We start from the raw sequence: 144,179 nt of genomic DNA, 5'->3' as shown, positions 1-144,179 counted from the left end.
ATATTTTGCTGCATGTCTCCCAGCATCCTCTCCTGCTTGACCTCCATAATCTGACCAAGGGATCACTAAAATAAAAAACTGACCTATGTGGGACTTTATGTTTTCTCTACAAGTACAATAAGCACTTTTCTTGCTTGACTTAGGACATTTTAAATCCATTTAAATTGTCCTCATGGCAGCAGTAAGATGTACAGTGCATGCTGGTATTTATCCTTCCATCCATCTTCTTTGTTTTTCTTATCTTTACTTTACTGTACCTTTATCTGGAACAATATATGGCTACATATACACATGCAAGCATAGAGGCAATTGTATCATGAGTATTACAGAGCAGAGGGTCATCCACAAGTCATGAGGTTGCTGTTTGATCCCTCCCTCCCCGTGTTCACATGTCAAGTAAGTTTGAGCAACACGCTGAGAGCCAAAGTGCTCTCTGTGTAAACATAGGGGGATAAAGTGTAAACTGCTTTGGACAAAAGCGTCTTGTTGTCATTTTTACAAATGTGGAGCACATCAGGACCTGATGACACAGCTCAGTAATCTTGTTCCACTGGCAGTCTCATTAAAATAGTGCTACTATTGTTTGGGAGTTTGAAGATATCACCAGCAACCGGCCCTCGACCAGTACATCACAAAGTGCCAAGAAAGTTCCTGCCACCCTCAGGCATAGCGGGGATCTACGCCGGTCAGTGACACCTGCTGGAGGTAGTCTGGTGGCTGGTAGCCAGGGGGCCGTGTCGTCTCCATGAAGATTATGGAGGAGGTGAGGCTTTTGCGGTCTTTTTTCAGCGTGTGTCTTCTCTGCCAACGACAGAGTAAGACATCCACCTGCTCTCTGAAGAAGCTGGTGGTCAGAGTGTACAGGATGGGGTTTAAGGCGCTGTTGATGGGAAGGATGAAGATGACTACCCAGCTGGAGATGGTGCCTGAGGGAAAACAGGAGCACAGTTGTCCACATTTTTAAGCAGTAGGTGCCTGTGTGTGCCTGATGCATAAGTAAAGACATTACAGTAAAACACTGATGTGTTATTGGGACGTTAAAGTAATGTAAACATAACCTTAAACACAGTCTCATTTCTTACCAGGTATGTCCCACTCCAATAATGAGAGGACCTTCACTAAAAATATGGGAATCCAGCAGAGGGCATCAGAGAACACTATGAAGAAAAATCTGTTGGCCACAGCCACGTCTCTGTGCAGTCTGCTCCGCAAGTCCATGGCGTTGATGCCAGTTTTATAGATGGAGTAGAACATGGTGGCGTAGGAGAGGACGATCACCAGGAATGCCACTAGGTTTAGACCTAAAGAAATTCACATGCTATTCACACACATAAATGCAGTGGTGGAGTAAGTATTCAGATCTTTTACTTAAGTAGAAATATCAACACATTAATGTCAAATAGTTAACACTAAAAAGCCTGAACCATTGAAAAATAACCAGATTTTTTAATTGATGTGTTTATGGACCTTTTTGACATAATGTAAAAAACATATTTTGAAAAAAGTAATTTGCATATAGGGAAACAATTTTGCATGATATTTTATATGTCAGGCCTTTAAGGTAATTAATTGATCACAAAATAAACAAATACATACATTTCTCATTGCAACTGGAACACTTTAAGCTGTTTTTTGTCATTTTTTCCCAAACAGGAACCTTTTGACCACCATTTCAGTGCATTGTGGTGGGCAAAAAAAAAAAGAAGTTTCTGTCCTTATTCAGGCAAAGATGGACTTTATCATTTTATCATTTATCATCACTTTATCATATCACATTATCAGAAATGCCCAAGGTCTCTAGTTTGTGATTGTGAATCATTTTAAACAATAAGGTCAAGATTGCATGAAACAGGTTTTTCAGCAGAGTATTGTTAATGTGGATGACATGGAGGTCACAGAAAGCCCCAAAACACTGCATCTTTAACAATGCATTGTACTGAATAACTTTATTGGTTTTTTTTTTTGTTTTTTTTGTCTAAAACCTTAATCTAAATAATACCAATCACTCACAAATGCTATATTAAACAACTGGAGTAAAAAAGTATATTTGGCTCTGACATGTAGTGGAGCAAGAGTATTACAAGCATAAAAACTGAAAAACAGAAGTTAAGTACAAGTACCTAAAATTGCACTTAATAAGACCTGAGTAAGTGTACTTAGCTACTTTTCACCACTGCATTAGTGTGAACACAACACAGGCACATAGGTAAAGTATACACTTGCTCAGACATCCACTGTTGAAATTTTAACTTGCATGCACGTACACATAGGTTGTCATACGTGCACACTCAGAGAGAAAAGCTGGAGGTGATGAACGACAAACTGTGGCACCTCATTAACTATTTCACATGATTCTTATTTAACAGCCTAGTGATGTAAATGCTGGCACCCTCTTAGAGAAATGATCCCATTAAATCATTCGTCACCACTGCCAGACCTCTACTGGTCCTCACTGAGAACACTGAGTACTAAGAACCTAGACTAATAATACATTGTTCATGCACCCGTGGTGTTGGCAGTTTAATAACCCAATTTAACATGCAATGAATTCCCTTGTTCTGTTTGTTGTTACACAGCGACAAAAAAACCCAATGTCACTTAAAATGGGATAAAAAAAGCTATTCAGCTGTACATTTGTACATAGCAATACAGAATGTTTTAGTTGTCTCTATGATAAGCAACAGTATGGCTCATTGGATTTAAATCTCAGTATTAAATCTCAGTGTTAGCCTACGTGAGACGAAAATGTTGGGCTTGTACGCTTCTGCAAACCACGGATATGTTACATTTGCACGTTTCATGCGTATCATTATGTATATGAGCTGACATTGTCATCGGGAAGTTGAGGTGATGGAGGGTGGCGTAATACCTGCAAGATGACTGCCAGGCTGAAGAGCACTTCAGACCACTGTTTGAGACTGAAAACAATGGAACCAGTTGTTTTATAACAAGACATCAGCAGCATCTCAGTAGCAATTGTGTAACCAAAAGTGGTTGTTTTTTAGCAAGATGTCGTTGGTTTCTCTAGCCATGACTGTGGGTGTTTTACACAACCACATGTTTACTATGGCATTGCTGAAATATAAGGAAGCAACGTTTCAACATATCCGCTTCAGTAAGGTTTGCAGAATCTTGCACTGTCAACATTTACTCTGGTGATTTAATTATGCATCACTCCACAGTTTTTAAAAAAATTATCTTCAGTGCATGAATGTTTTTAGTTTCATTGTTTGCCTTCTCTTCATTTTATAAAAAAGCTGGGTTTTTGTCAGGTATCCTCAGGGGTTAACCTTTTGAAACTTAGTTTCACGTCACTTTTCTTATGCTGCATTTAGACTCCTTTATTTAAACCTTTGAACTTTGACAAAATTGGTGTGATTTCTTTAAAAAAAAGGCAATGAGCAACTTGGTAAGAAATGTTCCACAAATTGCATAATATTATTATTATAATATTGAGGTTTTTTTTTTTTTTTTTTTGAAGCCAGAGAAAAATGTCTAGGGGAAAAAAGACTGAAAAAGCTTGGGAAAACTATATTTGTAATGATCACAATTGCCACTACTACCTTCTTAATAGTTTGCTGAAATCAGTACTCACTACAAATAAGCTTATGTTCAGAAAATATGTTTTTTTTTCTTCAATTTACCCAGAAAAATCCCTGTGGAATATCCTTTGGCAGTGGGTTTTTCTTGCCTGTCAGAGTGCAGGGGAAAACAGACCCCATTGCGTCCATAGTAGTTTCCAAACAGGTCCTCATTCATGAGGGGCACAACAGCAATAATGAACCCCAGCAGCCAGATGGAGGACAGGACAACCTTGCAGCGAGACAACAAATATGCTGTTAGGATTGAAGCCAGAATGTGCACAATAAACGGTTTAAGCAAATCGATGACTCATTGAATTTCCACACTTTCACTGACATTTAATGAACAACTCCTAAACATTTAGTTCAGTCGAGCTGTCATCTATTGACAAGTCGATTCAGGCTCTTCTTCCATCCAGACTCTCTGAGGAAGAAAACAGCAGGTGGCAGAACTTTCTCACAAAGAGGCCCTCTTTCAGTCAGACTTGCAGTCAGGAGTATTGATGGCAAATGGTTATTGGCAGTTAGAATTGGCTGAAAATGCTCTGTGAGGGAGCTCTGAACTGATCCCCCATAACGAACATGGACATTAGAGCTTAAATCACCAATAGCTCATTATGTGTTTTCACACCATCACAAGGCGAGATAACTGATAGTACTTAGGTGTAGTCAACTCTCTCAGTATCATTGATATTGATCTAAAAATAAAGCTGGCGCTGCAAACCCTCTGTGACACAAAGCTGAGATGCTGCTCCTCCACACATTAAATACTGTTCTGGCTCTACCTTGCTGTAATTAGAATCTGCTCTGCTGTATAATTTTTCGATTTCAACATGCAGCTTCAGCAAAGGCCACGGAGTGTTTCGTACTACCTTCACCAGCTGAGCGCTCAGTAGTATAATAAGAGCTCATTCTTTTCAAAGAAAAACTACTACAAGACAGAAAATCAAATGTTTTCACACCATATGATTAATTTACACTCCAAACAACTGAAGTTAGCAGTAAACTGCTGTTCTCTTTCAAGATTTACTGCGTAAAAACAGCACAAAGGATCCAATAAAATTAATGTGTAAACATCCATTCAGCAGTCTTTTTTTCCCCCTCTATTAGTGTATTAGCAGCATAGAGTACCTCACCACAGTCTGAAGTTTGCCTGGGCGCAGATTGCTGAAGGGGAATACAATGACCAGAAACTTCTCCAGAGTCAGGTAGGTCAGGAGGAGGACACTCACCTGAGGAAAAACACTCACTATGAACCTTAAAGGAACACGTTTTAACTCATTAACCACTTGCAACAAAACTTCTGCTGACCAGTTCTACACTTTAATATAGTTTTTTTTTTTTTACATCCAGTGGATTACACTCAAGCTAATAATGCAAAAGTTTGAAACCCATTTAAGATAAATATCACACCACCATAACTGACTTTCTCACTGTCACAGATTTTCATTGTGTGCTTATGTAATCTCCGGCTACGGCTAGCTGAAAACTCTTACTTGTTGGTGTATCCAATTGCTTTTGTTCTCTGTTTTTTTTTTTCAACAACTGAGCTTGTGAATTCAATTTTAATTTTTCATTAATTTGAAGTATACATGATCTATAGTGAAGATACACCTATAATATTAATCTGAGCCTGTCAGCTGTAAAAACAACCTCTTTTTATGGATATACATTGGCAGTGCGTGTATGCTCTAAATGGCACATTGCAGCCTGTTTTGCAGCTGCCGGCTGCAGCTCTTTTGTTTAATACGAGACCATTTAAATAAATGTTGTTCCCATTTGTAACACAGACACAAATCATTAGAAAATATAGTCCAGTTTTATAGTCTACAGTTTCCCCTTTAAATAGAATATAGATATATCTTCTTGGTTATGTATTACAGTGAATAGCCTACAGTTTGTCACAGATTACAGCAGATTAGCAGCCTCTGTCTTCAAGCATATTTGAGTGTATGTGGTCATGAGTGGGATGTTAATATATAAAATTACCTCGGAGGAGAGCATGGCCAAGAATCCAATGGTCCGACACTCCACGCTCTCCATCCAGAGCAAGGCATTACGGTTGTACTGCCCGCGGAATTTCACATCAAACACGCCAACAAAAAACAAGTACACACCCATGAGGCAGTCTGCACCTGAATGATAAGAGATGGTGACAAACATGTTTGCATTAACAGAGAGAGGAGCTCCGTCTGGGTTTGTTGGAAAATGAGTTCATCTGTCAGCTGCTGGCAGACCCCAAATTTCTCATTTAAATTCACATCACAGAACATTTTTCCCCTCTTCCAGAGCAGAAGGGTGAATCGCTTGCATGGGACAGACACATGTCTAAATAACTGTGTGCAGGTGTGTGTGGGTGGGTGAGAGACTAGGCGAATTGTTGGGTTAATTTAATGACTTACGTGTTAACCCTTTAAATCCCAGATCGAGTATTTTAAGTATTTGACCCTTCTTGAGCAAAATGGTGTGATTTCTTTTGAAAACATGGTGGGGGTGGGGATAAGCAACCTGGCATGTACTATTTCACAAATTGCAAAATCAGTAGATTTTGAAAATTTTTAAAAATAAGCTAGGGAGAAATGTCCACAGAACTAGATTTACAATTATCATAATTATATGTTGAAAATTATGTTACTGAATTATTATTATTATTTTAAGCATTTTTTAAAAATCATTTCCTAGTTTGTTTTTGTTTTTTTTTTTACTTTACTTTACTTTACCTTTTTTTTCTGTTTTTGTGTTTATTTTCTTTTAACTGTCTTGTAATTTTTATTAATTCTTGCTAATTTGGGGGTAATTTCTTCTTCTGTTGCTCATTGCCTTCTTCCACTGTTTTGAAACAAATTAATTTGCTCAGGCTCCAAAGGGTTAAAGCTTGAAAATCTTTCAGTTTTTCTGCTGCACTGAAAGTCCACACAAAATCAATAAAAAATTAGCAGTAAGGATAGAAATAACACATTTGAAGCCACTTTTCTCTTCAGTGTCTCCAACTACAGAATTGTTAAAAAAGTAATATCCTGAGTGAAGCCTGGAGGATGAACCTACAGTGCAAATGAGGGAAGAGGAGTGACTGGCATGAAGAATTGGTGAGTCACAGAGTGACAAGGGTTATATAAGAAAAGCTGACACATTTGAACTAAAGAAAGAGGAACTGACTGAGAATACAAAACAAGAGAGGAGAGAGGAAACAGCGGTGCGCAATGATTGATATGGATTGTTTTAAGGGAGGCCCTCTTAATGCACTTACATCCCTTTAAAAAATCTTATTTTTAAAGTGCTTCCTTTTGATTTATATGGCAAATACTCCATACTACGTGTAAAAATTTGTAGGACTATGACTGCTTAAAAAAAAACACCTTTAATCCTTTTTAAGGCTGAATTTATAAATATTTTTCAACATTTAATCTTATCCATGATATTAAAAATGAAACAGAAATGTATCTCACTCAGTGTTGTTGTAGTGAACTTTCACACAAGCCCGCAGAGATTTGAATGTACTGGAAAATGTTGTGTTACGTTCAACATTACATTCCTTCAATCTTCCACTCGACAGTTGATTTTCATCGTCTCTGTAAAACTAAGAGAATTCAGTGGGACAATAGATGCTTCTGGATACAAAATACAGAGCATAAAAATGAAATGATGGAAGCCAAAAGTATAAAGATCAAACTCACTGCCTGCATATCCAGGAGCTATTCATTATAATACTGCTGCTAAGGGTTGAAGGGCAACATCAATTCTGCGATAATCACTGCTAAAACTCACAAGCTAAGGCTCCAATTTTGTACAAATGTTCTCCTGGTTGCGGTATAAAGATTTGACAGAACCTTGATCACATGTAGAATTAAATGAAATGTGTTACACTTCATACACAGTTATGGATGAATTACTGAACTAGCCTTCCAGGCACAGGCCAAGAGACCCAATGTGTCAAGGAGGACACAAAATAATATACAAAAATGCTGTCAAAGGCACACAAAACGAGGCACCCTGTGGCTCAACTGGTAGAGCAGGCGCCCATGTACAAAAAGCTGTGTCCTTACTGCAGCAGCCGGAGGCTCGACTCTGGGCTGCAGCCCTTTGCTGCATGACATCCCTTCTGTTTCCCCTTTTCACTCTGTTGTATTTGTCCTGTCTAATAAAGGGGAAATGTCCAAGAGATGATATTTTTTTAAAAAAGACACATAACGACTAGGCAGACTCAAAAAACAACCACAAGAAGACACAAAACAACAAAGAGACACAAAATGAGATCAGACACACAAAACAACCAAAATGAGACACAAAATGACCTCAAAGAGACACAAAATGACCCTAAGGAAAAACAAAACAACAACAAAGAGACACAAAACAATGACAAAAAGAAATGCACAATTAAAGCAACCAAAATCAGACATAAAAAATAACCTCAGAGACACAAAATGACAAAAAGAGACAAAAAAAACCAACAAAAAAGCGGCAGAATCACCACAAAGTCTTATGTGTCTTGCTCCCATGTAGGAGAGGTGTTGGGGCCCTCTGCAGGGCCCTATTATCTCATAATCCGCCCATGCAGTTTAGTGCCACATTCATTCAAGTATTTCTGTATTTGCACATAGTATACCTGAGGGTACAGTGGTGTGGTTACTCACAGCAGAGGACTTTGATGCAGGCGGCATGCAGGTTGTTCTCCGCTCGTATCAGTGACCTCATACCGATGACAAAGAGGTTACCAAAACAGGTAATGAAGGCCATGACCCACACAGACACCCGCAGCACTATGTTAGCCAGCAAGTCCTCAAAGGAAGAGATGCCATCTGTGTTGGGCTTGCAGGACCTCACATGAGGTGCGTAGGAGCAGTACTGGAACTTCTTAAAGTAGCTGGCAAAGAAAATTGAAAAAAGAAGGTGGTGGCAAAGACATAAGGTTCGACAGACAATAATACAGAGGGAATAAAAAGATAGAGAGGCATCAAGTTAGGCTGTATAGTGATAAGACACGTGTGGATTGTGATGCTTTTGTAGGATTGTACATACATGTGGGAGAGGTTCTTCATGGGCAAAAACATCTTAGTCTGAATGTATGGGATCTCTATACCCTCCAGAGCCCTATAGAAAACAGAGGATATTTATTCTACCGCTGAACAGGCTGCAGCAAAAAGCTTCTGTGTTCGTTTACTCACAGAGACTGGAGATGTGTCAGGTGGTTGAAGTGGCTGGAGTGAATGTGGAGAAGGGGATTGTAGGAAATATTTCTGCATAAAAAGATGATGAAAAACTCACTTAATAAATCCTCCATGGTTGAAATGTAAAGCATGACTGAATTACAGTAAAATCCAGATATTCTTTGTCTTATATTTAGAATTACACTGTAGAGTGTTACTTGTATCCCTAACTTACAATCAAAATGCAAAGTACTTCTATTCTTTTAGTACTTACAGTACAACATCCCTTCTGTTATGTTTTTGTTTAAAACAAGGCATTGCAGCATCTTTCTCTATGCAATTCATCTTGTACTCTGAACGTTTGCAAGATTTTATGTCTCCTCCTTGTGTTTCTAAGATTTTTCACATCTGACAGTTTTGAAGTGGGAGCATCTGTCTTTACTTTATTATTACGTTGTGCACATATGGCAAAGGAAAACCCCAAGGGTGCATCTAATTTTTTTGTTTAACCCTCTGGTTGCTTTACACTGTAGATTGTTTTTACAGTTTCATGACAGATAAAGGATAAAGATGGGCATGACTTTTTTTCAAGCTTGTTTTTACAAATAAGGCTCAAGTAAACAGCTCTTTACAAGCAGAGCTGTCGCCTAGAAATTATGTTTATATACAACTAATTTGAAACAGCAAATACATTTTTAAGGAAAAGATAATGCAGAGATTCTATCTGTGAATCTATTTATCTATCTATCTAAGATTTTATGTTTACTGTTGATTATATTTCAACTGTTGTCGTTGGGCCTGGTGTTAAAATAGCCACTAAAACAGACGGACATAAAAGCATGCAAACAATTAAAAGCATGAGTGAAAACATGAATGTAAAAATAAGCCACACGGACCTTAAAGCACTTGTAGAGGACATTTACATGACAGATCAAAGCAATTACCCAACAGACACAGTATGTGCACAAGATATAAAAAATACCAGGCAAGAAACGGTTATGCACAAGACAAAAGCATCTGCATTACGACATAAGCGTTAGCAGACATTGCACAGTCGGCAATAAAACAATTTGACTCCATGCAGTGCAAATGTAAAGACAGGTATCAGAGGAAAGACTACATTGCCTACACACAGCTAGACAGGTGAGGACAGTGAGGCATGTGGAGGCTATTTATGATGATACACCTGGTTACTTATTAGTCAGGCTTTAAGATTTCCTATAAGTTCCTAAGATGTAGTACAGTTCTAAAATTAGTTACTTTTCACCAGTGCCTTTCACATGTATCATTGTAACATTAACGAGTATAGAATAAGCACGCAGATGGACTCAATACCCTGATTCTGACCCTACAACAGATTAAATGATTAAATGATACCTGTGCTGATCATTTCATCCATCAACATTAAAAAATAAAAATGTTTTAATGTTTTGCTTTTGCTTTAACAAAACTATGATAATATATGTGATAGAAAGAGACTGAAAGTTCTGTATAATACTCTCAGTAATTTCTCTGCTTTGGAAGGCATTAACAGTCAGATAGAGGCATGCTCTTCGAATCCAACCTTCAACCTGGAGATCCCCAAAGTGTTTTTACTCATAATAAACCTTAATCCCATTCAATAATCATCACATAATAAAGCACACCTCCCCTTCCTGCAAGACTATCAGTTACTCACAGTTTAAGGAGGGACTTGGAGAGGTTCTTAAAGGTGTTTTTTGGAAGCTCCTTGATCCTGTTGCTGGACAGATTCCTAAACCCAGTGAAAGAGAAAGAGAGAAAGAAAAAGGAAATGCTAATTCAACAGACAAAAGCAAAATGCAGAATCACTTACATCCAAAGTCGACTCGCTCATTATCAGACATGGCCAAAACAAAGATATTTCATGTTTACAGAAAATTTCACAAAGCTCTTGATCTTTGCAGAGATTTATCAAAATTTTAAACATTAGCAAAATAAATCTCAGCGTAACAAAACTACATTACAAAATAGCATGGATGCCCCTTATTTACAGACTTTTATGTGAATTCTTTTCATTTTAAATTAATTGGGTTGTTTCAATCTAAACACTTTATACTGTGATGTTAACCCTCACCTCTTCTGATTAAATAATCCTTATTGTTGTTCTGTAAATCATTAATGGTTTGAACAAAACACTTTTCTTTTTCACTGAACACGCTGTTTTCTTATTATGCATCCAATAACATAATAATCCATATAATCAACCATCAGCCTCAGGTTGCCAGTAAATTTAACAAAAACTGTGAAATATAATTTTCATTATCCATCAGTCCAGACATTATGAGCTCAGTTTCACAGATTTCATTAAGATTTAGTTTCAACCTAAGCGACACTAAACAGCAATTCTAATTGTTATTCTAATTCTTCTAATTGATGATTAGAATTTCAATAAACAGCTTAAAAAAATGTTTCATGATTGGATCTTTTAAAAGTAGTATGTAGAAATGACAAAGATCAGCTAGTGGGTTAGAAATTAATTAAATTTGATTCAAATCTATTCTCAAACAGCAATAACAAACTTTATTACCAGCAGAGCGTTTAAATAGTTTTATACATTTCAATTTCCACTGAAACTAAATGATTAGACTAACCCCCTCTTATCATTTAATGTCAGTCTTCATAAACTAAATAAATAAAAAGGATGCAAACATAGTGCAAACAAATGGCTGGTACTCACAGTTCAGCCAGTTTCCACAGAGACTGGAAAGTGTTTTCAGGAACCCTTCGGATCCTGTTGTCCATCAGTAATCTGAACATTAAAGAGCTGCTGTCAGAAAATGTGCGCAGAGCAGTGAATCTTTGCTCGGACTGGATGCAGTTTTATTTACTGTAGTATCTGAACATGATGACTACTAATTCACACATTGCTCCTTCCATTAACACTGACTCCCTACTGACTTACACAGCTCTAACTGAAAACAGTGTCTCAGTGATTTTTAAGTTATACAAGTTAGTATATGTACAGTCAGATGATACCCAGCACATGGCAAATATATGCCTTTCTCAGGGCTATCTTAACAGTGTTGATTACATCATCTCCCAAGGTCAAACTTACAAGTCTGACAAGATTCAACATGACACCTGAACACAGAAAAGTGAAACTGGAGTGACACATTTTGCACTTTTTCTAAGGCAAAGCAGTTTTTATCACTGCAAAAACTGCCGATCTAATCAAGTGTAATAATCTTATATTTAGATTAAAAAATCTAGTTAGTCTTGTTTTAAGTATAAATGGATTATCTAGTGCACACAGTTTTACTGGTTTTAAGACATCTTAACAAGCAAAATTTGCTTACTGCACTGGCAGCCAAATTTGCTTCTTTTAAGTGCAAGTATGCTTAAATCTAGGGTGTTTGGCCTTAAATTTGACAGGCCATTTTTGCAGTTTCTAATTATTAACATGGTGAAACATGATAACATGAACAGTTCGTAGTTAAATAAAAATAAAACCAGCTCTGGACGGCATGAAAACAAAAAATTGAGATTCTTCTTCGGGGATAAAAACTGTGTCTCTTTCCAAGACAAATTACTGTTTTGGTATTTATATCAGTGCGGCGAAGGCATTCTTCACAGAAGGTTTTAAAGAAGGAGTCTATCATTAATGCTGTCACAGAGCTTGGACATCAAAGTTAGTAGTTTGGCAGTTAAGGTATAACCTGGCGAGGGGGATAGCATGTCTTCTACCATGTTGTGCTTGTCAGACATTAAGTGCGTGATGTCTTTTTACATTCTCAGCTAAATGATGCCAGATCTTTCCATTTGTTCCAAAAAAAAGCCTCTGGCCTGTAGTCTGGAGTAGAGGGCTCCGGTGTGCCGCCACTCTCGCAAAAAGCCAATCCACGTTATCTTTCTCGGTCTGTCTTGTAAGGTCAGTGGCCTCTTTCTTTTCAATCACATGTTCAAATGCAGTTCATTATGAAAACCAAGTGGTGGCTTTAATTCAAATCATATCAGCAAATTTTTCACCCTTGCTTTGAAAAGTGCTAAATGGATAAACGTAACTTTATTTTTCAGTAATTTTTTTTGTAAAGGTTTGAAGATCTCCTCTGTGTCTGCAGCTATAGGATGTTAACACATTTTGAGGACATGCAGCTTTGTGTCCTTGTTTGACCTATTTCTTAATAATGGGATCAGGCAGGGCACACTGCCGAGCATTTGTTGTTGTTTATGCTTATAATCAAATTTAATTAAAGTAGACAAGTGTGTGTGTGTGTGTGTGTGTGTGTGTGTGTGTGTGTCTGTGTGTGTGTGTCTGTGTGTAAGTGGGTGTGAAAGAGGAACATTAGACTGAAATACAAGTTCACAGTTCAGATGCAATTGGTTTGTCTTGACCATTATTTACTCTAACTGACAATAACAGACAGAAAATCAAGCTGACCAAAGTCTGCATGATGAAGTAGAGTGAGAAAACTCCATCATTTCTTATTTTTTGTCTATGGTGTTAAATATGAAACAGAACAGGAACATAAAAAAAAGATTGTGTCCTAAAGATGAAACGGTTTTGAAGCTGCATGCGTCACTGCTGTCTGCTTCTGTGACATCCAGTTTGATCCAGTTTTTCACCCTGTTACCTGAATTTGAATTAAATTATAAACTGTTATCGAAAAGTTGATACTTCCACATATACAGATCTTTTTAATTCGTGTGCGATCATACTAAAGACTAAAACAAAATGTTGTATTGATTACAGCTGAATGTAAATGAATATTTTGACATAACCACATTCATGCTCACTTGAGGAAGTTTTGTTCAAGACAATATGGCATCACTGATGGACGAAACACAATTGCATGTGCATCATCCCAGCAGACAGGAATGCGACTAATTTGTAATTTATGTTTTGGGAAACTTTAGCTGCCTATATATGGAACGGAGACATGGCTTAGGACTCTTGTTAACTCCTTAAAGTGATTGTGACTTTTATTATGTTTTACTCACAAAACTTCCAGTTTGCCGCAGGTTTTCAAGACAGAGTGGTTGAGAGTTTGAATCTGGTTTCCCTCCAGATCCCTGAGAGCAGAACAAAGGGAAAGGGGAACATTGCATGTTCACTGAGTAAGATGTCGTTTTCACGCATGTAAAAAGTTTTTCAAATCATTACAAAAACAGGAATAAAATATATTAGTGTTGGAAGGGAAGAAAAAGAAAAAAGGTGACGTATAAGCAACATATTGACAGATGTTTTAACTTTTAATTGGGGATTTTTCTCAAATGACTCCACAGTGAACAAAGAATCCAAAACCAGGGAAGTCTTGATTAAATTGATTATAAGGGGACTGCGTTTAGCAAAAGAAAAACGTATTCAAAACATCTGCTTACAAACTCTAACACAACTTGTGCAGTACAATTGACGTCTAATTTATGTAATCATATTTTCAGCGCTTCCCCAAAACATGCATTTTCACAAAAAACATACTATTAAAAAAACTTCTGCATAAACAGTGCAGGTGCACTACTTATCCTTGTGTGAGACAGTTTATTGTATGCTTTTTCTGTGAAAATATATGTGTTTTAGAAATGCTGAGCATACAACTGGATAAATGGGACTTAAATTTTATTGTACGAGTTGTTTGAGTGTTTGCAAAAAGACTTTTTGATTTTTTTATTGTTGTTAAACTTGGACCTCTATGACTTAATTTCATCAAGAATGTTTGCAATTTTTAGATTCTCCACTTACTGTGGAACTATGCAAGAAAAACAAAGTTTTCTACCTGAATTCAAGGTTACATGGGATGACAACTGTTTTTTTCAAAAAATGATCATTTAGGGGATGAAGTATTCCTTTAAATGAATAGAGTAAGTATGATTGCTGACTGAGTGCTGTCAAAAAGCTACATATGGAATCAGGTCATTATTAGCGTCAGACTCATCCGACAATCTCCAGTCTGCACTTGCTGACCAAAAATAGTTGGTCAAGCTGACGTTCCACAGTGACATCGGTTGAGGATTCTTCACCACTTATGTAGCCAGGTGGACCATTCATACTCTATGTCACTTCTGTCTACTATTTGTTAACGCAAACAAGCACGAACACACACATCCGTCTGTCTGGTATTTTAATAAGTGCACAGATATTTACTGAATTACACACGTCATACACACCTACACACACACAAGCACACTGTCTGAGCAGACTCACAGCCAGTCCAAGGCAGGCATGTGTTGACAGAAGCTCGGGTGTGGAAGCTGCTGAAGCGAGGTGCCCACCATGGATCTGACGAGAGGAGGTAAACATGTTAGTGAGACACAGAGATTTACCTCCCACAGTTTCCACTGTTACAGAGCAGAGGTGATGCACTGTTGCAATAGCATATATACCTGGAAACAAAACAGCTGTGACATGTTATGAAAAAGAGAGAAACGACTGATAAGGGTTAAATGACCAAAACAAACATTTGCCTGGTTTGCCCCTCCTGACAGGGATCCCTGAGAGCATCCAAGTATCTAAGCACAGCAGCGCACAACAAAGCTAATTGCATTAAATACGGTACATTCTTTTTGAATTACAAATACTAAAATTTCCAAACTCTAACTATGTTTTTCTTCCTATTTAGTTTCCCTTTTATTTCAACTCAAATTAAAGTGATCTATTACAGTTTTACAAAGTCAAAGTCACCATGTTGTTTTGGCATGATACACTTCCCATGCAGGGTTTGTTTTGAGGTCTCTACCATCTGTGACTATACTTGGCGCCAAATCAGCAAACCTTTCAATGCATAGTCCCTGTTTTCCTTTTTATTTTGACGGTATTGATTGGACATGCCTTTTGGTGTGGGACTCCAAATCTTTGATATAATGCTCTGGAGCACAAAAAAGTTTTTAAAATGATATGTGCTCACATCTGCATTATCATACCATAATGGATTCAACAAATACCAAATTTTCCACTGTATTGGGTTACCATTTCCCAGGTAATTCATATTTCACTTTGAAGTCTCTGCAAGTGCTGAATGAACAAAAATGTTTCACTGGCAGGAAGGAAATTAGTCTAAAAGCCTTTGCTTTGAAAATGGGTGGCAATAAATGCAACTAATAAAACATGAAACCCCTCTCATTTAGAGCTAACTATTTCGGACGGATGTGAGGAGATATGAGACAGATGCGAGGAAGGACGAGGCAGAGAGCAGCGACAGGGGACTCTGCAGATAAATGGAGAAACCAAATGAGAGACATATGGTCACTTGTGAGTGTAACTCCTGGGAGGTACAACACTCTTTGAAGAGGCAGGGAGAGTGAGTGCGCATTTATAAGAGGCTTTTTATCTTTCAAGAGTAAATGTGAAATGATGATTTATTGAAATGGAAACCTGTTACGGACAACAAAGTAAACAGAGAGATTAAATCAAGTGGAGAGATGAAAAATGAGGTGACAGGTGTGAAGCAGAGGACTGTGTCAAGGGATGGGATGTGAACAAAGACTGAGATAACAATATCTCACCACTATTATACAAAAAACAATGCAGGGGGCTTATCCAAGACAGGTCAGTGAAGCACAGGAGGAAAGTGATAACAATGTTGAGAGATAAGAGAATAAGAGCAATAAACAGAGAAAGAGGAGTGATGTGGTACCTGGGTAAAACGTGGAAAAGTCTAATTAAGATTTAAAATCTTTCAAGAGAGACCTGGCCAAGAGGGCAGCATAAACCATCATTACACCAATAAAAAAACAAGTAGACAAGTACAACTGTCACACACCACAAAGAACCAGCACAACCTTCAGTTAAAATGCAACACAAAAATCAGTTAAATACATACACAAGTAGAATTTTCATAAATGATTTCAGTGATAATTTGAGTAACAATCACATTGACCAAGACCATTGACCTTTTTTAATTTTTAATTCCCCTATAGTAATCAGCTCAGACAATTTCAGGTCCGTCGGTAAGTTAATCCACTAAGAAGAGGCAGCATATAAAAGCTTTGTTGCCAAGTTCTGTGCGAACCCTGGGGATCAACATCAAGAAGATATCATGAGAGCGCTGGTCATATAAGTTTTGGCACACAGATAAGACATAACCAGCCCAAGCAGACTTTAATATATGTAAACCAACCAATGCAAAAGTCTGTGGATGGACAGAGAAGACCATTTAGCAGTGGCATACAGTGTACAGTAGTGTACATGATTCTCACAGCCAGTAATAAAACATAAAGCACAACAATATACAGTATTCAACTGTAAATGAATGAAATCATGAAATAAACCAAACTAAACTGCTAGGAGCGACTAACAGTTTAGCATCTATTGATCTCAACCATAACACAAAGACATGACTGAGCATGAAACGAGATGGGAAATTTAACAGTGCAAATAAATCGATGCAACTCACAGGTACATGACGGACTTGAGCCCTATGAAGATATCCTGGGACAAGATGCTCAGTGGGTTATGATCCAACATCCTGCCACACACAAAAAAAGAGAGATTACAAAAAAACAACACTAAAAACATTTTAAAAAATTGTGAAATGTACTTATGTTATTTTTTTAGCCAATAATAACACAAGGAGATAATCACCACTTTCATGTCTGTATCATATATAAATCACAAACAGGTGATAAGTTTAGCATAAAGACTAGAGACATGGGGAAAAAAGGTAGCCTGGCTTTGTCCCAATAAAAAAAAAATCTTCCCACTAGCACTTCTAAATTTAACATAAGAACACTTTTTAATTACTGTAATACTGACTCTGGCATAATATTTATACTATATACATGAGAGGTTTCAATCTAACTCTAAGAAAGCGAACTGTACTTCCCAAAATGTCAAACTATTTTAAGTATCAAAGTTACTAAGGAATGGAGACATGGCTCAGGACTCTTAAGTTATTTTAAGTATCGGAGTTATCCGCACTGAAATAAACCAGAGGTGAAGCTGAGCATCATCTGACACCATTCACACATACTTCTTCCTTAGAGTTGCCTAAAACACGTGGGCAATTTTGAAGCCCTTTTGGTGGAACTAAAATGTTTTGTGCTGTGGATCAACATGTTACAGTTTGATGTGAGACTGAGTTGTTTTGGTTTTTTTTTTAATTATTTTTTCGGCTTTTTTTGCCTTTATTTTATAGGACAGCTTAAGCGTGAAGGGGGAGAGAGAGAGGGGATGACATGCAGCAGAGGGCAGAGGCTGGAATTGAACCTGCAGCTGCTGCAGTGAGGACACAACCTCTGTACGTGAGGCGCCTGCTTTAACCACCAAGTCACAACGCGCCCTGAGACTGGGTTATTTCAGAAGCAATAAACTCTCCCAGATCTCCAGCCTACTGCAACCCAGATGATTTTGAAGAATAGCACATGGTTTGTTTTCAGGAGGGACCCTAAACCACAAGTCAAAATCTGAAAGGAAATTCCAGATGCCCATGTATGGCTGAAACGGGCATTGATATCTCACATTTAATCAAGCTAGACAACCAGAAAACAGAGCATGACCGTCCCATACAGACTCAATGACTGGCAGAACTACTAACTGCGTCTTTGAATGCGCTGAACAGTCACACAGTGTCCTTCCATCTACATTAATATAAAACCACAGCAGAGTACACAACACAATGACTTCCTCATGAGTAGCTGTGTGTGAGCGTGTGTGTTACTCACAGCCACTCCAACTGACCGAGATCCCTGAACACACCAGGACTGAGGGAGGATATCAAGTTCTCACTGAGAAACCTGAGAGAAAGAGTGCGAAGCAGATACAGAACAGATCTTCTATTTTTCTGACTTCAAAATATTATCCAACATAGGGCTCAGTAATATGGAGAAAATCAAATATCACAATATTTTTTACCAAATACTTCTAAATCAAAATTGCAACGATACTCTAGGTTGACTATTGGTTCTTTACAAACTTTGATAAATTGAATTGATTAATAACTATCAGTAATGCTGATATAATGACCAAGTGGTTACAGACTTTAATCGATTGATTATTTTCTAAATTAATCTGTTAGTAGGTGGTCAAAAAAGGCCAAGAAATCATCAAAAATTGTCAATCATTGTTTCCCAAAGCTCATGATGACATCCTCAAAAATCTTGTTTTGTCAGAACCTTAAGATAATCAGTTTGCTGTCACAGAGGAGGAAAGCAAATGTAAAATATTCACATTTCAGAGGCTGGAATCAGAGTTTTTTCTCTTTTTCTTGAAAGGAAAAACTGCTGAAACCAGTTGTTCAATTATCAAATTAGCTTGCCATTAATTTAATTGTTGACAATGAAGTGATTAATTGTTGCAGCCCTAGTAAAGGCAAATAATACAACACAAGCTAGAACATACTTGGAAATTCAGAAAATTACATCACATTACTGTAATGCAGCCTTTAAAACCAGGATAAAGCAATACTCACGATGTTGGGATATCCAAAATCTGAGATGATATGTAGTCTCATATCACAGTATCAATATAATATTGATATACTGCCCATCCGTAATCTAATATTTCAAGCAGTAAGAGTATATATATATATATATATATATATATATATATATATGAAAAGCCAAACATTTACATCAACATCTAGTGTCAGCCTCTCTAAAGTGAGGAATAGCTGCTTTCAAACTGATTATTTTTAGGTTTTGGACTTTTGGTCAGGCTAAACAAGACAAGGCCCCCCCCCCCACATTTTATAGACTTAATTATAGTATATGAAATTTGACATTAATCGTTCATTTATCATGAAAGAAAATTGTGGCTAAAACCTCTTCAACAGCTGTGTGTCCTGACCATAACATACTCATATAACCTGGTTCTGGATTGGCATTTGTACACAGCTTCAGTATATTTTTGTTTATTTTCAAAGTTAGATTGTAGAAATAAAATCATCAGATATAAGTGTGAAGATAAAGGAAAATAATGAACTAAAGGAAAAATGAAATCCATGTAGTTATTTCAGGAGAGATTTATGTTAATAATAAAGTTAGCAGGGTACTTACAACCTCTTTAGACTGTGCAGGCCGCTGAAGGCATGTTTGGATATGAACTGGAGGCTGTTGTTTTGCAGAAACCTGAGAACAGAGAAAGAAAAACAGAATTCATCCAAAACTCTGCCGCCAAGTATAAAGTAGCATAAAGCACAGCTTGCAGATCTCTTAACGTCATCATTGGCAAAATCCTCTTTGTCATGATCAGTTTAATTTGACTTGGTTTACTTAAGTTGCAAACACTTAAAGAACAAGGCAATTTTACTTGTCATTTTAAGGTTGCAACAACTTCACAAAATTAAGTAAATACAGCTATATTTCAAGTAAACTTAATACTTAGATATGAAGTAAACATAAATTAGGATTTACAGTTACATTTACTTTCCTTTTTCAAGACCATTGGTTTCAAAGATTATTTTAAGAAAGATCAAACTGTGAGATTTTACAATTTCTACCCCTTTTACACTTCAGTAATACTGACTAATACACTCATCAGCATGTTCTCCACATCAACACAGAGGAAAATCACCCGCAGGGGAGCAAACATTCACTCAGATGCAAATTATGACCCTTTTAAACACACCAATAACACACCAGCAATTACTGGCCTTTGATCCGACATTCAAGGTTAGAAATGTGAAACTTTCAATAGATTTCTAAAACAGTAAATATGTTTGTGAATGAGTGAGATCCTAACCAATTAGATTCTGCAGATAGACCGACTTAATGAAACTATATTGCTACGTTACAGCTCATTTTGGAACTAATAGACAGAATAGCCCTAATTCAGTAGAAGAGGCCAAAACCCTGTAATACGGAGGTACTGGACTGTGCTAACCATGACTCAGCATGCTGTTTTAAAGCCAACTGAAACACATGGGGCAGCTTCAATTCATTTGTCCATTTATGGTTTACAGTTTGAGCCTTATAATTAAGCAAATGACACCATCTCTAGTCTTAAACCTGTGATGTGCATTGATCTACCTTATTATGATTCTTGATGAACGACCACCCTGATGACAGGTTTACCACAAAATATGGGACATTAAATCGTGGTAAAAGCACTGAGAGCTTGATAAATTATAATGAATGTCTTTATGTGGCTGTAGATGAGGGTCTAGTTTTGCCTGTTATTTCTATTTGTAATGATGTTTTATGAGGCGACGGGATGAACCTCACAGAGGTAAGAATGGTAAGACACATGATTCACAGTAATAATAAGCTGCATTAGCAAAGAGCCTGGAAAGAAAACTTGGAGACGTCAGGAAGGCTTCTAAGTGTCTCTCTTCTTTAAACTGCAGTCCGCCACACATAATGTAACCCATGAAACGTACTATAATTTACTTAATATATTTACAGCTTGTCTGATTTAGTTTGCAGAGCACTGCAGAAACTTACACAAGAAAAACACTCAAACTATTTTTTAAAAGGTACAAATGTGTGACAGGTGGGTAGATTTACTGATTGGCAATAAAATCACATCTTGCATAAAGCATTAATACTGTCAAGTACTCAGATCTGCCCTCATATCAACAGTGAGTTAGGAGACAGATTAAGCGAAAAGGGATAGCCTATGAAATCATACCAAGCGGAAAAAATAACAGGAATGACAAGGATATGTCGATGTGGCAGCACATTATATTTTTATGTGTGCTGAGCTCATTTTGACTCTGATTTCAGAGATAGATTTGTCTACTGGAAATTTAACTACAAGCAATAAAAATTGATACATAATACATAAAAGGTAATACACTGTGTCTATGGGGTCTGAAGATGGAGAAATTGCCTTGAAATGACTAAATACCAAGTGAGTTCATCCCCAAAGGCGAAGTATTAGGATTTGTTAGTTTTTATTATTATTATTATTAGTAGTAATAGTAATAGTAGTTTTTGTAGTATTAAGCTTTGGAAATACAAAAAATACAGGGGTATGAAGTGTTAGTTTCCCATTTTTGCTGTGAAATGAATATTCTCAGGGGTGTCAAAGTGAGACCCCACTTACCTGACAACAACATCAAAACATTGTCTCTTTATAGAAAATAACATTGCTACTAGTAAGTGAGTATTTAAAATATATAGACATACAAATAATGATGAATTACAAGACAAAAAGTGTAAACTTAATGAGGAAAGATATAAATACTTTATACGATTCAAAAAATAAAAAATGAGAATGGGGGATTGGCCAGGCAGCAAAGTTTGTAGGTAATTAAATGATTCTTGAAAAGAATATATATATATATATATATATATATATATATATATATATATATAGCCACAGGGAAAAAGATAGTGATACCATAGAGGTAGAATGCACTGTCTTGTCAAAAGAAAGGTAAAGGCTAATATGTTGGACTGTGAGAATTAAATAGATTTAAATATTGCTATATTATTGCTATTTAAAAGGTCATTTGATGTACATTTGTTTCCTTTAATAATTTGAATTTTGATGATTACTAACATATTTGGCCATATTTACCTGTCATCTTTTTCTAACCTTTTGACAGTGTGAGCGTACCTGGATAGTAATTTGCATGTTTCCTTGAGCTGGCCCATTCACAAACTGACCTGATTTTTTTGGTCCTGTTTCTGGTGTATGTTGTGATGCCTGATCATACACCTGATGAATGTTTTGCTGACCAAAAAGTCATGCAGATCAGCAGTGAGTGTAGCAGTGTGCAGAGAGAAAATTATGAAATTGAAGCCATAAATAAACAGAAAACTACTAGATAAAAACACCACATTAATCTTCATTTACTAGAGTTTTTAAAGTGCTCCATTTCAATTCATCATTGTTTCTATTTATTGGGTGTACCTGCCTTTCTGTTGGAGTATTTGCAACATAGTTCTGCTTTTTGCTCATTCAGTAATGTTTTGTTCTTTACTGTTGTGAACATCCACAATAAAATTTCCTCCAACAGATTCTGAGGAAGTGTGTAATGAGGAAATCACACAAGTGTGTATTGTGAGGATGTGGAAAGCATCAAGAAAATACTCACAATCTCTCCAGAGAGGAGTATTCTGAGAAAACAAAATCAGACAACTCCCGGATCTCATTGCTCCTTAGTGACCTGCAATAAAATCCATGAAATGCCACGGTAAGAAAAACACAATGTACATTTGGCACACACAGACACCTGGGGAGCAGGTACAGTCAGACAGTGGGAAAGAGGCAGAGAGAGGATGAAAGATCTGAAGCATTATGGACTATGAACAGTATCATAAAACCTTAATTGCTACTATTTCAGTGTCTTTTAAACAGATCCTGTGCCCCAATTCCACAGGAATAAAAGCACAATCTGTCAGAGTGGACTCAGTAAAGACTTGAAACTTTAAAAGGTCCCTCTCATCAAAAGATTTCCTCAAGGTCAGGAACATAAAAATGGCTGAGCATAAATTTATATTCACCCCGTCCCTTCTCTTCTCCTCTCTCACACACATGCACACACACACTTTGCAGATGCAATTCTGGCAAATGATTGTATTGTATATTGTATGCCTGAATTATGCACCCATACACAAACACCATAGTGGAATTAATGAACAATAAAACACATTGGTAATAAATCTAAAGAACCTTTTTTTGTACACAATACAGACAACGAAGACATAAAATCTCCTGCAAATAAATCAGCAAGGACAACTAACAGCAAACAGCAGCAATATTCTTTATATCCTACAATGAGCGTTCCTATTCTGACATACAAAAATATAAATATATCAACACCTGGACTTTAACTAGAGTATTTCAAAAAAATGTATCTGTAAAACCTTTTAAATACAGAAAAGTCTGAGTTAACACACTTATTGTAAACAACACTGAAAAAAGTGTTGTATGAAAACAGAAAAAAAATGATTTAATTACCATTTAAACAAACCTGAGAAACTAAATCAAAGCCTATAAAATGGCTTTTAAGCACCTAAAAATGACAAGAAAAGAAAAATTGTCTTCATGTTTGATCTTCAGAGGAAAGGTTATGGGGGTTCAAAATTAAAGGTAAAAATCCAGTAAAGGTAATTAAATGTTTTATTCTCATATATAGCTCGGTAGGGAACCACAAGCACAAACATATTTATACCAAGCTGGAATGATACTGGTTGCGGAAAAGGTAAAACAGGAATGAAGTGATGTCCTCGATGGGGAAACAACATTTTGGATGGGACTATAACAGATGTTGTTTAAAGAATTTACAATCTCTCATGATCACTATCATAATTTCGCTATCTACTGTTTCCCAGGTGGGGAAATCATCATATTTCAGCTGCCTGTCTGTCTTCATCTCAAAGTTCAGATTTTTTAATACTTTTTCCATTTTTGTTTTTACAAATCAGATCGGCACAGCTCGCAGTTAAGAGCAATGTAATCCCCTCTGTTGATTTTTCTCATTGAAGAAACACCAGAGGGATCAGCATCAGTAATGTCAATACTAAGTTTCAAAGAGGAGTTAATGAGGAGGCATGACGCTCCAGCCAAGCAAAGGGGTGCCAGGTTATGATGTGTTTCCACAAAACAGGACACTGTGATAGACTGTGGTACTGCAGGCTAGAATAAGATGACGCAAAAGCCATTATCCACAGCTATTAGAGGGTCATATGCTATGAGAGCAAAGAAGAGTTGTTTTGGGGGGCCATTTTTAAGAAGAAAGAGCATTAAAGTTGGAAAAATATGGCCTGAACTTGTTTATTACTAATGCAGATTTGTATATATTATTAAGGGAACTTAAAAGGAATACTTGACCCTCAAATTGTATATCAATTACTCACCCTGTACAATGAATTCATGAAGGAAACTTTTTATGTGTGCCTCCAGCAACATAGAATCCAAAAATGGAGAAAAACTTGGATGAACTGAAGTAAAAAGGGCTTATGTTTAACAGCAGCAAAACTTCTGAAAACAAACTCTCACACAACTCGTGCAGTAAAATCCTTGTCTCATTTATCCAGTCATTTGCTCTGACGTTTCACAGATGAGTAGCATGTATGGGCAACTGCCTGCATTTGAAATCTGCTCAACTGAATTCAAGAATTACATTTGAGAAACAGAAAATAAGAATCAAAGCTAAAACCAACAGAGTTGAAATGTGTGTATATCAACAGCGGCAGTGGGCGTTACTATGTGGGTGCAAAGTCCAGTCACCTTTTGTGTTTAGAAAATAAGCTGGTGGTTCCCACTGGATCTCAGACTGTGCTTGTGTGCTGGGTTTAGACACATTTCAATATCAAATCAAAATCAAAGGCAGGCCAGACAGCACTTTGAAAGTAAAACCACGGCATTGACTCTACAACTAAAAGGCAGCGTCTGCAGAGAAGATAAAGTGGGAGAAAGCATCCAGCTTTGTACTTACTGGAGCTTGAACATTGATTTCTGGCTCGGGCAAGAATAGAGAATTTTGCAGCATTTTTATGAGAATAAAAAGCATAGAAGAACTTATGAAAGTAACCTGCCTTTTTTAACTTGTAACAATCACACACAACATCAGCAAATGGGGTATCTCTTCAAGAGGAAATAATAAGAACATGCAAATTTGGATGATGACAAAATCTAAATGCCACTTTGAAACAAACTGAAGAGAAGAGTGTGATGAAAATAACAATATGTATATGCATGACATGACTCCTTATCTCCTATACCTCTGCCCCCCTGCCTGTGGACTAGGAATAGGGGTGTTAGCCTGGCTGTCCCCAAAGCATAGAAATGTAACTACCAACACCTGCAAAGCTCACCAAGATTTCGTTTTCACAGCAGACATTTTGGCTTGTCATAGCAAGAAAAGCACATCTATGCGGCTGATAACATCAAGAATAGTTAATCAATCAATCAATCGATTAATGCGAGCAGGTCGAAGTATTGTGCATGCTGTTTCACTGAGACATTTGACATCAACTTGACTTATTGATGAAATTTGTTTTAACTGTGCTTTGTCACAAAGTCAAAATATTTGCCATGGAAAAGGTCTATTGGCACTTTGTATCTTGTTTAACTAATTGCTGACCAGCACTCACAAACAACAGCAGAATTTCTGACTTAAATTATTATCTGTACTAGTTTATAACAAAAACCCGCTCAAGTAAACTTATTTCAGCAGACATAAGAAACAACAGCAGGGGCGTCAACTCAGACTTCAAAGAAGAACAGAAAGATGCCAAAGCATGGTGCCAAAGAAAGGTAAAAAATAATGAGGGTGGTTGAAAATGCTAAAATGGCTGAGAACACAGAAATAACTGAGAAGAGAAACCATCTAAAGGGCAATAGGAAGTTAACACATTTCGGTGGTATTTAATCATTTGACAACAGTTATGGTAATTGGTTTTATTTCTTTTTTTCCTCTTTGCAGCAAGACTCCTTTGTCAGTAAAAACACATATTCACTGCTCCATTCATTACGAAAATTGCGCAGTTACAGTTATCACCCTTGTAATTTAAATCATAATGATTTGTGTTTAAATGTGTCTAACAGCAGGTTTTGCGACTATTAATTTCTCTGCCAATAACTACATCTCCTAGAACAGAAAAAACATCCTGAAAAAAGCATTGTGAATCTCTACTGTGAAGGCTTCTCACTTTGAACTCAAACTAGTTGTCATGTGGATAGAACAGCCAACACAGAGACACACACGCACACATATGCACACACACACACACACACACACACACACACACACACACACACACACACACACACACACACACACAATGTAATTACACGCAGAGGAAACTTACAGCCAAGTCACATTCGGAGAGAGTCGAGGAACATTCTGCAGGTTGACCTCCACACACTCGACATCTGTCTGTATGCAGTCACAACTCTCTGGATACTCCTGCAAGACTACACACACACACACACACACACACACACACACACACACACACACACACACACACACACACACACACACACACACACACACAGAGTTTAGAGAATGACAGTTCAAATCACTGTGACAGCATATTTGTTTTCTGCTACTAACTGATTGAAGCAGCGGTAGACCAGCAACTTTCATGTTCATGTAACATCAGTTAATAGAGTCTGGTGATTTGAGATACAGCTTATGTTTCCTGTCAGAAAAGGCTGTCTGACAACAAGGTGAAAATATGGTGAAATCATTCTAAATAAGCACACACTTAAACTGAATTTGATTTTTTTTTTTAGGAACTTAATTTAGGTAGTTAAAAAAACAAAACAAATAAGGCGGCGTTTGCTCTTGCCATTTCATTAAATTAAATTTAATGACATTTTTTTTTTTTTTAAATCCCGATGTTATTGTAAACAAACACTATGATTTGGTCCATTACAAAATGTTAAGAACTGACAGACATGGTCCTGTGGGACACAACATGAAACCTTTGTTGGTCTTGAGCACCACAATAAATGATTACCAACACTTTCTAACAATTTTTGAAGTGAAAAATGCCAATTACAATCTCTAAGTGACCAACGGTGATTAAATTTCCGATGATACTCACATTAAACACACACACACACACACACACACACACACACACACACACACACACACACACACACACACACACACACACACACACAGATGATCCTCGTGTGTGTGTTTGTGTGTCTGAACACAAATACTGTATAGCTGCACACACTTACGACACTCATTCAGGAAATACTGCTTCACTTGATTGGCACCTTCGAGTGTTTGACCAAATAAGTCCGCCCATCCGATGTTGTCTCCTGCAAAGACAAACCATGAACATTTGTTATCTGTTCAGCACAGACAGATAAAACCCAGTTTGGAACAGTCACCTGGTTGCTGCTGATTTCATAGGAAAAACGATCCATAAAGGAGAGGCACAGCATGGGACATGATAATCTTAAGGGACTTAGGCATCCTCCTCTGTGAAATCACTGCACAGTGGGATGACGACCTCAAGGCTTTGGTCAGGAACCCTCAGAAGCCGACTTCTAATTAAAAGATAGATGGGCTTCACAGGAGACGGCAGAGGTGAAGCTGCAAACAGCAATTCTGGCATGATTTCCTGATGTTTTAAAACTGTTATTTTATTATTATTATGTTATTTTAAAAAGGCCTTAAATTTAGCTATACTGGGAGGACTGACAGCCAAAATGTCAAAAATTGTTGAACGTAATCTGTCATGTTACGGACATCAATTCTATTTAAATGTAGGTTGGCTCCTAGCTGTTGATACTTGTATGTCTGTGGCAGAAAAAAATATTTTATACTTGCAAAAGTTGGACAAAGCAACAGTCACACGTAATTACACATTACACAGTCAGGCCAGATCCTGCGTTATGTCTGGCTGACCTTATTTGTTTGCATTATTTATCTTTTATTCCTTTAACCTTGCAGTTTGTAAACAGTAATCAAGGGATTATTATGACTATTACAATTTATATCTGAATGAAGCTTCAATCAGCTGTAGATGTCTTTTAATTAAAAGACAAATTTTACATCAATAGCGAAAATCAGAGCCGACTGGAGCTGTCAAACATGTTGTCTCTGACAGAAAGCCAGTACATTGTGTGTGCACAGCAGCCACAGCTCTCTGTCAGCTACCATTCAAAACCTTCCTGACGCATTGGAGGCTGAAAGTGAACACAGATAAGAAACAGCTTTGAAAAGTCACCAGTGATGATGAGCAGATGTGATGGAAGGATATGTTTTTTCTTTGTTTACAGGAAAAATAAACTTTACTGGATTTTTAAAAACAATAAACGTTCTGACCGAGCTTTTTGTGCCATAGATCATCACAAATGTTAATTATGCAACAGACACTTATCATTACACATAGTGAAATGCGCCAAAAGGTGAGTATGCCTTCCTGTAAAGCCCAGTACTGAAGTTATATTTAGTTTTGATAGATTATTAGGCCCTGCTGTGGGTATCGTCCTGCTATGAGCCCTGACACTATTCTTTGACACTCTTTCACTTTTCCTGTTGTGCCATGCCAAAATATTTGTCACTCTTCAAGCTTCTTTTTCAATTAAGTCTCACCAGACTGAAGAGTTGCCAAGCTTTTCTTTTTTTTTTTTGAACACAGTTGTTACTCGAGCAATTAGTTGGCTTGCAAAGACACACACTCCTCCTCACCAGCCAAGTTTAAATGTCAATGATGAAACACTAAGAGGAATAATCAATCCCTGCAGGATGTTGCGATTGAAACAATTAACACAAATTCAGCCAGTCCCCCTCAGTTCTGTGCAACTTTGCATTTTTTCTCCAATCACCACAACTTTACCACAAATTTGAACATTTAAGATGGGTAAAATCTAATTGCAGTGTAGAGCTGTGTGCAGTGTGTTGATTCGCTCAGCCTCTCTCTCTCTCTGTTTATTTAACCCACCGGAGCTCTTTGCCTCTGACGAAGTCACACACACAAACACACACACACACACACACACACACACACACACACACACACAGAAACAGCGCTGTTAGCATAACACAGCTAACATTACTTAGCAGTTATTAATAGGTTAAACGACAGAGTTTCAGTGTCGGTGTAAGATTAATGGCTCGTAGTCTGATGTTAACACTAATGGCTCAGAATAATAGACTCTGAGGTTAGGTAAGGTGACTTTATTTGTACCTGTAGGTAGATTTGTTTTGCAGCATAACAGAGAGAGCATCCATGCTAGTTTACAACATTAAACAAGAGAAACACTGACAGAGGACACATGCATAACAGACAGGGCAAACACCGGGTACTCACAAGCTTACAAGAAATAGGACTCAAGAGAAGCCACTAAAGCAAAACTGGAAATTCAAATATAGCCTAAAAGTCAGATATATAGTTTTATGAATAAATATAAAAATTTTAAAATATGTGCGCAATCCATGCTAGGCCATATTTAAATGAATGATAGCGACTGGAACAAAGCTGTTCCTGTCGCGCTTCGTCCTACACCTAGGTACTTTAAATCTTTGCCCAGATGGTCGGAGCTGAAATTCCTCAGAAAGAGGATGGGAGTTGTCACTTGTAATGTGACTGGCTATCCGCTGCAGCTGTTGAGTATACAGGGACTCGATGCTCAGCTATGACTCACCAATCAGGCGACTGGACCATTTAACAATCTGACTCAGTCTGTTCCTGTCCTTCAGTGTCAGATCCAAGACAGCACCACAACTATTTTTGCCATTTTCACTACCCCCAGAATTTCACTGCAAAATAAACCCCTATAAACACTGCAACATGCATTACATTTTTTTTTAGGAAAGCTGCTGTGAAATCAGACATTTAGGGCCACAACAATCCCCAACACACCCCGCTAAATCCTGGAGGGACTGCATGATATGATCAAGGTCATCGTACCCCATTTTTATATTGGCACCAGCGTACTGATCTTCTGCATGACACAAATCCAGCATCAGCACATTGATATAAAAGGAGCAGTATTGTGTGTGACTTTTAAATAAGTCTAAGAGTTTCTTTGAGCCAATTATAAAATTAAAAACTTACATATTGTCCTACTTAAGTGCATGAGAACATGTTCTAAATCAACACCTGTACCTAAAAAAAAGAACTCCCAATTTCTCACTGGAGGGTGCTTCTATGAAAAAACAGGTAAATTGCAGGTGTAGCGCTGCAGTTGTACAGATGACAGAAAGGGCCACACTGAGCAAATTGCTTTTATCCAACACATGCAATTACATGAAAATCCCTGTGGTGTATGATGTTGCCAAAATCAAACAGGGATTCAGTGTTAAAATATCAGAGACGCCACACAGACAAGTGTCTCAGTGTTTATACTTTGAGCTGTATGCCAAACTCTATAAAAATGCTCATCAGGCCAACATTTACCTTTGAGAATGAGGGAGATGCAAGCCAGCTGTGAGGATGCTGCATACTGCGGGAGGGCCTGGTGCCCAGAGTGTGTTTCTGGTTATTGGCAGGAAGTCCCTAACATGGCCAGAGAGACTAATTTGTGTGTCTTCTTGATCAAACTGATGCGAAAAATATACTTTTACCCTGCACAAAACGCAATGTTTTAGAAAAAAATGTTTTTAAGTTGAAACTCTTCATCAGATAGATGAAAATAGTCTGATCTATGTCTCCAGTGATGGATGATGGTACATCTGGTGTAAGGAGTGAAATTAACTGAAAATGACTCATTTTCCATATACATTTCAATCTGAAGCTAACAGACATGGCAGTGGTGGCACTCTTTTCACTCTTTTGTTGCTTTGAAGGAGCTTGGTCTTGAATGATAATATGAAACCTGCCTTTTTGAAATATTTAACTTGACTCTGGTGTATTTCATCTTTTTTCTGATGCTGTCCAGGCCATCTGTGCTATTGCCATCATGCTCAGCTTTCTCTTCCACTCTTCAGCTATTTCACAGTTGTATAGAATACAGAGTGAGGTGAGGAGGTTTTTTAGTGGTTTATAATCTACATGGCCCAAGAGCCTGAGGTCACAGGAGAGCAAGGCTCTAGTTGGTCTGAATCACATCACATTAAGTATTGCTTAACTGTAAAAAAAAAACAAAAAAAAAACCCCACAAACTTTTACTTGACTTTTATTGCTGTAGTTCAAATTATTTAATGAAATCTTTTATCAAACAATATGCAATATACAAAATGAAAAACAGTCTTTGCTTTTCAAAATGAATACATTTGGAGCAATTTGATGGGTTGCAGTTGCTTTTCAAACCTCAGTATAATGTGAACCGGCATTTATGATCAGCACAGAGCCAACTGAAAATCTGAAACCTTTTACTTTCCTCCTCAGATAAATCTACTACGACACAAGGCCTATGATTATGATGCTACGCCGATGCCTATGATTAAGCAAATAGTATGCCATCCTTAGTCATCATTGTTAGTATGTAACATATAAGCTGCATGGCTATCATAGTTCCTTTCAAAAATATTCATTATAAAAAAGGTACTGACACACTCACTGCTTCATCATGACATTCATTGTAGTCCAGAATGACTCCGGTGGCACGTCTTAATAATAATCATGGTGTAAGTGTTGGATTAACTTTCTGGCTGAAAGCTGCGGTTTGAAGTTGTGAATGATGGGCTAAATGAGCCGGTGACAAGCAGCCTGTTCCTCTGCGTATGAAGAGGAGCTCGGCAACTGTTACGTTTTCCTCACTTAAAGCTGTAGTTTTATATTTTGTAAAAATATATATTTTTCATATGTGCAGAAACTATATTCACACAACACTAAATGAGAGATAGTAAAAAAGAAAATCCACTGCCGACTCCATTGCCTTGTAGTAGTCCTCATGGCCTTACCACGCATGAACAAAAATAACCAATCAGTCAATGAGTCTCACGCAGTTGTTTATCATGTCAACCGCTGCATGTGAACTGTGGTCGAACTGTCAAACTAGGAGGTGCTGATCAAACATGAATCATAATTTGGTAATAATTTTCATAGACTGTCTAACGTAGCCTACTTCTTTTTTAATATAGTGACAGTTTCAGCAAATATGAAACAAATGTACTTGAATTAAATGTGAATTAAATGTGCAATAGCGTCCCTTGCACTGTAAATCGAGCCTTGATTTCCCAGGAGGTCAAACCCGCTGGCAGACAGAATTACTTAGTAAACAAACCTGCACTTGTATAGTGCCACTCTGGTCTTCCAACAACTCAAAGCACTTTTAACACTAAATGTCACATTCACCCATTCACACACATTTACACATTGATGCTATCTTTCTAGATGCCATCTACTACTCAACTTAATGCATTCACACACCGATGGAACAGCCATCGAGGGAAATCTGGGGTTCAGTATTTTGCCTAAGGATACTTCAATATGTACTGGAGGACAAAATCGCCAATCTTGCAATTGGCAGATGACCTGCTCTACCTCCAGAGCAACAGTCACCCCTAATGAGAGTGAGGCTTTCTGGGAACCAATCTAAACACTAATGGTGCCATTATTCTATAGCCATTACATTGTGCAATCAACATTTAGTTCATAATGATAAGTGAAAGCAAAAACTTGTCTGTTTCTGCCTTTAGGTTGTGACTACATTCACAGCTGTATCAGAACTGAACATAGGCCGGGCTCGAAAAGTAGCATTTAAACCACCGCATAGCCAAGCCAATTGTTATGTGAGAGTAATAATTATTTTGGGGTTTCAGTCCAGTCTCCTGCCAGGTCACGCCTATGAGTATCCATTTTAAGTTTAAAAAATAATCCTGCATAGCTTGGATATGAGCGCAAATTTGAGAGATTTAAGTAATTACTTCATGACTTCTTCTCGACGGCTCACTTGTACAGGACATGATCAACTCTGCCAAAAGTGCACAGCTTTTCTTTGGCTTTTTTATTTCCTGCTGATCATCTTGGGGATTCTCATACTTCTGCTCAAAAGAACTGAAGCCAAATCATAATTGTGCTGACACTCTGCTTGTAGGAAAAACGTATTTGAGGTGACAGGTAGATTTTGAACCCCTTGAACTATCCTTTGCCTGGCCGTGTTGAACAAGCCATAGCAATAGTGATGTTAAAAATGCAGAGTTTGTGTTTTGGCCAGATGATCTGTCTTTCACTTGTGTGGATGCACAACATTGAACTTGCCCATACTGTTTAATGTGAAGAGGCAAATTGGCTTGGTTTTTGGTTTATAAAAACACTCACCACAGCGGCGCTCGTCAGCTCCATTGGGACAGTCTTTGTGTCCGTTACACTGCAAAGCCTGTGGGAGGCACTCGCTCATGTTGCCACAGGGGAACTGACCGAGGGGGCATCTAGCTTCTTCTTCTGCCCTGCTGGCCAGCAGCGCTGAGGGAGAGATGCAGGAAAGAGAGTGGGATTACATTTACTGTTTTCACAAGTAACACCAAATTTCAGCCATGAAAACTTGTAGCTGGGTCACTTGCATGTGACTGTCACTTGCATGTGACCCAGCAACAAGCCTGTCAGTTCGTCAACATTAAAAACAGGATATTTCATCAATCCAGGATGGCCACTGGTGTGATATTCTTTAATGACAAATAATGATGTTACCAATGCTGTGCAATGTGCAGAAATGTGCACAGCACTTCTCACTCTGGAGATACTCACATTGATCCTGCTGCTGTGTGAAAGCTGCAGGTATTCACTAATTCAGAGAAATGTCTCTTCACACAGCAATGGACAAAACTTCAGTGGGCATACAGTCATAACATTTGGGAATAAAAAAAAAAAATTGTGAGCCTCATTAATCTAACCCAGGCCAGTCTTAAACTAGGCCAGTCCAAAGCTTAACTTCCAAAAAATGCTATATGTGGCCCTCCACACAAGTTCATTTTGTATTTTCTTTCCTTGACCTCATGATGGCCACACTATCACAGAGTCAGAACTACGCAGGTGGAACTGATGCGTCTTCATAAACAGACGGTAAAACAACAAACAAACAGTTACCTAATGCTGTGTTTCCAGTGAGTGATGTTATGCAACTTCTCTTCTCATGATAACATTTCAAGAAGCATGGCGATGGATGTACAAAACATTAGCAGGTTTTTTTCCATTGCAGCCAGCGCACTAGCTATTATTATTACCAATTGAAGGAGACGTAGGCGTGTTATACAAACGATAATGTCTGACCCATTTCTGCCTCTGCCTTCATCGCATTCAAAGCTGTATTTTTAATAGACATTTTAATTGAGTGAATGAAAACTCAAAATATTAACCAAAGCCATGCAAACTGTCTTTTGCGCTCCTTGTCTTGTTTACAGGACACAAACCACCCTCATTTCCTCCTACACGGCCCAACTCTCCCACACAGATGATAAATTACAGGTTATCAACTGTTATTACTCCTATAAAGTAAAGATTAAATAATGCAATGCCTTCCTCTTTGGAGTTACCAAAAAATCTGGATTTTTGTGATAATTTACCCTCTTAACTTTTACCCCACTATACTTTGATCCCTGCGCCATCACTTAACTGATATCCCATATTTTGATGCACACAAACCTTTTAAACTGGTGTGACTGAACAAAGGGTTAATTTAATAAGGTTTCACATAAACCATCAAGATTCCTTATTTATCGCAGTTATAACTTCTGTCCAAAACCATTAATCACAAGACTCTTTCGCAGTCATAAATACTTCTTTTGGCTGTTCATTTACCGCAGCCTGTTGTGTCTCTGGCCTGTAAAACACAACTGAAACAAATCCTTCATTTTTGCCTGCCAGCTAAAACAAAGGATCCTGCTCACATCTGCAACAGGCACATGCCGCGTTACTCCCTTCTTTCTGGAAGCCAATGAAAACAGACCTAAATGCTCTTCCTTATACTTTTGGTTCCACTTTGTTTTATCAGCAATCAGAAAATAATATGGGATTGTCTATTACTGGCTTATTTTCAAATGACATCACAAACACTTTGAAAGCTGCCATTTGTTCATGTGCAATGCTGAAATTTGTAGAAATAAACTTGCAGCACATGGCTTTATAAACTACAACATATCAGGGACAACCGGAGTGTGCCACAAGTCACAACCAAGACCAAGGAAATGTGAAGTCAGCACAGATGCAGGTAACATGTTGTCAGGTTAGTTAATAGCAACACTAACAGGAATGGCAAGAGTTTCACATCCAACACAAGCCTCCCCTCTAAACAGACACTCAGTGGAAACGAGGAGCTGCTGGGAAAGATCACTGCTGATTAGCTGTGATTAGTACAGGTGTGCAGGACAGGGCAGCACACTGAGGACACCTGGTGGACAGGTGAGGAAGAGATCCTTTTCACAGCAGCACAATTTGACTTGTCAAAGCAGCAAAAGTATAGGTGAAAATACTAACATTAAAAAAATGGCTACATTCAATTGAGGTGAACTGGCAGTAAAGCTTTTTTTGTTGTGGATACCCACTGACTCACATGGCTTGCTTGGAAATAGAAGAACTGAGAGCAGAGGAGGAAGCAAAGAATGGAAAAGCTATGGCAATGACAGAAAAAAAAATCAAAAACAATCCAACATATTAATGCTGCAGTCGATTATTTTATTTTACCTTACTGCAGGCATCCATGTTTTAGACACCTTGATAGAAATTACTTTGGACCTTCAATCATAAACAAAAACAGCAGGTATACAGAATTAAGTTTGGCGACCTCTGCAGGCTGCCACTTTAGACTTTTTAAAACGGAATCCCTTTTTTATTGAATATAAATTCATGTATAAAACCACATTTCTACAGTACAAAATACTTGTCAATGAAAACAAATTTTCAATGGCAAAACTTGGAATAAAACGAGTCATCCATTTTTAAGCTGCTCTGTCACACTTATATATTGTCACACACTATATTGTAAAAAGCCAGATTTCCATGTCTTTTTTTGTAAAATCCTAAGCAGGGTATCAAAATGCTCAATCCATCCAAAATGTACATAGTCCCTTTCAGAAAACTGATAAGTTTTTATGTTACAACTACACTATTAAAAGGTAGAAAGTGCCACTACAGTATTGTTGCGGCTATTACCTGGCAGCAGTGATGGTGCAGAGACGCTAAGAACGCAGGTATGGAAGACCCAGAAACACTGACCAATCACAGCAGACTGGACTATTTTGGGAGGGTGCTTAAAGAGCATGGTGCTAAAATGTGTGTTTGTGTGTGTGTGTGTGTGTGTGTGTGTGTGTGTGTGTGTGTGTGTTTAAGACAGAGGGTGAATACAGGTATATTGAGGCAGATAGTAAGCACACAAAAAAATGTTTTTGAACATTAAAGCATGTAAACATGTTCTAACACTGACCCCAAATGCAAATATCAGAGCATGACCTTTAAAATAATTATCAGAACTTAACAGAATTATATATGGCTGATGGCCACATACCAAGCTGTGAAGTTAAAGGTACAAGCTACAAGGTAGATTTATTTATTTTGTCATTTTTCTTAAACACAAAGTGAGTCTTAAAATTCATCAGGAAAGCATGGAAGAGAATTTAGAGCTATTGTGTTCCTAAATGTAATTTTCAAATTTAACATTGCTCTCTAGCAGTGCTGCCATCATGGTAAAAAAAAAGACTTCTTTAACCACAACTGTCATATGTGAAGAGTAAAATGTAAGGAAGACATACAGTAAATGTGAATGCAAAAAAACACAACAACAATAAAAAAACAACAAATATGACCTCTAAAGTCAGCTGTGCTCCATGTTTCATGTTTTTTCCTTACTTGATCTCAGTGGTTACCACTGGACCTACTGTCATGTGTTAGGACCACAGTACCCAGCCGATGTTCTCCAGAACACAAAGTCCTCATGACATTTCAAAAGGCTAATCTGGGTTAGTCAGCAGGTATCTGATAAGTTGCAGCACCTCAATGAAAAACTTGAAAAAGTTCTTCTTCTGTTTGATCTGTGACTTAAGTCCTTTAGTCTCTTCCCTCAGTAACTCGCTTACGGCTTGTTCATTTTAGTGTTATTCTTTACTCATTATGACATATGCACATAATGACACACATATAGTAACACAGCAGGAGTAACTGTGTAGATTGTCACAGTGATCAGTTGTATTGCCCCAAACCTTTTACTCCATGAGAAGACCATAATGCACACACTTGAATTTAAATCCGTTGGGATTTGACCTGAGATGTGCCTGCAGACCCGACGTGCCACGTATGAAAACAGACACATCGTGAAAGTACACTGAGACCCAAGGCACCCAGAACAAAGAAACAAGTGTGGTCCAGCTCAAATGTTTCTCTCATTTGAAACTAGAAAGATCGCAAAGAAAAGAGTCACGTTTTCAGTTAGTTTGATTTAGTGTTTTTCTGCTCATGAGGCTAGTTTGGTATTCATAGAGTCAGAAAGCCCTGACACAAGTGCCCAAAACTGTCGGCATCAATCCAGTTTTCAGACCCATTTATCCTGTTTGGGGTGGTGTCACCCCTCTAAACATGCAGACAGGAGAACACAGCCAGTACAAAAAAATATGTGTGAAAATCTATTTTCATGAGCATAGTTAACAAGAGCAACTGCACATCACCAGGACAGAGCTGCCATCCACAGAGGACCTCTACACAAGCCTGCTGCCTGCTGCAATCTGGCAGACGGTCCCTAATCACGCGGCTCAGTGACATCTTCATGCCACCACAGGCAGTCAGTCTGTTAAACTCTTGAGCTCCTCATGTCTTTACCTGAAACTTTCACTTCACTTTTTATCACAGGTAGCCAAAATGACCTGGCCCAGCATCGCCCCGAACTCAGCACGACAGAAGAAATGAGCATCTGGTTACCAAACTCAGCTGGGACAACGGATGAACTTACCGTTTATACCTACGTATGTTCATGTTTTATATTCAGTTTAATCATTTGCAGTTACTATACATTATATTTTAACCTCTGCATTTTAACTTTTACTATGTTATGTTCTAGATTCTCATTTTGTTTTTTACTTGTGCAGTTTTATCTTTTATACATATTTAATTAGCATTGTTGGTGGGAGCCTGAGACTTAAGATTTTCATTGGGAATGACTGCTTCTTTAATTTTTTTATTTTTGCCTTGGATATTAAATCATGATAAATTTGAATAGTCAAAGAAAAGTACTCATGAAAAGGTCATGAGTTAAATCAACAAATATTATTTGAACTTATTTGAAATATTTGAACAAAAGAACCCTTTGTGAACATCACTGTTTAGCCAGATAAAAAAATGGACTGCACTGTCCGACAGACAAAAATAAAATAATAGACCGCATCCACCTCAGGTATTATTCTTTACTCTGGACATATAGATGTCTTTCAATTGTTAGCCTCAGTTTATGGGTTTTTGAAATACCCAGTGAGATTCTGGCATCATGATCTCATGGAAATTAATATCTTATTGTCTTATTATCTTATCTTATTGTCTTGCAAACCTAATTTCCGTTGGTGGGACAATACAGTTGAACTCAACTGAACTTAATGTGAAGCCTGCAGTGTTTGATGCAGTGTTACTGATGAACACAACTTTGATCACAGTTTAATAATAGTTTCTTGAAAAAGCTTCCTGTTTAGTCAGGTTCATATTTGTTAAGAAGAATAAAGACATTTACAAAATCTTCAAATGGTCATATTTTGGTTCCTATTACAACCAGAGGCTGAATTACATTTTTAAGTGTTTTTTTTAAGTTTTTTTTTTTTGTTTTTTTTTTAACTTTGGAGACTGCCAAAGATCAAGATCAGTCAGAGCAAGTCTCTTCTGATGAATGTCAGAAATCATCTTGAGCACCTTTTGTAATCTGTCTGTAATCACATTTTTATTCCTGGCTTTTAAGTCACTATGAGCACACTTTTATATATTTTTGGCGGTTTGTCTTTTAAGCTGGTCTTTGTGTTACCACTGAATTGTTTATATTATCTTGTGTTTTGTGTTTTTAATTATTTTATTTTTCTATCCTGTGTGTTGTTTTTACAGGGTTTTTTTTGTACAGAACTTTGGTCAACTGTTGTTTTCGAATGTGCTTTATGAATAAATCTGGATTGGATTGGAACAAAGTTTACAAAATAATTTGAATGAAATCAACGTGGATATCTGTGCATCAACAGGAGTGATCATTTCTCTTTCATCAAAATGTGTCACTAATCACAACCAGTTTCTTAGAAATTATTTTAAGCGCCATCCATCTACTGAAGCACTGTGAATTCGCTGTACACTGAACAACAACAAGAGGAATTTCAGCAGAGTGTAAAACAAAACAACACCAACATTATGTTTAATCACGCTAAGTGTGTCTTTGCGTGAAATATTTACACAGACCTCATCCGAACAGTTCTCACACAGCAGGAGATCTGAAGATTAGTTACAGACTGGGGTGAAGAGAGTGAGCGTGGGCATGAATGAATAAGACATGTAAAATACATTTTGGGATATTTACCATCTGAAATCCCCACTGTCTGGAAAATCTACTTGAATACCAACATCTGACAGACCAAGAAGTAACAGTTTACCTGAGACCAAAGAAATGCCAGCATAATGTCACCTTGATACTTAAATATGAATCAATACTTACTGATTTAAACATAAGACAATCTCTGATAGACTCTTTAAAACACCCTACTTTTTTATGATTCTATCTTTGTGAGAAGGACAGCGGTTGTGCAGAATATCACAGCCTATTTCATGCCTTTCTAACATCCATCTGAGCAGCAGGGTGGACAGTTCCCCAAAGAAATTGGATTTCTGTCCAACTCAAAAACCTACAAGCCTTACTGAGTGCAAACAGAGTAGTTTTCTTCCAGATGAGCATTTACAACACAAGAAGCTTTCAGCTTACTGTGGAGTTAAAACTGATTATTGACAGTTTAATGTTCTGCACAATTGGGTCTTCCACAGAAGTCGATGTGCATTCACAAAAGCACCCTGAACTGTGATGAAACCAAATCTTGTGCTAAAATTAGGGAAATTACCTATAACAATGGGCTAATAATCGTATTCATAAAACATGAGACAGATATTCGGCTACCAGAAGTTCCCAGTGATGCAACAGCAAAAATGTAATAAATTACTCTATGGTAAATCAAAAGACTTTTTTTTTTTTTTTTTTACCTCTGATCTCAGTACGGGTCAGATAGAGGAGCAAAATGAAGACAGGTACTTCCATCCTGAGGCTCAGAAGTTTTATACGCTCCGGCTGTGAAGCATCAGACCGATCCACGATCAGTGAGAACCTGGCAGTCGACAGAAAAAGTCAGCATAAGTATCAGTCTGTGCAATATGTTAGAGGATGCACATTAAAAAACGACCGAAAACATTAACTAAGACATCGGATCCACCGCGGAAAGTAAACCCGAGCCGGAGCGCAAAGACAGCGACGTGCTCTCCACACTGCGCTCGGACCTCTGAGAGGACTGCTGTCGAGAGCCACCGTATCCTCTCTTTCCCCTATCTACAGACACGCGCGCGCGCACGCGTCAATACACACACACACACACACACACACACACACACACACACACACACACACACACACACACACACACACACACACACACAGGTGCCCCACTCCCTCCTTCCTTTCTGTGACACCATGCAGCAGTGACACTCAACTTACGGCCCGCGGGCTGAGTGTGGCCCATCGATTGGGTGCCTTGTGGCCCCCCAACCATTTTATAATTCACAGTAAAATCATTTTTTTCATCATTTTTGTACTTTTATTAGACATAAGATGCCAGAGTGCATAAAACAGCATCAAAATGGAGTTTGTTTATTTAAAAAAAAAAGAAAAAAGTGCCAGTGGAGGTTCCCCTGCAACACACACACACACACACACACACAGGTCCTATCTTAGCCCCTAATGTCCTAAAGTCCTAGAAACATTATAAAATCCCAGAAATGTCCTTTAATCTTTGAGATGTCTGCAAAATCCTGGAAATGTCAGAGCATCCTGAAATTTCCTGTAATTCTACAAATTTCCTAAAATCCTTGAAACTTCCTAAAGTCCCAGAAATGTCATCGAATCCTAGATGTATCGGCTGCTATGAGCTGCCCCTGGCCTCTTGTCATTTTGCAGAAGTGGCCCCAATGCATTGCAAGTTGAGTACCTCTTACATACAGTCTGTGTGTGACACACAGAGGCTCACTTCTGCCCTCAGCCAGGCAATGAGTGTAATGGCTTTGCACCAGTGGTATAAGTTCATTTACTCAAGTAAGCTACTGTAAGCCACTTAAGAGTAATTGTGAGGTAGCATTTCTGTGCTTTACTTGAGTAGTTATTACAGTTTTATGCTACTTTATACTCCTTATCCACTACTATATTGTATTTTACTTCAATAGAGCACCATAGTAATGAGTCAGAAGGATTTTTGAGCTTCTGCTCCCTTGTTTTGAAGTCGATGTGTTTTTTGAATTTTTTTTTTGTTTAAATGTCTGAAATCAGGTCTACAAGCTAAGGAGACTTTTACGATTTGTTCTACGAAATAAAATTCATCAGTAAATTCTCCACTTGTAAATTAAAAAGCTTTCATGTGTCTTTAAAAAGGAGATCACTAACAAGTGGCTAAATGAGACTATGGAAGGTCACCACGCCAAACACGGCTTTACAACCGTGTTGTGGTAATGATGTTAAGTCATGCAACTATGGTGTAATTAGTTTACAGTCTTATGTTAGCTTTTTACTTTTGGCAATTGCATTTAGGCTTCAAAAATCATTAACATGGTGTTAATTAGTTAGTTATGAAACTTACACAGCAAGATAATCTTGCTGTGTAAGTATCATAAACCTTTTTTGCCTATTTTCTTCAATAATTTGAAATCCAATGGAAAAATTCAGGTTTTTTGACGAGGGCACCAGGCCTCGCTAAATTCCATGTTGACCAAGAAAACCTCACCCCTGGAGTGCTCTATACATGACAACAGTGGTTTGCAATAATTTCCACATTCAGATCATTAATACAAAATATAAACAAACAACAAATGTATAAAGGATAGTTGAAATGAACTCTACTTTTACCAGCTGGAGCATTAAAATGATGAACATGATAAGGCATCAATCATTATAATACAGTAATAGAAGTGATTATGAGATAGGCCATTCAGCATGATGAGTACTTTTACTTTTGGTTGCTTAAGTATATTTCAATGTTGATACTTCTGCACTTTTACTTAAGGGTTTGGCTGCAAGACTTCTTAATTGATTTCTTAAGTAAAGATCTCAGTATTTCTTCCACCGCTGGTCTCCCCTGTTACAGGACCTGCTGGACTGCAGCCATGTTGGCTTCTTGGCCTGAAGGTACAGTGTGGAGTCAATAGTGGAGCTGACTGCAGCAGAGAGGACACTTACTGTGATTTATATCTGCTGTATTTCCCAATCTTGGTACAGATATTTTTTATTTTACTGTCTGAGTTCATCTTTTCTTTTTCAAATAAAGGAGCAAAAGTGTTATAGCAGAAACAGCCTTGTCTTATTTCTCTATTCAACAATGAGTTCATTGTGATCTCATAAACTAGTAGGTTACTTTTACAGTTTGAGAGTTAAAGAAGATGAATAACACCAGCTGCTTTAGGAAGAATGGTATCAATCTTCTCATTTATTTTAGGAAAACATATATTAATCAAAATGTCCAAATATTCCAATAAATCCCCACTGTTGTTATTTCTTTCCTGAAAAGTTATTCATTTAGGAGGGCATATCAAGATTGACAACAGAGATTAACAATAATTCTGGTGGAAAAAAGTGCGCCCAAGCACAGTTCACTTTGGAGATCACATTTGGCAACATAAGCAGATTTTAGACATTAATGCTGCCAGAGTTGAGCTTTATTTGATATAATTCGAGATATTTGCCTTTTAAATACTTGTATCCACTTAGGTCATTGCCTCTACATTGCCTAAATCTCACTGACACTTTAAAAAGAACTAGCTTCTTTTTTGATTTAAACACTTCTTTTTAATTTAATTTAACATTTTATTTTTCATGTTGAGGAAAGTTTCATCACTGTGTGTGTTTAGTTTGTCTGTTTTGGATGGTCTGCAGATAAGGCTGAGTTCCCCAGAATAAACTGTCGAAATAGTCAAAAGGTTTTCCAAATGAGCAGGGCGGTAACCTTTGGTGCAAAGTGTGCTTCACAAATGTTTTCATGAGCCCTCTGACAATGTAGATATGAAGCAGCACGCTGGCAGCAGCAGCAGAGTTGTAACTGTTGTCAAAATAAACACTGAACATGTTTCAGAGCTGCTCTGTGTTTTACTTGGAGGACTCAGAGTTGTCACTAGCTTTCTGGGCAACCTAATAACATCTAAACCTGAGCCGTGCCATTTAGGCAACATGCCTGTTTTTACATAGTCTGAGAATTATGACTTTGCATTTTAGGCAAAACAAAGCAACATGGTTAGGGTTACAAATCTTTTACATTTTGTTAGCCAAGATGTCTCTGAAAAACCTCTCAACCTCTGGTTTTGTAGCCTCATCTTGGTATACGCAAGCTTCACTGGTTTGTTTAATAATGACAGTGCACATTAATAAATGTTGCTGTAAATGTGCCTGAGACTTACAAAAGGCTATTTTATTGTGGTTGCTGGACACATGATAGCCCCACAAAAAAGAATTTGAGATTGAAGTTAAAACTCAACAGTCCTTATGTAGAGGGATAATAAATTGGGAATATTAATATTAGAAAAGATGTCATGGAGGGCATTATTATCTAAATGACTGTTGTTTGGATACAAAATAGCAAAGCTGAGCCCCAAAAAATGCAACATGTAGAGAGAGAAATTGAGAAACTCAATGTTCCGAGAGAAATCCTTAAAGTTACAGCTCAGTGTGTGTGTGCCATAAAATAAATAAATAAATAAATAAATAAACAAAAATAAGAAATAAAATAAAATAGCGGTTATTGAGTCACCAAAATAGATCGGATAAAAGTAAGAGGAAGAGGCCCTTTTATTTTGTATTTGATAAAAATAATAAGCATGAGAACTTGTTTTATTCCTACTTATTTATTTCATTTTTAATACTGTTGCATTTGTTTCATTATAATTTACTTTCTCCATTTAAGAGCAAACTATATATTTGATTCTGAATGTCTAAAAGGGTAGAAAAAGTATGCCAGTCATCTGTTGACTCCATTTCTCAGCTAACATTACTGTTGCACACTGTCAAAGGCTGAAGAGAGGCGAGGCAATGGTGAAAGCGCATAAATGTCACATCCTTTGAATTTCCCCCGAAAATTTGTCCCGCATCCTATACATAAAAACAGGCTGAGCTGTTTTTATAATAAGAGCCACCAAGAAAGTCGGGAAAGGTCTCCATCTTTACAACGCGTTCTCATCCCAACTTGTCAAATACAGCAGCTTTGCCAGTGGACCTACAATCAAAATATTATGCGTGAAGTAACCCTCCTGCATCAGTTTTGGATGTTCAGGGACAGACTATCAGTTGACACTCCTAAAATGCATTGTATCTTTCAAAAATACAGCTCAGTTTTTACAGTATATGTACAGTTTCTGCTTGTTACATGTAATCAGTCTGTTTCATAAATAAACTTATTAAGTACCTAAAACCTCTTAAGCAAAAACAACACGGCTTGGCTTCAAATAAGTACAGCTGTACACATGTCATATAACATGTGAAATATGCCCGCAGCATGCTATATATGGCTGTGCATATGGTAAAATCTCTTAAAAGAAACAACAACTGGGCCTTAATCTGTGAAAAATAGACACAGAGTAGTCCCTAAAGTAGCTGCAGATATTAAGTTACTGACCAGTTTTTCAACAGCATAAGCTGAAGATTTGTTTTCATATTATCAGTGATTTCACTTTCATTATATTGACATGGTACAGGATGAAACAATCATGTTCGTCGGGTGGACAGAAACACGCCTTAAAGTGCAAATGGTGGTCTGCAACTCTAGGATGTGTCATAACTCAGCAACTTGCGCACACATTCATCATATACACTTATATGCTGATGATGTTGTGCTTAAGACTTGTTGCACTTCCCTCAATGTGCCAAAGAAATCAGTGAATGCAGGTCTTAATTATTGATTTATTATTAATAGATCAAATAACATACTCATAATCACACAATCAATGTGTTATTTGAAAGGTGATTTTTCTAGTGATAAACCCACAGACAGTCATCATCAACCCCCAGCTCTATTGCCATTTTAACATATTTTCATTGATTTGTTTTGGCTTTTTTAAAAAAAAAAAAAAAGCCTGTAAACAGTTATTTTATATAGTTATTTGGTTGCCGTGGTATTCCAGACAATGCTTGTTTCGTGATGTCAGAGAATGGAACTCAGGATCAGAACAAGGAACTTCAGAACTTGGAACCCACATAAGGCATTACTACCCTCGCACTCAGGAAATCAGCAGAGTAAAACACAGGTTCTGGATATTCAGAAACGCATTTTCCTCAACTATTGGTATTGAGAACGCTCACAATACAACATGGATGCTAAGCAGTTAAAGACTTTTGATTCTCTGCCCTCAGAGAATCATTCAGGTAAGTGTGAAATCCTGTTAAACAGCTGCACTTGCTCAAAAAGTTCATCAAGCTAGTTTTTTGAGATACAGCATGTTTTCTCTGAAGCAAGTTAAAAATCTGCCAGTGCATTCAAAATATTTTAACCGGTTTACAAAAAAACTAATTCAAAGTATTTTCCTCTGAATGTTTCAATATAGTTTTGCTGTTGTTGAACGAGGTCTCTCCTCAATCAACAAATTCGTATGTTCACCGTGTACTGTGTAGGCCTAAGACACCAACAAAGCCATCTTCACAAACTGAAGGTAAGTAAGCATGACTAATTGATGCTAAATGGTTATTTTGTGGTTGAAGTATCCCTGTAAGTACATTAGGCTACTTAAATGTATTTAGTTTGCACCACTGATAAAGGTATAGCCATTGAGGTGTTGGATAGGCATGCTGAACATCTGACTTTCACACAGAAGATCAAACTTTGTGTCCTATTATGGACCCAAAATTCGCTTTTGTTTCTGACAATCTTTAACATAGAGTATTTACCATGTCCACATGTTGTAGGAAGAATATTGAATTTGAAACTGATGGGATTGAACATTACACAACAATGGTGTTGAACTTAAGATAGACTTTTGCAGAACCATCCAATGTCAACAAGTTTCTCTTAACTCTTGTATTTATAGTGAACAGTGGCACCGGCAAACCCAACAACTGCCTGGGAGAAGACTCTAGGGTGACAAGCAGAAAAAGGAAGGGCGGCATTGATCACCCAGAGCCAAACATTAAAAGGCAGCGGGGTGCCAGCGAGTCCCTGGAGGTGACAGTGGTGACTGTGCCGGCCAAGGGGACCAAGAGAAAGGCCAACACCTCAACAGACATCCCCACTAAGAAACAGAGGGGTGGAAACGGTGACACCAACACTGATGAACCCACCAAGGCGTCAGTGGAGGAATTCACATGGACTGACAATCATAATGAGGCCCTTGCTGAGCAGCTGCCAGCAACGGAGACCCAGAAGACGAGAGGGGATATCAGCTGTGAAGTCTCCTCGAGCTCCAGCAGCCCTTCAACCTCCCAACAAAACGTTAGGAGTGCAATCGACTTAGACACTACCAGCAGAGGTAAGCTAATAGTGTCAAACAAAATTAAATGAGTGTATGTGAGCACACATACAACACCTCCCTACCACCAGCAAATAATCTAGCTAATAAACCTGCATAGTACTTCCTCATATATATTTTTTTACACCGTGGTTTTAGATGACAGAAACAACATTGTTAACACGTTACGGGATCTTAAGAAATGCACATAGGTATTTTTTAGCTTAATATTTACACTACACTACTACAGACATGAGAGTTGTTTTGTTGCCTCTAACTCTCAGCAGGAACACAAAAAAATGTATTTCCCTACTGAAACAAGTCATAATGCATAGGTTGAGACATTCAAAAGAGTTCCTCTGATCGGCAGATGTATCCTTCACTGTGCAAGTCAATAGTAAAAAGTCTTTTTCAGCTGCAGGGGGTCATTCATGGTGTAATTCCACTGTGCGGCGACTACAGAAATGGTGGTTTAAATGATCTGATCACAATGCATCTTAGTGGTCATTTACAGTTGTATTTACTCTTGTATTTAGTGCTGTCCATTTGTGATCAGATCACCCAAGACACATGGTATTGCCAGATATAAAAAGGCTCAGTATTAGACGTTTCTCACAACAATGATAAAACATTTGTGTTGTGTGTTTGTGTGTGCAGCTACATTTGAGGCCGCATACCTGCAGCTCCACATGCTTGGAGAAGGAGGCTTCGGTTCAGTTTATGCTGGAATAAGAAGAAGTGACGATTTACCAGTAAGTATTATGTCTGTACTCTCACATTACACATACTCTTGAAAAAGAGATTCTAAATCTCAATGAGTCTGTTACCTGGTTAGATAAAGGATATATACACTAACAGTCATCGCTCCCTATGCTAACCAAAGCACTGTTGATTCTGTCCTGTAGGTGGCGATCAAACACATCCCCAAAGTTGATGTGGAGTATGAACCACTGGTAAGTAATTTCATCTGATGTCTCAGCACCAACTATCATTGTTGATCCTTTTTGTCACTTTCTTGTTCCCTTGTTGTTGATGAGGAAATCACACAAACACAACCACATTAGCATTAACAGGTTAATCGTGATGCGTATAAGGTCTGTAACTTTTTTTTTTAAATCGCTTCAAAGCTCCAAAGCTTGGCAGAAATTTGCCATTGAAAAAATAGCATGTGGTCACATCACAGGGATCCCTTGCCCCCTGACCTCAACATATCTGAATGAAAATGGGCACTGAGTTCCCTTTACAGACATGCCCACTTTTTGCGAGTCCCATGCATTTTTTTGCTGTCATTTGATTCCTAACCAAGCAAATCTGGCATCCCTGTTTTTCCTTGTCAATATGAATTTCAGCTCTTAAAAATGCGATTAAAATGCAATTAATTATGATTAATTATTGGAAATCTGCAATTATTTGTGATTTTAAAAAATCATTGTTTGACAGCCCCAATTAAAAGACAAACTATGTTCTGTGTATTGTTTCTGTCAGGTTCTTGATGGAGTGATACACTTGATCCCCCTGGAGGTGTACCTCATGCTCAGAGCGGCAGGTGGACCTGAGTCATTGGGGAGATCTGCGGCCGTGACATTGCTGGACTGGTTTGATCTGGAACACGAGCTTCTCCTGGTCATGGAGAGACCAGTTCCCTCTATGGATCTGTTAAGCTTTATTGAAGACAAAGGTCCCCTGAGCGAGGACCAGGCTAAGGTACGAAAAGCTGGTTTGAACGCAAGAAACATTTTTGTGTAAAAGCTGCACCACCTTACACTCCCTTTTTTTCCATTATAACTCATCTTTTTCTCTTTATCTGTGTCACAGGACATCATGAAACAGCTGGTGGAGGGAGCAATCCAAATGCACTCTCTCAAAGTCTTTCATCGGGACATTAAAACTGAAAATGTCCTCGTTGAGACTGGCTCTGATGTTCCTCGAGTGAGGATTATCGATTTTGGATGTGGCTGCTTCATTAATAACGAACCTCTCCGCAGCTTTTCTGGTATGACATCTACTCTCTGCTCCTGCTCTTCATCCATATGTTGATCCATTGTGTGGTGATCTTCATTTAAAGCTTACTCTTCATCCTCTGTTTCTTTCTGTCTCCATCTGTGTATTGTAGGAACCTCTGCGTTCGTACCTCCAGAGTTCAAAGCGCACGGGGAGTATGAGGCTGAACCCACCACAGTCTGGCAGCTAGGCGCACTACTTTATGAAATTGTGGATGGACACAAGCAATTTAGCACCTCCAAGTTCCTCCGCAACAAAATTAAATTCAGCCATACGCTGTCCAAAGGTAAGACAACACTGGTGTTAATACAATGCCTGAGTTTTGGTTCTAATAATTTGTTTCTAATAATAACTTCACCTACCAACATAATAATCTTTGCTTCGTTCTCTGTCCTCTCTCCTTTAGACTGCCATGATTTTTTGAATGGATGTTTAGCTCTAAACCCCAAAGAGCGCGCCACCCTGGAGCAGATGCGGCTGCACCCCTGGCTTCATTAATTGTGAACATCCCATCTCCTTTATGATATGTACCTGGCAATATGATAAATAAACTGACAATGATCTCTACATTTAAGAGACACTTAAAAAGACTTAAGACTATTCTCTTTGTAAAAGCTGACTGGTACGGGCTGATTTTGGCGGCCATGGGGCTTTCAATCAAACACTGAGCTTTGAGAGCCTTTGTACTTCCTTGTGGTTCAGAAAGGGGGCTAAAATAACCCTCAAAATTTAGATTAAATTCTGGTGATGGAAAAATGGTGAGGTCATTTCACAGCTTCACAGGAGTGTTTCAAACATAAAATCCTTTCTTTGTTATTTATTAAATGGTGGACCAACCCTTCAAATATTCTGACTAAAGGTATTATGCTGATGCAAACCACTAGAAAAAAAAGAAAAAAATTAATAATTATGATGGTGCACCAAAACAAGGAAGTGCTCCTACTTCATTGTTCTGAGCTTTAACTTCATGTCAACGCGCAGACAGAAGCGTGCATCTACTCAGCACCACTAAGTTAGCTTACGTTTGAGCTCAGCTGAAGAGGACGCCATTAATGTTTACATCTCCCACAGTCACAAACAGGAGCCTCCCTTAGATGCAAGCTCTCTCATGGGCGGTGATAGGGTTGTAGAGTGAAACCAGCAACATTATCTTTTAACAGGGATTTACCCTCACCATCAGGACAAACATACAAATGCACACACGCAAACTAAAGCTGTTCATCACAGTCAAAGCATTGTGGAGGTGTGACATCTTGTGATTAAAGCTAAAAAAAACAAACATGTACACTAATGTTTATTCATGAGGAGTGAGCAGCTGGGAGGGACAAACATTTGGCTTTCAGCTAAGAGACATTTATGAACTTAAGAGCTTTTTGTTTTATTTATTTATTTTATAATTCAACAGGCAACTTTTTAAATTCCTTTAAGTTTTTTTTCTTTGAGTATGCAAATAAATTCAGTTTAGTAACTGCATAATACTAATGGTTGAAAAAATGATAATTATGATTTGCATACTATGAAGCCTTAAAACTGAGTCAATTTCTGTTACTGCTTCTTCCTTATTTTTGTTTGAGATAAGATAAGATAAGATAAGATAAGATAAGATAAGATAAGATAAGATAAGATAAGATAAGATAAGATAAGATAAGATAAGATAAGATAAGATAAGATAAGATAAGATAAGATAAGATAAGAGAAGATAAGATAAGAGAAGACAGACTCAAAACAAGGTATGTGCAAGATAAATAAAGCAAAAAGAACAATATAAAAAGTAAAAAACAAGACGCAAAACTAGAAATGGAAATAGCAATTGAAAAAAAATAGTTCTAGAGCAAAACGAAGAAGCCACTTGTTGCCACCTGTCCTTTTCCATGGCCTTCTAGTTTTGAACACAAAAATTGCTTTTCCTCGCCCCAATTTTTTACAAATAATTACACTACATGGTTTAAAAAAATGTCCTCTGAGAGATCCATTTAACTGCTGCCTGACTTTAGGAGCCTGAGTCTCATTTATTAGCTGCAAGATTAACCTTTCCCTTCTCTTCCTCAAAACTCCCAAAGCAGCAGTCCAACCCTGCCCCTTCAAAATTATCATTAATAGAGTATACTAATTTGCAACAGCAGATTCATTTAGAAGGAAACATTAGAGCACCTGAATTGCATTTTGTAGCATAATAGGAAACATCATTAAGGTTTTGAAGAGCTGCTGCTTAGAAAATAAAGTTGAAGATACATGTTTCCAGAAATATTTGAATTGCAGAGTCGGGTCTAATAAAAAAAAAAAAAGTACATTTCTGTTGTTTATTGGTAGGAGTATACACCAATAAACATGTGACAAGTTTTGTGAGACAATACACACTTGTCTCTATATTCACTTGCCTATATTGAAAAGCACAGGATTAACCTGGCTAATAGAAGTTAAGAAAGAAAATTTGTGTTGGTTTAGAAAGTTTCAACAGCTAACAAAGCTATTTTCCAGCCAGATGAATTGAATTTCATTCTATGAAAAAATGGAGGGTGTTACCAAAGGTAACATTTTGATTTTGCAAATGGAGCTGCCTCATCGTTTTTGAATGTGGTGCGGTGTTAAGTTGGTTATGTCGTGAGGCTTAAAAGACCTGCAAAGCAAATCTGAAGGTGTTTGCTACAGAATAACACACAAAGGCTACGTCAGAATTTAAAAAAAAAAAAAAGGATGTCTGTTGCCTGTGCCGAAAACAATGTCACTCTACTCTCAGGGTCAGGTCTTCGTCCCTGCAGGGGCATAAATGTCCCCAGCTCACAATGTCCTGACAAAAAGAAGTAACTTCTGAATCTCTGCCAAGATAAAGCAAAGACAGGACACATCTCGACTTCCGTTCCTTTCATGTGAGAATGGACAGGATGTAAGACATTTACAGAGTGTTTAGTTTGTTGTGTTGCAGAGGCATGCACATTAAATAAGTCTTATTGTTACCTCAGTTAAAAATATTCATTTCAGTTGCTCATTAGCTCATCCTCATTCCCTGCGTGGGATCGCCTCTTTGCTTCAATGGACAATGGAGGGTGAGACACATTTGCCAAAAGGGGCATGCTCAGTCATTTTAAAAGTGATTTCTATAAAGTGTTGTGCAGTAGTGTCACCCCTGACTGGACTTTATCTTCACATAGATTCTCGATGGCTTATATGTTACTGCAGCTGAATTCAGCATGCATAAGACTATTTTTTTCCACTCAAAACTCGCCTGTATGTGTTTCTTTTGAGTCAAAAGGTCAGTTAATTCTCTGGTTATTGCACAGGTATAAAGAACAAAGAACACTGGCTGACCTGCTGTTTCTCCACAGAGAATATAAGTTGTCTATGTAGCTGATGTCACATTATGTCTGAAAGTCAGCTGAACTGACCATAAAAGACTAGATACTGTACCATTATGGAAACAGATACAGGTTTTTCTATCCACTATGAACAAGAGCATTATCATTATTTCATCAAATGCCTAAAAATGACATCCAATAATAAAGCACACAAGCAACTGAAAGAATTATGAGTCCATTGGGAGGAAAGGAGGAAGTAGTGTGACATTATTGCAAGAGCTACAAAATCCACAGAAGGATAAGGAGGGGGTTTTAACTAAACCACGGTGTTTCCCCAGTGAAGTTGTTTTTATGCCAAAATCTGACCAAACCATAGTCATAAAACTGCATTATTATGAAATGGCAATAACATCCATTTCATAATAATAATAATAAAGTTCTTTGCGTTCCTCTGGAGGTTACTGTGTAGCCCATATCTACTTGTCTTCTAATGGCATTATGACATCTTCCAAACATGTTGATTTGGTCCCATGGAAGAGTATGATTATAAACAGGAGGCCAACAGCAAACAGCCCAGTTTATGAACCTGCATATGAAGTTTTAGCCTCACACTTGATGTTTGGGCCACCAAGACGTATTTCACCGACCTGTCCCTGCTTTTCCAGCAGCTTTAATGTCACTAAGGGTATTTTGCATGAAAACATGATCCTTTCTTAACCATAACAAATTTTTATTTGTGCCTAAATTATCCACACCTTCGCCATTTTGAGAAAGTTTCAATGCATCCACAAAATAATGTACAAATGTTATATAGCTTTGGTTTACAGAAACATTTAATGCAAACATTTTTTCCGCTGATTGGTTTGTAGCTATATTGTGCAATTACAAACCAACTATTAAATTATTCTAATGCATACTGTTTATTTTAAATTTATTTTTCATGCTAAAAATGCATCAGGATTTAACGTTTTCAAATGCAAATACTGCTTCACATAATACATTGATGTATTTAATATCGGCCATTAATCCTATCCTGGAAGAAAGAAAGAAAACTATGGTTGGATTTTTCAACTACTTGGTTGACCATACCAAGCAAAAACAAAAGCTGTTTCTCCTTCTCAGAGGGATTGCTTGTGTGGGACACTTTGGCTTGGTGCTCACAGAAAGATAATTCAATAACCGTTAATGCGGCTGAGGGAACACGCAGCACTGAGCCCTGCAATAAACAAACAGCCTCTGCCAAGTGCACCACTTACAATTACTGCCATATATGTGTTAACCGGGGTTAAACCCCAGTGTGGTTCATAAATACCACCTAACACTTATCATTCCAAGTAAATAGCATTTAATCTTTTCCCAGGTCTGTGCACTTGCAGCTGGGGGGATTATAATACCAAACTTGGAAAAACACTGTCAGTCACAAAGGAAGTGAGACAGCAGACAGAGGTTGGTGTGACACATCTGTGCCTTAAAGTGATATTTTATCAGGGACTCGCAGTTCTTTCCCATTCACATCACGTCAGGCAATATTAATATAAACAAGCTTAAACCTCTGGTCCTATTTTATATGTCACAGGTCAGGCAGAGAGCTCTGGAGAAGATGTCCCAGAGAACAGAAAATGTCAAATGTTTTCTGGTTACAGATTCTTAAATGAGAGGATATGATATTTTTTTTAATGATAGTGAAGTGAAAATGTTGGGTTTGACACTGTGTGATAGAACGTGACATTTGAAAACATCACTTTGGGCCATTAGTGTTGGTGTATTCGTTTATTTGGCATTTTCACCTTTTCTCATCACTCTACGAGGAAAGAGGATTTTTGAACAATCAAGGCTCTGCTGCACCCATTTTTTAAATCTTTTTAAATACTGTCAACTGTCAGTAGTATAACAACATTACAGAAGTGCAATCTAAATGAATTAAGTGCCCTTTTAACAAAAGATAACTGCATTAGGGATAAATTATCATTAAATCCAACTAGCCCATACAACAACACATTTTATCAGTACTGCATGTGCTGTGACAGTCCTAACAGAGAGGAAAAGCCCTGGAGATTTTCCCAAATCCTGTGAGAGATAGAATTACATTTTAAGGCTGAGAAGTTGACTGACTGCTTTGCTCTTACTTGGACTAAATGTACCTCACTACGAGGTCTTTTAGGACCAATTCCAATGCTCAGATGAGACAATGCAGGCCCTAGCAGGTGTGAATGTGCTGCAAACAGACATAGGTGAAGAAATGACTTGAGTATTTTTTCAGACGAAAACAAATGACTCTTGTCGTGAGAATGCAAAATATCTTGTGACAAAATTGCATTATAGTCATATGAGGCTACAGTCGGTGGACAAATAATGTTCAACTTTTGTCAACAACCCCAGAAATTTTAATCCACTTTCACAAACTCTTAATGTGTAATTGACCAAAAGGTCATAATTAGATTACAGAATCCGAGCAAATTCAGATCACAGCACTCAATGCACAATGTTAAAGCACAAGACACCCAAAAAAAATCCCAAGAAAGGAAGATTCAGCACACTTTGGTCCTACATGCATGTAAGTATTAATGATGAAGTCAACTGCTCAGTCTTTAGATCATCTGGACAGGAGTGGGCAGGAACCTGAGAGCATATAATGGTATGAAATAGAGTCGAATCAAATCAAATAATGGCGATTCATATGTGAAGTATTACGATGTAAGAAAACCTCTCGAACAACTGAACTGCATTATAGTACAATGCTCATATCAGGTTCCACATTTAAAGCAAAAGGATGTAGTGATCAGTGTCTACTACTCTAAGTCATATTCTTATATTAACAAGGGATGAAATCACTTTGCATAATGTGAAAGCAGTTGCATTTTGGGACAAACCCACACAGAATGATTCCCAGAGTCTGCAGCTCTCCGCGTCTCTACAGACCGTTTTAGTGTCCTCCTGCTCATTGTCTTGGCTTTATGGTATCAAAATAGATGCTGTGGTTGACAGCAACACAGTACAACCTCGTCCACCCTCTATTTCGTATTTGACCTGCTGACTCTGATAAGACAGAGTTGAAAGCATCATTTTTCTTGTAGAATGGTTTATTTTTTTTTTACAACCAAAACCTAAGCTTTAAAGTGTTTGAAAGATGTGCTCATTAGTATTCACTCCACTGCTGTCAGCCTTTACTCTGCCACTGCTGAGCTGTATTAAGGTTTCCCAGTTGTGTGTTGTAACCTGCAGGGGATTTCTTATGCTTGTAGTGAACTGTGATAAATGGCTTCTTCTCTATAAATCACTAGCAAATCACACAAGTGTGTGTGTGTGTGTGTGTGTGTGTGTGTGTGTGTGTTTGTACAATGTGATGAGCATATTCTCACACTACTCCTGAGAAAGACAGAGGTGGCTGCGGGTTAATTTGACTCAGGTGGGGAACCAATATGACAGGATTCGTTTGACCAAAGAGATCTCAATGTCCTGCATCGTCAAGCCTTTACCGTAAGATGCTACATAGAGTTTGCATCAGACCAGTGACATTACAGTTCTCGATATGACTCCATGTGAGGTTGACTGTTTGGTGGATTAATCTGGCTCCAAACTGTCTCTCTCCTGTCTGATTGTATCTCTACATCCTGTACAAGCTTTTATGAGATCTGTTTCTCTGTGATCCGGGAACATGATAATAGCTTTTGTTAATCATCAACTCACCTGTGAAAAGTATTTTGTCTGTATTGCAGGAGGCACTGACAAACAACCAGAGGAAGAGTGGGAGGAGGAAGATCGTAAATAAGGAATGGGGGACACGTTGCACCAATGCTGTGATAATGAGACTCCACAGTAGGCTACATGAGCCCAGCCAGCTCTTTGACAGAGTATAATACACTCCGTTGTGGCTTGTGGTACTGCACTGCTCTTGGGAACAGTAGGTACTATATAAGTTAAAAATTAGGAGTACAGGCAAGAGCAATCCATCGCCACTGCCTCCTCACACACTTTTATCTGTAAATCTTTATAAGGTTTTATTCTTGTAGCTGCTTTTCTTTACTATTTATATAAAGAAATATTGACTATAATGACACTGTAGCTATTAGAGATATGTTTAGATTAGGATAAAACTGTGTTTGGACTAAGCTTCATTCCTCTGGGGGGGTGTTTCCTTTGGCAGTGCCAATGACCTGAGCGTGTCACTGTTTAGTCCACAAATGTTGGACATTTTCTCATGTTTGTCTAAAAAAACCCATTTAACATGGTTCCATTCCATCAGCGATTTAAGAAATCTGTCCTATTACAACCTTTGGAAGGGCCTACAGTATGGGCTGTTAAAATTGTTACCTATTCTGAACAGGGACTCTAAATTGTCAACTTTATCGCGGAGTCTTACGTTAGCACCAGCTGAACTGTGTGCAGCTTGCACACTGTTTGTCCTACATTATATAAATAAGTGGGTCTAGCTCACCTAAGCTGTCTCTTTCATGGGTCCAGTTGTGGTCACGGTAAATGATCAAACTGCCAAAACTCATGGCAACGAATATAGCCACTGTAATGTCAGCAACCTTTATATTACCCCCTGACTGCATGAATCACAGATGGGACCAAGCTATAGCTCGTGACTGGAGGAGAGTATTACCGAGGGCTCCGCCCGTGTTTATAGCATCTGAGTATGTTTATTACGCCACTATACTAATGGAGTAGTAACGACTCTACCAACCAAACTGGCGCAATTTCTTTCACATGAGTATTTCGCCTCGTCCCACCACGCAGCGCTGTGATTGGGTTTAACTACTGTGCTGCGATTGTCTACTTTTCACATCAGTGCACTGAGGTTTGACAAGGTTAGGGTTTAACGAAAGAGGTCATGGTTTTGGTTAGAACGAGCCTATCGCTGCATTGTAGTGGGACAAGGGGGGACACTGGAGAAAAAAACAAAAAAACGCAAGGCAGTGTCAGTGGTTGAGTTACACTGTAGGCAAAGGCAAAGTTACCTGGTTCTGACAAAGAAGAACGCAGGGAATAATGACACAATGTCTCTGATTCTGCTGCTGCAGATTTAATTATTTTCTACTGTCCATCACAAATCTTACAGTGTTGCAGGAGTGCTATGATAAATGGGTGAAGTACTATTTTAAATATAATTCGGCACAACAGCAATCGAGCAGGCAGGCCACTTATCAGCCCTTCAGTATGTAACTCACAAGATACTGCTTGGCATTAAATGATGGGACTATTAGGGGGATGGATAATCATTTGGTTTCCAAAATATGAAAAATTATAGGCTCTTATGTAGTTAAAGTTGTTAAATTTAAGATCTTCCAAATTACACTCTTGGGCAGAGAAAATAAGCACTGAGCTGATAGCGGGTCATTAGCTGAGCTCCAGATATCCACTCTAAGTGAAAAAGCAAAACCTTTATAAAATAAGAACATCCTGGTCCTATTTCTCCTCCCTGTCCATTCATCCATTCACTCCCTCATACAGTTAATCTCTCTCTCTCTCTCTCTTTCACACACACACACACACACACACACACACACACACACACACACACACACACACACACACACACACACACACACACACACACACACACACACACACACACTGCTTCTCTATTTCCATCAGCCTCACACCTATTTTCCACCACCTGCTTCTTTCATGCAAAATGAAATTCTCTCTCCATCTTTAAAATGTGTTATTCTCTTTAAAAAAAAAATAATATTCAATTCATCTTTCCTGTTTGAAGCCATTGCCTTTCATTCTCACTCTGCTTTCTATTCGAGATAAACCTCAAGCCTTTTCAGATTCATTTGGTACTGTTGGTATGACGGTTCACTGGGATATTAATGCAAATCACACAGAAATGTCAAATTTTGATGTCTGGGATTCCCACCATAAAGCAAGGAATGCAAAATCCTCAAATACAGCATAATCATCCAGTTATTCAACCAAGCCACGTATCAATGTCATAAAAAAAATCTTAGCTTTGTGTGACAGATATATAGCTCTAAACATGCTACATTATGAGTGCAGCTGTGAAGAGCAGACTTTACAATTATGATGCCACAGAGAACATGAAACTGAGGGACTTCTGTGGATCAGGGAGGCTTCAGATGAACTCTTTGTTACTCATTTGAGATTCAAATAGGTTTTCTTTGCTCAAGAGAGGAGTGATGTACTTATTTTATTGGACAAAATGGTGCTGGACATCCATGCAGCAATGGTTGCCACTCCACATGTATTTGCTAAAACAAATTGTTGGTATATGAGTGTAATTGGATGCTTCATGGGCAACAAAAGTTTTGACCTGTGATCATGATGCAAACCTGAGTTAAATATTGCCATTTCATGTAATAGGATTGACACAGCAACAGGTAAAACATAGTATCTGTCCATAAATATCTTTCATCAACCAGTATATCTTTTTATATCATAATTCAAATTTAAACAGAGTTTTGACATTGTGGAAAATATGATGGGAGCAAACTTCATGGATCTTTTGATAGAAAATATGTTAAATTTGTTGGAAAAAATTATGATGACTTTTTTCACATCTTTAAAAATGAGTTTCATAATGTAGTTGCCAGCTGCACAAAGCATCCATAGAGTGTTAAAAAAAGTGACATTCTGTATTTCTAAAAAGGCAAACATCACACTCCACAACAAAACTGTTAATTTACTCCTCCACATTTGCCGCTTCATGACCTGTTGTTGCAGGTGTTTACCAGTGCAAACTGTCGAATTTTCAGTGGCAAATTCATAAATAGTTACCCATAATATTATGGTGAAACATACTATCATGCCAGGTATAATGTTTCTGTTGTTGTTATCACACATTATCAAATGCTTGAGAATGAATCTGTTTCAATTTTTTATCACTTCAAAAGCTCCTTTCTGAACTACTGAAATAAAACTACTAAATTCTGTTCAGAGGCAAAAGACTATTGAAAGTGGCCGAAAAGATTTGATTAATTTGCTTCTTTTCATGGTTCTAGCAGTAAGCCAGAAAAAAAGACGCTAAGAAGTGTGCATAATTACCTTCCATATGAACTCTGCTCTCATTTTCAGAGGACAGTGTGTCTTTGACATGTCAACATGAGTTTTCTGCTAATAAAAAAATTCTGACTGACAGAGAAAGAAATGGAGAGATTTAAATAAGAAATGGTACAAAGAGAAAGTCCACTGGGAGAGATGACAACTCAGGCTTGATTATCTTCCAGATGCAACCACCATGGCTTTGCAGCAGTAAACCACATTAATAAACCAAGAGAACTTCCTTTCATTTACCTATTCATCTTGTCATCATGTCCATATCAAACATTGCGTACTTTATTATGGAACACACCTGCAGCAATCATGACTCAATCTCTGTAAATGAGCAATGGCAATGAGTTGAGTTTTACAGCAGTGGAGAGAGGACATCACTAGTCTCAGATAGGATAAAAAGCTGGACTGAAGTCATAAAAACCAACTGCTGACAGTACAGGATAAAATGACACTGATATATTATGGGAATGAATACACAATATGGCTAAAACTATATGGACAGAGATGTTTTGTGAACTTTTGGTCCGGGGCTTGATTATTTTTAGCTGATCTCTTTAGTTCTTCTTCAGTAAAATCTTAATGCTACAGCAGGCACTGATATTTAAGCGAAAGTTTCAACATAACAATGTCAGAGTTTGCAAAAAGCCAGGTCCATAATAAAAAGGTTTTAACAAGTTAAGGGTGGAAAAACTTGACTAGCCGGCACAGAGTCCTGACCTCAACCTCATCCAACACCTCTGGGATGAACTGGAGTGTTGCTCGGAGGCAGGCTTTACTGTACGACCAAATTTCAGTGTCTGACCTTCCAAATACTCTTGCACTCTGACGGAAATCACTGCAGCCGGTTTCAAGAAGAGTGCAGGCTATTATAGCAGCAAGTTAATGTCCAGGTTTTTTTTTTTTTACTTCTCACATGTGGCAATGTAAAAGTGTCTACAATATTCTTAGTCGTCAGACAAAAAAAATACATCGCTTCAAAGAGAGAATCTCCTCAAAGAGTAAACAGCCAGATGACCATCAGGACATGGATATAAGCTCACGGTGTGATGCGTGTGTAGCTGTGTGTATCAGCAGCATAGAGCAGTTTAGATTTAAGAAATGACGTGCAGAAAAGCAAGTTGTCACATAAACCAGTGATTTGAGTGGAAATATTTCACTAATACTTTGCTGTAATATCAAAAAAAGGGAGGAAATACAACGTGTTTATATTGTACAAAAAGGTTTGCTCAAGCTGCAAAAGCATTTCAAGTTTGGTGCTCAAGCAGCAGCTTGCTGCATATACATGGAGTTCTGTCTCAATTTGAGCAGATTAAGTTTCTCGCTCCTTTGGACAAACAATGACAAGCTTAATGTAAGGTGTGTGGAGAAAAAAAAAGAACGTCAGCACCAATCTTCAGTGTGACAAAAGACAGACCTGCTTTAAAGCAGCTCCTGCTTGACAAATAATTTCTTACGAATCAATAGGATCTCACAAAACAATTAAATGCCACAAAATCAGCTGAATATCAACGAAGATGAAAAATGACATTTCACTGCTTTGTAAATCACCAGCATGAAAGCATCATAATGCATGAACCAAACAATAAAAGGACAAATAAGCTCCACTACAACGAGCACAATCTGCAATGCAAATACTATACAGAGAGAGATGACAGCAGCATATGAGCAGAAATTACCGACAAGCCAGCAGAATAACAAACAGTTTCACACTTATCATTATTACCATTAGTGTTGGCTGTGTGGTGTCCAATGTAAAAATTCCATTACAGTTTTCTATCTGGTACATCTTGATGATTTAACAAATTCACGTCAAATTTAAGACGGAAATTTGTATAAAACATGTTCATTGTTTACAATATGTCAGTCTGTAAAAACAGAACTTAAAGGTTAAATGTAAATTTTAAATCTGGATCCAAAATTAACTCTGTTAAATGTTAAGAAAAAAAATGCAAATAGCCAATGCTGCTTCTATCGTTTTTCCAGCTCACTTTAATTAGAACGAAACCCACTATTGCATGAGAAAGTATACTTGAGCTAGCTAGCACACTATTTGTCTTTGTCAGTCACATAAAAGTAAAAACATAACATTCATACACTTAGAAAACATCCATGAGTGTATCCCACAGCCCCTCTGCTTTACTGCACATCGCTGGAAGACTACATGGCTGGGAGGAGAGTGGACATCAGCTCTGGAGATTCAGCCTGCGCAAACCCCAGGTTTGATCGGACTGCCCCGACTACGAACTAGCTCAGCAAACTTATGTTGCTGATGTACTTTGCTAATGTTGGTTGCACTGGGCTAAGTCTCATTTGTGCTCTGATTAAAAGTAAATATTCTCATCAATTTCAGTGCCCCATATAGCCATTTACCAAAGTAATGGAGCTGTTATATTTTGCTGAAACTGCATGAGTGCAGTGGGAATGGGAAGTTGTCGAGGCTTTTGTCATATGCTATTTGCATATGTTGTTAACATTTAGATTTACATTTAACATTTCTTTTTGACATATAAAAATATTGTTACAAGTACATATAATATTGTTTTACATGAATTTCTGCCTCAATGCTGAGGAAAGGTAGCTAAATATTCAAAATACATGAGCTAGGAAACTGTAAATGAATTTTGGCATTTGGAGCCCCATATTCAGTGGCCAGATTGCCAATGACACAAACACAGAATGACACAAGTTCACCACAAGCAGGAAATACTCAGCAAACTGAAGCACAGATCCCCATTAAGAGCTCATTATCCATCAGTGTGCAACTGGAGCATGATTTTATACAAAAGCCTTAACAAAGTGACTGTTGGCAGCTGAAATGTTACAAGAGCAGTATTGTAAGTGTTTGCAGCATTGTTACAGCAGAGTAACCAATGAGCAGCAGAGCAGCAACAAAAGCAGAGCAAAAACATGTGTAAGGTGACCATCAAAATAGACTGCCTTATTGCAAAAGTTGCACAGACGGCATATTGCATCAAACAGTGAAGTGTGTGAATGTAGCAGTGCACTCCAGCTGTCTGTCTGAACAAACTTGCAGGCTTCTAAGGACAATGTTTAGTGTGGAGTTTTGTGCAGAAAAGCTTTCTTAACAAATTGGTGCAGTTCTCTATTTTCAGTATAGTCAGCTCATAATTGCTTTATTCAGAGTAACAGTGAGATAGCACCCGTGTTCTCATGGACATTTGTCCACGCTCAGGTCTGCGTACGCCCTCAAGTCTGTTATCTTTCCTGTTTTTATCTGTTTGTTTATCTCTTGGACTGAACAGCTCCATCTGTATGACATTAATATGCTGCTGTCTCATTTGTCTCAGAGCCATATCTGAACTGGAGCGCTCTTTGGCCTCAGTTTTGTGCCCACATAAAAAGAAAGTGCCAAGAAAGCTGCTAGCTGCGTCTCATTTTTCATACAGGCCAGCCAAAGAGAGTAGACGGATCAGTGATACTTCAGATGTGACACCAACACTGATGAGTGCTGTGTTTACTAAGAGCCCACATAGTGGCCTCTAAGAACCAAGGCCAGCTGATCTGAAAGTTTATGTGGATGTACAGCAGGTAATGATCAAGAACACCTCTTCTTTTAATGAAATCGACTGTGAACCGATGAATGCAGATCACTGGTTTCATCACATATAAGGAAAAGCCCACCCGTAGATACACTCCTGATGTAAATATCAGCATTTCAAGTGCCTCCTCTGCTTCAATATGTTAGTCCCGACCTTCCTCATAATGATCTTTGTGTGGTTCTATTAATGTGGTTTCCTCAGGAAACAGAATAACAGAACATGCCCCGCAGCCACAGACAAATAATATATTTCAAATAAATCACTGCCTGAAGAAGAGGGATAGTGATACATTTGTCACAGTTTTACTTCTGTACTCCAGCACATCAGATTCAAATTTAAACCATGAGGTTTAAGTACTGACTCTCAGCCTTGCACTTATTGAAGTTTGTTAACAGTTATGCATACCAATTTTAGGACAAATGCTGCAGGAAGGTGATCTTTACAGAAAAGGCAGCCAAGGAGTTTTTTTTTATTGTCAGCTACAAAAACATTTAGTCATTCCTTTCTGCTGTGAAAAATAAGTGTTGGTGTTTTTAATTTATTAGCAATATTTGGGGGTTTTTTTATCACTAAAAGAAGTTTTTATCAGCAATACTCAATTTTGTCTAGGTAGATGGAGGGGCGTGTTTGTGTCTGATTGAATGCAAAACTAAGGAGCAAAATTATAACACAAAGAAATATTATAAAAACTTAATTTTTAATTTCTGTATTTTTTTCAAAGGAAGTTACAGTTACAGTAGTTGTTTTAGTTGTTTACAGAGCAGATATGAAAAATGTAGCAAGAAAGTGTAAGTGAATTTCAGTTGGACTTTCTTTGTCAGACACTTGACCTCAGTCCAACTGATGGTGTCTTTCACTTGCTGACGACAATGTTGGCATGCTATAATCACACACTGGAGTGGAATGATGCCGATATTGTTTGGATCTGTGCAAAATGTGCAGGTGGCATAAAGAGGGGACTTTATAGCATCCCAATAGAGCAATCTCTGTGCAACAAGGGCGAGTGACTGAAAAACAAAAATCTGACCTAGTCATTTATTTAGTGTGCACAACTCTTGAGCTTCCATCATTTTATAATACAAACATTACCTGCAGACAGCGACTGATATACTCAGTCATTATTAGGCTGCTGGCAAGACAGAAACCAGGAAGTACCCTAACTGCACTAATCTGTTTATGATTGTTATTGTTACTCCTATTATTAGAGGACAGATACATCTGAAAGACTGTTGCAACAGAAATGATGTAGTATGCTGAGATATGAAACTTTAAACATAACACAGTGCCTCAAGATAAGAATGAGCCAAAAATACACACAAAAAAACATAAAACATTGCCTTTTTGGATGGTGCCAGAAAAATTAGGAGTTTAAATGTTAATCACAAAGAATATGATGAATAAATTTATCTGACAGTCAGCAGCTGTGCCCTGCATTTTTAAAAGTGACATGGAAATACCATTCAGTCAACGCGTTAATGTCTTTGAGGGGATCTGTGTGTGCTGTGAGAGCGATAAATTGTTCAAATTGCTATACATGAATGCTTTTAGCATTCTAAAATAATAATAATAACTTGAAACAAGCTTCTTTCAAATTGATGTTAAGAAAGAAAAATTGCAAGAAAAGGAGCACTTCCTGGACTCAAAAGTCGTAATCTGGGCAGAAAAAGCAGCAACGTCTTGGCAAAGAGAACACCGCTTTTTGTGCCACTATGGAAAAAAACAGGAAGTGATGCCACTGTTAGAGAACCACTTTTCAGCCCACTATCCCAGGTGGAAAAGATGTGATGTCTCGCTAAAAAAACAATAGCTTTCCATGACTAAAAAGCTACTGTAAAACACAACAGGATGCTTGGATGTTTTTTTGTCTCAAGCAGTGGTCTGCAGCTCATTTGCAACATCACTTAATAAACATTGATATGATGCATATAAAATGTACAAATGTTACATATTTGTAGTTAAACGTGCAATACCAACATTAGGTTCTGGTGCCTGGGCTAATGATTATTCTTAACACAGAACATACATTTGTGACATTTAAGTTGTTGAAAAAATTATGGTATCATTCCACTGAGATTAAGTTAGAAGAAGAAAATATTACCTAACAAAACAACACACATATTCTGGAAACAATATCAGATAAAGTATTTAAGGTGTAGCCTGAGAACGATGTATGTTCAGCAGTTAACTAAATTTGCACGTACTAGAGTTTGAGGTTAAACTGCCAAATCCTTTTGCAGATGGAGAGATCTGTTTATCTTTCCAAGTGAAATGGTGGGGAATAAAGCCTCTTACACACCTGGGCGATTAACAAACAGGTTGGTCAGGTAACTGGTTTCAGCATAAAACAAAATGATGCCCCACTACACCTGACAAACCCACAGACACACTAAAGCAGCAAACAAAAGCTGTGTTTACAGCCTGTATAAGTGATCATCATGGGTGAGCAGCGCATGAAACATGTGCTGCAAGGATAATGCCATGAAATGTTCAATGTGCTTTGAGAATGGGTATTATGTAATCAAAGTGCTCTTAAAATGACAAGTCAGGCTTTGCATGTCAATTTTTCCTCTGAACCATCCTGAAGTGGCAAATTTAATAAGAAGATAAGAAGATGCGAGCATATTTGAGATTGAGCACCCCCTTTCCCGAAGCGCTTTGAGAAGGGTTTTAAAGGTGACCTGATGAGACAAACTGGACACTGTGAACAAAGGTAATACGTCTGTACACCTCTTGTGTGAATAACACACACAATATGATGGTGGGGAGTTTTCCTCCTGCAGAGACTGAGAAAAGCCAACTCCCCAGCATCCACCATGACAACGCTCTAAAGAGGAACCATCAAGAGCATCCTAACAAACAGCATCATTGTCTGGTACAGAAACTGTGCAGCTACTGACTGCAAATCCCTGCAGAGAAGTGTTACAGCAGCTAAAAAGATCACAGGTTTCTCTCGCTCTTCCATAGCTGACATCAACACACACATGCAAGATTTTTAATTAGTCAAGAAACTATGTTGATTTGATTTTTGGTATGAATGTATTAAGGTTTATATGTAATACTTGCTGTACAAGTAAGTGTGTATTATTTTTTATTATTATTATTCAATTATTTGTTTTTTTATCTTCACCCATAAATACCTCCTTATTTATTTTTGATGATATGTTTGATGATAAGTTTTTTCTCTTACCAAGAAAGATTTCTTATGTAGGAAAGGAGGGAATGGGGCTTGTGAATATTTGTTGTGTTTATTGAAAATGAACAAAAAAGCCAATAAACACCATTTGCAAAAAAACAACAAAATAATCCCCCCCAAAAATCTGCACCTCCCATTCCTGCCCCCACTTCTTTGCACTCCTGCTATCTGGACAGAGGCTCCAGAGCATCCATGCAAGATCTGCCAGACTGTGCAGTAGTTTTTTTCCCATAAGCCATCATAACTGAGGTATTTGTCCTGTTTGTACCTGCCCAGGGACTGCAGGTGTAAACTAGATAATAGCTAAATCTGGCATGAATCATTTCTTTTCTCTTGAGATGAATGTTTTTTATGCATCGTCCTTGTTTAAATAAAGACAGACAGAAAAAAAACAACACTGAACACTCTACAAATGCTGATATCCCTCCCTCCAACAACTGGGGATATCTGCACTAAACTACATTGCACATCTTTGGAGAATGATATTTGGCTCCCATGTATGCATAGTGTGTATTATGGAAGTGACAACTGATTCTGATTCTGCACCACAAAGCCCACTTCAAGCTTTAAAAACACTCAAGACTACACACCCTGTGGCTCCTCCTTTTCCTGAGAGATGAGTATTTGTAATTTGCATCCACTAAGTCTCACAAAGCAGTCTACACCTGCGCTTGAAGAAAAGGGTGAGAGAAAAACACATTTAAAGATACATTATGAAGTGAGTGTACCAGAGGCCTTCACTCAAAAAAAAGAAGACATTTCAGCCCGATGGCACAGCGACAGGGAGGAGAAGAGGTTCAAAATAACATTCAGGATTCAACCTCAGAGGCCATGACGATCCACAGTGAAGCTGTCTAAATACCTTGGCGTTGATTAAAACATTCAAGAAGAAAGTCCATGTATGAAATCATCCATCAATCAACTTGTGAGTGATCACAGGTTCCAGCCATGTGTTTGGATCACAGATTGTGCCTTTAACAATCAATAAAAAGTGACAAAAGAGGTAGAAAAGAAAGTGCTGGCTTGTGGAAATTTATCCCAACCATTCAGACATTGCTTTTTCAGCAGCACTTCTGGATGCAGCTTTGATTAACTGTGTTCATTCTCTCTCTTTACAAAAGGAAAAAAAAAAATATCTGAAATGTACTGAAAGTAAAAGAGACAAATGGAGTGACGGGACAAACTCAGGAACAGGAAGGCTGACAGAATGAGGAACATTTGACATGCAGTAACAGTCAACAGACTGAACACGACTGCGACTGAATCTTATTTATAATTTATGAGATGCCTAAAGCAGGCTAACAAGAGCCATCTGTGTGTTTACCGGATCAGATTGATTTACTGCTCATTAATGGAAACTGGGAGAAATGGGAGCACTGCATGGAGTGCTACAAACTTGAGCGATGCAGATTTAGACTCAAAGAAATACGAGCAACAGCTTTCAGACAGTTTTGTTAGTGCAGAGCTGAAACATCTCGTTTGAGTGTCAATGAGAAGGAAAGCTCTCTGGAGTTCATACAGTCTCACTGCATTAATGATGGCGGTGTGTGCGCATGAGTAAACTGAAAAATGGGATCAGTTGTTTGCAACATTTTATCTCCCTGTCATGCTCACACAGAAGCACATTTATACTGCAGATCATATCAGTGCCAATTAAATAGACACTAGAAACAACAGCGATTGCTCTCAGGTGTTATGAATACATTGACAGTGATGAATTAATTCTTTCTGCCAGGATGCATATCTATTTATGACAATATGTCATCATGCCTAGCATCACACAAAGCCTTCAAAAAGAGATTGTCACAACTGGGATGGCCACTGTGGGCAGTCAATATCCCCTCTGCTACAATGTCACAGTGACATGATAGTAAGGCACTTCACTATTTATGGCATTCTGCCCTCAATGAGAACAAAAAGTCTGGAAAAAATGAAAGACTCACAGGCTGAGGCAGAGAAAAGAAAAAAGAAATATCATTGAGGAGTATCCCTCATGTGGTGACCAATCAGTGACCTACAGACCTTCTATTTTCAACTGGAATCATCAAAAAAGACACTATTTCTTTCACTTTAAGATGAAACACGAAGAAATGAGAACAGAGTAACAACAATTCATGAATATATCAGAATTGCCTACATATAAAACACTAAATAATGATTTCATTGGTCAATGACGGTCTCAACTGTTCTTCAGGGGTCAAGACACACCATGCCGACCTTCAGCCGTCGGTCGACGCTGGACCGTCAGTGAACGTCTGTCGATCTAGTTTTTGTAATGTGTCTGGAACAAAAGGTAAGATTTCTGTGTTTGTGTGTGTCCTTCAACAGGATGTGATTCTGACTTTCCGGTATGAGGCAAAAAAAAAAAAAAAAACACACAAAAAAGTTTTTGCTCAATTCGATGAATACTTTATTTTCAAAGCATCTAAAAAAACGGATCACTTTACAGGTTTAAGCAAGCACGAACAAAAAAATCTTTATTCATAAAAACAGCTGCAAAGTCGCATTTTAGCACAGCTGTGGTTATAATTACTTTTACCCCAGTCCACACTAACTAACACACAAACACAAAGTTCTGCTGTTCACAGATCCAAAATCTAATTCTACAAACGTTTGAGATTAAGTCCCATAATATTCAATGTAGTAAACATATAAAATTGAAGTTCATAAAAATATTCACTACACTCAACTTTTCTCAAAAAAATGATATAGATAGAGATAAGATAACAGTATTACTGAAATAAATGGATTATGTTCATGTTATTATCAAGACTATTGTAGATTTTATAGTGAGTAACTTCTTTGTTAATTATCTCTATATTCTTAGTTTATATTTTCAGTGTTTTAGCTGTATTAATGTATTGAAGCTGTATTTTTTTCAGTATTTTATCTAAACTTTCACCTGATTTTGTGTTGTTTTGTCAGAAAATATTGAGGAGACTGTGATGGTCAGGTCCCCCTGTAGTGGTTTCCAAACTCAAAGGGACTTACCCAGCTAAATAAATATAACAAAATTAACTCTCAATGTCTCTTCACCAATATGAAACAGATCATTCATATTTTCGCCTTTCTCACTGTAACACTTCAGTACCCATAAGATGAAAAGACATTGCAACAAATATATTAAAATAATCTTTCTTTGATAAATTAAACATCCTGGTTAAAGGGTTAAATTTTTGGGGGGAAGGTAAAGTGACAGCAATGACTTAAGACATCCACCCTCACCATCCAAGAGGCCACCAGTGTGGCCTGATGTTGAAACAGTGTGCACTTTCAGATGCAGTCCCTCTAATGGCTGCTAGACATATAAAAACTAAGACTGTGCTGATGTCAAGAGGAAGATCTTTGAGTTCTTGAGAAACTGAAAGTATTTTCTTCCAACAACCAAATATCAGCATGCAAACAGGCTAAGCTAAATTGCTGACCACAGTAGACAAACATGTTAAACATCAGCATGTTAGCACTGTCATCTGTAGCATGTCAAAGCTGACCCAAGTACAGCCTCACAGAGCCACTAGCGTCGCTGTAGACTCTTATTTTAAACTAGAGATCATTCAGGATTTTTGAGGTGGGGCTGTATGAGATACTTATGTACAGTCAGTGTATTACAAACAGTAGCTGGCAGTCAGCATGCCCTCTGTTTGCAGAAAGACAGGATGTGCACCTCACAGCTCAGCGTTACCTCGCTGTAGAGAGGGGTTGATAACCAAATGTGTTTTGGCCACTTTGAAAAACGCCTACCGAAAAAATGCAATATCGGTCTAAGTGGATGCTGTATTGAGTGTTTTCAGCGTGAAATTTCCTTGCAATCGGATCACATAACAGCCACTGACCACTCCCTGACCCAAACAGCCGACCTGCGGCAGATGAGAAATGTAGTGCCGAAAAAAAAAGCTGTGACGGCGAGGTAAAAACAGCGGGGAAAAACACCCAAACATAGCATCCACTTAGACTGATTTATTTCAAGTAGGCCTTTTATAAAATAGCTAAAATACGTTTTGATATCAACCCTTGTGGGGTGTACGCATTTCTGCAAACCAGGTGCGCACCAACTGCCAGCTACTGTTTGTAATACACTGACTATAAATAAGTATCTCATACAGCCCCACTACAAAAATCCAGAACTATCCCTTTTAAGATTTCACCAGCTAATTCCAAAAGGCATGGTACCATTACAGCTGCATTACAGTCATTAATATTTGGTCACAAGGGGGAAGAAAAACTGCTCATCCTGCAGCAACAAAGAAACATTAGCATCCACTCAGGATGCTGCTTGGTGTTGTGTAGCTGTAATGTCAGTTTGCAGGACATGAAGCAAAACAATGAGGTATAAGGACTATACTACTATAGGGAGCTAAAAACAACTGTAGAGCCGTAGACCTGGGTGGTAATTCTCTGTGATCGCTTTAAAATTACACACAGTCATTTGATTTAATGTTGATATAAAAAATATTGATTAGTGCAGCATTAAGGCCTGTTGGAATTATGCTTGAGGGCATGTTTGCAAGGTTTCTCTGGACATTAAAGTTTATGTAGTGGTTGCTTCTTGTACTATCATCATAAGCTCTACGCTGTTGTGCAAATTTGGAGTCAGTGTTAGTCTATGGTGCTCAGTATACATACTGAATACACACAGTGTTTCTACAGTTCATCTCGCGGGTGTGCGTCCTGCAGCCACTGTTTGTAGACCGCCACGGGATCTATGTTCCAGTGCTTGTGGAAGGAGACGGCGTTCTCCAATGTCTCAGAGTAGTCATACGGTCTGGCCTACAATAAGAAGAACAAGTCGTTTGTCTGTGTAAGTGTGAGTCCATGTATTAGTCTGCTTAAAAAGTATTTCACTACGGAAAGTATGGTGTTTTCATCAAACTGGGCTTTCTATGCAGCGGAAAGGCCCATATTTACCTCTGAAATTGGTGCTGCATGACCAGAGAAAACAGCAAAGGGCTGTTGCATTCACTTTTGCTCAGGAGGCAGAAAACCTACAACTTTTTTTGCTTTTTTAAAGAATAATTTTGGGGCTTTTGCCTTTATTATATAGGACAAGTTAAATGTGAAAGGGGGAGAGAGAAGGGGAGTGACATGCAACAAAGGGCCGCAGGCAGGAATTGAACCCACATTTGCTGCAGTGACGACACAGCATCTGTACATGGGGCGCCCGCTTCTCAGGTTAGTGAATGGGCACCCTAAAAAACCTACTACCAGAATGCACCGTGCCGCACCAGGCCAATAAACGCTCTCTCTCGTGGATGACATCATGCAAGCTTGCACGTGTCACAGAGGAAACAATATGACGTGTTAACGAACAGTTACCTAAAACCAGATCATCCCTGCAACGTAGCAAACATGGCCACGGCAAAGGCGCATGAAGTTGACGGTGAGGGCTGCACCTTTCAGGAGTGGTGGGAAATTGAGTACTTTTTCACCTTAAGATGAAACAGTTGCGGTTTTGTCATTTGTAAGTATTTTTCTTTTTCTTTTTTTTTTTTAAATAACCCATATATTGCAAGAAGTAGCTGATCCCTGGTTATTTTCATATTATCTAATCATACCCCATTCAAAAAAGTTTGGACACCCCTGCAGTAACAGAATGCACTGGGCACGGTGGTGGTGGGCACACGAAAATGCAAACTACAATATATACTGTAGTTCAAGCAACAGCCCTAAAGCCAGTGAGCTTAAATATAAACAGGGAGATGTGGCCGCTGGTAAGATGGAGGGAAGTTTACTACGGTTGTTAACACATAATATATATATTGTTATGACACAAAGTTGGTTAAAAATTGGCAAAGCATCCCTTTAACAATTCATGTTTCATTCAATCGAGACAGGCTGACAGCAATTTACAACAATTTGACTATTCAGAGTAGTTCATTTAATATTCCTCTATTATATTATATGCCTTTATGTCTTTTTCCAGCTATATTTAGTGCAGAAAAACACAAAGAGAGTATTATGCAGAGCATCATCTGACACTGTATGAAAGGTTAATGGCTCTTATAAACATTTTTATCTCATCAAGTGGAGTCTTTAAATACTTGCAGTTGCTTAGCCATCTGCTTTTTCATTTGTGGAAGCTGTTTTTAAACCTGGTGAGCGTCACATCATCAAACCTTGTTCATATTGAGTATTTAATAACATCAAGGAGTTGAGAAGCAAGGTAGTCAAGGGGGGTCCTCACAATAATTTTAACAACACGTGTGTGTGTGTGTGTGTGTGTGTGTGTGTGTGTGTGTGTGTGTGTGTTGTTCCTTACCTGGTGGAACAGTGGACTATGTGTGATGGGAACTCCGAGCGAAGTGAAGCACCTGCCAAGCACCATGTCATCAGGAGCGTCATCACTGTAGCAGTGACACCCACTGGAAACTAGCCTGGATACCGCCGCCCGACTTAGCACCATCCTTAACACAGAAAACAGATATTTAAATGAGAGGATAATTTACAAAATTATATATGATACAAGATTTTCAGGCCTGTGTGTGATTGAGCTGAGGAAAACTGATGTTCTGTTTTGGTTTTCAATCATGTACCTATAGCAGTCAAAGTTTTTGTATTTCAAAGAGGCAGTGTTCAGTGAATTTTGAGGTAAATATACCCTCTTCTTCATGTATAATATTCAACCAGGAACTCGTGCTTTGTTCTTTCTGGACATTCATTAGGTTGCCAGATGCAGAGCACAAAAATGTTAATGTTGTTCTGTGTGTGTAAATACACTTCTAACAAGTTTGCCACAGCAGCACACAGAATGTCATTCAATCTATTGTTAATTTAAACATACTGACAACAGCAGCTTTAAATTCAAATTATTGCTGTATGACAGGAATTGCACAGTACTAGATATGCCTAATGTGCAAAAAGCTGCATGACCTATAAAACAACATTTTTTTCACTTGACAGTAGAGTGCACTACTGAAAAACAGCTCTAAAATTTGGAATATTTCAGTATCTGGTGAAAAGCAGCCATAGTGTTTTGGGGCAGGTGGACACAGACTACACTGTACAACCTGTGTAACACTGCCATACAGTAATGAATGTTATTTTATTGTGACATTGTTAAAATCTTGTATAGCAGCTTCATTCCTCATAACTGTGTGTATGCAGGGATTTTATGAATCTTTGTTTTGCTTCATAACTGCATATGAAAGGGGAAGAAAAAGGAGAGAGACTGGAGGGAAATAACAGAGAAGTTTTTGAGTTTTGAGTTCAGTCAGAGGCTGAGCTGAACATTAACATACAGACACACTCCCACAGAAATGGTCAGTGTGTCCGTTGACAACTTACCGCCACCATCTGTACAGCTAAATCTGCATATGGAGGTGAAATAGACAAACGGCCTGAGGTTCAAATTTACAGCAAAAATTCAGTTCATTTTCTGTCTGAGCACACTAACGGTACCACCACATTTCCCTCACCCTCCTCCTCCTGTGGTGTAACTGTATCCATTCTGAAGCAAGCTGTAGCCGTATCTCTCCCCCAGGCTCACTGCCTCCTTTGGGTCATAGCAACGCAGCAGTTGCCGCAACCTGGGTAAACTACAGATGGACAATAATCAACAGACAAGATGTGAGGTGCATGCATGCATTCTTTCCAAACACAAGCACATACCATAAACTGTAAAGACAGCGTGTGGACACACAAAAACAACACCCTAAATACATTAAATATCTATCATAAGAAACTTTTAGAGGATCAAAAGCAATTTCTTAAGTTGTTTCTGTACTGCAGCAAAACTACTTTAAAGGTTTTGAGCTTCTCTCAGGACTGACTGACATTTCTCTGTGCCTCCTGCAAGCTTTGCTGCTTTTGTCTATAAGTTACAGCTTTATAATTCTAACTGGCTCATGAAACCAGGCATAATTAAAAACCAGCGAGTGACTTGTGTGTGCAGGATATTTAAATAAACCACATTTTTAAAAGAGATGTAACACAGGAAGAAATTATTAACTTTCTTAAGTTCATTTAGTCACGACTGCAATTTCAGTCAAACATGAATTTCAGCACAATGTTTCTGTTGATGCTTTAAAGATTTTCACACTGTATGTTTTCTTTTGTGCAATTATTCTTATTTTTTTGTATTTTTTCAAAACCGGGCTTCTGTCGTAAGTACTTTCACACAGAACCCAAATATTACATGGCAAAAAAGCAATGTTTTTTTTTTTTTGTCATGAGGTCAATTTCTCTGAGGATTTGCCCAACAAATAGAGGCATCAGCCAGTCACGCTGTGTGAAATGGACACCGCATTACCACATCACAACAATGGTGGATGTGTTGCAACTGTCGATATGAAAAAGTTTTGATGCAAAATATTCTCAGGCAACTATTTTGCATTTTCATGTTATCTTTTCATCATGCCTCTAGCGTGTTAAGGCTGAAAGAGTAGTAGGTTAAAACTAAAAATGTTCTCCCAGTTACCTGATAAGTGTATCATCATCAGCAATGAGTAGCCAATCAGCCTTTGGCACAGCTTTGCTCAAGAACCGTCTCAAGATGGCAAATGTCTTCCCACAATGCCCTTCAGAGAGATAACATAACAAATACTGTTACAGAGATGAAGCACGAGACCTCGTCTGACCCCAAGAAAGAACATCAACTGACTGTTAAAATAAAAGTATTTATGAAGAGGTCCAGTATGTGTGACTCCTCATTTTATTTAACAGAGAGATGGTTTTATCATGTGAAAATATGTATGTGAAAAATGCGACACTGTGCTCGTAAAATTACTCACAGCAGTTTTTGTCTGCCAGTATCTAAAATGATTGTGACCGATTATCAGAAGCAGCATGATTTAAACCAACTCAGTGGTACTGTACACACTGCAAAATGAAAACGATCTGTTGTATCTACTTCATAGGCCAGATAAGATCTTTTTGAAAATCTGGCACACAGAAAATGCACACTTGTAGAGATGCTGTTAACTGTGGCACAAATAGAGAACACAGAATATATTTACATCAAGAAAAAGAAGCTAGAGCACTTTGTGAATATCATAGTGAAGAGGCTGGTAAAAAAAAACAAAACAGAAATACTGTTTTGGATCAATGAAAAAATGATCCGAGAGAAAAATGAGACATCCAAGTCAATACACCGTACATAGCTCTTCATAAGAGACAAAAAGAGAAGGTCAGAGGCATAGCCTTTGCTTCAGTTCTCCTGAGTGCGGGTGCGTCATCAAAAAGGAAAACAAGGAGAAAATATCAAACTACAGGAAGAGTGATGCACTTGACTGAAAGGAACAAAATGATAAAATGATAAAATGAACAAAAGCCTGGACATGGAAAGCATTAAAGACTGTGATCAGGATGGATGTGAGAAACAGATGCAGGTGTAGTTGACTCTGTACCTTTCCCCCTGCTGTGTGAATGGACTTAAAAGTTAATTAGAGGGAGCAACACAGGCAAATCTGTGCTCTACTCAGGAGGATGTAACACAAGAACACATTTAATACAAAGATAAAATTGGTGTCTGTCCATTTTTCACTCAAGCCGAAGCTGCTCAGCCCAGTCACTGTCTCTGGCTTTAGAGCCGATTATGGGGAAGTTCAAAAGTCACCTATCTGCCTATTCACTGGGAATAGGAATGGCTTTGTGACCGCCTTGTCTTTGGTCCTTTGTTTTACACTTCAAACTGCAGCAATTCTTTTACAATGTATCTTTCTGGGTATGAATCATCTTCTTCTGATTCATGGTTTTACCAAGCAGAAACCACCGAGGCTGAAAAACTAAGCCAATAACTGCAGTTCATCAAGTGGCCACTTAAGTTTGGCTCAAAAACAGAGGAAATCCCCAAGGACACCCATGTTACAATGTCCAACTTTACAGCAGAAACAAACATCACCACAGCCTGGTACAAAATCAGTTTAGGTCTCTGTAGCTAATTTCAACATTCAGGACAACTCTATGAGGAGTATTTTTTTTATATAACTCACTTATTACTCACTAGGGTTTAAAGTTAAAAATATTTAAGGTCCCGCTCTGGGATTATCTTCGGCACTTGGCCGATTACAGCCGTAATGATACACATTACAACATCACTCCCTCTCGTGTGATATTGCTTAAATATGGAAGCCTATATTGTCGATGTGCAGTGTGTTCATTTTAACACCTGAACACACACAAGTCATTAACGAGTGAACCATTTTAGTTTAGCATATTTGCATGCTAAGACTTGCTAATTGGACCTAAACAGAAAGTACAACTGAATCTGATGTGGATTTTATTAGTTCTGCCGGTATTTAGAGACATGAATCAACGTATTGGAAAAACTACAATTTTGACTTGATGATGGTGCTAGATGAAGTCAGAAGATCACAAAAGTTTGTCAGATTCATCTTCTGGGGACTATGAATATCTGCACAAAATATTTTACCAATTCATCAAGTTGAGATATTTCACTGATTGTGTGCTGGTGGCTCTATTAGGAAAAGTCAGAGGATCAGCAAAGTCTTTTGAATTTATCTTCTTGGCACAATAAATGATCAGAGTGTTAGTGACTAGTCCATCACCATCCACTGACCCATTTTTCAACTCTCTATTTCCGGACAGGGTCACAGTGGTTGAATTTGTTTCCAAATATAAATAAACTCTGCAACCTTCACTTCCAGCTACTTCTCTGTGATCTCCAGGTGCTTCCAGGACAACTCTGTGATTGAATCTCTCCAGTATATCCTCGATCAGCTCACCTCTCTCAGTGTTGGGTACTCCAAGACTGATTGTGGGTATGGAGGCATCAGTGACATCGCTGTAATACTCTAACAACCCAGCGTCTTTCTCCCAGGTTGCCTTCACCACCGGCACTGTTAGGAGAAAGAGGGAGAGAAAAATAACTCCAGCAACATTCGATACAAACCATCCAGACACAAACAAGAGCCCATAATTGAAATTGTTTCTGAGTGCCTACTGCAAACCTGTAAACAAAAGAATCAAAAAATGAAGGATATCTGCTACCTCTGACAGCGGGGAGAAAACAATTAGGCTGTCTTTGAACAAAATACTGAATAACTACGTGTTCACTCACTGCATGTTGATCTGGATAAGAGCTATATCTACATTAACACCACAAAAAGAGACCTGTCAGTCATAATCACACATAATTATTTTTTTTACGACAAATCTTTTGTTAATTCATTCTAAAACAAATCCACTAACAGACTGATTGTAGAGTATACTACAGTAGCAGCTCGCTCGCCAACTCTAATAACCCGAATTCAAAATAATAGCCAATTTAATCACAAGCTGCTCTTTGTCCTTTTGATTTTGTTAATTGCTCTAAAATAGTCAGTTCATAACTACTGACTCATTTCAACCCTAAAAGCAGAAATCAGTGTTTATGATAATTATACCATCTGTTGCACTTTCAGCAGTCTAGATGAGTGGTTTTCACCTGACAGCTTAACTCAGGCTGAATGACCAGCTAAATATTTTATAATTTCAATTTTATCCTGTGACTTACTGCAAGAATTTATATTGGCAATTACAACAATTTACACAAAAAGTACAACACAAATAATTAATAACTCAATTCATGTTTGTTAAGGATTTCAGTAAAGTTCAGCTTAGCAAACTGATATGCAAAAATATTCATATTGATCTTGTAGGTGCATCTCACTGCTTAACAATTCAAAAAATCTCTTCACTGCCCGATTACAATCGACAAAAACTTGTAATATTATACTCCATAAGACACGCAAACTCATAACAATAATGCAGCAGACAACAATATTGTCAGAGAATGTCAGTTGTGGAAAGTAATAACACATTTACTCAAGAACTCTACTTCAGTAAAATTTCGAGGTACTCTTATCCACACGATAATTTCCTTTTTATGCTACTTTATCCTTCAACTCCACTTCATTTCAGGGGAACATTTTTTATTTGCATTACATTTACTTGACAGATATAGCAACTGGTTACTTTTCAGACAACAGTCGGTGCACATGTGGCTGAGGTCTATTCGATCATTAAATAATTAATTAAATGTATTCAATCACTCATCTCTCCCTCGGCCTCTTCCTGATCTTAAATAGAGGGAGGTGTGTGTGGAGCCAGCAGTCCTCGGCAGCTCCGTATCGCTTTAAACACTAAGCCTGGGCACATTTTTAGCAGTCAAATCAAATGCAAAGGATTTAATTTACATCCCTCTTGTAACTTTATAACATTCAAATATTCAATTTCACTGGAAAATATGTTACATTACAGGAGCTAAAGACACTCTGACTTCTGTTACACTGAGACTTTCAGAACAGTTTGCTGATAATACATCTGTACTTTTAATTAAACAGGATTTTGAATGCAGGACGTAATTCAATATTTTTCATTAATCTTTTGGTTTACTTTTCACTCAAAGTAAAGGATCTGAATATTTCTTCCACCAATGAATGAAATTGTTTTTGCCCTTTAAAAATAACACACACGCACGCACACGCACACGCACACACACAGACACACACACCTCGCTCTGAGTGGAACTTTTGGCAAGTTTTCACAGCAACAAATACGTCTGTCTTTGACACTGGATCTCCCTAGTAAAGACAGAAAAAAAACATGTTAGTGCTATGACATGAGTACACAGATGAACACAAACACAGTGTGAGGTGCAACATATACAGAAAGAAATTGAGTTGGGATGACAAAATGAGGCACACAAGGTCCTGACATTGTAAATACGTATTATCATCTGTTCAGACATGTCAATACTAATATCTCTTTTGTGCCGAATTTCCCATTTCAGGTGTCACTTCTTATTCCAGAAAATTACCACCAGTAATCGGGATGTAATTACTTATTTACAGTTGTCATTTCTGATCTGCTATGCACACAGAATAGTATAAAATATAAAGTATAAACACCAGATGCCTCCTCAAGATGCATGAATGCAGTAATTCAGGTGAGCTCATGGCAAGCGCTACATTATTCATGTATTCTTTCTGGCAGGCAATCTTCAGATTTATGCACCTTTCATACCACATAATTTGGAGACAGAGTTATTTCATGCAAAAGTATGATGATATATAATGTGTATTTTTATATTCTTGCGTATATGAACACTTCACTATCATTTTAATCCTCACATAAAGAGAAATTAAAGGATCACAGCAGCAAAAGGAAGGAAAAAACATGTACAAGTATGGGAAATGAAGCAAGAATATACATAATGAAAATGATTATGAGAATGAGAAACATCTCCAGCCAGGTAACCTTAAAGCAGGTAACCTTTTCCTTCTCTTATTTTGTCGTTTGGCATGTGATGAGCACATGGGGTGTTTTTATTACTGGTGGTCCTTGGGGGTTACTAACTATTGAGACAGCAAACTTATGTGGCACTAGAGCAGATGAAAAAGTTGACACTTTTGTCCTTTAGTTGGTTGGTTAGTTAATTAGGAACGTCTTTTTGGAAAATTGGTGGTTTTGGCTTTTCCCTGAGGTTCTCCACCACTCTGACATGAGGAGGATTTGTGCTCCAGATATAAGGTCTTGTTAACTTTGTAATCCCTGAGAAAGTTTTGTTAATGGTGTGCAAAGATCATCAATGTGACCAAATCTGTTAGTGTCAGATGTTCATAATAAACATGTTCAAAGTTTCAAATAATGTAGTAAAATATCCCTGTGAGCACAAACCTCAGGCTCACACCAAACTTAGCACTCTGTTTGCAACGTTTTTCTGCCTTTGAGACAAGCTGACATCAGTTCATGGTGGATATTTATATGGTCATCTGCTCCTGGCACACTACTGCAAGAGTTAAGCCTTAAGATAAGAGTAGAACCTACACTGCTACACCTACATGCTTACCTCAGGATAGCAATTAATCCTGATTGCAAATGTTGGCACTTTCTCTTGGATTTCAAATCATATTCCTGCTGGAACATGTCCAGGTGTGTTCAGAAACCTTTACTGGTGATCAGGGTAGAAAGTGCGCTATACTGTGTTACAGGCTGCAACGACGTTTCAGAAAGACAGAGATATGGAAGACCCAGAAATTCTGCTCAGTCAGAGCAGACTGGGCTTTTTCAGGAGGGGAGCTTAAAGAGAAAGGCACTAAAACAGAGCATTTCAGACAAAGGATGAATACAGGTGTTAAAGCACAGAAAGCATGAGGAAAATAAAGTTATATTTGACCATTACGACATGTAAAAATTTCCTGTAAGAAACCTTAAATACATGTATGAACCTGAAAATGAGCGTTTAAGTTCCCCTTTTAAGATTCTACGAGTCCTGTCTCATAGATGTACAAAGTTTTGAGTACCACCTTTGTTCTTTAGCCTTGTGTCAAATAAACTGGTATTCTTGTACAATAGGCCTTGGCAGTGTCAATTTGCGTAATGTCCTCAGTGTTTGACATTTAAATTAGCTGGGCAGCTGAATTTTAAAAGTGATTTAAGGTGATGGATCATAAAAGCAACCATGAGAGACGTCCCTGATGTCCTCTTGATAATTACCTCAATCAAAACCTTGATGTGCCCACATTAGCTGAGCATATTAAGTCAAGATCAGTCCTGTCACTACAATATTAATTGTGTTTACTTACACAATATTAAATGCTTCTTTGGGTTGTTACATTTTATATTCTGTCCAAAGTTGGACATACCACATACAAGGACACTCCTATCCATGCACACCCATCACACATGCTCAGAAATACAAACATACAGGCAGACTCTTCCTGCAAATATATAAATGTCACCCAAACATCATGATGAAAACGTCAATGAATAAAAGTTCTACATACGCAGTTGGGCAGGTAGGTCGTAAATGTTGTAGCACAGTTGTCTCTCGTCTCTGTACAAAACTCTGGAACTTCTGTCAGCTTGGGACCATTTCCGTCCTCCCAAATGTACAACGCAATCTAGAAAAACAGAGATGGATGTGAAGATTTATGTAGGCCTAAGTGGGTAACAGTTGAAACAGTGAAAGGTTCAACAGTTCAGTCTGGCTCCTCAACCAGTAAATGTATCTAATTTCCTGACATCTCTGGCACTAATAACTCAGTCAATGCGCTTACTTTTTTGATAAATTATTTAGTCTCTAGAAGTCAACTGAGAGTTTCTAAAGGGGACACACAGCTCAAGGTTTATGACTCACACTGTGCATCTCCGTTACATCTGTACCGTGCATTTTAAGAAGGAGTAACAACCTGTATTTCTGTCTTTGCTGAGTCTGAGCACCAAAAAAGTTAAGCAAAAAAGCAACCCTACTCTCACCTTGAATTTACTCTCATGCAATTTAAAAATATAGAAAATTTTCATTCCAATTATTCTATAATGCTATTTCAACTCAATTTCATACTGGCAAAGCAGTGTAACACGTTCAATGTGCATTCACAATCTTCCACACACACACACAAAAACTCATTCTTAGACACATTCAGAGCTTTTGTATATTATGACAATAGATCTACAAAAAGCCACAGACATAAGCTGCAGGCACATTTTGAACAAAAGGTTAGCCAGTCGATTGGGGAACACCGTCGATCACAGTTATATGTCTAAGTGTTTTAGCTCAGCAGGCAGCCTGAGAGACGAGACAGAAGAAGCTTTTCACAGCAGCTGTTGAGGCTTAAAGTAGACCTGAGTTTTAATAGAAATAGCTATTCTTTTATAGTAATAAGTTAAGACACATCATGCAGATTTACAAAACTCCAGGGTTTGTTTTAAAGTACCTCATGTTTCAAGTCGATGGTAAAATCAGACTTCAGATGCTCGTGTTGGATCCGCTCAGCGAGTCTGAAAAACATTAAAGTGAAAGATGCTGAAAGAAGTGAAAAAGCAGAATTGAAGTGGAAACTTTCACATTGCATACGAGAATGTACATTACTGAGTCAAAGTTATGGAAGTGCTGAGTCGGTTCGATTCAGCAGTCCCTTTGACTCCTGTTTAGTGTTTATACGAAATATATCAAAATGTGCGTTTTCTGCCTTAAAAACTCGCTAAAGTTCCACATTTGAAAGACTGGTCACATGCAGTAGTAGAGATTACATTCTATAAACCTAAAATCAGTAGATTAATGTAGATTAATTTTATGGGCCAACATAAAATCAGTGAAGCGCCTGTTTAGATTTAAGACAAAAATGTAATTGTGACTGACATCTTTTTATGTTTTATTAAGGACTGGGGTCTTCTTTTGTATGTGCTGTCTATTCTTATTTACCTAACTCGTGTTTATTTCCTACACCATGACCTGTCTTCTCTTTTAACCTCGAGATGTGTCAAAATCCTGTTAGTTTTATTTTGAAGGTCACCCTTACGTTGTAGTGTGAAAACCACATGGATGCTACAAAAAAGACGTGTCATATTTTATTGCTAAGAGCGTTTAAACTCAACTGTTTAAAGCTACATATTACAAAGTGATTTTATCCCAGACTTGTTGCCGTACCATTACATCCCCATCAACCATACATTTACTTTCGTCCGCAGTTGTTGTTCCAACTTGAGTCGGGAACTAATTTTCCCAGTCGGGAACTCATTTTTCCGATTATACCGACACCCATAAATGCAGTTAGTTTGTGTGTTTTCCCTGTTTCAGTGTCAGATCTTCTGTCATATCTACGTCTGTGTTTGTCACTGCTGTCTCTTGTGTCAGCCCTTTTTTTTTCTTAATTTAGCTTTTGTTTTTTTGTCCCTCCGTGTACTGAATTTTTGTTTAACCTGTTCCTTCAGTTTTTGTCGCCTGCCTGTTTTCATTCCACAGAACCAGCCTGCCATTAAAGCTCGCTTTTTGTTTAGTCATCCTGCCTGCCTCTTGCTCTACATGATAAAGCTCTCTTGTTTCCATGTACCGATCCTTTCTTTTAAAAAAAAAAGAAGAATGGAGAGAAACTTATCAGTGACACATCGATGCTCACACATCTGCACCCACACACCTCTGGAGCAGCGGCGTGCTGAGAGCCCAGCCTGCTGCTGGGGCAGGGAAACTAAAGGAACTGGGGTCTTCAGAGAAGGCATAATGGTGGATAATGGAGGCTTCGTTGTCATGGAGACGCTTACCCAAAAACCATTCCTGTGAGGTGCAAAAGGAAAGCTGCTCAGTTTTTTGTTTTTATTCTTTTCTTGTCTTTGTTTAATATGTACATCAGTGCAGTAAACTACAGTAGATCACTGAAAACTGTGTAATGCACCTATTCAATATTGTTAGAAAGATGATTGCGTGTAAGGGTGTTTGCATCTCACCTCTTGGACTTGATATCTGCGGAGGACTTGCAACAGAAAAGGGAGTGTGACACTGGTTTCCTCTTCAATGAAGAAAAACCAGGATGCTAAGTGGCCATAAGTGGCAGAGAGGCTGAAAAGATCCACATGAAGCTATTCATTTCATGCATTTATTACTACCGAAGGTATCATTAAAGCTAAATTCAATTAAATCGTAATGAATCTGTTTGGATTCATTTGTTCATCATCTCCACATGTGTGTTTAACACTCACTGAGGAAGTGCAGGGAGGATACTCCAATCCCCTTCATAGTGTGACAGCTCATGGAGAAGAAGAACTACTGGAACGCCCTGCAAGAAACAAAACAACTAAGTTTGACAATGAGTACAAACTCCCTTTGTTGGTGTGAGAAAACAATGGTAGTATAGTGATATTCAAGATAAAATAATAATAATACTAATAAATGAATGAGTGGATGAATAAACTCAGTAAGAGATAGTAGTAGCAGTGATATAGGTAAACGTTAGTAATTGAGAGGGAAGGAAAAGCCCAAAATAATCAGTTTGACTGGCCATTTATTGTATTATTACAAGCAGAGGACAAAAAGCAATGCTGTACAAATTAGAGGATTTTTTTTTCTTCCATGTTCTGAGTGTCCCATACAGCACCTAAGCAATGCTAAAAGTACAAATTCTTCATTTTTTACCCCTTATTTCCATATTAATAATAACAACTAATACAGAAATGTTCTTTTACTTTTGGGACTTTTTTCGCTTCTGAATTTAAAGTGTTGATTTGCTGATTACTTGAGATAAAAGGTTGGGCTTCACCAAAGTGATTAAAATACAACATGAGTAGACATGAATATCTTGTCTTGGTAATCAATGCTAGTTTTTGAGAAACCTAATGCCTGAAGACTCTGAACATTTCAACTTTTGCAAATGTAAAGCTACTCCTAAGACAAAATATCCCGAGAATACTTCATTGTCTGATTAAGCATTGTATTATTCATTTCTTATTGCATTATTTTAGTTTAAGGTATGACATACACAAAGTTTTGGTGGTGTACATACAATTAAAGCAAACGGACACATATTATTCACCAAAAAAGTATGGTTACTTTATGTCGGCACATTTAACGTCCACGTGTAAGCACACCTCCTCTCAGGTTTACCCCTCAGGGTTAACTTCAGATTCTGAGGGTGTGACATGGGGTTATTTCCATCTGCTGTAAGCGTTGTGGTGAGATGTGGGTGAAAAGAGCTGAGAGAGCAGCGGCCAAATGAGGCGACTCTATAATGAGGTTGGATGATGAGGCTGAAAAGACAGAGCGCTGGCACTGACGTCTTGAATTAAAAGCCTGCACTTACGGCCAATAACATTTTATGAGCCATGTGACACGGCTGTAACAAAGTGTTTATTGATCTCTGTGAAGTCAGGATGTGGATATGATCTGTGTAAACAAAGCACGTTCATCAAAACTGAAATGATGCTGCTTTTATTTTGGCAACAGCACGACCACACTAAAGCTGTGTAACTATGATTTACTGTATGAAAACACCGAGTGTCAACAAATAAACAAGAGAACAGCCAAACGTCCGTCACACAACAAGCTGTCAGAGTTGGAGCGTTTGCCACCTTTAATCCACCTCCAGGCGAAATAAACACCTGGTAGTGCGTCAGTCATAAAAATGCATGACGCACAACCTGCCCTCACTCAAAACACCTTGCTAACATCATGGTCTATCTAGCTGTGATAAACATCAAATCTAGAAAAAGCTTTCATTGTCGACCTCACTCAGACAACAAAAACTCCGCCTGTCAGCACGAGCACACATGCAGAGATGGTTGTGTACAAACAATTGAAATTTTTCTCTTAATGGCACAATTAGAAGCTGCAGTGGCTCTTTATACAGCATGTGCATCTGATTTCATAGTGATTTAAGTATTTAATGCAATCTCTTTATTACCACAAAAAAGTCATTCATTCATTCATTCACAGCTGTCTCTGTGAATATTTTTTAATTCACCATTGTTATGACAAATATTTTTTTTTTAGCTTTTTCAGCATGCATGCCACTAATTAAAGTATCATGTTTGTCTTGAATACTGTGCATGTTGCTTTTCTGTTCATATTTTTCATACCGTGTATTCTCTTTTAAAAAAAAAATCATGTTCTAAGACACAATTAAGCCTCAACCCCCCAAAAAACTCTGCATTTTAGCAAATTACATGTTCTGATGAAACGGGTTTAAGCATTTATAATAAAAAATAATCTATCAAAAGAACTGGAAATGCTGTATATTTACATCACTGCATTAATATTGATCTCAAACTACTTAAAATCACATTTAGTTTCATCTGTTTATTTTATACTTGGCTGCATCAGTGTTCAGGTGGCTGGACAGTGTGAAGCAGCAGCCACAAATATTCCAGGACCTACGGTTTCATCAGAACATTGCATTGTAACAAGATGATCAATTTCATTCACTTCATCTCCCACTGGTTTTAATGTTTTGGCTGATTGGTGTATTTCCCCGTAAGTTATGTTGCCATTATACATATGATTTCTTGTATATTTATAATCAAAACCTTAAATGGGTTAATTAGGGATGTAGTAACTTTTAGAAAAGAGAAACATTTGTGCAGACCTTCAAAATGTTTGTATGCTGATCAAAATGTTTTATTGTTTCCATTTTCCAAAACAGGTAACTTGACATCCAAGGTGCAAATTAACATTTGTAGAATCAGTTTAATTTGACTTTTGATTGAAATAGTTATGAATGACAAATAGAGTTTGGTGATGACAGGTGGCTCACTCATTTGTGTGTATATTTTATGACCATCAGTGGTGTTGACTCAAGTTATACTTCGACCCGAGTCAGACTCCAGTCACAAGTTTGATGACTTTAGATTCAATAAAATAAAAAAAGATTTACAACTTCTTGGACTTTGGACAGCAATGACTTGTGACTTCACTTGGACTTGAGACTTTTAACATTAAAATACTTAAAGATATACTATATATATTTACCCAGGTCTTTTTGGAAAGAGAGTCATAAACATGTTTCTGATATGTGATGAATTAAATAAAAAAAGACAAAAACATGCAACATTCAGTCTGTTGTAGCACTGGTTAATAGTGCTTTATGATAGCAATACTTTTATGATTAATTTTGGTCACACTTATTTTAACAAACTTGTTTTAATAAATAAACACTCATTTTAAAAAGCCTTCATGCTTTTTGTAAACTGAATATATTATAACTTTGTTGGTAAAATGGATTTACATTTGGTGAGGACGGTATTATGACAAAGGGACTTGACTCTGGGCCTTGAGTGCAAAGACTTGAGACCTGTGACTTGGTCCAGCCTCTGGCATGGGGCTAAACTTAAATCTTTATTTCTTTATATAGCAATTTCCATTCAAACATGCAGCCCAAAGTGTTTCATATAACAGAATAAACTGATGTTCCTCGACATTCTCACTAACTGCATTTTCTTTCTGTCTCTCAGGGAGAAATTGGTGCGGAAACACCTTAAACCAGCACCGCCAACACATGGCTTCAAAACAAAACAATCATAGAGATGTCAAATTCAATCACGGCTCCCACTCTGTGGCTGGCCAGCCACTCACTGATGCATTCACAAACGCAGCGTATGTGCCTAAAGTTTTTCCAGCTGCTACACCAAATTTGTTGTTTACAGGCTGCAGTTTGATTGCAGAAGTCTCCCAGCTTAACAAAGAAAACACACACTCGGAGAGAGGTTAAGAGACTATCGTTGAGTCCTTGTAAATAGAAAAACAACTACATATTTCTTGGCTCAACCACATCCTGATAAAAACTAATCAAATCTGAAACATATGAAGTTTTCAGTAGTCATGGGAAATAAAGATTTCTCAACCGTTTTATTACCTCTCCTGAGGAAGTCAAATTTCAGCTCAGTTTGTTTGTTGTCAGCAAAACTACTTGCCTGATTTTTACGTAATTTGGTGGAAGGGTGTCGCATGGACCGAGGCAGAATCGATTAAAGTTTGGAGCAACTCGGAAACACAGGGCGCATACACAAATTATTTTCACTTTTGGTGGAGGTCTGCACTCTCCCCGATGCCAGTCTAGTTTTAAATATGCTTCTATAGAAATCTTTCCACAGAGCCCCTGCTGAGTGCCTTCTGCCATTTGTTTTGTGTGGACTGAACATGAGTTTGGAGGAACTATCAAAGACTTTCTGACTACACTTCTTTTTATTTGACAGAAATTGTTCCCATCAAAGGAAAATCAACAAGTCTGTGTGTCTACTGCAGGCTGTCTTGTCCATATGTCTATCATCTCATTTCACAGAGCTCTACAACAAATCAGTTTTCACAGCCATCCTGCAGGAAAATATTAGTCAATAATTACAGTGTGAGAGCAGAGAGCTTGGTTCCTCCCAGCTCCAGTAGGAGAGCTCTATGGCAAGGAGGACACCTATTGGTACCAGTGTAATACCACAGCAAAACATGAGCTCCAAAAGTCGCTTTAAAAATGAAGCTGCTTGTCGCATCACTATCCTGCTATTTCCAGCACACCACCTTGTATGCATTTAGTCACTATATACACAACATGAGCCCTTAAAGCTATAGTTATATAGCTTTAAGTATAGCTATAGTCATATTTGCTAAAACTACTACTGTATTCACACAGAATGTAACAAGACAAATAATCTGTGAAAAAAAATCATATTCCTCAGCGTACTCTATTGCCGTGTAGCACGTCTCACTGCATATTAAACAAGAAAAACAGATCACAGTCTCAGAGTCTCTAACGCAGCTGTCAATCATGTCAATCACTGCCCGTGAACTGTGGTCAAACTGTCAAACTCATTCATGATCAGAAATTAGTTAGCAAGTTACTGCATTGCCTATTTTGCACCTCAAATGCTCAGAAACATGTTATACCGTCTATCTGTGAAATAAGACATAATTATTGAGGCATTAGTGTGACGCAATGTGACAAAATATAATGGTGCCCATGACATAAAATTTTCCAGGTGCACGCTGTGAAAGGAAAGTGTTAAGAGACACTAATTTAAGTACCTTATGAGGAACCATATTAAGGTATACAGGTGGGATATGTTGTAGTCCATAGATTCATAGTTTACTTAACTGCTGCTAACTGTTTTCTACAAGGAACTCCAAAGTTGCTGATACTAAATAAATAAATATTGTGAAAGTAATAATTATATTAAAGTAAAAAATATAGTAACAAGACCAAGAGTATTCATCCTCAGGGGTGAAATGAATGGCTGGACAAAAATTAAAGGCAATCCATCCACTATTCACAAATATTTCACCTAAAATCACATAATACCTAACTCATGGTGGTGCTAGAGGAAAAGTCAGGGAATTACCAACATCAGTAAGGTGACAGATCTTAAATTGTTGCAATCTCGACCAAAGTGGTGGACAAATCAACTGGAAATCTCAACTAACTCAGTATTTTTGAAAGGTTACGGGTCTCTTATTATTTTCATGGTGAGATTTTAGTTTGATTTTTTCCCCCCATTCTTAATGACACACAGAAAATCTACCTAACACACATACATGGTGGACACACAAACAGCACACAGGAAAGACCAGTGTTAAGATCTATACCCAGCAACAGTGCTGAGCCACTGCCTGCCAGATGTTACCTGTCCCACTTCAGCTGCCTGCTGCAAAATCTCTGTCTTTCTCTGACCAGCTCGACGGGCGTGGAACGAGTTCCTCTGACTCTGAATCACCACAACAACCTCCTCCAATCCTGTAAAAGAAACAGAGGATGCAGAGCGATGACTTATGAGGAAACTCAAAGAGGCAAAGAAAGAGGGAGTTTGTGAAATGCAAGAATTTGTTTGCTTGCCAGGAAAACCTCACAGTGACAACAAGACTCCACAACGTCAGTGTCTGGCTTTCCCACACACAACCACTCGTAAAAATACAACTTGTGTGCTTTAGTTTTTGTATGGATTAACCTTTAAACACCTGGATCAACATCAGTTTTCTTGTGTTGCATTCAGGCACCTTTCACAATCATTTTTACCTCTGAAACCTGAGAAAATTTGTTTGATTTTTTTTTTTTTAAACTCTGGTACAAACATAATAAGCAACTTGGCAGGAAATGCCCAGCAAACTACAAAAAAAGCAAAATTGACAAGATATTATTAATGATGCAAGGGAAAAATGTCCAGAAAAAAATAAAATATTTCTATAATTCCATTAGTTAAATTTTTTTGAATTATGTACAGATAGAAAGAAAGAAAATACTACATTTTTAGTACTTTATTGAGGTAATTTTCTTGTTTTTGTTTTGTTTTGGGGTTTTTTCCCGTTCATTTTCTTGTAACTTCTTTACAAATTTCTAGCTAATTTCTGGGCATTTTTTGTTCAGTTGCTCATCAATCTCCCCTGTTTTTGATAGTAATCAAGTTATTTCGCTCAGATTTCAAAGGGTAAAACAAACAGGATGTAGTGGATTACTTAGTTAGTGGGTTTTGCAACCTTCAGTAAGGGCCAGGCTTGCTTTTTCCCTCTGTTTGTCTCCTTACTAAGCTGAGCTAACCAACTGTTGGCTGTTGATTCATATTTAGAGCACAAACACAACAGTGGTATCAATTTTGTCAGTGGCAAGAAAGGAAATAAATGCATTCCCCCAAATGTTAAAATCTAAGAAAATAAGATTTATTGACTATAATGAACAATCTTAGATTTTCTATGTGTGGGTCGAGCTTTTCATTCACTCTCTGTAAATCCAATCAAACCTCATTATACGCACCACACAACTGATTTGCTTTCCTAAACAGTGCGTCAATGTGGACAAAACATCAGATGATCTGAAATCCCTCACTCACCAACAGAGCCATGTGCCGCGTGCTCCTCTTGTCCTGCTGCCTGCAGGGAGTCAGAGGGATTCTCGTTAAGTCTGACACACACTGCTAAGCCACATGATGAAGCCATAATCACAGCAAGAAACTGGAGGCAGCACTTACATCAGCACGACCTGAGCGATGGTCTCCAGCAGAGGCACCTTGAGGCGGCAAGAAAATAAGCTACGGTGTTATCATAGCATTAAAATGCATTAAATAGTTTTGCTGACATATGTGGTCAGTTCTTCTTTTTGTTACATTTAATGATCTGTGGATCAGCAGAAAGCTATATATCAAGCTCTTATATTATTGTACATTTTAAACATACAATATATTTGAGTTTTGGACTATTTGTAAAACATTAAGAACATAAAATATTTAATCTTAAATTTTTGATTGTGATGACGCTGTTCTCTAGCACTCATACATTACACAAGACACATCAATCAATAACATCAATAACTGTTAGCTGCAGCCCATTAACAAGCAAATATTATGTCAATAGACTTATCTTCACTTTAAAGGGACCGTTCACCCCTTAATCAAAAATAAAGTTTCCCTTCCATTTGTAGTGATATTTATTAGACTAGATTGTTTTGGTGTGAGTTGCAGAGTGTTGGAGATATCGGCCATAGAGACGTCTGCTTTCTCTTGGATATAATGGAATCAGATGGCAGCTTGTGATGTTCAAAGCACCAAAAAATTACATTTGAAAAACTCAATGTCAATGTCTCTTTGCAGAAATCATGAGCCGGTTATTCAAGACCGACCGGCCCATGCTCGTGACAGTACAAGATGTAAACATTCACGGTTTACTCCTCAGCTGAGCTGTAATGTTAGCTCGTTCAGTGGTGCTCAGCGAGCTGCTGCACACTTCTTTCTGTGCAGTGACATGATTGGCAGATCTAATGTGGCAGAGCAAAAATACTTATGATACAGCTCACAACAAGGTCTGAGGATTATCCTGAGTAACCAGGTCATGATTTTGTTTTCAGACATTGCTGAGCACCACAAGCCAAATGCCGTCTAGTCCCATCACAGTCAACAGAAGGAAGACAACTCTATGGCTGATGTCTCCAACATTCAGCAACTCGCACCAAAACAATCTAAACTGAAAAATAGCAATACAGATAAGAGGAAAATGGAGTATTTTCATATTTGGAGGTGACCTGTCCCTTTAAATATTAGTGCAACAAGTATTAACTATGCAGGACAGGAACCACATTTAACAACAAAATGTCATCGTATGACATGAAATAATGGTGCAAGCAAAGTAGCAAACTCAGCAGTAGTAATGAAGTTAACCCTAACCCACCATCACCTCATCACTATCTTCACAGGATAAACCTAAAACTATGAATGCAAAAAATTTTAAAAAATAAATAAAAAAAAAAAGCCTGAATCCAGGACAGCTATATTTGCTACTGCTCAGTGATCAGACATATTTTTTCCAACTGTTTTCATTTGTAAAAGCAACATTTGTGAAAGTACAACATTTACGCATTTATATAGGCTATTTTTTCTTTTGCTGCAACTATAACATCACAACTCAAGATGTAGCTAAAGGGGGAAAAAAGACCCAAACAAACCGGAACCAAAAACAACATTAAAGAAAGTTTTTCAAAAGGCAAACAAAATGTGTTTTACATACCCTGGGCTACTTATGAGTGTCAAAAAGTATAACGGTGTACAAGATTGTCATTTTTTTGACAATGTAAGGAATATGGCTGGAAAAAGCAATTGTGTCGTTCTCTGTGGGCACAGTTAATATTGGATATTTCAAGAAAATAAATATCCAATATATTTCCAGCCCTATTAAGCAAAATGCTGCCTGCAAGACCGACATTTTACCTTGTTGTGGTAGGAAAATGTGTAATTAAAAAGATTGATATTTGACTGTCCAGGTAAGCCTAATAGAGGATGGTCAGGTGTAACGCAGTTTATTCCACAGGCCCTGCACACTGCATGTCACAGACCTCCTCTCAGGACTGTGTGATTGACACTTCCCATACTCTCCTGTTAATTTTAAAGCCCCTGTTAAAGACACTTTACAACGTTCACTTTAAACAGACTGGAATACTTGCAAGTTCAATTTGCAAAACTAAAGTTTAGCAGAACCACGGGGTTATAAATACACGTTAAGTTCAATTTCACAATCATCTTCATTCTTCCTATTAAAGCTTCTGTGAAATTCTAACTGTGCATACTCTGGTAGGAGGCATATTCACGGATGAGAAAATATCTTTTACATCAGATATTTGATTACCTTGACGTGCATCGGTGTACTTTCACCTGCATCTTGTTAGCAAACCCCATGGGATCACCTGAATTTGTTTGTGGAGCGTCAAGTTACACAGCATAAAATCACCACTTCCTATTTTAATTTCAAATTAAAGCAAAACTATCAATATTTCGTTGAAAAGCAAGTACCACTGTTCCCCTTAAATATGTATTAACAGATCATTTAAGCTCTAAATTAATCTGCTGATACATTTTTTAAACTGTGAAGCACTCTGTCATGTTATATTGCATTGACAACTTTACTTTGAAGGCTAAATCGAGCCGACCTGACGCAGTGTAACTTGCTTCATGCTAGCGGTTGAGCTAACACAGTAGCTGTCTTAGTAGGTAAGGACCCACTTACCAAGACAAAGAAGGAGCACAGCGACCAGTTTGCATCCGTTCGCCACATTATGGTGTGACATGGTTCCTGTGGCTGCAGCTTTTCGTCTGAAATCACCGTCTTTTCATGGCAATGTGGAGAAATTGGTTAGCTGTTAGCCACATTCCTCTACTGGCAGAGCTCGCCTGTAGTGACTGTTAGTGCGGAGCTTTAGCGACCTCTAGCGCTCAGCAGATTATCTAGTAAATACAAGACAGTAAATAACAACTAAATGAATACATATAAAATACACGAACAAAATTTAAAAAACAAATAATAAATTAAATTAAATAAATACTACAAATAATACATAAATAGGCTACACCAGAATAATACTGTATTCTTGTCATCATATGTGCAATATTTAATGTAATTTATACTAGCAGGAACTGTTTCTCATGTTGAGCAGCTCTAAAATGTCATCAAGTAGGACAATTTTATTTACTGTGCCTAGTAGCTGAGATACTTTTTGTTTGTTATTTATGTGAGGGGAGGAGATGGTGTAAAACAGAGGAGGTATGTAAAATCATTTTTTAAGCACCAGGGAGGGACTAAGGTTTTTTTTTATGTTTATTTAGGGAAGGGACATACAACTTTAAATGGTTATGTTTTGTTTTTATTTTAGGTAAGACAAGGCAACTTTATTTGTATAGCACATTTCATAAAACAGGGCAATTCAAAGTGCTTTATAGGGCAATAAAATAAAAAACATAATAAGGGATACAGATTTACATTAAAAGAGTAAAGACAAGACATATAAATCGATAACATTAATTACTAAATGATTTACAATTTTTAAAAGCAGTGTAATAAAGGAAAGTTTTTAGCTTTGAATTGACAGCGGTCAGAGTCAGGGCTCTGATTTCTAATACCTGATGGTGTGTTTAAAATAGTATTTTTTTTAATCTGTCAAAATCAAACCATTTATCATAGCTAGAAACTGTAAAAACTGTTTCCAAACATCAGTCTTACACACACACACACACACACACACACACACACACACACACACACACACACAAAATCAAATTAAAGTAGTCATTATCATGGCATCATCATGGCAGAGGTCTGAGTTGTACAGCAAAGTTACTTTTCCACACTGTTACTCTAAACCCTATGCTGATCTGAGAGCAACGAGCCTGAAGATCTTTCTCTGTCTGTCTCTGTCTGCCCTCTAAAGGGAGGTTAGAGGTTGACCACAAAACAAAAAGATCAGCTGAACTTTATGTGCCTAAAAAAGTGTTTTTGTGTTAGTTGTGGAGAATACTGTATTTTGTTTTCCACATGGGGCAGGTGTTGTTTATAGACTCACATGAGCAAGAAGTATCCAAAAAGGAGGCTGAAAAGCGTGATGTCTGTTGTAGGCCTGCAGACTGGTAAAGACATCCAGAACAAATGAGTCAACGGCCTCCTGACCACTGAGTCTACTTGTTGGCTGCAAAAATTAAACAGGTCGGCTCTGCTGTGAAACCACAGCTGTGAGTGATCACATTTTTGCGTGACTTAAGTGAACTTTATGGAAAGAAATTCAAACCAGAGAGCTCTGTTCCAATGCAGCTCAGAGGGAATCGGGAAAGTATAAAAACTGGATGGGTAGAAGATAAAGCTGCTATGATTCACTCCAACAACTGGGTCACTTGCAATAAAAGCAAAGCTTTGATTTATTCATCTGTTTTGGACTGCCTGGTGTGTTGTTTGCTGAGGAAAGCTATAGTAAATAAGAAGGCCTATTCATTTCAAAGGTCTAGACAAACACATGGCTTATGAATAAAAGCTGCAACGTGATCGGAAAAGTCTGCAAGTGCAATAGGTTTGTTGATACGAAATACAAACATGAAGCACATTGATGTTGTCATTGTTAAACAAAGCCTCTCAGGTGACTCATTGTGTCTGAATTAGGTGCTATACTTTTCCTGCTCAGATCAAAAGTCCACCTGCTGTTGTTTCCCTGTGCAAGGCCAAATACAGCCTTCAAGTGGCTTCTCTTAAAGTCATGCACTCAAGAGTCTTTTGTTAATTACTTATAACTTTATTTGCACAGCCACTCACTGGTATGTATGTGCATTATGTAGGCTGTTATTTATGCTTTACATGAATGTAGGACAGCGCCAACCAGCCTTGATATGAGCCTTAATTAGTTAATAAAGTCCTTAGAAGTTACTTTGGAGGAATTGTGTTATATATACATACAACTGTGTCCCTACGAGCCATGTCATGCTTCATAAAACAGGAAGTAAATACACCTGCCTTCAAAATAAAGTTGCTTTGAGAGAAATTCCATGAGAAACATCAGATATCTCAGACATAATGAATATATTTGTATACTTTGAATTCACTTTAACTCTATCAGTTATGTAGGTAATCTGTCTGAGTTGCTGTCTACGGTGGAGTCTCTCTTAAAGACGTATTTCTATCGAAAAGCATATCCTGATTTTACCTGAGCTGTATTTTAATGCTACCTTATTGATTCATATTCTTGTTTCTTGTTTCTTATTTTGTCTTTTACTTTGATGAAATTTTAGTTCATTTCATTCTCCTTGTCTTTTAAATGTTTTTAGTTGAATTGTATAGCACTTTGTTGCTGTTTTTTTTAAAAAATGTTCTAATAAATTAAGGTTATTATTATGATTAATCTGTTACCTCTCGGTAATTAGCATGACCAGGACAGGGTCTTTAACTTTGGGTCTTTAACTTTACTTTTGTACTTTTAAAATGTTATTTTCCTAATTAACCGATTGATTGTTCAGTCTATCAAATGTCAGAAACTACTGAAAATGACAATAACAAATTTTCAAAGCCAAGTTGATGACTTCAGCATGTCCAGTCCAAACCCCCCAAATGTATTACTATGATTTACAATTAGCCTATATAAACTGGCTATTTCTGTTTGCTTATGGTTAATAAGTTCTCAGAACTGCAGTAAATACATTTTGATTGACAAAAATATGAACTGACTGTTCATGTCACATAATCTACAAATTAATGTTTTTTTGATGATATTATGAATGAGCCTAGGACATAAGACAAGCAGCAAATCTTTAAATTTAAGAAGCTAGTGCCAGGGAATGGTCTTTACTTGATAAAAACACAAATCGCAGCCACCAACAGTTTTCCAGATGAGTTTGTCTATTTTGACTAAAGGAGACCGGAAGCCTTCTCGTGTCAACATATTTAACTTGACCTTGGTTATTAAAGCCGCAGGCGCGAGGCACACTTTATAAACAGCAGCAGCCGCAGCAGCTGGAGGACTCACAGGAGAAACGCGTGACAGCATGACGATAAACAAACTGTCCCGCAGCAGGATGACAGTGACACAGGTGGAGGACTTCCTCACAAAACCTCCGAAAGGTTTCTCCGTGGAGGCTGTCCCCTCGGGGTATCGAGTCCACAGCGACTCGGAGAAAAACCTGGTGCTCATCGATGACTTCGACTCCTGCAGAGGGAGAATCGTTTTCCACAAGTCGCTGGGAAGGTGAGGTAGAAAAAAATGTAGGCCACTGCATGGATACTCTGAAGGTGTACACATTTTTGCTCCAGCTGCCATCCCACTGGTGACCAAGCTGTAGGAAAATTGCACAAGATCATTTGATCATTTTGTCAGTTTTTTGCATTGTTTTTATTTTTAGTATTGTAGTTTAGTGTTTTGATTGCCTTTTATTACACAATTAACATTTTGATTAACATTTTAATTGTTTTATATATTATTTTCTTTTTATGTTTTATCCTGTATGTTGTCTGTGGTGTCCAAAACTGTGTTAATGGATGCCTTGCACGTCATACTACAAACCAAATCTACCTACGGGTAAAAATAAAATAAGCTGAACCTGATGCACAGCTCTGTGAATTTACATTTAAAAAGTGTATTTAAAACTGTCTGATTTTCAAACAGGAAAGTCAAAATGCACAATTTATGGGAGTACACCAGCATGAGAAAGAGTCTGCTGTCCAAGAAGATCTATCTGCTGATGTCTGCCTGCGAAGAGAACTTTTCAGTGACCAACAAAAAGGCAGCAGATGAAGCCAGAGGTAACTTAACTCTTTGAAACCTTGTGCTTCTTTCAGATGTCTTTCACAAGCTTTTTAACTTTGAACCTTGAGCAAATTGGTGTGATTTATTTCATAAACATGGGGAAAAAGGCAATGAGCAACTTGGCAAAAAATGTTTCAGAAGGAAAAAAAGGGAAAAAGTAACTATGAAAAAGTCAGGGGACAACCACGTGTAATTATAGTTACAGATCTAAGATTATTTTTTGCAAAATAGTTTCTTTCATTTCTTCCTTTTTATTTAAATTAAATTTCAGGTATTTTTTTAATACTTTCACCAATAACTTGCTTATTTTTTGGGTCATTTCTCCTCTCGTTGCTCCTTGCCTTCTTCCCATGTTTTTGAAAGAAATTAAGTCAATTTGCTCAGGTTTGAAAGGGTTAAACTGTAGCCTACTACCCATTTTACCACAAGACCTCAGCCCGACACAGTTTAAAAACACACAAAATGTAATGAGACTGAAATAATCTAGCTGTAAAAACACAAGTGGTCCTCAAAAGCACCCCTTGCATTGCATTGCTGAATGGGTCATGCAGTTTGGTGGCATGGGTGACTCATGCTGGCTCTCAAACGTGGGATGTTTGCACTGGGTGGAGTAGAGAAATTACAACGGCAGCACAGTACTTGTGGTACATGACAACATGTTTTTCTGCACTCTCTCCTTCCTTATTTCCCCTTGAATCAGTTCTGAAGCAGTTTGTGGTGTCCATCGACGGCAGCGATCCTTTCATCAAGTGGCAGATGGAGAGAGGCCTGGACTGGACCATCTCCTCTGTTGCTGGGGAGAGCTACAGAGTTGATGTAAGCGGGAGTTTTGGTTACTTTTACATTGTTAACTTCACTCCAGGAGCTGCTGTGTTTTGTTTTTTTGTACTGAACGTGTCTTTTTCTCATTTTAGATTGACTTGACCGAACTGCTGGAGAGCTGGGCAGCGAAACACATCCACATCATAACTGACAAACAAATAAAAGTCAAACCTGTGTGGAGAGACTCCTCCTTTACCCTGAAATACTACTCTGATGCCCTCTTTGACTTCCCACACTGGTTTGGGTTCAGCAAAAGAAAATTTAACGTGAGTGCCTCTTATTACATGTTACATGTTGATAGTAACCTTAACATTTTCTGTATTTATCAGCAGGCGCTTGTCTAACTTTTCTTCTCTATTCATCTTTGTTACCATTAAAGTTGAGACTGACATGAGCCAGCGGTGGATGAAGAGCAAGAAAAAGAGTTTATCACACGCCTGGTTTTTGGTGGAGTCTGCTTCCTCAAGAAACTCTCTTAAATCAACAGACGATGTTTGTAGCCTGCCAGGTGAAGGACAAGCCTACCTCTTGGGACTGCAGGAGCTACCTGATAACTGGGTCCAGAGATTTCTCATGATCAGTGAGTGGAAACCACTGACAAGGACTGACAATGAAATTCTGAATGCCATGAAGTTTATTTAGGCAACTTTTGTGTCTAAATTGATGTTTTTTCTTTCTTTTTTTTGCCACTAAACTTGATTTACATTTGTTGTATGAGGGGTTAAAGGGGTCAAATCTGATTTACTGCACAACTAAAGGTTTGTAGACTTTTGTACTAAAGAATCAGCACTTGTTTGTGAGAAGTTTTTATTTTATACCAAACATAATAAATGTTCTTTTATAAAACAAAACAAATGAGTACAGGGTTTTAATGGAGTTTTCATCAATTGAAAGATAAATGTGGGGAAGTGTTGTTGTCATTATGTGACAAACACTGGACTACGGGATGAGGAGAAGTGTAGAGGCAGCTTTGGTTATGATCTCTACATATTCTTTGTGGTCGTTGCCATAGTGGCGTATCAGCAGGTAGCTGAAGATGCCCACGACGCACATCAGGAACAGGAAACCAAGGATGCGTTTTCCAAACAGGTAACCTGGGGTGCTACAAAGAAATGTGAAAATATATTAATTATATGCATACCTATAAACACAAAAACACACACAAAATAGATCGCTTGTGTTCGTTTACCTCTGAGAGGTTTGTCCCATGTATCCAACAAAGTACTTCTGTCGTACTACAAGATAGATGATCCCAGCAAAGGCAGCAGGAGCTTCAAACAGATGGCAGAAAAGGCTGAATTCAGTATATAATCTCTGTGGTTTCATAATGCACTCTATGGCCAAAATTATACAGACACCCCTGTCTACTGTTGGTCTACAGGCTGTGTTTCACTGTTTGATCTAGGCTCATTTTTTCAAAGATTGTAGTCATGTTTTTGTTTATGTATTTATCTTATCAGTCAAAACTGTTTTCAGAGGGCGAGCACGCACATGCCGACTGAGTGTTTGTGCTGAAATTCCTGCTCCCTCCTCAGACAGTCAAACTGTGAGACTAGGAGGCTCCCCGTTAATTGTTTTATAATGTGTTTTATATGCTATTTTAATGTGTTGAGACGTGGTTACTGATGAAGCTCTGAGGCAATGGTGAGTAAGCTTTCCTTTGCAAGTAGCCTAGAAAATTCATGTTAAAATTGTTAATAAAAAGCATGTTAAACACTTTTTTTAAAGGGCAGTGGATAAACTGGAGTGTTTAAAAAGAATAACATTCATGGGTAAAATATGACTTAAGTGGGGAAAGTTGGGTTTCGTATACATGTTCACACATATACACATAATAATAATAATAATAATAATAATAATATTAATAATGCTTCTGTTGTCTGTGGACAGATCTTCCACTAGACATATATGAGTTAAATAAATAAATAATAAATACATGAATAAATACATAAATGTCAGTTTTAAGTGGTCATTCTTAATATTGGGTTAATTAAGTGCTGAGCTTATGAGAACCTAAATGTGTCAAAATTGAATTTTGACCTATTGTGCTATGAGTGTGAACATGAATTTATGTGAAGCTTATAGCAGAGTTTCAGGAGCAGGACCACACCTCTACTGCACCTCAACCGCGCCTCTTCCGGCTTAAATATCCTCCTAACCCGATCTCCCCCTTTCGTCTCGTTATTCTGCACCCCTCCCCCCCTCCCTCGATCTCTTTCTTTTCTTCCTTCTCTCCGTAGGGTCCTAGGGGTCCGTCATGCCCGGGAGCCACGGCGAATTCCCACCGAAGCTTCCCCACACTGCACTCAACCATCCATTCCAATATTCAGAATCTATGTTTATACCAAATTTACATTCATGTCAATAAATTGTCAAAATCAATTCACGTTGAGGTGTGGTCCTTGCTAGTGAATACATAAATTCGTTCTGCAGAAAGAAACCTGTCTGATAAGAACAAATGCTGCTCCCCTTATTTCTCCTGTTCAAAAAGGTCCATGAACAAATGATTTTCCCAGTTACATGGCCTGCACAGATCCTTGACCTCAGCACCATACAACACCTTTGGGATGAACTGGGATTCCAACTGTGAGCTGGGTCTGATCACCCCACCATAACCTAATGCCTTAAATCTCTGATGCCGGGGTGGCTGAACAGGAGCAAATCTCTGCAGCCAGGCTCAGAAATCTTGTGGAAAGTCTAATCTGAAGAGTGGAGGCACATTAATGCACATTGCTTTTGAATGAGATGTTTGGGTGTGTTCAAGCATCCACATACTTTCCACCATATGGTGTACATGTTGCTATTTTTAGTATGGATGCAGTTCTGAACGTGCTGGCTCTCAAACATAAAGATTGATCTATAGACAAAAAAGGATATTTATAGAACAAAACATACATAGGAATGTTTTTCCTCCGCTGAGTTGACTCTGTGTGGGTGTGTTGTGTTTACAGGACACAAAAGTGTGACTGTCTCCTATATGGTAACTGATTAATGATTACCTTGACTGAGACACAGGCCGGCACACCACATCACTGCCAGGAAAGTGGGATAAGCATCCATGCAGTTACGGCTGAGAGAAACAAACAAGAGCTGCAATTAACACATTTCAAGGAAGTCACCTGCAATAAGGAACCATGGAGCAATCTGCAAACTGTTACCGACAGCGTGGCTGCTTTTTCTATGGCTGTTACGAAATTTTTTTCAGACTGCAGAGCAGAAGTGGCTGTAAGGGGGAAAAAAAGGATCCAAGGGATAAAACAGTACATGAGTTAGAAAACCCAATGTGTCTGTCTGAGTGTTGGAGGAACAGAGCTGAAGTGGGAAGCCAGGAAAAGTTGAGCCCACTCTCCCAGTCAGCACAAACTGGCTGTTGCAATACATTGCAATAATCACTACAGTGTGTTACACAGAGCCGTGTCCCTCAAACCTTTTCCAATCTCACACGTCAGAAGAGTCCTCCAAAAAACATCATTCCTCAGAGCAGGGATTCTCAACCTGTCGGTGGCGACCTGAGAAGGGGTCCCAAGATTAATCTGAGGGGTCACAGTCTGATTTTTTTTTTTTTTTTTACACAGAATTATTTATTTCCAATTAAATAATGGATAGTTTTACCAATAGGATATATTACAAATATGAGTGATTTTTAAAATGTCACCAAATGTTTGCATCACATTTGAGAGGCAAATGTTCAAAATCCTCCCATTACATACAAGACAGGATGTGGCTCAGATAAAAACAGGAAGTGCATTGCTGCTGGTGGACTAATAAAGCCTCTGGACTAAAGACGGAGACGTTGTGTCAGTTACACTTATTAGATTTGAATTACGAGTTTAAGCCTGATTTTCCAAGTACATCAATGTGATGCAGTGGTGCAACATCAAGCATTATCACTGAATAGCTGCAAATTATGATTACTTTTAAGATAGGGTGACTATTTTTCTGATTAGCTTATTAATTGTGTGGCCTAAAACAGTTCAGAAAAAAATGAAATAATTTTCAGATTGTCTGATCAGCAGTCCAAAACACAATCACATTCATTTTACATGATATGAAACAGAGGAGAGCAACAAATCCTGACATTTAAGTTAGCAGAATAACAGAAAGTAATGAGTTTTAGAAATCTATTCATCTGAACATCAAAGAAGTGAAGACAAATTGCCAGAAATCTTTTTTTCTCTTGTTTTGTTTGTAACATTACTTCTCGAAAAAACACTCAACTGAATATCCTCCTCTGAATATCCTCACTTGTTAACACACACAAAACTGCACGACTTATTTCTAAAGGAACATTAAATATGTCATGATTCTGAGTTAAAGGAGCAGAGCATTTTATATAAGACTGCAAAAATTCAGTTAATTAAGTTAATTTAACAAGACGCTTGTTTGAGAAACTTTTATTTACATTTCTGTAAGATATCGATTCAAGTTTGTTGGTTTTACTAGTAATCCTGTGTTAACTGGATTCAGGTTTGTTAAACTTGAAATTTATTGTTAGTACCACTAAAATAACTTGCTGATTGAACTTAATGTTTAAAGTTGATGGGACTAATTTGTCAGCTTGACACTGATCGTCCCAACTATTTATTCTATAAGTTATATATACTATAAGTTTAAGGTACTCAAGTTTCTCAGCTTGCCTAATTTAATATTTAAAGGCAACCAATAATTTTAAGCAGAGCAAGCTTGTTTTCTTTATCTCAGTGTGTCTGGCATTTTTGATAATTAACAAAATATTTGTAAACTCAGCAGTTAATTGAGTAATTGTCAGGTACATTTACTGTTGAGTTGGCAAACCTTTATGCGTCAAGTGGTTTTGCAATATGCGTAAAAGTCACATTTTTGAGAAACAAGCTTGATTTCATGTTGCGTATGACATCAATTTTAAATATCCACCGGTCACAAATTGCAAAGATAAGAGCAGTTCTCACTCCTGTAACTTAAACCCAGAATGATGAGTCACCTAACTAGGAGGCTGGAAGAATAAATGTTTTCCTAATGGCTATTGTCGCCTTCCCAGCAAGCATTCAAATAAGCTCTGCACCAGCTTTTTTTCCGCCTATCTGGGACTGTGCAGGCAAATGAGGCCTGCCTCTCAAAGGACGTCATATTAGAGGAAATGTTAAACCCAAATGGAAAGTTCCAGAGTGTTATTGTAGGAAACAAAAAGAACAAAAATCCTCATTGTTTTTTCACCATTTGTTTCATTAGATTCACAGAGTACGAGGATAACACTTACTTGGCGCAAGAAACTCGTTCAAAAGCAGATGTGTTGATATTTTGTCTGTTGCACTCCTTCTCTACCTTCAGGGCGAAGAATGCTTAAAACACAGAGATCAATAATGGCATCGCAAAACATTGAATTTTTATCATCTTTACTGAATAAGAATTTTAAAACTTGATGCTTTTTGCTCTTTCTTACCATTCTGAAGTACGCTGATGAGGGTGACGATGACCAGGAGGTAAATGCTTTCCACCACTATGACGTCCATGATGCGCTTGCGAGCTATAGGAGCAGGTGGATGTAGAGGTTGAGCTTCTCTTTCATGTCCAGAAGTGTGTCTTTGCAGTCAGCTTGCAGAGCATAAACCTGATCTGTCCCTCTATGACGTCATGTGCTCTTCCATCCCCTTGCCACCACCAACACACACACACACACACACACACACACACACACTTGTTTGTGGCTTCCTCTTTATGTAAATGATGCTCTGGCTTAATACAGGGTGTTACAAACAAACTGCCTCCTCTGTGTGTGTTTGTGTGATAGTCATCAGATCACACGCACATCGACAAATACAGTTTTACTTGAAGAAATTTGCATCATCGTCATTGTACAGGTTAATGTTCTTTGAGGCTCTTTGAAAGACCTTTATAGAGTTTTCAGGCAAACAAGCAAGACTAATGCATGTGAAATCTGCTAATATTATGAATATGTGTTTGAGAGTAGTTAACCCTATTTCACATTCTTGATTGCAGAGGATACCATATTGTTAGCAGTCAATGTCTTAAATACCTTACCACATGTGGTGTTCCTTCTGACAGGTCAAAACATCTGCCGCAGGGGTGGAGGAACTATTGAGATCTTTTTCTGAAGTAAAACCAGAAATTCCATATTCATATCTTACAGGTGCTTTATTCTATCATTCTAACTTCATATCATTGTTTTCTGTCTCTGTTTTAATTAGTGCTTTTAAATTTTCTGGGTTCTGGGAAACCCCAGTCAAAAGCAGCCAATTCTGCCGATGCTGTTTTCAGAGATGGAATTAATTATTGAGTTCATGTTTGCCATGGGCCCTTATTTAGACCTTTTAACCCTGGAGTGACATTATTTCCTTGTGCTGCTTTCAGATGACTTTCAAAGGTATTTAAACCTTGAAAAAAATGGCTATGAGCAACTTAGTTTTTGCTTCATTTTTCCTTTTAATTGTACATTGCCTTCTTTCCATCTCAAAGGTCTCAAAGGGTTAATGTATCAAACACTATTAAAGGGTGTGTGTCACAGGGTGAAGTTGGATGAGGGCTCAAATGCAAAACAAAATGATAAGCCAGGTATACAAACAAAAAGTGACTTATAACGCACATAAAATGCCCCAGAACATGCAGATATTCATAAAACCCAAAGTATAAATGAAACACGAATAAAACAAACTGAACTGAAACCAACCAGGATAACAGGGAAGAATTTGGGTAAAGACAATAGCAAAAAACAGAGAGGTTAAGACAGCATGGTCAAAGCAGGGCTAACAGCAAGAGTAGCAGACAAACTGACAAAGAACAAGGGGGGGACACACAGGTATTTATACACAGAGGACAATGGACAGACGACATGAATGAGGTAGCGGACACAGGCAATAGGAGGGAAACAATTGGCTAACAAATGAAGGTGTAGTGGGAAACACAAGGGTGAAGCAGAATCGACTAAAACAGAACAGGTGTGCAGGGAAGACTCTAACAAGGGAGGACAAAAGAGACTGATAGAAGACAGGTGAAACTAATCAGGGAAACACAAAAACAAGGAGTAAAACCGGACATGACACATGAGGGTAGATAGTACAAAAATTAAGCTTGAAACAGAGTGCAGGTAACATGAAAAACATGTCTAAACCCAAAAGCAGAGTCCACAATATGATATATAATCATGACAGTGTGCTCTACTGACGACCCTAAGTATTGCTCTTCATAATGTAAAATGATGTTCAACCAAAACAGAAAAGTAACACTCACAAAGGAGCACTGGCTGTAGACTTAAAAGTATAAGAAACAAGTGTCACACACACTGGCTCCATATGCATTTCTCTTTTATATAGATGACATTTGGGCCCACAGGCCTTCTTCAAGACCATTAATCTAGTTGACAACAGTCAATCAACAATTGTCAATCTTAAGAAGGCCCGAGGGCCGAAATGTCATCTAAATAAAAGAGAAATGAATATGGAGCCAGAGTGGGCGACATTTGTTTGCTATTCCTGAGATGATGTTCAAAGTCAGCTAACTGTAACTTAAATGTAAATTATCCTAAAATAAAAATCTTTCATTTTTTCTTAAGAGATTAATAACATGACAAATATTGTTTAGAGAAGCAATAAATTAATATTTTTGCTATGATAGTTATTTCTTAGTAGTTTAACCTTGGGGTCCCTAGTCAGTAGGCCTTGTATGTTAAATTTGGATGAGGGTTAATGTTTCTAATCATTATTTCTCATAAGTATTTTATGTAATATGGATGTAAATTCTTGATCTTTAAAGTAGGCTGTCTAACATAAAATGCAGCACTCTAGTAAAGTAGTGCCTCAACATTGTGCTTAAGGACAGTACTTGAGTGAGTGTTTCCCTCAGCCACCTGTGATAAAAGGTTTTGAGTGTTTGAGTACAGTATAGTATGTACAAGCTGTCTCAATGACTTGGCCACCAACAGTCAAACAGCACCTGCATGTGCTGTTTAATGGTAATGCAGCTGCTTTTATTCACAGTGATTATAGTCTTACTGTAATTTCTCAATAATTCAATCCAACAGATGTTGCATAGAAACCTGTACAATATTCTCTTTTCTCCTTTTGATGGAATGAATCATAAAAAAGCCACTAACTCCTCCTCTGACTACAGTGTTATGATCACTTATTAAGATGATAAATTGAGTGTTGTCAAGGTGATACATTTTCTAAAGATATTAAAAAATGATACATTAAATTGCCCAACAATTGATAGCATAAATCAAAGCCCTTTAATCTATGAAGGGAAATGAAGGGAAGAGAACGTTAAATGAATGAAAGAGAAGAGAAAGAGAAGAGAAGGTAAAATGAATATGAAATAATTTTAAATCTAAAAATATTATAATTTTAAATAAATACTCCCGTTTTTTAAAACTATTCTTTTTAGGTAATTTTCTTTTTACTTGTTTTCTTGTCTTTTTACTAATTTCTTGCAATTTAGTGATTTTATTATTAATTATTAATTATTCAAATAAATTAATCTGATTTGCTCAGCTTCCAAAGCCTCAAATAGAAAACTGACTGTCATTCCAGGTTTCAAAGGGAAAATTAACTCGATTAATGTATTAATTGATTATCCTAAAACACTATAAAACTCTATTATAATTACTCTGGCATAGGCTAATTACAGCATACAAATGAGGAGATACACTATGGTGTCGACGTAGCAAACTGAGGCGCTGGTTTTGAAAAAATGGTATTGGTACAGTATGTGAGCAAACTAGCAACAGTGTCAACATTATGATCAAAGAGGAACTAACGAAACGTGATAGTACAGACTACATAGCACGCAATCTTGAAAAACAAACTGAGGTCTTACCAGCGTATCTCTCGTTTCTCTCGATTTAAAAACATTGATGGAAAAATTTTACATATAAGTCCCATATGGTCTAGCGGTTAGGATTCCTGGTTTTCACCCAGGCGGCCCGGGTTCGACTCCCGGTATGGGAACTACCGTTTTGTTAATGATCCTGTTCAGAAACATTGTCTTATATTTACGTTTATGTATGTATGCGGGTTTGACAATACATACCAGTGGTGATCTTCACACAAGCTGCTGGATAGCTTGTTAACTCGAGTGTACACTGCTTAACTGATCCATTTCAGCAGCATTGATTGATTCATTGGTATCAGCTGATATAAAATTTAACTGGTAATTGCAGAGTGTTTGAATATATATATATATATATATATATATATATATATATATTGAAGACAAGGATAATCTGGATTTAATGGAGGTTGTTTTTTAGGTTGTTTGTCTGAGTCCATGTATGTTTCCATGGAACATCAGAAAATTACACCAACACTATATTAGTGTAAAAATCATTGTTTGTGGGTCCTAAATGAGAGGTGCATTGGAATTCCAACAATGAAAAGGTAGATCTTTATTCCTTTTTTTCTTATAGGTTGTAACACCACATTATTAGATTTGCGGGATTCATCTATCTACAAAGTTGTATTGCATTTTCACTTCCATTTTAACCATATGTTTTTTTTTTTATTTCAAGGGTCTGATACTCTATTGTCTGAAATTTTCAACTATGATTCGTAATATCTTTCTCAGGTAACCACTGATATCAACACATTAGAGGTCAAAATGTATGTCTCTCTAAACAATGCATATTTGATGTCTAATTGAATGCATCCTAAATGGTGTTGAGTTCTGTTAACCGTTTTATTTCTACTTTTACGAGATTATTCATCTTTTAGTTACAGTATATGTCTTAATCAATGAAACTTTTAATGCTTATCAGTACATAGACTTTTAGGAATTTGTAATTGTATAAAACTTTGACTCATAAGTAACTATGTATTTTAGTGACTTCAAACAACTAACATTAAAAAAAGCACAAAATATTAATATTTTATTTCCCTATGAGAGCTGAAACAAAACCGCACACACGATTTCTTAAATTTCCTAATAATAATGACATGTTGTACAACAACCATTAGTCACCTAAAGTATTTATTAAGTGACACTTTAAAAAATTATTTCATGAAAATCTTCAAGTAATTTTTCAAAATAAAAAAAACGAGCAAACAAACAGCTTTGGCTGTAAACATGATTGCCTCATACCGCCCAGTTACATACAATATCTACAAGACAAAGTGCCAAACTTACAAATATCAATCCATGGTTCACCATACAGTCTCCAACAATGAACAAGCATCGAAATTTCATTAACCCATCAAAATTAACAGCAACATAAATACAAAGAGACTTAACTACTGTAAACCTGAAAAAAAACTACATCTACTACTACATCTCCACTGCTTCGGACTGACATGTCTGGGTGACAGATGAGGTTTAGGCTTCATTTTGTGTAATTTCCAGAGTCCAGTTATCTGTGCTTGAAGCTTGCAGACAACACCCATCGCCCCACAGCTCAAATAAAGAGTTCAAGCGCACTGAGCGCTTCCGTCTCCATCTCAGTCGGTCTCTGAGCCACAGCCTGCGAGAGGTACTCATCCAGGAAGTTCTCAGTGTGGGGCTCGTTCATCTGCGACACCGCACCGCCTGCACCGACTCCACAGTCCAGCTGCTCGGCTCCATCTTGCCCGTTGGCGAGCAACTCCAGGAAGTCGGTGCTGTCCGGTGAAAGGTTGCTGGCTGTCGTTGCTGGAGAGAGCAGATCCGAGAGGAGGTCGCTGCACACGGAGCCGTCGTAGGTGCTGGAGGAGACCGTGTTGGGAGAGCACAGGGCGGTACTGTCCGGCTGGAGACCGGCTCCCCCCTGATGACCCAACTTTTCGTTCAGCTTGGCGAGCTTCTTCTTCTTTGCCTTCAGTTTCCTCATCAGCTTGTACCTGAGAGCTTCTGTGTCGCTGAGACCCGGGGGAACCTTCGAGGAGTGGCTGCTGTGTTTCTTTGAGGAGGATATTTCAGGGAGCCGCTTTGCTCCAGGCGCAGGAAGCAGTGTAGCAGACGCCGCTGTAGTGTTCATGAGGGATTTCTGCCGGTGAGATGTTGTAGGTTGAATCAGCTTTGATTTGCCATTAAGAGGTGCAGGAGATGAGAGCGGAGTCGTGGCGTTCCAGCTCTTTGTACCGAATCCACCGTACATTTCTGCAGCTTTTAGCGGGAGACCCTCGCTCTCCTCTGTCCTGAGCTGTGGTTTCGGGAAGAGTCCTCCGGGGGTCTGCTGTCTTCTCACTGGTATGGGCGTAGAGTGAGCAGGAGGAATGGGCTTTGCTCGTGTGGCCGAGGTAGGTGTGTGGGTGGGGGAGAGCTTACCAATCGACTTGTGACATTGGTTTAGTGGGTGTTTGCTGAGCAGGAAGGACCAGCTCGATTTCTGATTCGGCATTGTGGGACTTTTCTGAACCGAGGACAGGGGTGAGGCATCTGTCGAAGAGACAGGGGATGCTCGCTGTGTGGTTTCAACAGGCGGTATGTTATTCTCACGAGCATCAGCAGTTGCAGGTTCACGACCGACTGCTCTGGAGGACTCCGAAGACGCAAGTGGTGAAATCTGTGCAGCTGCTTTCTTTCTACCTGTTTGTCTGCTGGCTGTTTTATCTCTGCTAACTCCTCTTCCTCTCCCTCGTCCTCTCCCGCCACCAGGCACAAACGTGGGATCGCTGGATGAGCCGTCCCCAGAATCAGATGAAGAGGAGGTGGAGGGGAGCTCAACATCACGGTTGCACGACTCTTCACTAACCTTTACAGCGGAGGAGCTATCTGGTGCGGAGTTAAGTATTTCATTCCCGCTGGGAACACTAACGTCCGCCGTTTGTTGGTTTTCATTTAAAGGCTGCATTTCTGAACCAGGATTTAACTCCACCAGCGTGAGTGTGATGATGTCATCATGGGAAAGGCCCTCGAAGGCGCTGAGCAGTGTTGTGGAGCCGATCGATGTATCAACACCGGCTGTTACAGTTGTGTCTATGTTGCCCTCAGAAGCTGAGAGTGCGCTGACGATGTCAGCGTCGTCGTGGGACACGAGGAGAGAATGATCCGGAGTGCGAGCCAACAGTTCATCTGCTGTTAAGTCTTTGCCATCCACACTGGTGTTCATCTCATTTTTGGATGGGGGAGATTCAGGAAATGTGCTGGAGGGAGAACAGGCACGAGGCTCTTTATCCTCCTCCGCCTCCCAGAAGACGATGTGCATCTCCTGAGCAGGGACCGGGAGCTTCTGATGGGTCTTGCAGTCTGGATGTTTCAAATCGTCATATTCGAGCCATGACCCTGAAATGTACAAGAATACATGGTTAGAGCGCGCACACACACATGCACACACACACAAGCAACCAAAATGAATTATCAATAAATGACAATGAAACCATCCCTGATTGGCTGGAGTGTTCTGCAGTTTAACATTGCATGAATTGTTCAGCAGAATGAGAAAGAGAAAATATCAACCTTCATGTGACTCAACTATGAGCTAAAGGGTTGTTACACAACAAGTGTAAAGTATCTTACAAATTAATACGGAGAAGCACAAAAAAAAAAGAACAACGTTTTGATTCAGTTCAGTGATTCATGTTAAAAATACTGAAACAAATTAAATCCTCTTAGAATGGCAGTGATTCATTAAATATATTTTAAAACTGTTCTCTGGCATGTAAACCAGGCTGTCCAGTTAATGAATTTACTTACATTTTAATAGTAACGATATCATTTACAGATAAATGGTAATAAAACACACGTACTCACACACCCACAGGCCACTTCAAATGTGGTTAAATACCACAGCTGTGCCATGACTTTGGCCTTTTCAAAGATAATGATGTTCAGTGTTGAGAGGTAAGAGAGGTATCAATATAACTATTTATTATTAAGGAAGTAGTTTGCAGTGATGTCAAACAGAGAGGTGTTACGGATATTTAATCCACCTATTACATACACGAGGGGCAGAATATATGAAGCACCTTCTCAATATAATGCACTCAATACATCACATTAGATTGTAGAAGAGTAGCTAATGAATTGGCCAGTAAGTAAGGCTGGATATTATACCAGACCAGTACCAATACCCCAAAGGACACAGATACCAGGTGTGTACTTCATTTAATACCCTTCATGTATACAAAGGCATTCAGATGCATGCATCTGGCGCGCTGAACTGCAGCAAATACACTGTGTTTGAATTCGGCGCACCACAGAGTGTATGATATTGAATTAGTGAGACGGATATTTAGATATACAGATACTCTAAATACAAAATACTTACCATCCAAATTACGAATCCAGGTGACAAAGTGCTTGAGTTGATGGTTGTACTGTATGACAGTGGTGACTGAGTAGCGTTTCCTTTTGAAGGTGAAGGTGTAGACTGTGACATCGTTGTGAGGAAGCCCCTCTACAAAGTGCAGCTCAAACACTGGAGGAACACTGAACAGAACAAAGCAGAAATCGGGTTAAACTGATGGAAAAGTAAAGGTCTACGAAGGACTTAATACGTTGTTCTTACTCCTGCTAATACACAGAAATGTTGTTATTACAACATATGCGCTATTATATGATGGTTAGTTTGAATATTTTAATGTGGACAATGAAATTCCCAGTGTTGAGTTCTAATTAACTGGTTTATTTCATTCACCCGGGAAATTATTTACAGTTGCTTTAAGCAGGTATAAGAAGAAAATTAAAAGTGAATTAGTCATAGTTGGGGAGGCACACAGTTTCTGTCCTGCAGAGAAGTTTTTGTTCTTCTGATAACCTGCAGATTCCTGGGGGACTTTGAAATGAAGGTTTTTTTTTTTCTATGATCATAAAATTTATCATATCAACTTGCCCCTTGTGTTTCAAGAATTACAGGATAATCATTTCTTGGCAGTACATGTAATTACCTTGCAAATGATCTACTTTGAAGCAAATTTGAATTAAAATTACACTACATAATCATTGTTTGTTTACAACACACACACACACACACACACACACACACACACACACACACACACACACACACACACACACACACACACACACACACACACACACACACACAGCTCCAACAACAAGTTAATGCATCTTAATCAAACAGTTACTTCCAAAAGGGCCAGTGTTTGCAAAGCCTTTGTTATTTAACAACATTTTTAAACTAAAGAGGTAGATGCATTAACAGTTTAACTCTTACCTCTCCAGCGTCATGGTCCTCTTCTGATTCTGCTTGCAGCACACATTGCACGGAGCCAAGTGGACTGCATCAAGTGGACTCCAATCAGGTAAAATGTTTGTGAACGAGGGGAGCGTTTTCGTAACCCTGAAAAGCACAGCATGAAATACGGTTAGAGATTTATAGTTTCATAAAAGACGAGTGTGATTCAGAGAACATTTATTTTCCTGACAATGTGGTGTTTACGTGGCCACACTAAAGTCAGATGTCGTATAAGCTATAGCAACATAAAATGACCACCAGTCAAACTTGTATCGTCTATTGGTTTAGTTGCACTTAATACAGCTGTCCCGATTAGCGTTTAATCATTTTGCTGGGGTCAAGACTTCCTCATTACCAGAATGTTTAGAAAGACTAACATCGAACCTCCATAACCATCTGTCTAAGCCATCCAGCAGATTAGTATTGAAACATTTAGCCCCTTGATCAATTAGTCAACTGATCTTTAAACAACAACAGTTTGATCATTATTTAATTCACTTTGGGCTCTGGGAAACTGTGACAGGCATTTTACTCACTACTCACAAATAAAGTGAAAATAACCGACAAAATACTCATTAAAAAAATTATCTATTAGTGTCACCCCTATACTTGATTCTCCAAAAAATTGGAGTTCTCCCAAACACAACAGAGAGTAAGAGTTCATAGCAATTACAGGAGCATATGAGTGATAGCATAATTATGTATCATATTACCAAAATCTGACCATGCACTGTTGGACAGGTTTCAACTGACTTTCTCTGCACATGTTTTTTTGTCCATCAAACCTTTGGCTAATAACCAAAACTAAGAGATTTAAGCGAGCACTCGAGATCAATCCACTAGTCACGTCACTTGTCAATATATGTGCCAATGTTCTCTGACACTGAGGACAAAAAAAGCAATTTCTTACAAGAATTGTAAGAAATGTTTACCAACTAAAAAAAAAAACAGGCAGGCAAAACATGAAGCCATTACGGACGCGCCAAAAACTGCAGTTCATCGAGAAAGTAGATCCCCATAGATTCCCATGTGAAAATGCCCAACTTTACAGCAGAAATAAACATGTTTACAGCCTGGTACAAAAAACGGTTTTAGTCTCTATAGGTAATTTCAACAATCATAACAACTGTCGGGGGGTGAATTTTTTTATTTGTTTACATTTTATCAAGGATTACATTTACACATATTAAAGGGTGGGACCGCTTGAGTGACAGGCTGTCTGCGAGGTATTGGTCCAATCTACACCTCACTCCTCCAAAGCTACAACCTCTTGTCCAAATATGGTCACTTCTGGCTCCAAGAAACCAAGATGGCAACAGCCAAAATGCCACACTCATTGCTTCCAAACGAAAAGCCAAACCAATGGTTGACTTCAGGGTGGCTACAACCATTATGTATACAGTCTAGTTTAGTGAATACTCACATATCTTATGTGCCTCACATCTCAGTGTGAAAGGCTTGCTTAACCCACTTCAGATCAGCTTTTCAACATTTCCTTTTTCCTCTCCAGACGTGACAGCGTGTTAATTTCCACTAGAAGCATGGTGCATTTAAATCAGCAACACAATAAAGGTATTTTGTGAAACACCGGACATGTCTTGAGACAAAAATAGCTAAAACAATGAATTCAAAACTTTTCTAAAAACATTATGTTAATTCCAAACCATTTCCAGGCCTGGAATTATTTTTCACTATCTTTTCCGGGAATTTCATGACCATAGAAACCCCGCATTAATCTATACTTTTCCCTTTCCAAAACAAGCCTGAGGCAGAGTGGGCCCTATTCCAATTGCTATATTGAGCCATGTATTTGTTCCCGGCATAATCACTTTCAACAAAATTACTTTCTGTGCGCTCTCAATCTCTGAGGCAAGTTTCAAAAGGACAAAACACTCCAGTGAATATAGTAAAATCTATAGTATTTTATGAAAGATTTCGTCATCTACCTTTCTTTCGTGGTGGTTTTGCATCCGCTGCACTTGAACTCCCAGTGAAAGGTTGACTGGAAGAGAGGCTCTGCCCAAGAGTCCATCTTTAGCAGGAGCGGCATGGCAAAAACGGGAGTTTCCATCCGACCTGAAAAGCACAAACATACAGCAGTTTAGAGCATCATCACAGGCAACGTCGCTGACAGAAGCTGTGGTTACACTCTCCACTTCCAGGTAATTTTAAAGAACTTAATCTGCGGGTGAGTTACGGGCTACATTTTAGAGACCACATGTGGCCACACGCCTAAAAATGAATAGTGTCTCTTCTGTTTGTATCTAAACTGCTTCTGCATCGTTCGCACCCCCCTCACTGTCTCAGCCCATCCTTTTGTGTTTTCAGTTTGCAAGTGACAGCCAGTGAGTAAGTTTTCCCACTTTCATATAAGGCCGAGCAAAATCCAAGGTTTGCCTGTCTGAACCTGTCACTTTCTGTTATCAGGCGGTAATGGCTGCTTTGAAATTTCAAGATTAACTCTTGCCTTGGATTCTAAACAGGGACAGGTGCCAAATATCTAAAGCAAAATATATCCAAGGTGGAAAACAAATGAAAACACTGAAGGTAATTAAGCAATTTAGCGGTTTGAAAATCTTACATGGAGCCTTTCACGATGTGCCAAAGCTATGCCATTACATTTTGCAGAATCAACTTGCCAAAACAAGGCTGACTCCTTTATATACTTCTTTTTGTCACTGCAATCTGTTTGGCAAAAAAGTGGCATTAGGCAATATGACATCTAATATTCATGAACAGAAGGCTTGAGGGGCCCTGGGAGCCCTGTGTTGTTGAGTTTGAAAAACATTCGCTCAGACATCTCTCCCTTGCTCACAGTAGCTTGGCATAATTTGCATATTGTTGATCTAAGACTGGTTTCCTATCAGTGCTCCAGAAACACAGTCCAAAGAAATATATTATTTCTATATATTTATTAACTTTTTTCCTTCTATCGTCTTCTCTACAACTGTGTGGGACCATCTGTTCTTGCCTCTTACACTTATTAATGAAATTGAATCCAAAAATTAGCCTCAGCTGACCTCTGGTGTAATTTAAAATTTAACCGTATGTTGTTTCATTAGTGTGTTCTAATGGGAGAGATCTGTCGAGTGTAAAATTATGGATCTAGATATACTTTGCACACTGTTTATACCAAATTGAACGCAAGACGGGAAAGAAAAGAACACTGCAGCAGCGCTCATCAACTTAAATTTCTTCTCTTTACTTTCTCGCCACATGTACTTTTTGATACAAGTGTGAATAAACCTGGAGTATGATACATATCCATTCAGAATACAATTTCTAAATCGATTTTTGAGCGGGAATTTCACATCTTGCCCACAGATTTGGTCACAGCCCTTTTTGGCTGCTACTGGCCTGCAGTGATGCACAGGTCAACCCACAGCTGGCAGGTGTGCAGTTTGGGTGAAGCTTGTTAAAAAGGATTGCGGGTCATAGAGTGGCAAAGCAACCTTATGAGTAAATATCAATACAACTTACAGAAACATTGTGCAATAATGCTAATTATGCTGTCTTAGCAAGTGCCTCCCTGTCCACACTGAATCAATTAAATATGCACCTCTTTAACGACATGTAAACAAACCACTGTAACAGCCAGCTGCCCGCTTATGTAACAAACCACGCAGGTTTATCACCTGCGTGTTTGAGATCATACTTAGCCTCTTAACGGATAGGCGAGTAATACTTAAAACAGAAAACACTTGATTATATTGTCATATTTACTGGAAACTACATGCATCAGCCTACAGACAACAGCAAGCAGGGTTGTTTTTGTTTCCAGTTTGCGGGTCAGGTTTGGGCTTTGATTAACGCATACCTTTACGGCTTGGGCGAGGCAGACAGGCTGTCGTAATGCTCCAGGTTGGTGTAGGTTTTAAACATCCTGACCCGTGCATCACTACTGGCCTGGTAAGAACGTGCAAACCGCAGGGTTGCATATTGGTGAATGTAAAGACCTGCACCAATGGTTTAAAAGTCCAGAACAGCACCTTGGTACTGTGCATCAACTGCGACAAAGACGTTCACTGTGAACAGGGTTTTCCATACATTAACTTGTGGTAGCCCCCCCACAATATCAACATGATGGCTGCATATTGATTTTCTTTTTCTTATTTATTTTTTTACCATTTAAAATGGTTTAAATCTTATTTCATTGTAGACTTGTGAGCTGCACATTGTCTTGCTCAGCCCCTCTCCGCCTTGCTCTTTCTCTTTCTGTTCATCAGATGACAAGGGAGACAAGAATAAGCCAGTGTAGCCAGCTGCCCTTCTACGTCATTTCCCGCTGCTAACAGACTACTTTGTTGGAAGGAGAGCAGGTGGCAGTGCTGCAGAAGGACCTTCAGTTAGCAGCTGCAGCAACTATAATTCATCCAGCGAAGTCTAGCCTGTGTGACAGCATCAACAGAAAGTTTGCTGATCTTATAGGGAGTCAGGCGGTCTGGGATCAGACCCCCAACATTGGGGTATGAACTGACTGAATTTGAAGGTGCTCTCAGCCAACTGAAAGTCCACCTTCCCCTCAGCAACCAACACACACAGAATGTAGTTTTATGGGAAAACACTGGTTAAGAGCGACTGAGCTTACCCAGTTTGCAGTGCAGCTTAGACTGAAGTAGTTTGAAGATCGACATCCTGAGACTGTGTAGATCTGCATTGGCCTTTTGCAGCACATGATTTGGCACCCTCACAACGCCATCTAGAACACATGTACAAGGATTGGGATATATTATAAAAACATATAAAAATAATTACCAAAAAAACTGAACCTTTATGGTCACCAGGATTTGCACATTTTCCCTGATGGCAGCACTATATTTACAGTCGGATGGCAGTTTATTTGTGTAAAGTCCAAACTATTTTCATTTCATGCAAACATTTCAGGGTCAGTTCACCCAAATTACACACACAAAATCTCAATTAACCCTTGCGGTATGTAGCAATGCAAGCCTTTTCTGGTTAATGTGCCCAAATTGTGAGTCTCCAGCATCCCAACACAATAGAGGAAAGTCCTAACATTGCCATATTTCATGTTCAATGTTTTGTTTCAGCACAAATACATCTATTATTTTGAAGTAGCACAAGTAATCTCAGAGATCTCAATTATCACCCGGGCAACTCCACCAAAACAATCTGCATGACGATATGCCACAATCAGGGCTCGAAATACAACATATGCATATGCACAACAGTGCATAAAATTTGAGCTGTGCACATAATTCTCAGCTCTACATGTACCAGTGCACGTAACTTGGTACAGAAAACATACTGTAACAACAATCCCACTGTGCACGAAACACCAGATTCCCGCAATTGACACTTTTCACACACTCACACCACCATCCATTGTCTCACAAAGTGGAAAAAAAATCTATAACTGATAGAAACCTTACAAGCAAAAAAAGACATTGACAGCACACAGACAAGACAGATGAGCACAGCACAACAGCACAACAGCAGCCCTGTAAATCACTGCGGTCAAGCCCGGCCGCTGCACTGCGGTGAAGTTAGATTGAAGTCGGATATTTAAAGTAAGGTAAGATAAGGTCAACTTATTGGTTTCATTTAAGAGATAATTACTCCAGAACCAGCGGCATCTTTTTATTCAGCGGCATCTTTTTACCAAATGTTGGTAGAAGGAGGATGGTTAGTTCGCCTCCCTGTCCTTAGTTTAACTGCTGGGGGGTTATTTTGGGATCATCGGTGTACTTCAGTTTTAAATTTGAGATGCACCAGTCCAACACTGCCTCAAACAGCTGGATCAGGTATCGTGACAATAGGGCCAATGCATTCAATTTAATTGTTTAATCCTGAAATTTTAACTCGGGTCTTTAAGTGACATTAGTAATTTCAGATGAGTGCATTTTTTTTTTTACAAACAGGAGCAAAGAGGAAACTCAATATTATTCTTTTGATTTTAGATGAAATACTATGAAATAAAAATACCACACACACTGTTATAATTATATTACACTCAAAAGTATACTGTTGATTATCTGTTTAACTTACCTTTGCCAGTCCGCTGATGAACTTGGATGGCGGCACAAATGTCTTCATATTTCCTAAGCAGCTGCCAGACAGATAACCGCTGCGTCTCATCTTTGGGGTGACACCTTTTCAAGCTCTTACAGTTTACCAGAGCAACAAGCAGTGAGTCCAGCCAACACAGGTTGTCGCTGTTCCTCCAGAAAAGCTGATTGGGAACAGATACAAGCTCCTCTGACTCCATTATCGAGGTAGAGGACAAATTCTCAGTTTGTGACTTAATGCCTCTCACGTCCTTACACGCAGTGATGTCTGCAGTCAGTGATTTGTGTTCCGTCCTTGCTGTCTGCTCCTGGTGCTGAGGCGATGGAGTATTGACTATGGTTGAGTAAATGTCCTGATTTTTGAAAAAGGACTGACTGGAGTCCAGACTGCAGCATCTGTTCGGCACCTCAGGAGGACTGTTCACCTGCCTAAAGTCGTCCTCTGCCTCTGATGTAACAGGAGCACCACTGTGAGGAGAGAGCACAGACCCATCCTCATCAGCGGTCAACAAGGCTCCTAACGAGCTCTGCAGCGGTCCAGCTGGTGTCGAACATGCAGGAGCAGAACTGCCATCTGCATGAGCATCATTGACTACTTCCTTGTCCAGAACGTCATCCTCGACTTGTTGTGACTCCCGTCCTGTTGTCTCTGCAACTGGAGAATCCCTGCATCCATTTACCGTTCCATCTTCCGTCTTGGGTGCCTCATGTTGGCCATTACTGACACAGTTTACAGCACTGTGCTCTGCTTGGCTGATAGATGTGTCAGTACTACTTTGTGGCCCAAGACTGTAAAGTTCACTTGACCGCAGGCGTTTGTGTACGGGTCTAATCAAGTCTTCCTTTTCCAGTGCCAAGGCATGTTTTCTTTTCTTCCCAATAGTGGGCTCCACAGGATCCAAGCTAGCCAAAACATCCTCCAAGGAGCGGCTGACAAGAGGGAAAAGGCACTGTTTGGGAATGGATACAGAAAGTTAACATGGCAGCAAGCAGAAAAGACATAAGTCAGCTGTATGTGTGAGTGTGTGTGTGTGTGTGTTTGAGTGTTGGACTTACCTGTGGGTTTGTGCAGAGGGTGATTGACTCCTGGAGGTTGATGCGGTAAGAACGCAGAGCATAGGTCAAACCCTTCGAAGTACACCAGGGACAATGCTCCAGTAAAGCGGCTCTTTCCTGAACCTTTAAAAAAAGGGAAGAAAAAAAAATTAAAATCACAGAAAAGTTGCATTAAAAAAGACCACAGACCTCCAAAACAAGAATGAGTTGTTTCACTATTTCATATCTAAACTGAAGTTATCAAACATTTTTTAAAGAACTTGTAAAACTGAACAAAACTCCATGTTCATTACAATTTTGCCTGCATATATTTTCATCAGAAGAATGCATTTTGTTCCTACATAAAGAACTGGCATCAAGCCAACCCAAAACTTTCGCCTTTTACAACCAAAGATTTCCATTTGTGTTTTCGTTTGTTTAATTTGGATTGGTACTGCCAAGTCACAGTATTTTTCAATTACAATTCAGCTTTGCGCAAGTGACATTTGTTAGAGGAAAACATGAGTTCTACTGACTTTTCCCAAATACCCCACCAGTGGCGAGGCCAAAGCCCCCAAACCAGTGTCTTCACCAGTCATTGGCAACCCGCTGCTGTTCTTCTGGTCCATAGCTGTCTGGTGCCATTCAAAAAATATTACCATGTCGCTGCAACTTGGCTCACCTGAGGAGAACAATATAGCACCACAGGAATCATGTTACTCAGTGCCTTCAAGTTATGAAGGTACATTGAAATGCACTAAATTCTGGTGCAGAATTCTAAGCTTATACATAGACTACAAGACTTTGCCAACCAAGACTTTTGCGTATTGTTCAGATGGTGATAACTGCTACTATAATATCTCTAGGTATGTTGAAGTCCACTGGTGTAATGTAACATGGTAGTACTACTTGGAACTTTACTTGAGTTTTTACACTTCTGTCAACTTTCACTTTTACTCCACTACATTTCTTCAAAAAAATGTATCCTTATACTCCAAAAAAAATTTCCATAATCATCGTAGTCACTTACGACAAAATAGGGGAGGAAGGAAGGAGGGACTGACAAACGAAGGAATGGGAGGGAAGGAAAAACTGGATTTTGTTCTTTAAATCCTTTAAGTTGTGAAAAAAAGGTCTTGCTATTCTGTCACTTCATTTCATAATTCTCAGAATTTTTTTCTATTACCAGCATGTACTTGAACTTTTACTTTCAATACTTAGGTACATTTCATGCTTATAATACTGAGGTTCAGTAAATATGAGATACTTTAAGACTTTTAGTCAAGTAATATTGTAGTTGGTGACTTTAATTTCTACCAAGGTTATTTGTTGGTAAGATAACTGTACTTTTACTAAAGTATGGATTTCATGTACTTAATCCACCAATTTTGAGGAAATATTGTCCATCAATGAGCAAAGGTTTATTGGAAATATTGGGTTTATAGGATTGTGCATCCATGTAGTAAAGTACCTTAGTCTCTCAGGTATTCAAATCGCCAAATCTGTATACGTTTATTTTAAAAAATCTTTTAATTTCTTTGTGTAATACTTGATAGTCCTGTTTATTTTGACACACTATCTAATTCATACTGTCCATCCACATTCTGTAGGTTTTGTATAAATATATATAATTTTAGGAGGTTAGGAGTATTTGTGTTCTTGTACATCAACAGGCTGTTATAACAATAATAATAATTAATTTTATTACTTATATCAACAATGTTAAAAGAAATAAACCAGAAAACAAGGTGTTTCCCTTTCCAAAACTAGCCTTTAGACTTCTATTGTGTGCATTAAACTAGTCTAAAGGCACATGTGGGACCACCGGGTCACCCACGCTGGAGCACAGGAGTAAATGCATTTAACTATTTAAACAGCACAAAAACTTTAAAATATCATAATATTTTATGTTAGAATGAGCAGTCTACATAAAGGATCATAAGAGAAAAACACAAAGCTGATAACATAAGTAACGACATATCTCAAATACATACACTCAACTTAACTGCATATAGGAGCAAAGTTTAATGTAATTTTCGAAAATGCTTACCGCCTATCACCCATCATAATGCACTGTGGTGTAATTTGATTTATAATTAAACCAGTAAACCTATTGTTGAGATAAACTCTAGAAAAAAGCCGACACGAACTAACTAAACCATCATCCTTTGCACGGGCGGCTAGCATGCTACTAACACATTAGCCTAAGGCCGGGCGTTCATTTCAGCTGCCACACGGACTTATTTTCTGTTTTCGTGAATAAAAACGCATACTTACCGACACCAAATTTAAATCATATTTGATATTACGATGCCGATCGGTGAAATCCATCCACACAAAGCTGTATTTAGTAATCCCTGCCAGCTGAGTGAGTCCATGTGCAACCCTTCGCCAGTTCGTGTCAAAAACGTTGTTGTTCCGCTCGCCGGCGGTTGTGCAGCGGCCTTTGTGTTCCCCCCCGTGACGCTCAAAGGTTCCGCTGGTCCTCACCTCGCAGCAGCATGTGCTTAATTGTTCATGCTGCTACTGTTACTATTAAAATCCATAGGTACTACTTCCTGTCGGCAAAGCCCATGAAACTGTTACTACTCAGTGCGCGTACATAAACACGGACGTAATAAAAGATATGCTGCATTTACTCACATTATTAATTATAATAAGCATTATTGCTTAACAGTAATAGGCCAAAGTAATTATCATTACGTCATGTCTTCAAAGGCATCATTGCTGAGGGAAAATATAACTTAAGTGCCATGTTTAAAATAGTGAAGTATAAACAGCTTAACTGAAGTTTAAGAATGTAACAAGTTCAACAGCAATTCTGATTTTTAATATCTGTTTCAACTTTTTGGTATATAATGATAATAACAACAACAACAACAACAACAATAATATTGTCAATAATAATAATAATGCTTGTTGTTGTTATTATAATTATTGATAATAATAATAGTTTATTTCATATTAGTAGTGGTATTAACATTAGCACTTTAATTAGATATTCAATGATTCATATTAACAGTACAATAAAAAACTTGGGACCAGAATTGTTAATTGTCAGTTTGAAACTGATTAGCCTTATTTTCTATTCTGATCTTTCAGATATATCCTGCTTGCAATACAAAGTCATCTTCCTACTTCTCATTAGAAAAACTAACCTGCACTGACTTGTCCTTGATCCAGTTTGTAGTTAACTTTTCTGATTTTGTAAATATGGCTGATTTATTGTTTTATTTGAGAGATGGGTGGAGTTGATTAGGTGGGGGTGGGGGTTACATATGTCCCTCACTCTGGTTTTATAATACAGCCCAACTAACATACCTCCTGTTCTTGAACCCCCCTCTACCCACACACACATACACACCTCCCTCCATACAAACGTCTCCCTCCACCCAATCCCGCCTCCTGCATGTGGCCTCCTCCCTTAAGCCCCTCCTGTATCTGCTGCTCTCCTGTCCTCTATTTTCCTCTTGATGACAAAATGAATTTGCATATCTTTCCCAGGGAGCGCTCATTAGAATGCATAAACCAGCCGCCTCCTAGCCTCATGAGCAGGCTATAGCTTTCTGCCGTGGCATCTCCTGATGCAAAATGAGACACAGACAGGCAGCATCACAGGCAGACATGTGGCCTGAGTCTGGGTTGTGATTGGCATTTGGAATCAGTTCACCCTTCCCATTCTTAATTCAAGGATAAGAATAAACTCTATGTCAGCCATTTTTCTTTGTTTCTAAATTAGTTGCTAAGCAGAAGCAGATTTTTTAGCAACTGATTTTCTCATTTAATGCATATAGAAATATTTAATCATTCATTAAGCACATATGATTGGAATATTACCTTCAGTGGATATATGGCTATATTTTACAAATCATGAACATGGACATTTTTCTTCTTTGAGTACCCCACCCCCCACCAGCACATTTAAACACACAGACAAGCCTTTAAAGTCACATAACTGCATTAGCTCCACTTTGAGCAAAAATAAGGAAGTCATCTTAAGAAAAGGCCTCTTTCACGGTTTGAAATCACTGTCCTGAAATGTGCGCAAGCTGGCCCGCTTTATGGATGTCCATTTCCACTTCTGTTTAAATGTGACAGCTTTACCCATGGTGGCGCCTAAGCTCAGGTCACAAGGTCACCAACATCAGTATTCTGCCTACTGAAAATGTGACTTTATAAACAGAAATATACATATCAATACAAATCACAATTCTTACAGAATATGTAAGTTATATTCCTTTGTATTGTTAATTTACACTAATGCACACGGCAGGTGTGATGTCTGCATATGTTATGAATCAGGAGATACCGTGAAGACACAGTTAATGGCAAATAGATTGGTATTTTTGTTAAATAAACTCTAATCTTTGTCTGATGGTGGCCTAGAGCAAGGTCACAGGGTCATCAAACTCATTACAGGAAGATTGTTTGAGTAGCGTGCATGTGCAGAGCAATATATACTACAAATATATATATATATATTTATATATATATATATATATATAGTTTTAAAGTGTTGCTGATTTTATATGATACATATGAGAGATGATAAAAACTGTGAAAACCTTTACAACTTAATATAATATATATTCTGGATTGTAAACTGTATGAAATGATCAAAAAGGAGAATATTAGTGTTAGTGTTAAACAAAATATTAGTTATTAATTTGGTCTAGCACAATGCAATTGCAATATAATTAAATATAAAAATCTTTGTGGTAAAAGCGCTGATCTGTTTACATACTATGGGCGGGTTGCATTAAAATGAGCTGATCTTCACTGCTGTCTGTCTCCAATTTAGCCTAAGTGTGTTGTAATATAGGGCTTTGGTCATTTCTTTGCAGATAACATTGTGTATGGGGGAGTAAAAAGACCACTGCTAAGCTATCATACAGACCTGGCATATATATATGTGACCTGCAATTTGCAGGTTTGAATATATTATTGCAAAACAACAGACTGAAAAGCAGTAAAAAATAAATAAATAAATAAAAATTAAAATAATAATAATAATAATAAATCCAGTGGATCCAAATTATTGCCTGAATCCTTATTGCCTAATCCTCTTGCTATAATTTATTTTCCCCATGCACTCACTTTGGCTTAAACTGTACTGTTGCTCTCTGATCTTCATAAGTGCGTTTTAAATGTGGATGAGCAGACTATCACCTTTCCATTAGCTACTGCATAGGGAGACTTTTAAAATTAGTCCAAAAACATACTGTGATGAAAAAAAACCCAAAACGATCAATTTCGAGACCTACTATACACATTTTATGCATTCATAATGATTCGATGTCTGCCGATAAATTCTCATACAAGCCTGATAGGGACTATAGACTCATTAGCAAACATAGCTATAGCACTGAATAAGTGCCTGCTAAAGAAATAATGTGCACATGCCCTAAAGACTAAGAAAACACTATTTGGTACAGTAGGCGGAGGAACGTTTTCAAAATAAAAGGCTGAAATGAAAATCACGGCTTATACAGTAATTAATAAGCAGAGCATTAGCTGAAGTGTTATTGTGTTTTCAGTCAAACTCAGAGCCAAATCGTTTAAAATGTCAAATCCGGTGCGTAACTATCCCGTATGGAACGAGCAAGCGTCTCTTTTGTCGTTTACACGTGAAACCGCGATGTTAACCTTATGCATTTTCAAAGTCATAATTTGCAAATAAGCTCACGTGTATTGGGATGAATGCACAATGGGGCTGGTTGATGAAGAGGGGACAGCCCATCCGACACCGTCGCACGGCGTTTCACAGCTGCCCCGGTCACTGACTACAAGCGCTCCACGTTGTCTCATTCATTTAACTTGCCTACTGTACACTGAGCTCAACGTAGTGAATTCAATACTATGGCAAACGCACTACACTACTACCAGCTCCAGCATGCTGGGACAGAAATATTTTTGTATCCACGCGCCTCAGAAAACTTCAGTGACGTTTCACAAAAGGCAGCCAATGGGACCTCGTCTTCTATTAGGACAATGAAAAGCCACCGACCAATCAGAGGAGCGCCAGACTGGGCGCTGGCCAATGGCGTGAGAGCCCCGCCGAGAGTAATGTTAGAGAGCCGAAGACTGAAGACACTGCGTATCGCCTGTGTTCTCTCACATACAGCCATTGCAGAGCATTGAGATCCAGCGATAGTCCCTAGGTAAGTATCACACACGAAAATTTTAAGTGTTCGTAATGATGGTAATGACAATAACATTTATTAATATCTTACTTGTGTGTTAGCCACAAACAAATACGAAGCCTTTCACAGCTTGTAAATGATTTTATTGCGGCGAAACGTGAAGAAAACAACAAAAAATATCCGGAGCTGAGCAGGTAACGTTAACGGACATTTACCCTGCCTAGGAGTGTGGAGCAGACGCTCCATAAAAAAAAGGAAGAAATGAATTTTAATCTCGAGTGAATTCGACGAAAACTCTCGATTTCGTCAAATACGAATAATTTTGTATATTAATGTCGTGTCGTTTTCACAAAATGGAGTCAAATCAAACGGTAGAAATCGCGTAAAAATTCAGGAATGTCTAGCGGACAACACGGTTAGCGACAATGGTAGAAGACTCACCGTTTGCTAGCCATTGCAGTGCATTGCGAAGCTGAACGCCTGTCATGGGAAGACTGGAGAGCGTGCGGGTTTTTCATCCAAACATAAAAATTTGCAAAAACCCAAGAAAAAGAGAGACCGCATCGAGATATACACGGTCACATGTCTGTTTGTGAAAATTCACCCGAGAAGACGGTGAAAAAATTAACTCACGATCTGCGCTTTACTGTAATGGCTGACTGTATTCGCATAGGAGGCAAGGCAGCGAGGCAAATGGGAAGCTAGTGACAGAGGCGCAGTTCAGTTCAACTTTTTCTAACCGTGTTTTCTCGAGAAACAAACCCGTAACTATTAAATGTAACGACGAAAAAATAAAGTTCAACCTTTCGTGGTTCGAACGACACCATTGCGAGATTTTTCCGATGCTCAGAAAAGGTTTTAATCCGGGGTTGAAATGAAGTAGTCGCCGCGGTCGCTCTGCCCTCTATTGCATGCAGTGCAATGGCTGTGCGTTGACACAAAGAGAAGGAGCCATATTCTCCATGTTAGTGGATGAAGACGAGCGGCCATTAGGAGCTCATAGAAACCAAGGCAGTAGCACAGCCCGCTCATAGACACAGTGCAGACCCAATGTATTACTATACAAACCGGCTAGTGCAATAGGAATCAATCGGGGAAATATTTTGTCAAGATCGCCGGCTTTCCAGACATATTTGTCGTGTTGCAAAGCGAACTGAAGGGCGGGAGGAGACATTTGAGGGGGACTTTCTTTCATGAAGAAGGCATTCTCACAAAATGGAAGAAGAAATATTGCCGTCGTTGTTGACCTCCTTTTCCTCAACGAAAGCCTATGCGCCATTACTACTTCGGTCGACACCGCTTTACTGGGAGTTACAGTAGCATATAATAGGAAAATATAACGGGAAAAACGAGCGGTTTTAAACACATTCGCAAATTTTGCGGAATTTATCCAGATTAAGCGTACGTTCAGACTGATGAGAGAAGATTGTCAAATCACACTGAATCGCAGTTTTGAGTGTTTTATTTTCAATAAACACGCCTTTATGTGTAATTTGTGTCTTTTTGTGTCAAAGTTATTTGTTTGATGCAAACATGAACATAAATGAAATAGGGAGTTTCCAGAAGGCCTGTTGTTATTGCAGATGGGGTTTGAGGTTTTTTTTTTTTTTGTGCAAAAACACGAGTCATTTTGTCTGAGAGCCAGGTCCACTGTTGTAGTCCCACTGAGGGCTAAGGTCTATGTTATGCAGTTGCACTTGGGGAACTTTTGTGATACGCACGGAAAGTGCATCGCAGCACGGGAAAAAAAACATATTTATGGGTTTTGATTTGATTTTTATTTTTGAATACGTAGCGAAGTGTTAAGCCAGTTTTAACGCACACAAAATGGGAGTTGACCACGGACCATTGAGTTTTATGTAAAGGCCACAGCACATATTACATCAATAAATAAAGTCGTTTTCATCGCCTGTGCCGGGCGGCTTTATTTTAGCGGATTGTTATAAGGGACCCAACTTAGTGCCGTTTGACAGCAGGGAGGGCGGGTCACTTCAACAGTGCTACCAGCGGAGGGAAATAAAAGCTGTTTCCATTGTATGGCTCAAGTAACATGGTAGGCGGTCATATCTTACCTATTAAATATGATTCATATTTTGATTTTGAGATAATTAATGTATTTAAAAAAAATCAGAAAGCCACTTATGGATTTTTTAAAAAAATGTATTTCACTGTTTATAAAGATTTTTAAATATAGAATATGGGACATTTATCACAATTACACAGCCAGTTGTCCACCTGTTCATCTTTACAAAGTACACTCATCATATACATTTCATATACTTGTGCAGTTGCATAGCTAATCTAAACCTTTGTTTTTAGATACTGCCGCCAAGATGGGGAAAGAACATGGGAAGCCGAGGGGCAAGATGTCCTCCTATGCGTATTTTGTCCAGACCTGCCGGGAGGAGCACAAGAAGAAACACCCCGAAGCTTCGGTCAACTTTGCAGAGTTCTCCAAGAAGTGCTCTGAGCGATGGAAGGTAGGGTGGATGGATGATGGTGATCTAGTCAACTTGTTGTCCGTTTCATAAATATCATTTTTGAGAATGTATTATATACCACTCTTCATAACCAAAACAACAAATTCAGGTCCAGGACTTTGTTGGGTAGTTTTACAGCTGTCAATAATTGCACCCAGATGCTTAGGATGTGCATATTGCAGCACCCTAAAAAGCCAAGGGAATATGAGCAATACTCTTAATACTTATTGTTGCCACCGAAAGTACAATCAGAAAGTTACCTCTCTGTTTTCAGACAATGTCTGCCAAGGAGAAAGGAAAATTCGAAGAACTGGCCAGGCAGGACAAGGCACGCTACGAGAGGGAGATGATGAGCTATGTCCCACCCAAGGGAGGAAAGAAGAAGAAGTACAAGGACCCTAATGCCCCCAAGAGACCCCCGTAAGTACTGCAGGTCAACACTTGGCGATAGAAAAGTCTCTTTCTGCAGAACAAAACAAATCTGAATCACGTGCACCATTTTTACATTGTAAAGACAATACAAAGCTCACTTTTTTTTCTTCTTCTTGTACAGATCCGCCTTCTTCATCTTTTGCTCAGAGTATCGCCCTAAGGTGAAAGGTGAGACCCCTGGTCTGTCCATTGGAGATGTTGCCAGGAGGCTGGGTGAGATGTGGAACGGTACTGCATCAGAGGACAAGCAGCCCTTTGAGAGGAAGGCAGCCAAACTGAAGGAGAAATATGAAAGGGTAAAGAAACTGTGATTTGTTGCATTAAGTCGACCAGTGAATGCACATTTGATCATTCACGCTGTGCTCGCTTCCTCGCGAGCTTAAATCAGGAGTCAATGTCTGGGTCTCTGCATTAGTTTAATATGTTTTCATTCCATGGTTGCAGGAAGTCGCAGCATATCGTGCAAAGAGCAAAGCTGGTGGCGGAGGTGGTGGCGGGGCAGCGGCGGCAGCAGGAAAAGCCCCAGCCAAGGCAGAGAAGAAGGATGACGACGACGATGATGAGGACGATGACGACGACGACGACGAGGAAGACTATGATGATGATGACGAGTAAACGGCGGGTGACATATGTAGTGGTCATTTTCTTGTTTATAAAGCATTTAACCCCCTTGTACACACTTCACTTACCGAAAGAAAATACATTAGTATCCAAGGGGTAGGAAAAAAAACAACAAAAAAGGCTGTGTATATCAGTTGTTTTTATGCTGTACAGTTTTTTTCTCCTTTTGTATAGTTGACACTACACAAGTATCGTGTCTGTATCTTTCTGCCAGTCTTATTTTTTCGGTGATAGTTCCTAGACCACTATCCTGCCTGGTACAGTGTAAAAGGGTGGGCTTACAGTATTTACCCTAGCTAGAGGTGCACAGCACATAAAAATGTCCTGAGTTAGATCTGAGTGTTTCTTCTCTTTTTTTTTTTCTTTTTTCCTGTGTGTTTTTATTTTAAATGACATGTTATCGAAATTGACGTATCACAGTTGTTTTACTGATCTTTATGTACCACTGTAATAGCAAGAATAAGAGAAAAAAACGCCTTGTTTATTGTTGAGATTTAAATTGCTTCTGATGTCAATAAACATTTTTTTTAATAAGTTGTGTGATGTTGGTGTTGCTAATGCTAATTTTCTTGCCCCTTCCTAAGATTATATAGGTATTACTGCATTTGAGCGAACATTAAAACACAATTCCTCGTAGTGAAAACCGAGTAATATGAATGGTCTGGAAGAGCAGAAGTAAGATAAGTAAGAAAAACAACAGCTCTGTCAAAACAAATATGTTTTCTGCACTGCCAAAATCATGCAAACAAATAGATGATTAAATGCAATATTTTATATGACTGACAATATTCTGAACAGTAAATGTTTAAGACCAAAGAGTCTTTCTGGAGTTTTGTTTACCAATTTGCATTGCTGTCAAAATAACATTGACTTGTCATAATGATGCTGGCAGACAACTGAATAGAGTGGGAAAACACTAACGACTCAGGCCTTGATAAGCTTTTCTTATGAAGTATGACTCATCAACAAAATGGTTTACGCATCCTGTGTTTTAGCCCTCTGTGGTTGTATGCAAACAAGCTGTGTATTGAGGCTCCTTGGCTTGGTGGAGATGCGCTGAAAATTGTAGCATGATGGCTCTGCATGCCGACATGCATCACTGACTGTTCCTGTTTTATTTAGATACAGCTGCTTCATCTCTCACGTACTCATCCAGGGTTAAAAAAAAGACCATTTATATAAGAAGGATTATGTGCTTTGAAAAACCCAGTGACATAAGAATATGGCTGATGTGTACAAACCACTCCAGTCCAAACCTAAAAGGCACACACACATAATGTACATTTGTCAGCGACAGTTTTTCCCATGGGAGTGAGCTTATTCAGATAGGGGGTTACCAACTCAACTCGAGCATACACAAGTATTCACAGGAATGAGCCGGGCAGCACAGACATGTCTGAGATCTGTGGTGTAAATTACAGGGATGTATTTTCTTCTGTGCTGCATATCTGCTCAGTCTCAGCACTAATGTCAGCCTTGGCCTACTAAATGAGCCTTGCTATCAAGTACGCTATAGAGCACAGGCAGACACAGGGCAGCAGCTGACCTCTGCACCGCTCTGATGAAAGCCCAGCCAGTCTCTGAAGGTGACATGGCCTCCTGCTATCCCTGATCATTCCTCACACTCACTGAGGATGCTTGCTTTTCCTATTAAATCCAGGGGATGATTGCAATCATGGCAAACTGTCCTAAACACCCAACCTTGAGTCATATTATGGATGTGTTGTCTAAATCCGCTCTTGAATAATAGGAAAGCTGCATGGAAGGCTAACTGGAGGCAAACATATACAATTACCAAACATGTGACAGCTGCAAGCTGCTGTCACTGCTGATTATTATTTCCCCACTGTTCCTGCGTGCACTGTGCAGTATGTCCTGCCTACAGTTACAACAGATTGAGGGAAGCAGTTAAAATGGATAATGTTTACACACACATCCGCTGAATTGGCTAACAGATTGTCCTTTCAATATTGCAGTGGATCATGCAGGAAACTGGGAAAGTAAGCTGGGACGGTTGCAGCACCTTGTGGCTGCACTCAGCTGTTGATCAGGATCTGTATGGGCCTGTACAGGCCAGAAGTGCGCATACAGTATAGCAGCTTTAGCTACACAGCGCCACTGCCGGCCCCAGAGCCTGTTAATCCCAGCCACCTGGTGTCCACTGTATACACTGTGCTCAATCAGTGGTCTCTGGTGACACCTAGTGCTCATATGTATACAACTGCATCAAAACTGGTGATGAAATCCATCATCAGCGGTGAGGTGAGAGGTATTTCCAAAATGCAGGCAATTTTCAATCCATTGGGATGGAGGAAGTATAGATCATTGAAACTCAATTCACAGCCCACAGGCCAAATCTGGCCCCCAATAGGGTGCACAGTGGGGTTTTTTTGTACTCTTAGTATACATAAGGGGCCAGCTAAGCCCCCAATGTCCTTTAATCCTAGAAACATCCTAAAATCCTAAAAATGTCCCAAAATCTTGAACTGTCCTCAAGTCATAGAAATGTCCTAAAATCCTAAAAACAGCTGAAAATCCTAAACATGTCATAAAATCCTGGAAATGGAAGAACAAGCAATTACTTTTCATAGGTGAAGAATTCCTGAATGTGCACAAATAAGAAATCCACAAATTGTATCAAGTAAAACATTACAAAATCAATTAACAGTACATAAAAACAGTTTAGCAATTAAATGGGGATTTTAGTTTTTATTGGTAATTATTTAGTGATTGTCACAGTTTAACCACAACTACATCACAGATCATATTCCAGTGCTGGTCTAACCAGTTATAAAAATGTTGTAGATGTTGAAAATTCATGCATATTAGACTCAAAAGGCAGCAAAGATTAATGACAGAATTCATATATTTCACAGCCCAACATAACACTGATCAAACCAAAATTAACTGATAAAATTAACAATTTCATTTCTAAACATAAGAAGGTGGGCAGGGCGAGGTGCTGCTCGCTCAGGAGCACTGTGGATACTTAAAATTACTAGTTTACAAGAATGTTAATATCTGCAAAATCCTAAATATATGTATGAATCTTTGTAATTTGTGAGGATATTTATTATTTTCCCATGGAGATTCGTTGCCCTGAAAAGCATCTGATTCTGTGTGGAAAACTGCTTTTCAACAAGATTTGTTACAGGGGATGAATCCTTAGCTGTCCGGTCATTTTTATCTCCACCTGGAGGTAAATGTGAACTTTTACAGTTCGAGAAAAAGCAGTTAGTCTTTATCCTGAGTCATTAAAAGTGGTGTATTTTCACAGTTTCCCTGCATTAAAGGGTGTTAGTTTTATTTTTGTTGACAGAGCAATGCACTTATTCAGTCTTGCCACTCCTCATAACCCCCCATACCTGTCACAGCTCCACCAGCCAGACAACGACATCCGTTCTGTTGCATTGTTACTAACTCCGAGTCATGACAGATCAGCCTCTTCCTCCTGTCCTGCAGTTACCCTCCATTTCCACCATCTAACCTTCACACCCACTTACTCACCTGCTTCCTATTTCTCCTAATCAGCCCAGTACAAGGCTACCAGCTAGTTTCACATCAATCCTGCTTGTTTCCTGGATTCTTCATCCCCCCTAAATTTTCTTTCACCTGGGCCCAGTTGTTCAAAAATTCCTATCATAAATGATCCATATTTGGAAATTCAGGAACAGTTAATCCATTTTATTTTTGTGACAGTTTATCAAAGCATCATTGGATTAGAACAACCTGATTGAGATTTAAGGCTTAATGTGTATCCTAATGTTTAATTTCACTAACAAGATCATTATTGAGGTATGGTAGAAAAATAGTTTTATTGGATAAATGGAGGAATAGGGTTGATGGGGAGAGAGTCGAGTTCGATGGGATGATGGGGACTGAGGGAAAGGATGAGAAGAGGGTCTTTTGCCAGGGATTGAATTAGACCCTGAGAGTATCAGGGACATCTATGATGGGATGATGGGGGTGGGGTCGAGGAGAAGGGATGAAGTTCGTGACCACGGATATTTCGTATGGAGTCGTGGAGAGGCTGGAGCATGTATGAACCCAGGGGTCGAGACTTAGAGTGGGGGATATATCTTGATCAGATCTTTGCTGTGTAATCCCCCTGGGGTTCATAACTAGGAACACCTGATGTGAGGCAATGGCGCTGCTGAGAAGGAAAAGAGACGATCAGGGTTAAGGGGGGAGGGGTTGTGAGAAGTGAGACGAACAGGGGAGAGGGAGTTAGACACACCTCAGCAGGTGATTGAATTGATGAGGCACAGGTGGTTAACATAACAAGGTGCAGGTGATTTGAATCAGTGGGAGAGAGGAGCATGGTCTTGTTCCTGAACCTCAGTTATAGTAACTACATTTATCAATGTAACATTAAATTAGCATACCTAAGTGCAAAAATCTAAATAAATAAATGCAGGAAGGGGGAAGCTGTGTCGACAAAATATTTTCAGGGTGATTTTAATCCCCACTAAGCTAAAAAAAATCTTAAATGGTCATACAATGTTTTATATTTCGCCTTTTATAAACTTTTATTAAATGTACAACCGTAGAAGTAATGCAACCCTGCCAAAATTGAGAAAAACTATGTGTAAGTATTTCAAAATAACAAAATAACAAACCGTGAGAGTTGGCTGTAGTCGAACATTGTCTCTCTCTATAGTTTTTTCCATGATTTATCTTGAAAAATTGTTCCAAAAAGTGCCAGTTAAACTTGTTTTGACTCTTAAGACTCTCCCCCCAAAAACAAGGCATGCAATTGAGCTTGTGTGTGCTTGTAGGCCGCAAAGCAGGTTTACCTCCGCAAATATCCGGAGCACAGTGAGTCTACAGCATAGATACTTACGGTTGTTAGCTGCCTACTTCCCAGCAAGCTGTAACTATGCTGCATGTAAATGGCACTAGTAGCTTTGTTGCTGATAAAGTAATTTTTGAAAACCAGTTCCAGGAGTCTAAATGAATAAACTGATGTGTCCACTTGATACAATGTTTTGCTTGCTAATGTTAGCAATTCCTCCAGGTAAGCAAACCAATGTTAGCTAACATTATACAGCTAAAACCGAAATATCACAATATTTTTCACACGTGAATGTTAACTCTTTTTTTTCAGCACTGGAAAGCACTGAAATTATGATATATTATCAAACCTCAAATGAGAAACAAAACACCATGCTGTCCGTCTTCTTCAGATTTTCTGCTCAGAGATTCGTCCGGAGGAAGGCGGCGGCAGCTTCAGAGATGGACCCTCGGCCATCGGCTGTAACATCTCTAATTCAGCCAGAACAAACCTCAGCAGTAAGTGAGTTTCCATTTCTGAGCTGCCACTGCAAAATGTTTATAACGTAGATGCAGTATCTAGGTAGACTTTGTGTTGTGGTTGGTGCTGGTCATTTGTATTAGCAGACTTCATTTCTTAGCTAACATTAGCTAGTGTTGCACAGTGTAGCACAGTAGCTGAGCTAAGGAGAGATGCATGCTGGTGGTGGGATAAGTTTGCCTAGAGGGCTTTCGTACTGAAATTGATTTCTTGGTTAAGGTTCATCACATTATCTGGATTTTCCCAGAAATTTTGACCTGAGTCATGGAAGACATAGAAGTCTTACCTCAGGCTGTTATATACCGAGAAACTGGGGTATGGTTTACGTAGTATAGATGGATAGATAGGGATAGTTTCTAAATTCATTTTAATCTGTTAATCTGTCAATTAAAAATGATTGACACATGTAAAAAATACAGTAGGCTGCCTCCTAAGGTAGAATAATCAGACTTTTTTTGCATTATTGCAGGCTATGTAGCCTACTGGTGGCTTATGTTTGTCTTTTTTGTGCATTGCTGAGTCATTGACACTTTTGGTGGTTTAGGCTATACCATACACCAATTTACTACTCTCCTTCATATCATTTCCTTGGCACTGGCCTGTACAAACCAGCAGCCTCATCTGTACATCAACAAAAACAATGTTTACATGTCATTCTCTGTAGCCTGGCACCTTTTATTGACACTATGATTTGGTCAGACTAAATTTGCAGTTGGTTGTGCACCTCTAAATTTTTGTAAGGTTCCAGCTGCTGTCCACGATTTTTTTTTAGAAGTGATAAAAGCACATAAATTATCAAGTAAAATAATGAAATAATTTTTACAGATAATTATCTCATTGTTTTAGAAACATGTCCAAATGTTTAGTAAGAAACAAAACATTTACTGGGAAAAAGCCAAGCTTAAAACAACACACAGAGGCCTCCAATTAGTTTTAATTATTTTACCAAAGGGGTGCCAACAATTACATCGGTCTGTTGCAGCCTATGGCTCTTATTATTATAAAGACGGTGTTTTGGAAATATGATGCCTAATGATAGTCCATGACAGAAATATAATTCAACTTTTTCTTTCTTGTAAGTGTATTTCCCTTTTCTACCTGTGTGGGAAGGAAAATGTGCATTAGACAACTATTAGTCCTTTTCCCTGGCAGAGAAATTAGTCACTAAAATGCACAAAGACTCAGTTTGTATTAAGTGTAGAGTAAGCAGAGGCCAAGACATTGTGATCAGTCAACCCCTAATAAAGACCTAGACCTGACGATAGTCATTTCTACTCAAACAACCACTTTTCTCAAAAAGCATTTTGCACAACCAGAAGTCTGCAGCTACCATGGAAAGCACATCATAACCCAAGGCCTATCGAGGCTGTGTTCACTGAAGTGAGCATATCAAGGCTCTGCAGAAGACTGCAGAATAGTTTAATTAATTGCTTTTTTTCTGGATAAGAAAAGTGACATCCCATAGGATTATGATTCATGGAGGTTTTTCTTCATCAGAAAAATACTCTTTATCTGAGTTTTTAAGGAAGGTCCGCCATTTACTAAATCACCAAGAAACAACTACAGGTTTATGTATGAAAATGAAATGCTGATATCAAAAATATATTTTTATATATTTTTCTCGAAGCATTAGCCTAATCGAGAAAAAATGCTAGAAGTCATTTCAAGCCAGGTGAGGCCAAATGGATTAATTTATAAAACACATGGCCAGGTCCATATCAGTTCCTGCCTTAGTCTAAGTGGTAGAAGGTGTTTGGGTGGTGGGTTGATCAGGATTATTAGAACCAGTGGTGCAGCCAAATCTGCTCCAGGGTGGCGCAGCCTTACGGGTTTATAGCTTAAACACACATTCAACAAATGTTGTCAGTCTTAGAAGTGAGAGGACTAAGAACAAAGCAAAGATTAAGTAGGAAGCAGCAGTTATTATCAGAAACCAATCTCAGGCACACTAGCATTGTTTTTACCTTGGCACAGATTATTGCTGTATTTAATTTTGTTTTGGAGGAATTTGGAGGTAGTAAAATGCCTGTATCCATCCAGCATTTCATACAGCAGTGCACCCAGCTGCCAGACAGCGGTGGGGCCAGCCTCACACGTCCCCTGCATGTCATCACTCAAGAGATCAACAGATGGATGAAGAACAGCAGCCAGAGCTAGTACTAGAGTAGATGAGAAGTAGATATGTTTGTTCTTTATGAAGCAGCCATATCTAAAGTCGACAACCCGCACTTGAGAGACTTCAGAGCTAGTTTCAATGAGGACATTTTCGGTTTTAATGTCCTGATGAAAGACACTTCCACAGAGTGTATCTTAGTGGCTGCTACCACCAGTTGCTGATCTGAGTATGAGATGAGGAGAGAAAGATGAGTTATAGTGGAGTAAAAAAGGAAGTATAGGGTTGTATTTTTTTAATTATATAACAATGTTGCAGCTTTCAGACAAAAAGTTCCAAAAGTTCCAGCCAGCTTTAGTACCTTTGTCTGGTCTTCCTAGGGGACGATTGTTATTGATAAAGTTCCACAGGTCCATAGAGGGGACTGGTTTCTCCATGACCCTGAGAGACTCCTGGTCCAGATCATACCAGTTGAGCAATGTCATGGCTGCAGATGTCCCCACTGACTGTCGTCCACCTGCCACTCTAATCATGAGGTACACCTCCAGGGGTGATCAAGTGCAACACCCCGTGATCTTAAAGAAACAATACACACAACAAAGTTAGTGTTTTAATAGATGTGGTTGTATTTGCGTGTTTTCCTCATCAACAGCAAATTAACAGGAAAGTGAAAAAAGTTATACAGTGACTTTACAATTGGTGCTGAGACATCAGATCGAATCACTCGACAGTTAATACTTTGCATCAGCTTTTGATCACTGCCTACAGGACAGAATCACGAGTGCTTTGGTTAGTACAAAGAGGAGTGACTATGTGATAATATCCATGCTCCATGCTTACTGGTAAATTATCGGCCTTTCTTATCTCAGCATAAACTGAACCGGAGTTTCATTCTCCAAGCTTGTCGAGCTGCAGGTACATGGCCTAAACGCTGGTTACACAAGCAAGCACACAACACTCATGTTTTACCTTAGTCATGAGGAACGTTTAACACTTAGCCTAAATATCTGATATTACCGTGCATCTTGGGTGATGCATTTAACCACACATCTTTTCTAGCACAAATGCTAATGCATCCTCGTGCATCCTAAATGAATGAGGTACTAATCTATTGACAATTCTGAATATAAAACAGGCATTGTGAAAGCACCTAGAAAGTATATTACAGTGATGGTTCCTTTTAGGCTTATTATCCTGGAAAGCCTAGCCTACAGCAGTTTTTGGCTCTATTAGAGGTCTTAAACATACCTGTGTTTATAGTGCCAGGATAAATATTACTGTCAAAGTCTACGAGGCCCCATGTTCTGACCTTGATGGTCTCAGACTCACCTGTATCTCAATGGGTGAAGTCAAACTCATTTGGGGAGAAGTCATCACAAGCTACAGAAGCAGCAGGCTTTTCTAACCTGGCTTTGTTGCAACAAGTTGTGGAGAAATAAGTTTAGTTTGATTTGCAAAACCATGAAAACAGATGACCTTGGAGCTGAGCGCTTGCACTTTCATAGTCCCAGGGACTGATTAAGGATATGGAGCAACTAGCTTGAATGCTACCATATTCCTGTACTGTGACATTGGCCCATCTGAGAGGAAGTGGATGTTTTTTTGCCAGGAACGGTTGGCTCTAATCTGATCCAGGACTGAATCCAAATGTGCCCATGTGGTAGCAGTGTCATGTTGTAGGCTACTAGATGCAGTTGGGACGGATTCAGCTTTGAAGTACATCACCCTTGTGTGCAACGTGACTCATTGGTGAGATCCACCAAAGTGGATGTCCTTGATTTCTTAATGCTATTTGCAAGTGAAGTCTTTGCTGTAGTCGACATTAACTTTAAATTCAGTCTCGGTTAAGCTACCTTTAAGGTTTCTATATGTGTGAACAGGTGTCCAGTGTACTTGTACAAGTACCTGTCTGTCTTTGTTAGATCAAGAAGCCTATCAGTGGTTGCAACTTTCTTTTCCAGGCAGGTTGTTTTTATCTCAGTCTCAGTGGTAGTTCCATTCTGCATTTATTTATTTTTGACTGAGTGACCAGTTCACTCCATGACATGTTATATTTTGTTGTAGTATTCATGACCACAGAGAATTGAAGACCCTAGCTGGCATTACACCTACCATATGCACTGAATATTTTCTCTGTCATAAACAGATGAAGCCACCATACTGGTTGTGCATATTGTGCTTGTTACCACAAGTGCATGCATTTTTTTCTTTTGCTTTGCTGCTTAGCACATGTCTCGATCTTTCTCTCTGGGTTTCACAATCCAGACAGGCCTGTACTTAAAAACCTTCAGGCTTTTGTTCTCTCTGAGAAATTTCTTGTGGAAATCTGCCATTGTCTCCATAGAGAACCTCTTTATTTAAATCTGCCCAGCCATTCTGACCTGATTACTGTAACATGATCACCCATTCTCCTCCTTTTGATTTCTAACACACTTTTTAAATTCTCTCTCCTCTCCTTGACTTGACTTTCAAGCAACAGTGTGGATCTGTTTTTCTCCAGTTTCCTCTTCCAGTCAAGATCCTTCTGTTTTTCTTGAGAAACATTTTTTGTGTCTTCCTCATTTTTTCTTTGTATGATTTTATGGCGTTGATGTCTGTGGTGGGTGATTATGGTTTTCGTATATTGGTTTGAAGAGCCTACAGGATGTTTGCGGGTGGGGGTTTGTTTTGATGCAATTCCCTTTATCTGCATTATCTGAGGGTGAATTTCCTGCAATGTTTTGGAGGGCTCTCTTCTTTTTATGACATCTGTTCCAATTTTCCCACCATTTTTGTTTCTGCAGCTGTCTGGGTGTCAGATCTGCTGCTGGCTTCAGCAACCCTTTACTCTCCCGCTTTCGATATGTACGAACATGTGATAAGCATATTGAAAGCTCAGCCCAGTCACCAAGAGAAAATGTTGGCACTGTATGTTTCTTCAAGCTACGAATATGTTACATTTTGCACGTTTCATATGTATCATATCAACATTTCAAAGTGACAAATTATATAATCTGACTTTGTCATCAGGAGGTAGAGGGGTTAGTGGATGGCATGACCTCAAGCTGTACACCACTGATCGAGACCAACAAAAAAACCTACTGGTTTTAGTTCAGAGAGTCATTGCTGTGTTTGCAGCTTTATGCACCAAACTTCTGTCCATGTTTTTCGAGTGGAGACTGTGGCACAAAAACTGATTGATTGAACATCTGTGCTTTTTTAGTACCACATATTTTAAGCCGAAACATGATCTTGTCCTACCCAAATGGTTTTTGTACCTAAATTTAACCACAAGTTACCCACAGTGTTGTCGAAACATGAATTTTCAACAAATCTGCTACATAATTGCATGCAAATATAATGCCAACGTTTTTTTTTCCCCAGTGGTTGGGTTGTGAAAATGGCTTTGAAACAGTAAATTTCTGAAACAGGAACTTCTTCAGTTTCGTACATCTACTTTGAAGGCACTGGAGTTTCACAGGCCTACAACAGTAATATTGTGTGTGTGTGTGTGTGTGTGTGTGTGTGAGAAGTTTCTTCAATTAAAAGAAGCATTTTAGTCATATGACTGTATCTCAGGGACCAATCGGGTGCGTCACGTGAGTACCAGCCCACCTCTGCACCAATCATGTGAGGCCTGGTTCCTTCAGGCCTGTAGCACGAGGGTCAACACTGTGTTTAAGCTCGCTAAATAGAAACAACATTTTTATGTGAAAGATCTGTGAATGAGGAAATTATTTTATGGGTCAGCTGACTGAAGCAGCCTTTTGAATACAGTTCTGCACCATCATTTCACACAAGCTGCATACTGTTATAAACTTCTTCCTCCACTGGGTGATGCTGTTGCTAAAGACAAGGCTAGTTTGTGTTCACATGCACCTTCCTCTAATTACAGCCCTTCTGTAATTTCCACAGCCAATTAATTAAAGGAACATTAAGGTGTTGCACATAATATGTTAATCCTCACATGTATTTAATTTCTTTCAAGAAGCAGCAGAAAATAGTGAAAATGCATTAGTGTGGGGTCCAGCACTTTTCTTTTCGAATTTATATTTTACAACAGGTGTAACAAATCAGCTAATTTCATCACTTCATTGCCTCCAAAGAAACAAAATGAAGAAACAAATAAGGTTTTCAAGTGCATATAAGTTGGTCTTATCTGTTAAAGACGCAATAGAGTGTGTGTTTGCATGTTCCTGTGTTGTTAAACAGACATGTTGCAACTCTTGAGTGGGCGGCTACATAAATGTTTAGTTCTTGTGAAATCAGATTTGTCATCCTGCACTCATGGTTGAGTCATCTTGGTTTTTGTGTGTGTGTGTGTGTGTGTGTGTGTGTGCTTGCTTATGTGTCTTTTGTATGAGACAGTGTTGGTGTTTTGGCAGTGAATGTTGAAGTGTACATATGGGTTTACATATGTTTTATATGAACTATGTATAAAAACTGTATTGGCTTGTGGGTACACAGGAGAACTGGTTTAGTGCAGAAAAATAAAGACAGGCGTGGGCAGAAAGACAAAGAAAGTGACTAATACCACATGGAACAACACTAGCCATGATGTGCCTTCTGTTGAAGTAAGGACAGATAAGACACAGAGAATTATGTTAGGGAAAAACAAAACATAAAGACTCTGTTAGAGAAAAACTGAATTGGCCTTCATAAACAATTGAAGATAATCTGAAAAAGAAATAAAAAAAGAACCCAAAACAATTCTACAATGTACTAAAAATGAACTCATACGGGTGTACAAGCTCATTCCTTATGACCAAACATGTCCAATACATAGCTCTGACTTGGAATACACAGAATTTAAACATGAATTAATTCAACCTCCAGTCAGCAAGCTTCATGCGAACATGGAGACATACAAGTCCTGGACTTATATTTTCAGATTTGCACGGGGAAAATAATGACATTCTTCAGAATTTGACTGTGAAGTTTTGATGACAGACAGACAATAAAACATGTAATAAAACATTTGCACAGAATAAGACGTTGACAGACAAGTCAAACATTGCTTCCAAAATCAAATGTGCACAGAACAGCCCCGTGCTTCATATATGTCAAAGGAAACAAGCAATCATAATATTTACTGATGGGTTGTTATTTGTGTAGGTTTTCAGTTATATGCCAAGAATAATTTTGACAACAAAGCTCAACTGTGACATTTTATTATGATGAAGATTAGCACTGAATTAAATGTGAGTGTTGTGATTAACACTTACAAACTGGAGGAAAACAGATCGGAAAGCTGAAAAAAAAAATAGAAATGCGCTCTTATAGGCAACATCCAGTTATTGATCTGAAATCAGTTCCTTTGTGTGATGAGTCTCCATCAGTTTGTTTTGTGAGTGCATGAGTGCTGCTGTTTCATTATTTAGGCAAACAAATCAAGCTGGAGATGAAACTGAAAAGTCAGAGGAGTTGCTGAGTATTGTCTTCATTTAATTTTGAGATAATATTATGTTATGGAAAAGGAGCTGGGAAGGAAGGAGAACCAGGATGTGAAAACAGAAAACAGATTAAGTAGCTTTGGTGTGCTGCTGCCTCAGTGTGTGGAGCATGGTGAGACTGAAAAGATTCAATAAGGTAATCAGGTCATCAACACTTTACAGGTTTGATTGACCCTGATTATACTGTAATCAAAGAGCTAATATAAAAATAATTCCCAGTTGGGAATTGCAAATAAGGCATTTTTCTAGCTCAGCACTTAGAGGACTGGCCTGGCTTTAACAGACTGAACAAACAAGCCATCACAAGAGCACAGCTAATATTTTCATCTTTTAGTGACTGTGTCACTTCTCTCTTAAGCACCTTTCATACATACACTGCAAACCTGAAATTATCTAGACATTAATAGCTCCCTAATAAAAAATCTGTGTAATGTCTGATCATCCATGGGTTGTTGTCCGGAAAATTCACAGCAAGCAAGCGTGCTGATGAAATCTCAACAATGCGGCTTACTTGAATACCGGTAGGAAACAAACTTCAGAGATCGAAGAAGAAGGGTCATCTACACGAAGACGACAATAAAAATGTCTTTCTGGGGAGATGACGAGAGTCAATAACTTCTGTCAGTAAAGGCCAAAGCCGAAATTATCAGACAAATTCAAGGAGTGTCAAGACACTTTGTTGCTTATGACCAAATGACAAAATCGTCTTATGTGACAACTGTGTAATCTGAACCATATCCCGCCTCCTTGCCTAAACCAGTCACGTTATTTCCAGCAAGTGGGAGCGCTTCTGACACTGAAAATGTCCTGTTGTGTGCTACATGTGTGAAAGGTAAACTCCACACAAGTCCTGGCTTACAGGAGACATTGTGTAGAGTTCATATGAGAAAACGGTTTAGAGTAACTCAGATTGTTTGCATAGGAAGATTAACAGAAAGAAACCATTCAAATGTGTCACTCTTTGATACAGAAAGTGTACACGAAATATATATTTAGACCTAACAGTTGAATCATCTACATCTATAAAGTACAAACACAGCACTACGTCACTCTTTTGGTTGTATAGCAACAAAAAGAATGAAAAATTACAATGGTTTTTCAGACCTTAAACCTGCATGAATCCAAATTTTTGATACTAACACTGACTGACAATATATAAAAGGGTAGCTCATTCTAACAAACCCACAGAGAATTACCGCCGAGCTCTGCAGCTCTATGTAGCTTTGAAGCTTTTAGCTCTGATTAACACACTGTACGCTACCTGCGCAGCACCAAATAGGAGGTGGTTAAAATTAGTGATGAGCTGTTGAAGAAAATGATTATGAAAGTGACATTTTGTCCTGTTACAGTGGTAAAAGCATGGTGTTACTAACATCATTAACAATGGCGCTGTTTTAAGTGTCCCTGTAAGCCATGACAGTGTGACAATACATGGACCCTGAAACTGAAGCAGCTAAGTGGAATTCAGCCATCATGCTTTTTATTGTTTACACCTTGGCTTTCCCTAAATGTAAACATGTCTTTCAGTGAAAAGGCGTATATTGCTCCACGCGTGCTGTATGTGTTCTTCTAGTTGTGTGCACATCCAGCCTGTTTTGAGGGTAGTAATGGGAGATAATTGATGAGGCAGGTGTGCAGCTAGATAGATGGGTGGGTTACTGAGAAGGACGTGGGTATACTCTTCTATATATTCCAGTGATTCCAGTACTTCTGCGATTATGTAATGTTCCTTAAAGCACCTTTAACAACATCAACATTATAAGGCTGTGACATGTGCTGGCTATGCATGTCAGCTTGTTTTGATGTTTTTCTGCCCCCTTGTGTTCAAAAAACAATTATTGCAGCTTTAAAGAGTAGGCCATGTTTGGACTGACTTAACCCCTGCATGAAAAAACTCAGCCCCACTCAATTTTTTAAATGGAGCCACTCTTTAGACTGTCACTCTTTATACTGTCCACCTTGTGATCATCATAATAAAATGTAAAATTACTGTTACAAGGAAAGCTTTCCAGTATTGTTAAGTCCTGTAAACCACTGTTCAGAGTTTCAGTGTCTGATACACTCTCAAACTTTTTGATCTACACCTCAAAACAACCTGAGTGATGTTTCATCACTACATAAAACAAAAAGCTCCAATAAACATAACCACATAATTTTTTGTTGTTGTTGTTTTTGATATTTTTGGTCCACTAAATTCATGCCAGGCTGAGAAGCACTGTTTCACTGCCATCTCAGGTTGATAATTTTAAAGTCTGCTGGACCTCTAGACACAAGCAGCATCTGTTCAGTTGCCCTTTAAAGATGAAGTAACTGATTTTGTTGTAGCGCCCCAGGGAAACCCAACCTCCCTCAGCTTACTGATGATGTTTCGAAACTTAACAGAGTCCACCATTTAATCTTAAACCCTCCAAAGTGAGCTTGGAGGAAGATTGAAGATTTGGGCATTTTCACAGAGTCAAAGCGTGCACTTTGAAAGGGGTATTATGAGTAACTATGTGCCAGTAGGTTTTTATTATCGGACTCAAACGAATGTCTTTAGGATAAGGACACAGATTTTTGGCACATTCATTAATGGAACAGTTATCAGCCAAAACCATCAGACTGATTAAAATTTACAACTTGATTGGATATTAGTAAAAAGCCATTATTATAACAGTGCACCCAGATTGAGTACAGAATGACAATTTAGTTTCACCATCGGGGTGAATACAATAACATGAATACCTCTATGAACACTGTGTGAATGATTTCGACTCTTTGCAACATGTCATGAATTTTTTTTGTGTGTCATGAGGAAGTAATCATTTAATTTTCGATATCTTTCATCAGGTCAACTTAGAAAAAAAAAACAAGCAAACTGCTCTAATAAAAACCCTAGATCACCCACATCCTTTTAGGCCATCGGTGCCTAATCAACTTTATGTGTTTGTGTGTGTGTGTGTGTGTGTGTTAGTGCACACACTCACACACACATCCTCCCTTGAGCTGATGCCAGTAAATTTCAGCTGATGGAAAACAAAACAGGAAGTGAGGTGCTGACAGAAGAGAAGACACAAACACCCCTCCCTCCTAGAGTGGTGCAGAGATTACATTTTTCAGTTTCTTGTCATTTCCTAATCAAAATGTCAAGGGGATTTTTCCATTTGATTATGATCTACTGCAGAAAATAAGGTCTGTGGCAAACAAAAGTGTATGATACTACTTTGCTCAGCAAGATCATCTTCACAAATCATCACCATTTTTATGAATTTTGGAAGGATTGATAAAATTGGAATCGGAA

At 38.4% G+C, this 144,179-nt stretch overlaps 7 protein-coding genes, 1 non-coding gene and 1 pseudogene across 10 annotated transcripts in view; 4 read left to right on the top strand and 5 right to left on the bottom strand.

Moving 5' to 3' along the window:
* The window catches only part of rxfp2a (relaxin family peptide receptor 2a), a 41,681-nt gene extending 1,271 nt beyond the window's left edge, over positions 1–40,410 (bottom strand). Inside the window, exons 1-20 of one of the 2 annotated variants that reach the window (XM_042499272.2) lie at positions 40,121–40,410; positions 33,248–33,391; positions 27,270–27,353; positions 26,381–26,486; positions 22,660–22,731; positions 19,673–19,744; positions 18,341–18,412; positions 17,074–17,145; positions 14,886–14,960; positions 13,685–13,756; positions 11,424–11,495; positions 10,404–10,478; positions 8,744–8,815; positions 8,598–8,669; positions 8,213–8,442; positions 5,571–5,716; positions 4,718–4,813; positions 3,645–3,813; positions 1,083–1,301; positions 1–926 (exon numbers count right to left, since the gene is read on the bottom strand). The exon at positions 1–926 is cut by the window's left edge and continues 1,271 nt beyond it. In XM_042499272.2, the coding sequence (XP_042355206.2) occupies positions 661–926; positions 1,083–1,301; positions 3,645–3,813; positions 4,718–4,813; positions 5,571–5,716; positions 8,213–8,442; positions 8,598–8,669; positions 8,744–8,815; positions 10,404–10,478; positions 11,424–11,495; positions 13,685–13,756; positions 14,886–14,960; positions 17,074–17,145; positions 18,341–18,412; positions 19,673–19,744; positions 22,660–22,731; positions 26,381–26,486; positions 27,270–27,353; positions 33,248–33,391; positions 40,121–40,175 (2,241 nt within the window). In that variant the 5' untranslated portion in view covers positions 40,176–40,410 and the 3' untranslated portion in view covers positions 1–660. The remainder of the gene's footprint in view (positions 927–1,082; positions 1,302–3,644; positions 3,814–4,717; positions 4,814–5,570; positions 5,717–8,212; positions 8,443–8,597; positions 8,670–8,743; positions 8,816–10,403; positions 10,479–11,423; positions 11,496–13,684; positions 13,757–14,885; positions 14,961–17,073; positions 17,146–18,340; positions 18,413–19,672; positions 19,745–22,659; positions 22,732–26,380; positions 26,487–27,269; positions 27,354–33,247; positions 33,392–40,120) is intronic. The other variant, XM_088088161.1, reaches the window with a different exon arrangement.
* Positions 40,411–47,217: 6,807 nt separating this feature from the next.
* LOC121952763 (serine/threonine-protein kinase pim-3-like) lies at positions 47,218–49,096 on the top strand. The gene is made up of 6 exons (XM_042499589.2): positions 47,218–47,349; positions 47,503–47,550; positions 48,083–48,301; positions 48,413–48,590; positions 48,711–48,884; positions 49,005–49,096. Exons 1-6 carry the CDS (start codon positions 47,218–47,220, stop codon positions 49,094–49,096), a joined length of 843 nt encoding a protein of 280 aa, XP_042355523.2.
* Positions 49,097–68,050: 18,954 nt separating this feature from the next.
* On the bottom strand, positions 68,051–92,519 carry b3glctb (beta 3-glucosyltransferase b). The gene is made up of 15 exons (XM_042499625.2): positions 92,333–92,519; positions 89,812–89,849; positions 89,674–89,713; positions 88,477–88,586; positions 83,077–83,153; positions 82,825–82,936; positions 82,518–82,654; positions 81,318–81,381; positions 80,388–80,504; positions 78,113–78,182; positions 76,344–76,457; positions 74,078–74,177; positions 73,077–73,196; positions 71,921–72,065; positions 68,051–70,431 (listed from the first exon to the last, which is right to left on the bottom strand). Exons 1-15 carry the CDS (start codon positions 92,391–92,393, stop codon positions 70,306–70,308), a joined length of 1,431 nt encoding a protein of 476 aa, XP_042355559.2. The 5' UTR covers positions 92,394–92,519; the 3' UTR covers positions 68,051–70,305.
* A 3,037-nt stretch (positions 92,520–95,556) lies between these two features.
* medag (mesenteric estrogen dependent adipogenesis) lies at positions 95,557–97,793 on the top strand. The gene is made up of 5 exons (XM_042498565.2): positions 95,557–95,822; positions 96,240–96,376; positions 97,081–97,196; positions 97,295–97,468; positions 97,582–97,793. Exons 1-5 carry the CDS (start codon positions 95,623–95,625, stop codon positions 97,594–97,596), a joined length of 642 nt encoding a protein of 213 aa, XP_042354499.1. The 5' UTR covers positions 95,557–95,622; the 3' UTR covers positions 97,597–97,793.
* Positions 97,794–97,992: 199 nt separating this feature from the next.
* On the bottom strand, positions 97,993–103,979 carry alox5ap (arachidonate 5-lipoxygenase activating protein). Of its 2 annotated transcripts, XM_088088745.1 has the most exons (7): positions 103,867–103,979; positions 103,221–103,290; positions 102,622–102,705; positions 102,439–102,520; positions 100,202–100,272; positions 98,392–98,473; positions 97,993–98,304 (listed from the first exon to the last, which is right to left on the bottom strand). In XM_088088745.1, exons 3-7 carry the CDS (start codon positions 102,689–102,691, stop codon positions 98,142–98,144), a joined length of 468 nt encoding a protein of 155 aa, XP_087944871.1. In that variant the 5' UTR covers positions 102,692–102,705; positions 103,221–103,290; positions 103,867–103,979; the 3' UTR covers positions 97,993–98,141. The 2 variants fall into 2 exon arrangements, with proteins under 2 accessions (XP_087944871.1, XP_042354500.2); XM_042498566.2 differs by lacking the exons at positions 103,221–103,290; positions 103,867–103,979 and having other exon boundaries at positions 102,622–102,829.
* A 2,090-nt stretch (positions 103,980–106,069) lies between these two features.
* On the top strand, positions 106,070–106,141 carry trnae-uuc (transfer RNA glutamic acid (anticodon UUC)). Its single transcript has one exon. It is a non-coding gene; the product is annotated as a tRNA-Glu (tRNA).
* Positions 106,142–107,142: 1,001 nt separating this feature from the next.
* Positions 107,143–120,835, bottom strand: uspl1 (ubiquitin specific peptidase like 1). Its single transcript, XM_042498981.2, has 9 exons — positions 120,642–120,835; positions 118,901–119,046; positions 118,386–118,508; positions 117,310–118,279; positions 115,889–115,999; positions 113,247–113,376; positions 111,280–111,405; positions 110,371–110,531; positions 107,143–109,385 (listed from the first exon to the last, which is right to left on the bottom strand). The coding sequence occupies exons 2-9, from the start codon at positions 119,024–119,026 to the stop codon at positions 107,581–107,583; spliced, it is 3,552 nt and encodes a 1,183-aa protein (XP_042354915.2). The 5' UTR covers positions 119,027–119,046; positions 120,642–120,835; the 3' UTR covers positions 107,143–107,580.
* A 3,531-nt stretch (positions 120,836–124,366) lies between these two features.
* On the top strand, positions 124,367–128,574 carry hmgb1a (high mobility group box 1a). Its single transcript, XM_042499145.2, has 5 exons — positions 124,367–124,525; positions 126,827–126,987; positions 127,262–127,407; positions 127,541–127,715; positions 127,864–128,574. The coding sequence occupies exons 2-5, from the start codon at positions 126,841–126,843 to the stop codon at positions 128,032–128,034; spliced, it is 639 nt and encodes a 212-aa protein (XP_042355079.1). The 5' UTR covers positions 124,367–124,525; positions 126,827–126,840; the 3' UTR covers positions 128,035–128,574.
* Positions 128,575–135,132: 6,558 nt separating this feature from the next.
* Positions 135,133–136,021, bottom strand: LOC148187289 (serine/threonine-protein kinase pim-1-like; annotated as a pseudogene).
* Between the last annotated feature and the right edge of the window lie 8,158 nt (positions 136,022–144,179).

This window comes from Plectropomus leopardus, chromosome 15, assembly GCF_026936395.1.
Source record: "Plectropomus leopardus strain MGB_pleo_1.0 chromosome 15, ASM2693639v1, whole genome shotgun sequence".
Taxonomy (NCBI): Eukaryota; Metazoa; Chordata; class Actinopteri; order Perciformes; family Serranidae; genus Plectropomus; species Plectropomus leopardus.
The sequence above is the reverse complement of the archived record's forward strand: the minus strand, read 5'-3'. Positions and strand labels throughout refer to the sequence as shown.

Excerpts from the sequence above, each read along its gene's own strand:
- uspl1 (XM_042498981.2), bottom strand. The coding sequence starts at position 119,026 with ATGGTAATATTTTTTGAATGGCACCAGACAGCTATGGACCAGAAGAAC. Across the intron at positions 113,377-115,888 it reads TAAGCTGCACTGCAAACTGG|GTCGGATGGAAACTCCCGTT; the intron begins GTAAGCTCAGTC and ends TGTGCTTTTCAG. Across the intron at positions 111,406-113,246 it reads AAAACCACCACGAAAGAAAG|GGTTACGAAAACGCTCCCCT; the intron begins GTAGATGACGAA and ends TGTGCTTTTCAG.
- hmgb1a (XM_042499145.2), top strand. The coding sequence starts at position 126,841 with ATGGGGAAAGAACATGGGAAGCCGAGGGGCAAGATGTCCTCCTATGCG. Across the intron at positions 126,988-127,261 it reads AGTGCTCTGAGCGATGGAAG|ACAATGTCTGCCAAGGAGAA; the intron begins GTAGGGTGGATG and ends CTCTGTTTTCAG. Across the intron at positions 127,716-127,863 it reads TGAAGGAGAAATATGAAAGG|GAAGTCGCAGCATATCGTGC; the intron begins GTAAAGAAACTG and ends CCATGGTTGCAG.
- LOC121952763 (XM_042499589.2), top strand. The coding sequence starts at position 47,218 with ATGATAAAACATTTGTGTTGTGTGTTTGTGTGTGCAGCTACATTTGAG. Across the intron at positions 47,551-48,082 it reads ATGTGGAGTATGAACCACTG|GTTCTTGATGGAGTGATACA; the intron begins GTAAGTAATTTC and ends TGTTTCTGTCAG. Across the intron at positions 48,885-49,004 it reads CAGCCATACGCTGTCCAAAG|ACTGCCATGATTTTTTGAAT; the intron begins GTAAGACAACAC and ends TCTCTCCTTTAG.
- alox5ap (XM_088088745.1), bottom strand. The coding sequence starts at position 102,691 with ATGGACGTCATAGTGGTGGAAAGCATTTACCTCCTGGTCATCGTCACC. Across the intron at positions 102,521-102,621 it reads CATCAGCGTACTTCAGAATG|CATTCTTCGCCCTGAAGGTA; the intron begins GTAAGAAAGAGC and ends CTGTGTTTTAAG. Across the intron at positions 100,273-102,438 it reads GAACGAGTTTCTTGCGCCAA|CCGTAACTGCATGGATGCTT; the intron begins GTAAGTGTTATC and ends TGTTTCTCTCAG.
- b3glctb (XM_042499625.2), bottom strand. The coding sequence starts at position 92,393 with ATGTCACACCATAATGTGGCGAACGGATGCAAACTGGTCGCTGTGCTC. Across the intron at positions 82,937-83,076 it reads ATCCTCCCTGCACTTCCTCA|CCTCTCTGCCACTTATGGCC; the intron begins GTGAGTGTTAAA and ends GGATCTTTTCAG. Across the intron at positions 73,197-74,077 it reads GATGATGATACACTTATCAG|TTTACCCAGGTTGCGGCAAC; the intron begins GTAACTGGGAGA and ends GTCCATCTGTAG.
- medag (XM_042498565.2), top strand. The coding sequence starts at position 95,623 with ATGACGATAAACAAACTGTCCCGCAGCAGGATGACAGTGACACAGGTG. Across the intron at positions 96,377-97,080 it reads GGCAGCAGATGAAGCCAGAG|TTCTGAAGCAGTTTGTGGTG; the intron begins GTAACTTAACTC and ends CCCTTGAATCAG. Across the intron at positions 97,197-97,294 it reads GGGAGAGCTACAGAGTTGAT|ATTGACTTGACCGAACTGCT; the intron begins GTAAGCGGGAGT and ends TTCTCATTTTAG.